The sequence below is a fragment of the Salvelinus alpinus genome, chromosome 2 (genome assembly GCF_045679555.1).
Source record: "Salvelinus alpinus chromosome 2, SLU_Salpinus.1, whole genome shotgun sequence".
NCBI classification, from domain to species: Eukaryota; Metazoa; Chordata; class Actinopteri; order Salmoniformes; family Salmonidae; genus Salvelinus; species Salvelinus alpinus.
The window spans coordinates 56,588,147-56,732,325 of NC_092087.1; the positions used below are offsets into that span (position 1 = coordinate 56,588,147).

At 41.6% G+C, this 144,179-nt stretch overlaps 2 protein-coding genes across 2 annotated transcripts; both read left to right on the top strand.

The window, feature by feature from the left end:
* Positions 1-2,508: 2,508 nt before the first annotated feature.
* LOC139565394 (E3 ubiquitin-protein ligase Itchy-like) lies at positions 2,509-76,570 on the top strand. The gene is made up of 24 exons (XM_071385703.1): positions 2,509-2,671; positions 10,342-10,410; positions 10,884-11,025; positions 17,494-17,618; positions 19,473-19,604; positions 21,214-21,262; positions 21,941-22,140; positions 22,556-22,775; positions 23,544-23,639; positions 34,964-35,138; positions 36,265-36,334; positions 54,352-54,436; positions 54,543-54,671; positions 57,051-57,123; positions 60,848-60,919; positions 61,195-61,283; positions 61,433-61,592; positions 69,366-69,499; positions 69,719-69,859; positions 71,190-71,310; positions 71,779-71,883; positions 72,007-72,103; positions 72,952-73,024; positions 73,392-76,570. The coding sequence occupies exons 2-24, from the start codon at positions 10,386-10,388 to the stop codon at positions 73,489-73,491; spliced, it is 2,613 nt and encodes an 870-aa protein (XP_071241804.1). The 5' UTR covers positions 2,509-2,671; positions 10,342-10,385; the 3' UTR covers positions 73,492-76,570.
* Positions 76,571-132,372: 55,802 nt separating this feature from the next.
* Positions 132,373-141,269, top strand: tgm5l (transglutaminase 5, like). Its single transcript, XM_071385770.1, has 14 exons — positions 132,373-132,487; positions 133,036-133,215; positions 133,406-133,639; positions 134,093-134,211; positions 134,476-134,604; positions 135,053-135,230; positions 135,450-135,585; positions 135,768-135,871; positions 136,170-136,409; positions 138,613-138,642; positions 138,859-139,068; positions 139,353-139,510; positions 139,765-139,901; positions 140,679-141,269. The coding sequence occupies exons 1-14, from the start codon at positions 132,481-132,483 to the stop codon at positions 140,830-140,832; spliced, it is 2,016 nt and encodes a 671-aa protein (XP_071241871.1). The 5' UTR covers positions 132,373-132,480; the 3' UTR covers positions 140,833-141,269.
* The last annotated feature ends 2,910 nt before the right edge of the window (positions 141,270-144,179 follow it).

The following is a 144,179-nucleotide window of genomic DNA, read 5'->3' on the forward strand; positions in this document are numbered from 1 at the left end:
TCACCATAGCAACACCCACCCGTAGCACGCACTCCAGCAGGTATATCTCACTGGTCATCCCCAAAGCCAAAACCTCCTTTGGCCGCCTCTCCTTCCAGTTCTCTGCTGCCAATGACTGGAACGAATTGCAAAAATCACTGAAGCTGGAGACTTATTTTTCCCTCACTAACTTTAAGCATCAGCTGTCAGAGCAGCTCACAGATCACTGTACCTGTACACAGCCAATCTGTAAATAGCACACCCAACTACCTCATCCCCATATTGTTATTTATTTTTTTGCTCTTTTGCACCCCAGTATCTCTACTTTCACATCATCATCTGCACATCTATTACTTCGGTGTTAATGCTAAATTGTAATTATTTCTCCACTATGGACTATTTATTGCCTTACCTCCCTAATCTTACTACGTTTGTACACACTGTACATAGATTTTTCTATTGTGTTATTGACTGTACGTTTGCTTATCCCATGTGTAACTCTGTGTTTTTTTTGTCGCACTGCTTTGCTTTATCTTGGCCAGGTTCCAGTTGTAAATGAGAACTTGTTCTCAACTGGCCTACCTGGTTAAATAAAGGTGAAATAAAAAAAGAAAAACACAGTCCCGATGCTGTGTTTTAACGTTTAGAAACGTCAGTAATCATCGCATGCAAAACAATTTTCGAAACATATGGCCCTTGTCTTTCCTATTGGCTATAATGAATTTTTTAAGTAAAAAATATTCACTCGCTGTAGCAGTTTTGCACACACCCATATGCTGTGTGCCTCCAACCGACGAACTCAACTTCCTCCCCAGTTACGCTTACACACAGGTGTTCGAAGCACACAGGGTTGGGTAGGTTACTTTCTAAATGTAACCCGTTACATTTAGTAGTTACCTGTCCAAAATTGCAATCTGTAATGTAACTTTTGGATTACCCAAACTCAGTAACGTTATCTGATTACTTTTAGATTACTTTCCCATTAAAAGGCGCAGGTTAGTAGCTGGCACAGCCACAAAGTTATAAAATCTGATTTTAAATGTAACCTTAACTTTAACCACACTGCCTAACCCTAATGTTATATTAAGACTAAAAAGCAATTTATTTTCATAAATGTTTTCAACAGGCTATATCCAATTTTGACTTTGCAACTGGCCCATCTAGTGGAAATCACTCAGTTCTGCCTCAAGGACCTCATCTACCTCAACTACCTTGGACCCCTGCATATTGACTCGGTACTGGTACTCCTTGTATATAGCCTCATTTTTGTTTTTTATTGTGTTACTATTTCCTTTTTTATTTAGCAAATATTTGTCTTACTTTTTAACTCTGCATTTTGGGGAATGGGCTCGAAAGTAAGCATTTCACCATAATGTCTACAGCACATTTTTGTGAACAGAGTGCTCTGTGAACAGAACAACATCAACTGATGTGAACTCCGTGACAGCTCTGGTTGTCCTGCTTCGCATGCCATTCTCTACCCTCATCTGAGATGCAGAATAAAGCTACTACCGGAAGTGACTATTTCGGAGCAGATTATGAGAATTTACACAGCAGGTTAGTAGAATGAATGTAGCAGGTTAGGTGAATGAGGTTAAGGTTAGGTAAAGGGTTAAGGTCTGCTAAAAGGCTCTTCTAATCTGCTACGAAAAGTCACTTCCGGTTGTAGCTGTATGTAAAATCTGACACCCAATTTGCATAAGGAACGACACCTCACATTTTCTGGCCTATCCAGACAAAGGATCGAATACCCCTGTTTGTGAACATGGCAGCTCTGCTTAAAATATAAGATATGGGACGGGAGACTAGCAATGGCAGCAAACACAGTCTCATCTCGCTGTAATATTCTCAGATGGATTTAGAGCTTTCAACATGAAAAAATACAAAATCAATTTGTAGTATTGAAACAAGATCACTTTCTCTTGGTCACAGAGACAAAATCAACTTGTCCTTAGAGCTGAAGTTGTAATGAGTCAGCAGACATTTGAATGGCGGAGAACACTGGGCAGAAAATGCTCTGTCATCAGTTACAATTTTGTACTGTAACTAAGTATGATATTTATTTGAAAGTTATAAGAAATGTGAGATATTAGATTAAGTCGTATATATAATTTGATTGTTACTATATTTAGAAAGCATTTCAATCATTTAAAGCCCTATTCCCCCACTTTTGTTGAATAGGAAAAATTATATGATCTTTTATATTTTTACATTTTAATCATATTTGTACTGTGTACTTGACCTTGTGTCCTAAAAATGACTACACCTCAGCAATGTATAACTATGTTTGAAAACATAGATAACATAACTATGAGATTGTAATATTTCTGGTAGTATAAGCATTACAAGGTTTTGTTTATGGCCCTCTCATTATAAAGAATTACAGTATTTTGGGTATGTCTATGTAGGCGGAAATCAGGTTGTGTTTGTTTATTATTTTGTCTGTCTTTAAACTGTGATTGACTACACACTCCAGTACAGTAGGTGGTGGCATGCACCTCTAGTGTTTGTTTGCTAACCGCGGTAATACCATATACGAAGAAGTGAATGGGCTTGTGGAAACCGTGCCAAGGGCTGTGAGCGGTACCTGTCAGACATCTTTCTAGTTTTTCTGAGAAATCGTTTACCGTCCACATATGCCTTGGTGGGCGTGAGGGGACATTACAGAAAAATTTGCTACCAACCGTCACGGGTAAGACATAATCCAATCGTTTTTATGGAAGAATTGTACATTTTCAAAGATATCCGTAGCTAGCTAGTTAGCCTAGGCTAGCTAGCTAACGTTAGCTAGCTATCTCACCTGTGTGACAGCAAAATTCTAAGCTAGCAAACCTGTGCAAAACTTCACGACACATGCTACTGACTAAGTAGCTAGTTAATAATTAAGATAGCTAACTATAATCTAGTGTTTGTTCTTCTATATGTTGTGAAACTAATATGTAACGATAGCTCACTAGCTAACTACCAGAGTTGTTGTTGTTAGCTGTTAGTAACTAGCTAGCTTTTTTTGGCCTGCTTTCAACCAGACAGAGCGACCAGGGCTTGTTATTGTAATCTCAGCTTTGCTTTTCGCTTGACATTTTCCTATTTTATCGCTCCTATTCCATGTAGCAGTAGGCTATACATTGTTGTATCGTTACTCTGTTGAATCAGAAATTATTCAAATAGTATCTACAGGGCAGTTAATTTAGCTAGCAAACATACAGCAGCTACTTTAGTTATCTAACGTGGTTAGGTCTACATGGTTGTATTTTGCTAACACTAAAACGTGGATTAGTTAGTTAGCTAATTTAGCTGTATATCCCCCCACAAACAAACAGCTAGCAATACTACTAAGCGTTTGCCTTTCTACCAGAAGTAGCTAGTTAATTATGTAAGATCTGATTTGCGTTTTGTAGTGATATATATATTTAAATGTTTGTATTTTTTTCATTTAACCTTTATTTATGGAGGAGGGTTTTGTGGCAACTTCTGAGCTTGACGTACTTAATGTCACTAGCCTGTGGAAGTTAGGAAACCAAGGGACGAGTCAATGTTTGCCTTCAACCCAGACAGAAAAGTGAGAGCCAGGTTACAGTAACTAAAGAAATGAGGCGAGGGGAACAGTAGGCCAGCATCCTTTATTTTTAGACTGCCTTGTTTCCTCGGAAGCCCATTGCCACTACCAACATGTGTTTAAAAGGTAGATGTAAAAGGTCGAATTCGCATCTTGAAATTATGACCAAGTATTTCAAAATGTTGACTTGCTTATCTAGAAATGTTGTGATACTAAATAGACATTTTGAGATGCGTAAGTCAATCCATCTAAAGACATTGCAGAGATCAGAACAGCAGGGCCGCTGGCAAACATCTGGCGAGCTGGCATTTGCCCCAACAAATATTGACACAAACGCTTTGAAAAAGGGACAAAGTACTGTTGTTTAGACTGATTTGCCTCATGATTTGTCAACTCGTGCACAATTAATCTGTGCTTCAGTCTGATCAACTGTAGCCTACTGATAACAACCACAGCTGCAGGTAGCCTAGAGATGCCTATGCGCTCTGATCCCCTTTGGCCAGGGGAAACGAAGCGGTAACGTCATGTATTTATAGCCTAAGCTATGGATTTCTAGCCTAAAATAGGCCTATTTATTTGTGTTAGGAGAAATGTTAATGTGATCAAATTTGGTTTATATTCAAACTTCGGGTGGCAAGGCTACCTAGACTTTATCAATCACATTATTGACTGGAATTAATAAACACAGTAGTGATGACCTAATGTGTGAGTACATTTTTAATTAGAAATGCAAAGGCCTACACGATGCAACCCTGCATAAAGTAAGCTCAGCCCTGTTAGTTCTATTGTCCAAACTGGTCCAATCATAGCCCATATAAAACCGTTTTACAGCTGGTTTATTACAATGTTGTACTCTACAATTAGGGTCCTCCCCACTCTGGGACCTTGTCGTGCATCACCACATAATGTTACAAATGAAGAATCATGTATAAGTATGGTCTACTATCTCAACATTTCAACTTAGTATCTCAACATTTTGAGTTGCGTGTCTCTAAATTGTGAGTTAGTATCCTCATTTAATTTATTTTTCGGGTGGCAGGAATGGGCTTCCATACTGTGGGACCCATTGTCATTCCAAACATGTTATTAAACAGATATGAACATTTAGGCGAAAGCATTTTGGTTCTATTGATTTGGGTGTATTTTATTCAGTCAGACTTAAGACCCATGCACAGTACTGAGACAGCCTTAGTGAAAATTGCAAATTACCTGCTCATGTCTGCAGATTCAGGATCATCTTGATTTTTCTGGAGCTCAGTGCTGCTTTTGACACAGTAAATCACACCATTCTACTGCAGTGCCTCAGAGAGCACTGCCATCTGTGGGACTGCCCTAAACTGGTTCACATACCTCTCTAACTGCAAGCAGGATGTCACCCTCGGTGATACAAGTTCAGAGGAGTGCACCATAATCTGTTGGGTCCTACAAGGGTCGGCGCTAGCACCCATTCTCTTCCTAGTCTACATGCTCCCACTTGTCCAGATCTTCAGACAGCACAGTGCCCATGTCCACTGCTATGCAGATGTTGCACAAGTGTACCTTTAAACAAATCCTGTCTGGAAGAGGTAAAATCTTGGATGCAGAACAACTTCCTCCAACTCAACAGCAGCAAGACAGAGGCAATGCTGATACTCACCCCCCAGCAGATCAACAACTCCTGCAGCATCTGTCTTGCGATAGAGGCCACATCATTCCCCTCTCCTCAGTCATAAACGTGAGTGTGAAATTCGACCCTGCTCTCTCCTACAATACCCACATTAGTCACATTTGTAAAACGTCATTCTTTCATCTGAACAACATTTCCCGCCTAAAACCCTCTCACCATTTCTGATCAAGAAAAGCTTATCCATGCATTCGCTTTCTCTAGAATTGATTATGTGAACGCAGTACTTGGGGGCCTGCCTGCAAATTCAATTAATAAATTACAGCTCATCCAAAACAATGCTGCAAGGAAAACAACAAAGTCTACCCCCATCTCCCCCATCCATGCTGGCCTCCATTGGCTGTCCCTCAATGAATTGCCTTTCAAATTCACTTCGTCGTCTACAAAGCCTTAAATGGCACCGGACCTGCCTACCTGTCAGATCTACTCTCACCCTATAAACCTCCATGCACACTACGTTCAGGCCATGCCAAACTGGTCCATACCCATAGGACCTGGCTCTGCACAATGGGGTTCTGTGCCTTTTCCTCCCAAGCACTGTGCCTTTGGCGCTCCATTCCTGACAGTCTCAGGACTGCTCAAAGCTATTGGGGCTTTTAAAGCAGGCTTTAAAGGTCATGGACAGTCGAAATCATGTTTTTCATGAAGTTGGAGGATATTTGAAGAAAACCAGATCAAATTATGATGACCAAAGGTATGAAAAATGTCTGCTGTTACATTGATAATGTTTGATCAGAAAGTTACTGTTCCCCTCCAGTGTCAAACACTTTGATTCATTATTAAGGGGAAGAGGTGAAATCACTAACTTTCATTTTATTATGCCAATGGTAACATGATATTATCTTACCTAATTGAAGTACTGCCTTGTAACCAACATTGGAGAAGGTGTGCTTGTAGAGGGATGTGGTTCATATAGCTAAATGGCTACTCTACTGGTGCCAACATTTGACTGTAGGATGTCAGCAAATATAATGAAGTTTACCCTATTAATCTATTATTGTAGGGTAATAGTGAAGACATCAAAACTATGAAATAACACATGGAATCATGAAGTAACCAAAAGTGTTAAACAAGTCAAAATATATTTTAGATTCTTCAAATAGCCACCCTTTGCCTTGATGACAGCATTACACACTCTTGGCATTCTCTCAACCAGCTTCACCTGGAATGCTTTTCCAACAGTCTTGGAGTTCCCACATATGCTTAGCACTTGTTGACTGCTTTTCCTTCACTCTGTGGTCCAACTCATCCCAAACCATCTCAATTTGGTTCAGGTCAGGTGATTGTGGAGGCCAGGTCATCTGATGCAGCACTCCAGCACTCTCCTTCTTGGTCAGATAGCCTTTCCACAGCCTCGAGGTGTGTTGGGTCATTGTTCTGGTGAAAAACAAATTCTAGTCCAATTAAGCCCAAACCAGATGGGATGGAGTATCGCTGCAGAATGCTGTCATAGCCATGCTGGTTAAGTGCGCCTTGAATTCTAATAATTCACAGACGGTGTCACCAGCAAAGCACCATCACACCACCTCCTCCATGCTTCACGGTGGGAACCACACATGCAGAGATCATCCGTTCACCTACTCTGCGTCTCACACAGACACAGTGGTTGGAACCAAAAATAAAAAATTTGATTTCATCAGACCAAAGTACAGATTTCTACCGGTCTAATGTCCATTGCTTGTGTTTCTTGGCCCAAGCAAGTCTCTTCTTATTGGTGTCCTTTAGTAGTGGTTTCTTTGCAGCAATTCGACCATGAAGACCTGATTCACGAAGTCTCCTCTGAACAGTTGATGTTGAGATGTGTCTGTTACCTGAACTCTGTGAAGCATTTATTTGGGCTGCAATTTCTGAGGCTGGTAACTCTAATGATCTTGTCCTCTGCAGCAGAGGTAACTCTGGGTCTTCCTTTCCTGTGGCTGTCCTCATGAGAGCCAGTTTCATCATAGCGCTTGATGTTTTTTATTTTATTTGTTTAACGAGGCAAGTCATTACAATTTGTGACTGCACTTGAAGTTCTTGAAATTGTCTGGATTGACTGACCTTCATGTCTTAAAGTATTGATGGACTGTCGTTTCTCTTTGCTTATTTGAGCTGTTCTTCGTAATATTGACGTAGCCCTATTTTGTAAAAGACCATCTTCTGTATACCACCCCTACCTTGTCACAACACATCTGATTGGCTCGAAGCCATTAAGAAGAAAATAAATTCCACAAATTAACTTTTAACAAGGCACATCTGTTAATTGAAATGCATTCCATGTGACTACCTCATGAAGCTGATTGAGAGTGTCAAGTGTGCAAAGCTGTCATCAAGGCAAAGGGTGGCTACTTTGAAGAATCTCAAATATAAATATAATATTTTGATTTGTTTAACACTTTTGGTTACGACATGATTCCATTTGTGTTATTTCATAGCTTTGATGTCTGAACTATTATTCTACAGTGTAGAAAATAATAAAAATAAAGAAAAACCCTTGAATGAGTAGGTGTCCAAACTTTTGACTGGTACTGTACATGCATACGGAATGCTACAGTGGAAACGACAACACGATGCACAGAAGATAAGGCCCTTACTTTGATAGGAACGCACACATGTCCTAAGTTATTATTTGTAAGGAAAACAACCATGAAGGCAATGCAGACACCAGCCAGAAAATGTGCCAGGGGGGAAAGGTTTGTGCAAGACCTGTTCTGACTAGAGATGCACAAATGTCTTCATACTTCATCTGGGGAAACACTGGGGAAGTGCTTGAACTCTCGCTGAAGAGTTTGTCATGCTCAATAAAGCCTCAAACATAATTTGTCCAGTGAAATGGGCTAATTATGTGAATTAATGAGTAGGGGCAACACACCTTCATTGAAACTTGAAATTGAAAAGTTGAAACAACCCGCACTGCCCTCAAGCTATTTATATATAGGCTAACTGTCCTGTTGCATAACAATCACATTTTGGAACAGTGAGTGAGTCCATTCTGACATCGCGCACATAAAAAAAAAAACAATCAATGTTTGGATGACCGTTAGAGATATTTGGAACTCATGCGTGAAAAGGTTAAGCACAGTGATTCAATAATTAAGACACACAAATGACTCAAGGGAGACAGAAATCAAGATAACCTGTTCCCGAACCGCCACCTCCCGCTGCTGCTGGCCTTCACAGATTCTGCCATTACGGTCCCGAAGTTGCCGGTAATAGGCTACACCAGTGGTCGGCAACCTTTTTTTTCCCCATTTGGAGTGCCAATTTATAATAACTGACATGCAGATCGGTAGAAATGTTATGATTTTCAAATGTACATGTTTTTTCTTTTTGCAGAGTGGTTATCGAAAGAGAGACAGCTGGAAATATTGTTCAAATAGGCTACATTGAAGAACTATTGTAATTCTCAATGGATGTAAAAACAGACTTAATTTACTTGCTATTTGAGGTGGAGAAAAAATTACTTTGAGAAGCTCCACAGCTCATTAGTGGTGGTGAGTTAAGAGAATCAGAAATACTATCAGATCCCCAGATGAGCACATTTTATAAGCCTACATTTGCACGCAGGCCAGGTAGCCTAAGCCTACTTATATATGCATAATCAGGTGCGCGTCCTTACTCAACATTTACAGGAGCGTTTCAAACAAAAGACAATCAATTGACAACTCCTTGCCTAAATGGAATGAAATAAACTTGTTTCTCACAAGTGTAGCCTAGGTTGTGCGCTCTGCAAACAATGCGTCCACTCTGACAATGAGAAGAGTAAAAGACTGTAATAATATATTGAATGCATTATGGTAACCGAACAAACATCATTCTGGGAATTAATGTGCTACTGGTGTGCCATCCCCGCGGCCTCCGCAATGGATTAGTCTGCTGAGACAGGCGACAATCAAGATGTTTTTTTACGTTACAGCCTTATTCTAAAATGGATTAGATAAAAAAAAATGTCCTTCATCAATCTACAAACAATACCCCATAATGACGATGCAAAAACAGGTTTTAGGTATTTTTGCAAATATGGCACCATCCCTACAGTGTAGCATGGTGGTGGCAGCATCATGCTGTGAGGATGTTTGTCAGCGGCAGGGACTGGGAGACTATTCAGGATTGAAGGAAAGATGAAAGGAACAAAGTACAGAGAGATCCTTGAAGAAAACCTGCTCCAGAGCACTCAGGATCTCAGACTGGGGGTGAAGATTCACCTTCCAACAAAACAACCCTAAGCACACAGCCAAGACAATACAGTAGTGGCTTTGGAACAAGTCTTTGAATGTCCTTGAGTGGCCCAGCCAGAGCCTGAACTTGAACCCAATCGAACATCTCTGGAGAAACCTGAAAATAGCTGTACAGCGGTGCTCCCCATCCAACCAGACAGCGCTTGAGAGGATGTGCCAAGCTTGTAGTGTCATATCCAAGAAGACTCAAGGCAGTAATCGCTGCCAAAGATGCTTCAACATCGTACTGAGTAAAGGGTCTGAATCCTTATGTAAATGTCATGTTTCAGTTTTTTTTAAATATTTTTTATATATATATTTGCAAAAATGTCTAAACCTGTTTTTGCTTTGTCATTATGGGGGTATGGTGTGTACATTGATGAGGGGGGAAAAAATGATTTAATCCATTTTAGAATAAGGCTGTAACGTAACAAAATGTGGAAAAGGGAAGGGGTCTGAATACTTTCAGACTGCACTGTAGGTCTAAACCTACATAATCTATAAACCCAAATGTCACCTGAGCCGCTAGGCCAAACGGCTATCTGAGGACACCAATCGGGGCCTAAAACTATCGGTGACTCATGATGTACTAGTTTCCGTAATCTGGTAATCCAGGAGGGATTTAACTTTTCCTATCCTTCTGATGTAGCTGTGACCACCAATGTCACGGCTCTATGGTAGTTGGGATTGCCTAGCCTATTAGTATGCAAAGGTAGGCTTTTTGGCTACTTCTTACTCTCTGTACAACAAAATGCTCAATGTTAGCATTCATTGCCTTGTTTAGTTTGTCTCCATAGGTTTGTTATAGGCCTAAGTATAGTAGTATATTTAAACGTTCCATTGACTGCAGTGGGATAATCCCTTGTGTAAACGAGGACACCTGTAATATAGACGAGTGTCTTGTTTCCTAATGTTTACATTTGATGTCACGTTTGCTTTCTCTGCAGAGCCTGTCGTAACCGAAGCGGGCTTCAGTGTTAATGGCTGAACCATGAAGGCCCAACTACAAGTTACTGGTGAGTTTTGACCTTTTGTTACACCCTAACTTATAGCCCTGAGTAGCTAATAGTAAAGTGATGGTATGTTTAAATTTTTTCAGTAGGCATTTAATATCGTTTTGTGGATAGAATGGAAATAAGAATCAGCCGCTGACACCCAAGGAGGCAGAAGACACCTTTTGAATTGGACTGGGCAGTGCTTATTCTCTATAGGCCTAGCTGATGGCACAAGCTCTGATCAAGTACTTATAGTGTATAGAATAACTTTATTTTGAGGGAACTTTGCTTTTCAGTGTTCCAAAAATATAAGTAACATGGTAGGATATTAACAGACCCCAAAACAAGGGTATTGGTTAGGCCTAAGTGAATGTAGTTCTCGCATTTCCATTCTGAGGTTTATTTCTATATCTCACTTAAGTGACTGATAAGAGATTTACTACACTTTTGCTTACCATGCTATTTGTGTGTTTTATGTCCTTTTTTGCACACAGTGCTGTCGGCCAAACTGAAGGAGAACAAAAAGAACTGGTTTGGCCCCAGTCCGTACGTGGAGGTGGCTGTGGACGGTCAGTCGAAGAAGACCGAGAAATGCAACAACACACACAACCCCAAATGGAAGCAGTCACTGACAGTGTAACTACAGCAATAATTATTTGCATGTATATTCATTTAGCATATTCTTTCATTGCACCACACTATCACAAGGGGGAGTTAAAACGCTAATCAAAATATCGTTATCTTTTTAAACAAGACATGGAAAGTTGATTGCAAAAAATTAAGGAACTTGTCTGTCGGCCCTGCATTAAAAACCAAAATAGTTTAAAGAAAATTGTGACAAATAAAAATATATACCAGTGTCGTGTCTTTGCTATGCTGGATTAAGTGATATGTCATGCTATTGTAATAAAATAATTTCTCTGTAATTAATATTACCTGATTAAACTATCATGTAAATGTAATTAACTATAAAGTCGGCACCACTAAAGAATGTTTATAGAGCTGTTATCTTCCGAATAAACTCTTAAAGACCTGGTAATCTTTTACATCAATAGCAGTCAATTATTAATCGTCACCTTATTCAGTCTCATCTGAACATCGTAAACTCTTGATTATCTTCACGAACCCTGGCTAACAAGTTGAATCAGCAATACAAAATTTGATTTATTTATTTACTAATACCTAAAATATCACACAGAATTACATATACACAGGATGGGTCATATATTGATTACTAATTGTCATAAAAGAAAACGTCCCTAGCGGACTGAACAGATTTGACGGCTGGTTACACAAAGAAAGGGGGTTGGGGTTCGAATGAAAGCGCGGGAAGACTGAGGAACAAATAATTTGGTCTCTGATCGGACCTTGTAAGGCTATGCTATCGTAAATACAGAATCTTATGCATTGTAAATAACCGCCCATTTGGAAAAGGAAAATGCAAGAAATATTTACTCTGAGCTATGCTTCAATAGGTTGGTCGTAGATGGAAGGCCATGTTGCCCAACAGAGATCTCCCTTGTCCTTTGAAGAATATGTCTTGTGGCAGAACGGATACGCTGTAGTGCCGTCGTCGTGTGGTAGAGCAGATACTTTGTTCGTCCTTTCCTAGCCCACGTTTACAGCTGCTGCTGCTAACTCAACGGCTAGGTGGTATCACTTCTTTAGTGAATAATAGTTCAAAGTTCATACTAAGTTGCCATACTTTGAGCTCACGCTGAAGTTGGCTTAGTTCTGTAGTTTGATATTAGCCCTTTTAATGTATGAACTGTCGTCCTCGGGAACACAAATGTTACATTTTTGTAAAGGGCTGATGTAGTAGGGCATGTTTCATAGTTCACAACCAATGTCGGTTCACATGGGCGGGGCCACTGAGTTGAGCCTAGTTCACTTTAGAAAACCAATTCTCTCATTTAGAAGCTAAAATTACATTTAATCTGTTCACAAATAGTTTCATATTTAAACATTTAAATTGCACAACAATTCCATGTGAATCTGATAACTATAATGTGTAGACTTTCCAAGATACAGTTCATGTCATCCTATCATCAATAATAATGTCTCAGATGACAACTGATCTGATATCATATTCTTTAAGTACCAACGCATATTTTCAACTGGTTGGATTACCGAAATTTGGTTCTGTTCACCACCCTTTTGATGTTACCCGACTCTCTATGTTAACAAAGTGCTTTCCAAGAGTCACTCTGTAGGGTAGAGAGAGAGAGGAAAGGGGGAAAGGTATTTATGGGGGTCATAAACCTCACCAACAGGCCAACGTCATGACACCAGTTTCATTTAAGGACCAAAACATTTACAGCTGTGCCATATAGATTGCAAACTAGTTGGTAAGAGATTTTCGATATACCGATTCCATAGCACTTGGTTTATTAATTGACACGCAATTTTCCGTTTATTATAACCTACTGCAGGCCAAAAACCTATGGGTTTAATCTTCTGAACTAATGATTATATTAAAGATAGAAGCCGCCGCTTAATGAGTTCCGAGAGCCGATCTGTTATCCAACTATTATTATTATTGAATGACATAGCTTGGGGACTGGTCTTGATAAATCAATCAGATTTTTATTTGGGAATATAAGGATTATTTTGCTCTTCATTTGCAGTCACCTAGTAGCTTAGGCCTACAGTACTCTCGAGCTGTCTCGTTGTACAGCGCCATATTTTCCTAATGGAAACCTTTTAATTAAATCGCTTTAGCCGTGATTGTAAAATGAATCATCTGATGCATTGGTCCAGAGCCAGGAGAGTCACGGAGAGTCACCTTTGAGCTCTGGAACTCCACCTCTTTTTTTTGTGTGATTTTATTTACAAAATGGGAATTTAATAGCCCGGCTACTGTAGTTGTGAACCCCCCCCCCCCCCCCCCCCAACTTGCAATGTATTCAATGTTTATTTCAACTACATTTTAGTTGCACTTCCTCCACGACCACGGGTAAAACCTTGCTGAGATGATCAATGTATTTTTTGCATTGTTGTATCGTCATTTTCTCAAGCCAATACGTCTTGATGGCCTTCACCAGTTTTTCTTTCCTTGTAGGCTTGGCAGAGTTAAGGATTAATGTTTTCAGTTGATGCCAAACAAATTTGATTGGGTTTAAATTAGGAGACCTACATATAGAGATGAGAATTTCTTTGTTGTTATACTGTAGGTCTACCGTAGGCGACATGAGTCTCACTAATGTTGAATAATGTGCTGTTAAAAGTGTTATGTGTTTTATTTATTTTTATTTCACCTTCATTTTACTACGTAAAGGTCTACTTACTCTGCTGGTGTCTTGACCCAGTTTATACCCTCATTTGCAATGCAAACCTGGGCGGCAATGTGTTTTGGGTCATTGTCTGCATTTGGAGAAGAGGACCAAAAAATTGGCAGATGTGCCATATAGATTGCAAAATAGTTGGGAAGAGATTTTTGATGTACCGATTCTATGGCACATCATCAACATCTTTATGCTTTCATTAATAAAATTATAATTTCAAAATGCAGACATTTATTTAAACTATCAGCAGGAAAATAGACTCTTGTCAAGTTTAGGGACTTTAAATATATTAATGGATCCATAACGAATTACTATGGGAATACATGGAAGAGGCAAGTGGAAGGGGGAAAAAGTAAGAAACTTCTCTGTCGGCCTGGAGGCATTTTGAAAACGTGTTTTCAGACACTTGTTTTTCACAAGGGCTATTAGCAGGACAATAGACACGATGTGGTCCCAAAAACACCTCTCTGACAGGGTCCAGCATATCTCTTGATGTCATTGAATGTCTTGCCAGGTTTGATCCATGCCTGGGCCTGCTACACACAAAGTTCTTTGTTTGTCAGACAAATCATTGCGTCGAAACTACTGAACAATACAAGAGAACACACATGGTTACTGTTCTGGGGAGAAAAGAGAAAAATAAATATGTAAAATGTCTTCGACTCTCTTCTGACTATGATTTGAGCCATGTTGATTGCCTTTGCCGGGTGATCATCTTCAACCATCATTGAGTCCATCTTACCGAGTCCACCAAATGCACTGTTTTCTAACCACATCTGGATGGATCCATAACGAATTAATATGGGAATAAATATCACTGAATGACAGAAATATTGGAATAAATTGGGCTAATGAAGGCAACATTGTTGCTTACTGTAACACCCAAAGTCATCCAATTGTTATAATAGGATTTGAAGCAAGGTCAGGGAGGTGACCATGAACCCGATGGTCACTTTGACATACCTCCAGAGTTCCTCCGTGGAGATTGGAGAACCTTCCAGAAAGACAAAAATCTCTGCAGCACTCCACAAATCAAGCCTGTATGGTAGCGTGGCCAGACGGAAGCCACTCCTCAGTAAAAGGCACATGACAGCCCGCTTGGAGTTTGCCAAAATGCACCTAAAAACAAGATTCTCTTTTCTGATGAAACCAAGATTGAACTCTTTGGCCTGAATGCCTGGTGGCAGAAGCGTGATGGCAGCATCATGCTGTGGGGATGATTCTGCCAGATCCTTGATGAAAACCTGCGCCACAGCGCTCAGGACCTCAGACTGGGGCGAAGGTTCACCTTCCTACAGGACAAAGACCCAAAGCACACAGCCAAGACCACACAGGCGTGGCTTTGGTATAAGTCTCAATGTCCTTGAGTGGCCCAGCCAGAACCCGGACTTGAACCCGATCAAACATCTCTGGAGAGACCTGAAAATAGCTGTGGGGCAACGTTCCCCATCCAACCTGACAGAGCTTGTGAAAATGGGAGAAACTCCCCAAATGCAGGTGTGCCAAACTTATTGCGTCATCTCCAAGAAGACTCGAGGCTGTAATCACTGCTGAAGGTGCTTCAACAAGGTACTGAGTAAAGGGTCGGAATACTTATGTAAATGTTATATTTCAGTTTTTTTTTATTTGTAATACATTTTTAAACATTTCAATTTTTTTTTAGTCATTATGGGGTATTGTGTGTAGATTGATAAGGGGGGAAAAAACCATTTGAATAAATGTTTGAATAATACTTAACAAAATGTGGAAAAAGTCAAGGTGTCTGAATACTTTCCGAATGCATTGTATATCACTAGTAGTACATTTCTGTTAATTCCTAATTGCATTGGTTATGTAATTGCTGTTAATGCAATAAATATTATTATTCCAGTCTTACTGTTACCATTGTTGGAGTGGACACATTGTTTGCGCAGCGCATAATCTATGCTACACTTGTGAGAATTGACTTTGTCATTTCAGTCATTGTCTTTTTTGTTTGGAGCGCTCCTGTCAATGTTGACTAAGGACGCACACACATAGAAGTAGGCCTATAGGCCACCTAGCCTGCTCAGAAATGTAGGCATATAAATGTGGCCAATTGGAGATCTGATAGTATTTCTGATTGGCTTAACGCATCACCACCTGTGGAGCTTCTCAAAATAATGTTTTATTCACCTCAAAACAGCAAGCAAACAAAGTCTGTTTTTACATCCCATTGAGAATTACAATAGTTCCTTAATGTGTTTGAAATATCTTTCCAGTTCTCTCCCTTTCGATAACTACTCAGCGTGAAAGGGAAAAATGTCATGCTCTGATCCAGTTGAAACGTCATAAAATAGTTCTACCTGATTACTTCTTATCAGTGCTTGACTTAGATTGAAATAGGTTCTGGTACTCATTTTGGGTGCTGGTACGGTTTTATATTTAGGTGCAGGAGCTCCACAATGCTTTTGAGCTAATATTCTATAAGAGGAGCTCAAGCAGTAGAAAATGTGAGGTGCTGGTACATCTGCCCAAGTCAAGCACTGCTTCTTATCTCTTGCGCAAATAGCCTGCAGTTGTTTCTGTCCCGAGCTCACAATTTATTTTTATACAATGTTGCAAGTTCGTTAGTACTAGTTTCGGGCCAGACACAAGTTAATAGTTGATACAATGTTTCAAGTTTGTTGTAGACTGGCAATGTGATTTTATAGGATATTTTATTTTTATCAGAGTATTTTCTACCTGCAGGCTGCAATGTTTTTATTTGTTGTCTTTATGTAGGCTATTTTTACGTAGTTGGCAATGGCAATAGAAGTTACTTTTTAGGTTTATTTTCATTTGGATTGATTAACCACATAACATAAATTTTAAGATATGAAGACTTTATCTAAATGAAACTATTTCACGAAAATGTATGTTTGAAAACCATAACTGGCACGCAGATCGGTAGAAATGGTAAGATAAATTGGCATTCCATATGGGAAAGGTTGCAGACTCCTCGTGTAGCCTATTACCGGCAACTTCAGGAGAGTCATGGCAGAATCTACAAAAACCAGCAGGAGCGGGAGGAGAATAGTTGGGCTAGGTTTTTTTTTCTTTTTTTTCTTCAGGTCATCGTTCTCTGGTGCCCTCTTGAGGCATTTGTCTTATTTCATCAAACTGTAAGGTTAAAGCGTCAGGCAAGCTCAATGCATATAGTTGATTTAATTAAAACACATAGGGTGTGTCTATATATGGAAAAATGCACTTTTAAAAATGTTTACCAATCGATTGGTCGAAAGAACAGATGACTTTCAGTCGACCCAAGATTTTTTTTAGTCGGGGACAGCCCTAACAAATAAAAGGTACACTTCCTTTTTTTTGTATAGATTTTTTTTCTGTAGCCTCATGATATCAGCCAAAACAAGCTCAATAACTCAATGCATGCTCACACACCTATTGAGTATGCATTCACCTGTATTGTGAATAGGCTTAGGCTACATCTTGATTTACCCAGTTTATCAATAGAGATTTACCATTAAAATAAATCACTACCATTGTTGTTTTTGTAGTTGGATAGGTAAAAGAAAAAACTCACATCGATTTGTATGATTTTATTCATTAGTGCATACATTCGAATGTCAAATGTAATGATATTAATCTCAAAAGATCTGTGGATCAAGTGCCATTCTGTGATTTTGGCTAATATGCCTTATTTTTTTTGCCGTGGTATTGAGTTTCGTGATACTAAACCTGGTATCGGTGTCGAAGTCAAAATTCTGGTATCGTGACAACACTATTGTCTCTTCCTTGTGTACTGTTGTATAGCCTACGTGCAGTGTTGAAACCCTAACTAAATATACTTTTTCCCTCTACACAGAATTCTCACACCTTTCAGTAAGCTCATTTTCCGGGTATGGAGTCATCAGACGCTGAAGGCCGACATCTTATTGGGAATGGCTACATTGGAGATCAGTGAAACCCTAAAGTCCAATGATATGAAACGTGAGTTAATTCTCTTCTCCCTATAAGGCACAGAGCAGGTAGTATGAAATGTGATTATCTGAAATCTCTGTCTGACTCTTTGATATTGGAAAAGCGTGATGCATTGGGATGTAAGATATACGGTGCCTTTGGAAAGTATTCAGACCCCTTGAATTTTTGCATTTTTTTTTCCATTTTAGCCTTATTCTGAAATGTTAAATAGTTTTCCCCCCTCATCAATCTACACACAATACCCCATAATGACGAAGCAAAAATAGGTTTTTAGAAATTTTAGCAAATTTATTTTAAAAAATTTACTTGATGACATTTACTTAAGTATTCAGACCTTTTACTCAGTACTTTGTTGAAGCACCTTTGGCAGTGTTTACAGACTCAAGTCTTGGGTATGACATTCAGAGACATTCAGAGATTTGTCGCTAAGCCACTCCTGTGTTGTCTTGGCTGTGTGCTTAGGGTCGTTGTCCAGTTGGAAGGTAAACCTTCACCTTTTGGCAAACTTCAAGTGGGCTGTCGTGCCTTTTACTGAGGAGTGGCTTCCGTCTAGTCACTCTACCATAAAGGCATGATTTGGTGAGGTGCTGCAGAGGCGGGTGTCATTCGGGAAGGTTCTCCCATCTCCACAGAGGAACTCTAGAGCTCTGTCAGAGTGCCCATCAGGTTCTTGGTCACCTCCCTGACCAAGGCCTTTCTCCCCCGATTGCTCAGTTTGGCCGGGCGGCCAGCTCTTGGAAGAGTCTTGGTGGTTCCAAACTTCTTCCATTTAAGAGCAATGGCCACTATGTTCTTGGGGACCTTCAATGCTGCAGACATTTTTTGGTACCCTTCCCCAGATTTGTCCCTTGACACAATCCTGTCTCGGAGCTCTACGGACAATTCTTTCGACCTCATGGTTTGGTTTTTGCTCTGACATGCACTGTCAACTGTGGGACTTTATATAGACAGGTGTGTGCCTTTTTCAAATCATGCCAAATCAATTGAATTTACCACAGGTGGACTCCAATCAAGTTGTAGAAACATCTCAAGGATGATCAATGGCAACAGTATGCACCTGAGCTAAATTTTGAGGAACATTTGTGTAGATTGCTGAGGATTTTTTTTAAATCCATTAGAATAAGACTAACGTAACAAAATGTGAAAAAGTCGAGGGGTCCGAAGGCACTGTACAAGGGCTTTGCAAAATATATTTACATATAGTCCTTTATATACTAACATACTTTTTGTCTTGTCAAGGCCTGCATATAGGCCTATATCTGTCTGACTGTGCACACACGTTATGGAAGAATGTTTGTATGTGTGTGTTGTGGTCTGTTATGGGGAAATTAGATTTTCTTCTCTAATCCACTATTTCATACATGTATGGTATTCTTTGCGACGTAACCCTCACTCCAGCTTATATTAGCCCACTCTTGACTTTCACTCAAGCAGGTGAATGGGCTTCCTCTGCCAATACAGTGAGTCCTTTCGGTCATGGTCGGCATGTGACCCTCAAACACCTGATTCATAAATTATTGCACTACAGTCAGAGGTCAAAGGAACCAGACACACCTATGTAAGCTAATGAATAAAAATGATAATATGGTAAGTAAATGCCATTCATACTTGTTATCCCAATCATAGCTTTTTCAGGAACACAAGTCATATTTCTCACATGAGATGGGAATACATCTAGGCTAGAATTCAAGCTAATCCACCACATCCATGTTTACACTGTCTTTAGTTTGTTTACAAACTAGCATGTGCGTGCACGTGCTTACATTCCTGTGCGTATGTGTGCGCGTGCTTACATGCCTGTGTGTGTGTGCATGTATGTGTGGCGTGCATGCCATATCTCTCAACTCTCTTCTCCTGTGTCAGTCTCTGAGGTGGTGCAGACCCTGCAGCTGTGTTCAGACCGAGACCACACTGACGTGGTGGGGGACCTGTCAGTCTGTCTGGACGGCATGCAGGTGGACCCAGAGACATTCACCTCTGCAGAGAGGGACCATGGTGAGGGTCATGTGGTTTAAAAGGGATTGTTCACCTGAATTACAAAATTACATATTTGTTTATCGTGCATAAATGCTAATATACACTACCGGTCAGAAGTTTTAGAACACCTACTCATTCAAGGGTTTTTATTTATTTTTACTCTTTTCTACATTTTAGAATAATAGTGAAGACATCAAAACTATGAAATAACACATATGGAATCATGTAGTAACCCAAAAATGTTAGATTCTTCAAATAGCCACCCTTTGCCTTGATGACAGCTTTGCACACTCTTGGCATTCTCTCAACCAGCTTCACCTGGAATGGTTTTCCAACAGTCTTAAAATAGTTCCCACATATGCTGAGCACTTGTTGGCTGCTTTTCTTTCATTCTGCAAACCATCTCAATTTGGTTGAGGTCGGGGATTGTGGAGGCCAAGTCATCTGATGCAGCACTCCATCACTATCCTTGGTAAAATAGTCCCTTACACAGCCTGGAGGTGTGTTGGGCCATTGTCCTGTTGAAAAACAAATGATAGTCCCACTAAGCCCAAACCAGATGGGATGGCGTATCGCTGCAGAATGCTGTGGTAGCCATGCTGGTTAAGTGTGCCTTGAATTCTAAATAAATCAGTGTCACAAGCAAAGCACCATTACACCTCCTCCTCCATGCTTTACGGTGGGAAATACACATGCGGAGATCATCCGTTCACCCACACCGCGTCTCACAAAGACACGGCGGTTGGAACCAAAAATGTCCAATTTGGACTCCAGACGAAAGGACAAATTTCCCCTGGTCTTCCTTTCCTATGGCGGTCCTCATGAGACCCAGTTTCATCATAGCACTTGATGGTTTTTGCGACTGCACTTGAAGAAACTTTCAAAGTTCTTGACATTTTACATGTTGACTGACCTTCATGTCTTAAAGTAATGATGAAATGTCGTTTCTCTTTGGTTATTTGAGCTGTTCTTGCCATAATATGGACTTGGTCCATATTATGGACCAGGGATATCTTCTGTATACCCCACCTACCTTGTCGCAACACAACTGATTGACTCAAACGCATTAAGAAGGGAAAAAAATCCACAATCTAACTTTTAACAAGGCACACCTGTTAATTGAAATGCATTCCAGGTGACTACCTCATGAAGCTGGTTGAGAGAATGCCAGGAGTGTGCAAAGCTGTCATCATGGCAAAGGGTGGTATTTGAAGAATGTCAAATATAAAATTTGTTTAACACTTTTTTGGGGGGTTACTACATGATTCCATATGTGTTATTTTATAGTTTTGATGTCTTCACTATTATTCTACAATGTAGAAAATAGTAAAAATAAAGAAAAATCCTTCAATGAGTAGGTGTTCTAAAACTTTTGACCGGTAGTGTAGGTGCTATGGACTTGCATTGGATTTGTGCCACAAATGCTAAAAAGTTAGCATTTGAAACAGCAGCCTGATCAATGCATGGATTGCTGTCATACTTTGTCAATGGACGGCTTACAGGGAAAGGAAATCAGTATGTAATTTGGGTGAACTATCCCTTTAATATGTTTCCCTGGATTGAATATGATCTATTTCTCCCCTCAGTATTGTATTCCTTGTTTTGATTTTTAAAAACATTTCAACAGTTGCTGTTCCAAACGGGGAGGTGAGACAGAACGGAGATAGTGTCAACAGGTATTGTGTTTTTATACTTCTAAAATATTTTCTAACAATTGTTTTATGTCTTCTGTAAGTTCTTCAAGTGAACAAACCTACTTTTGACAATTTTTGGAAATGGCCTTAAGGCATTAAGTCAGCAAAATACTGTTTTATAATATTACTCAGTCAAAGTAGGATATCTTCCCAATGTGAATACTAGATATGGGCACCGATATGGAAAATCTATATCGATATCAGTTGCATTTTTTTCAATGCTATATCGATATAGTCTGGGAAGTCCGGATAACTGCTTGCTGATTGCAATTATCTTAACAAAGGACATATCTTAACAATTCTTGATCCTACTTAATTTACATTCTTGGTAAGGGAGAGGGGGGAGGACATTTTCTTTTACATGATGTTAACACTTGACAGTATGTAAATATTTATATTGCTTTCATAAAAGTACTTTTTTAGTGTCATAATTGCTGATGTCAGTGATGTGATCCTCCGGTATGTGTATATTGTAAAATTAAAAGTAGTATAAGTAAATAAAAAGGTTGATCACAAAAAAAATGGCACTAAGGGAAGCAAAAAAAAGTAATAGGCACTACCTGGCTTACATTACAGCCAAAACAGCAAAGAATAAGTATATGTTGAAAAAGGACTAGGAGCCACTGGCTGTTACTTTTGTTTCTATCTTTTGACTTTTAGTGATAACATACCACCCAGATCCAGCAGGGACACGTCCCCCTCCAGTGACTCCACAGAGGACTGGGTCATTGTCCCCAACGGCCACACGGTCAACAGCATGGGTTCTCCTGCCCCATCCCCAGGGGGCTCCAAGTCCACACGGCCCCCCAGACCTGCACGGCCTCCCCCACCCACCCCCCGCAGACCAGCCGCTTCCCCAGGTGGGCACCACGCAAAGAAATACTGTAGAAATACCATAGTATTACCCTAGATATATATGGTAGAAATACCACAGCAATACCATAGCCATACTATAGAAATACTATAGAAAAAGTAAAACCATAGTAATACAATAGATAAACATAGAATTCTCTGACAGAACTATTGAAAGATATTCCTTTCATGTGTTGACATGCTAATGCCATGTCCATTTATTGCTTTCTCATGCAATGAAACTGTCATGTTTTCATGCCATTCACTATTCATGCCATTTTGTGAAATTGAAAGAAATAAGTGCTGGCCAGATATGGTATTCAACACAGATATGCATTCTAGTAACCTTTTTAGCCTTATTTACTAGATTCTCATCGGCATCTCCTACTAGCGACCACAGCTAACCTTCTCTCCTCCGTCCAGCCTCCTCCAGCAGCTCTACCCATAGCGAGGTGAGTGAGCCCCCGGCTTCATACGGCTCGTCCCTGGCCTCGGCCAGCGGGGCCTCCTCAGACCCCCCTCAGGAGAACGGAGCTGCACCCCCACAGGCAGCCAGCACCCCCCCGGCCATCGGGGCACCAGCTGGTGCACCCCCAGCCGGTGGGCCCCCCCGAGTCATCCCTAACGGCCCACTGCCTCCAGGGTAAGGGGACTCATAGATGCCTAACCAGATGTTATAATGAGAAAGTACAAAAAGAACAAATCAAAAAAAGCCCTGACCAGCTCCGTCACACGCGTTCGTGTTCTGTAGAGTCATTTTAATGCACATATTCACCAACCAAGCAATTGCAAATGTCAGGAGTTGACTGTATTTCCTATATAGCCTATTGTGTGTTTCGTGCAATATATCCCCACGCTGTGTACCTGCATCATGTAAGAGATTCGGGCTTTATCACATCCGGATGCGATTGGGAGTCCCATAGGGCGGCACACAATTGGCCCAGCGTCATCCGGGTTTGGCCGGGGTAGGCCGTCATTGTAAATAAGAATTTGTTCTTAACGGACTTGCCTAGTTAAATAAAGGTTAAATAAATGTTTAACGCCACGTTGGTTATGAATAACGGTTGACACTTCATTTTGATATTTCAAACAACCTCTCAAACGCCAGTAGATGGGACTTGAGAGATGTCTCACTCATTTGACAGTCAGTCGAAAAGATAATGGATTTACTGTAGTCTGTTGTTACATAAGCGCCAGTATCCCTATTGTATAATGCATAACGTGGGTAATTACATGTAATAAAATATACATCAGTTGCTAGTAATAATATTCCAATGAATGTGAAACCACATTTTTGCTATGCTTTTTATGAGGAACTTAACATTCCTTTAGGTATTACGATTACATTTGTGCAAGCCTGTTGCCCGTCAAATGTAGTTGCTGACTGTTCTATGTGTTTTTTTGTATGAAGCTGGGAGCAGAGGGTGGACCAGAATGGCCGCATGTATTTCGTGGATCACATTGAGAAGAGGACGACATGGGACCGACCAGATTCTCTCCCCTCTGGGTAACTAACACTTAAGAAACATATACTTTATTCATCAAATCCGAATCCAAATAATAAGATCGTACATGTAACGTTAGCTAGCGGACCAGTTAGCTAGCTAGCTAACAGTACACTTTAACTTGAAATGAAAACTACTTTGTAAAAATTAGAAGCATGTAATATCTGAAAATGTAGCTGACTAGGCGATCTTACCCATATACATCAAAACAAACTTTATGTTACATGCGCCGAATACAACAAGTGTTGTCCTTACCATGAAATGCTTACTTACAAGCCATTAACCAACAGTGCAGTTCAAGAAGAAAATATTTACTAAGTAAAATATAATAAAAAGTAACACAATACAAGAACGAGGCTATATACAGGGGGTACCGGTACCGAGTCAGTGTGCGGTGCTACAGGTTAGTTGAGGTAATTTATACATGTAGGTAGGGGTGAAGTGACTATGCATAGATGATAAACAGCGAGTTGTAGCAGTGTGCAAAAAAAAAGGCTTGGGGGAACAGTGGTTCCTCCTTTAAAAGTTGCGAGCTTACGCTCCGGCACTTAAAAGGTAATTTGTGGTTTAATATGGTACCTTACGTCACCACTTCATTGCTCCAGATCAGCACAAGGGGGAGTTAGAGCACTGATTATGCTTTTGGGTCCTACTGTGTCTCTAACTGACAATGAATGGGCTACATAAACCTAAATAGAAACTGATATTTCTGCACGACTTCAGTATTACTTACTAAAACTGTTGCTGCACGAAGGTTTTTATTATTTTATTTTGTTAGGATTATTTTGCTCTTACTGTAGTACTGTAGGCCACTCCCGACCGGTCACGTTGTACAGTGCCTGAGTGGCACAACAGTCAAGACACTGCATAGCAGTGCAAGCTGTTTTGCTACAGATGCTGGTTCAATAACCGTGCCGAACTGTAGGACTGTAGGTTTTTGGTTTTTCTCCCTTTAAAAACAGAAATAAATAATTAGAAATAACAAACTGGCTTTATTTACAAATTAGTAACAATGTCTCGCCCCATGTTTAAGAATGGCCTTTTTCTCAGTTATTTTCCATTATTTGAAAATGAAATCATCTCCAAAATATTTAAGGGGCATTGAGCTAATAATGGCGCTGACTAGGGAAACGTTTCCGCTGTTCTGTTCTTAGTGCTAGTCTGCACGTTCAAACTCAATGGCATCTTTATGCTTTCATTAATTTAATAAAATAATGATAAAAATACTCTAAAAATGCTGATGTTTATTTAGTTATGGATCCATAACGAATTACTATGGGAATAAATATCACTGAATTGCAGAAATATCCTCTTTGTAGTTATTGGCGGAGAGTCACGTCATATTTTTCGATATACTGTAGGCCTACCGTAGAAGACATGAGTCTCACTAGTGTTGAGTAATGTGCTGTTGAAAGTGGTGTAGGTCTTATTTGTTTAAAGAGCATATTGAAGTTAGAAGCAATAGCCTACAACTATTTTAGCACCGTTTTGCACTGCCCTATGACAAGCATGGGGACTGGTCTTGATAAATCAATGAGATTTTTATTTTCACTTAATCTCCGTTTGGGTATTGGTTAGACTAGAATTTGAATATTAGGGTGTAGAAATGTTATGCTCTTAGTGTAACCTTTATTTAACTAGGCAAGTCAGTTAATTAAGAACAAATTCTTGTTTACAAGGATAGCCTACTCCTTCCTCCCCGTCGGGGAATTGAACCCCGGTCTCCAGCAGGTCACTGGATTCTTTCGCTAAATAGCCCAGTTCTGTACTCCCGACCGTCACGTTGTACAGCTCCATATTTTCCCTCACTTCCTAACGGAAACCCAGAGGGTTTTTTGTTTTCCTTGGAGTAGAAACACCATAATATTATTCAAATTAATCCCAAACCCTAAAAGTAATTGGAAAGGTAGATACAAATTATTTGTGATCTTGTGGTTACAATAAAGAATGTAAACAAGATGCTGTGTTTTTATTTACAGTAGTGATGGACAGCTAGTGGCATTTTGAAAAAAGGTTTTCAAACACTTGTAGTCCGATTAGCAGGACAATAGACTCTTTATAGCCTGGCTACTGTAGTTGTGAACATCCCCCTACCTGCAATGTATTCGATGCTTAAGTACTCTGAAGTGTTACATTTCTAACTCAAAACAGCAGTACAGTATTTCTTCATCAACATCTTTATGCTATCGTTAATAAAATAATTATAAAAATACTCTTTCATAATGCCGATGTGTATGTAGTTATGGATCCATTACAAATGACTATGTGAATAAATATCAGTGAATTACAGAATTATTGGAACGAAGTTGTCTAATGAAGGTAAACAAATTGTTGCTTACTGGAAAATACTCTTTCAAACACACGGTCACGTTGTACAGCGCCATTATGGCTATTAGTAGGAATATATTTTGGCCTTTATGGGCTGCGCACAATTGGCCCAGCGTTTCTCTCCCTCTAAAAACAGAAATTCATGTTTTGGCCCTTATTGAGAACCTCAAATATCGTTATATATTATCAAGTTGATGACACAGTCATATAGCAGCAACTACATAAAGCTGAGTGACTCACTCATTCATGGCTTTGGATCAAAATAAATAAGTAACAACATTCTCTCTGATTAGTCTTTTAATAAAGAAATGTTGTGGTTATCCTGACCTGGACACCATGTACAGTATTATAATAGCCCATTGTGGGCTATTAGCAGGACAATATACCTTTACCAACACCTATCTGTATTTTGATACTTTGTGGATGGGGGCTCCCGCAGTGCAAAATGAATTGCTACAGATGCAGGTTCGAGACCCATGAGGTGGCTTTTGGTTTTAATTTAGAATCATCCAATCCTCTATATGTAATTATTGGCAGAGTACTTATTTACAAGTAAATTCTTATTTACAAGGACAGCCTACACCATCCTCCCCGTCAGGGAATTGAACCCCGGTCTTCTGCGTACCCGCATTCTCTAGTACAGCCATTATTAAAGGTACTTGAGGTCAGCGAGAAAGTCTGGACATGGCCTGCTCTCCCTTGTGTAAGGAATTAGGCACTTTCCCATGTTTACTACAGTATGTATTGTAGGTTATGTTTACTGCACAGTAGCCTAATTAACAAATGCAGGTGGCTTATACAGTTGAAGTCGGAAGTTTACACACTTAGGTTGGAGTCATAAAAACAAATTTTTCAACCACTCTACAAATTTCTTGTTAACTAACTATAGTTTTGGCAAGTCGGTTAGGAGATCTACTTAGTGCATGACACAAGTCATTTTTCCAACAATTGTTTACAGACAGATTATTTCACTTAAAATTCACTGTTTCACAATTCCAGTGGGTCAGAAGTTTACATACACTAAGTTGACTGTGGCTTTAAACAGCTTGGAAAATTCCAGAAAATTATGTCATGGCTTTAGAAGCTTCTGTTAGGCTAATTTACATCATTTGAGTCAATTGGAGGTGTAACTGTGAATGTATTTCAAGGCCTACCTTCAAACTCAGTGCCTCTTTCTTGACATCATGGGAAAATCAAAAGAAATCAGCCAAGACCTCATAAAAGAAATTGTAGACTTCCACAAGTCTGGTTTATCCTTGGGAGCAATTTCCAAATGCCTGAAGGTACCACGTTCATCTGTACAAACAATAGTACTCAAGTATGAACATCATGGGATCACGCAGCCGCCATACCGCTCAGGAAGACGTGTTCTGAAGATGCTGGAGGAAACAGGCTGGAGGAAACCGGTACAAAAGTATCTATATCCACAGTAAAACGAGTCCTATATCGGCATAACCTGAAAGGCCGCTCAGCAAGGAAGAAGCCACTGTTCCAAAACCGCCATACAAAAAGCCAGACTACGGTTTGCAACTGCACATGGGAACAAAGATCATAGTTTTTGGTCATAATGACCTTCGTTATGTTTGGAGGAAAAAGGGTGATGCTTGCAAGAGGAAGAACACCATCCCAACCGTGAAGCACAGGGGTGGCAGCATCATGTTGTGGGGGTGCTTTGCTGCAGGAGGGACTGGTGCACTTCACAAAAAAATGGCATCATGGGGATGGGAAATTATGTGGATATATTGAAGCAACATCACAAGACATCAGTTAGAAGATAAAGCTTGGTCGCAAATGGGTCTTCCAAAAGGACAATGACCCCAAGCATACTTCCAAAGTTGTGGCAAAATGGCTTAAGGATAACAAAGTCAAGGTATTGGAGTGGCCATCACAAAGCCCTGACCTCAATCCTATAGAACATTTCTGGGAAAAACTGAGAAGGTGTGTGCGAGCAAGGAGGCCTACAAACCTGACTCAGTTACACCAGCTCTGTCAGGAGGAATGGGCCAAAATTCACCCAACTTATTGTGGGAGCTTGTGGAAGGCTACCCGCAAAGTTTGACCCAAGTTAAACAATTTAAAGGCAATGCTACCAAATGCTAATTCAGTGTATGTAAACTTCTGACCCACTGGGAATGTGATGAAAGAAATACAAGCTGAATATATAATTAACATTCTTTAAAATAAAGTGGTGCTCCCAACTGACCTAAGACAGTGAATTCTTACTAGGATTAAATGTCAGGAATTGTGAAAAACTGAGTTTAAATGTATTTGGCTAAGGTGTATGTAAACTTCTGACTTCAACTGTATGTGTTGACTGAATATAAGCAAGTGATGGCTGCTTAATAATCAAGTTAGGTTTCTCCAGAAATATAATTCTAAATAACAAACTGGCTTTATTTTCAAATAATTGAGAATGTCTCACCCCATGTTCAAGAACGTCTTCTTTCTCACTCACTCTAGCTTAAATAGAAAGGAGATTTCCAAAATATTGTTACTTTTTAAACAAATTGATTATTAATTAATTTTGAATTATGTAAAAGCCCCAGGAAATGCCCCTTAGATATTAATTTAGAATCCTCCAATCCTCTAAATGTAATTATTGGGTTAGAGTCACGTCATTGATAACAAATCTTTTAGATGTACTGTAGGCCTACCATAGGCGAAATTAGTATTGGTTACAGAACAATTAGAGTGTGGAAATGTTTTGCCCCATAGATATTAATTTAGAATCCTCCAATCTTTTTATGCTGTAGCCTACTCCCAACCGCCACGTTGTACAGCGCAATATTTTCCATTCCATCATAACAGAAACCCGGAGTTTTACATTTCTCGGAATAGAAACACCACAATATTAATCAACTTAATTAAACCAAATTTCTTCAAATCAATCCAATGTACAATGTTATTACAAAAAATGTTTTAAATTCTCTAATGCCAATATGGGAGACTATCAAATGCTTCTCAAAGTTGCCCTCTGGTGGTCAAACTAGCACTAATTTGCATTAATGTAATAATGGCTGTCAACTAAATAACATGCCAGAGAATGTATGACACAACTTTTAAAGGAGGAACAACTGTAGAAGCTGTTAAGGAGCCTTTTGGACCTAGACTTGGCGCTCCGGTACTACTTGCCGTGCGGTAGCAAAGAAAACAGTCTATGACTTGGGTGACTGGAGTCTCTGACAATTTTATGGGCTTTCCTCTGACACCGCCTATTATATAGATCCTGGATGGCAGGATGCTTGGCCCCAGTGATGTACTGGGCTGTACGCACTACCCTCTGTAGCTCCTTACGGTCATATGCAGAGCAGTTGCCAGACCAGACGGTGATGCAACCAGTCATGATGCTCTCGATGGTGCGGCTGTAGAACTTTTTGAATATCTGTCGACCCAGATAGCTGTAGTCAATAAACAGCATTCTCACATAGGTGTGCCTTTTGTCCAGGTGGGAAAGGGCAGTGTGGAGTGCGAATGAGATTGCATCATCAGTGGATCTGTTGGGGCGGTATGTGAATTGGAGTGGGTCTAGGGTATCCGGGATGATGCTGTTGATGTGAGCCATGACCAGCCTTTCAAAGCACTTCATGGCTACCAACGTGAGTGCACGGGCGGTAATCATTTAGGCAGGTTACCTTCGCTTCCTTGGGCACAGGGACTATGGTGGTCTGCTTGAAACATGTACGTATTACAGACTTGGTCAGGGAGAGGTTGAAAATGCCAGTGAAGACACTTGCCAGTTGGTCCGCGTATGCTTTGTGTACACGTCCTGGTAATCCGTCTGGCCCCGCGGCTTTGTGAATGTTGACCTGTTTAAAGTTCTTGCTCACATCAGCTACTGAGAGCGTTATCACACAGTCATCCAGAACAGCTGGTGCTCTTGTGCATGCTTTTAGCTCACCTGGTAGGCTTGCGTCACTGGGCAGCTTGCGGCTTGGTTTCCCTTTGTAGTCCGTAATAGTTTTCAAGCCCTGCCGCATCCGACGAGTGTCAGAGCCGGTGTAGTACGATTCAATCGTACTCCTGTATTGACACTTTGCTTGTTTGATGGTTCATCTGAGGGCATAGCGGGATTTCTCATAAGTGTCCAGATTAGTGTTCCACTCCTTGAAAGCGGCAGCTCTAGCCTTTAGCTCGATGCGGATGTTGCCTGTAATCCATGGCTTCTGGTTGGGATATGTACTAGAGGTCGACCATGGCCGATTTTTAAGTTTTCATAACAATCGGTAATTGGCATTTTTGGACGCTGATTACATTGCACGCCACGCGGAGACTGCGTGGCAGGCTGACCACCTGTTACGCGATTGCAGCAAGGAGCCAAGGTAAGTTGCTAGCTAGCGTTACACTTATCTTATAAAAAACAATGAATCTTAACATAATCACTTGTTAACTACACATGGTTGATGATATTACTAGTTTAACTAGCTTGTCCTCCGTTGCATATAATCAATACGGTGCCTGTTAATTTATCATCGGATCACAGTCTACTTCGCCAAACGGGTGATGATATAACAAGCGCATTCGCGAAAAAGCACTGTCGTTGCACCAATGTACCTAACCATAAACATCAATGCCTTTCTTAAAATCAATACACAAGTATATTTTTTTAGTTAAAAGAATATTTTGTTTATATTTAGTTAAAAGAAATTCATTTTAGCAGGAAATTGTGTCACTTCTCTTGCCTTTAGTGCAAGCAGAGTCAGGGTATATGCAGCATTTTGTGCTGCCTGGCTCGTTGCTAACTGTGTGAAGACCATTTCGTCCTAACATAAACCTAATTAATTTGCCAGAATTTTACATAGTTATGACATAGCATTGAAGGTTGTGCAATGTAACAGCAATATTTCGACTGAGGGATGCCACCCTTTCGATAAAATACAGAACGGTTCCGTATTTCACTGAAAGAATAAATGTTTTGTTTTCGAAATGATAGTTCCCGGATTTGACCATATTAATGACCTAAAGCTCGTATTTCTGTGTTTATTATATTATAATTAAGTCTATGATTTGATTGAGCAGTCTGACTGAGCAGTGGTAGGCAGCAGCAGGCTCGTAAGCATTCATTCAAACAGCACTTTCCTGCGTTTGCCAGCAGCTCTTCGCAATGCTTGAAGCACAGCGCTGTTTATGAGTTCAAGCTTATCAACTCCCTAGATTAGGCTGGCAATACTATAGTGCCTATAAGAACATCCAATAGTCAAAGGTAAATGAAATACAAATGGTATAGGGAGAAATAGTCCTGTAATTCCTATAATAACTACAACCTAAAATTTCTTAACTGTGAATGTTGAGGACTCATGTTAAAAGGAACCACCAGCTTTCATATGTTCTCACGTTAGTTTTTTGTCATGGCACATATTGCACTTTTACTTTCTTTTCCAACACTGTTTTGGCATTATTTAAACCAAATTGAACATGTTTTATTATTTATTTGAGACTAAATTGATTTTATTTATGTATTATAACAAGTTAAAATAAAAGTGTTAATTCAATATTGTTGTAATTGGCATTATTACAAATATATATAAAATGGGCCAATTAATCGGTATTGTCTTTTTTTGGTCCTCCAATAATCGGTAATCAATAATTGGTCCTCCTAATCGGTCGACCTCTATGTACATACGGTCACTGTAGGGATGACGTCATCGATGCACTTATTGATGAAGTCGGTGACTGAGGTGATATACTCCTCAATGCCATTGGATGAATCCCGGAACATATTCCAGTCTGTGCTAGCAAAACAGTCCTGTAGCGTAGCATTTGTATCATCTGACCACTTCCGTATTGAGCGAGTCACTGGTACTTCTTACTTTAGTTTTTGCTTGTAAGCAGAAATGAGGAGGATAGAAATATGGTCAGATTTGCCAAATGGAGGGCGGGGTAGAGCTTTGTATGCATCTCTGTGTGTGGAGTAAAGGTGGTCTAGAGTTTTATTTTTTTTTTTTTTTTTTTTTTTTTTTTATTTTTTTACCTCTTGTTGCACATGTGACATGCTGATAAAACAGTTGGTCAAACTGATTTAAGTTTGCCTGCATTCAAGTCCCCAGCCACTAAGAGTGCCGCTTCTGGATGGTTGGACGCTTCTCCCTGTCGCGGTTGCCCTTAGTTTGAAGATGTAATCCAGAGACAGGTGTTTTCTCCATCTCCTTAGCTGTCATACTCTAATTCCACTGATTTCAAAACTCGGTCCTCCAGAAAATGGAGAGCAACCCCTTGTATATAACCTCGTTATTGTTATGTAAATGTATTGTTACTTTTTGATTGATTAGATAAAAAAAAGAATTTTATTAATTCTCTTGAACTACGTTGTTGGTTAAGGGCTTGTAAGTAAGGTAAGGTCTACACTTGTTGTATTCAGCGCATGTGACAAATAAAATTTGATTTGATTTATACAGTTCTACTAAGCAATATATTTAAATAAAATAGCTGTGTTAGGATTACCTACACACACACTAACCAGCTCAAAGAGACAGAAGTGTGCTATATGGCAGACCAATCCGAACTCATCTCGGCATGTCCAGCCCACTCATTATCTCAGCCAATCATGGCTAGTGGGAAGGTTGCTTACTTTTTCTGTGGCTAAACCAACTATGCTTCGAATTAACAATTTCATTCGTATTTATAGATGGCATACAAGTTTGTTAAGGCACATGAAAGTTTACATGTTCCAGAAGGCATTTCTGCAAAAAAATGCATTTAGATTTTTTTTTATTTTATTCAAATGGCTATATGCCTAGTTTCCTGAAATGGGTCACATTTTGTTAGGTTACAGCCTTATTCTAAAATGTCAAATTATTCCCCCCCCCTCATCAATCTACACACAATACCCCATAATAACAGAGCAAAAACAGGTTTTTATAAATGTTTACCAATTTATTATAAATTTAAAAACAGATATTACATTAACATAAGTACTCCGACCCTTTACTCAGTACTTTGTTTAAGCACCTTGGGCAGCGATTACAGCCTTGAGTATTCTTGGGTATGACTCTACAAGCTTGGCACACCTGTATTTGGGGAGTTTCTCCCGTTCTTCTCCTCTCAAGCTCTGTCAGGTTGGATGGGGGAGTGTTGCTGCACAGCTATTTTCAGGTCTCTCCAGAGATGTTCTATCGGGTTCAAGTCCGGGCTCTGACTGTGCCACTCAAAGACATTCAGACACTTGTCCCGAATCAACTCCTGCGTTGTCTTGGTTGTGTGCTTAGGGTCGTTGTCCTGTTCAAAGGTAAACCTTCGCCCAAGTCTGAGGTCCTGAGCTCTCTGGAACAGGTTTTCATCAAGGATCTCTCTGTACTTTGCTCCGTTCATCTTTCCCTCGATTCTGTCTAGTCTCCTAGTCCCTGCCGCTGAAAAACATCCCTACCACATGATGCTGCCGCCATCATGCTTCACCGTAGGGATGGTGCCAGGTTTCCTCCAGACATGACTCTCGGCATACAGGCCAAATAGTTCAATCTTGGTTTCATCAGACCAGAGAATCTTGTTTCTCATGGACTGAGAGTCTTTAGGTGCCTTTTGGCAAACTCCATTGCGGCTGTCATGTGCCTTTCACTGAGGAGTGGCTTCCGTCTGGCCACCCTACCGTAAAGGCCTCATTGGTGGAGTGCTGCAGAGATGGTTGTCCTTTTGGGAAGTTTTTCCATCTCCACAGAGGAACTCTGTCAGAGTGACCATCAGGTTCTCAGTCACCTTCCTGACCAAGGCCCTTCTCCCCCAATTGCTCAGTTTGGCTGGGTGGCCAGCTCCTGGAAGAGTCTTGGTGGTTCCAATCTTCTTCCATCTAAGAATGATGGAGGCCACTGTGTTCTTTTGGTGACCTTCAATGACCAGAAATGTTTTGGTACCCTTCCCCAGATCTGTGCCTCGACACAATCATGTCTCGGATCTCTACAGACAGTTCCTTCGACCTCATGGCTTAGTTTTTGCTCTGACATGCACTGTCAATTGTGGGACCTTAGATAGACAGGGGTTTATTTTCCAAATTTTCCAAATGTCCAATTAATTGAGTTTACCACAAGTGGACTCCCAAGTTGTAGAAACATCTCAAGGATGATCAATGGAAACAGGATGCACCTGAGGCCAATTTTGAGTCTCATAGCACAGAGTCTGAGTACAAATGTTATAAGCTATTTCAGTTTTTAATTTTTCAAACAAATTTTTCATTATAGGTTACTGTGTAGATTGCTGGGGATTTTTATTTATTGCATTTTAGAATAAGGCTGTAAAGTAACAAAAAGTGGAAAAAGTCAAGGCGTCTGAATACTTTCCGAATCACTGTGCACTGAGTGTACGAAACATGAACACCTGCTCTTTCCACGACAGACTGGGCAGGTGAATCCAGGTGAAATCTTTGATCCATTATTGATGTCACTTGTTAAATCCACTTCAATCAGTGTAGCTGAATGGGAGACAATAGGTTAAAGAAGGGTTTTTAAGCCTAGAGACAATTGAGACATGCGTTGTATGTGTGCCATTCAGAGGGTGAATGGGCAAGACAAAATATTGAATTGCCTTTTAACGGGGTATAATAATAGGTGCCAGGTAATAGGTGTCAAGAACTGCAACACTGCTGGGTTTTCATGTTCAACAGTTTCCTGTGTGTCAAGAATGGTCCACCTCCCAAAGACATCCAGCCAACTTGACACAACTGTGGGAAGCATTGGAGTCAATGTGGGCCAGCATCCCTGTGGAATGCTTTCAACACTTTGTAGAGTCCATTCACCAACAATTTGTGGCTGATCTGATGGCAAAAGTGGCAGTGCAACTCAATATTAGGAAGGTGTTCCCTAATGTTTTGTACACTTGGTGTATAAGTTAATGGATAGATGTAAGCAAGGTTACCACCCTATTACTTACACCTAAATCAACGGTTTCAGATCTGTGATTACTTCAAGAAAGGTGCACTGGAAATGGATCCTTATTTCTGAACTATTCAACCAGGGCCTTCGTAATTTTGCCGTCATACAAAATTCACTCGCCTCTCCCCTCCTGTCCCGTGTAGTTGGGAGCGGCGTGTGGACCCCATGGGCAGGGTGTACTTCGTGGACCACATGACCCGGACCACCACGTGGCAGCGCCCCACGCAGGAGTCTGTGCGCAACTATGAGGAGTGGCAGCACCAGCGCAGCCAGCTGCAGGGGGCCATGCAGCAGTTCAACCAGAGGTTCATTTTTGGGGTAAGACACAGGCTACCTTGCAATACTCTCTTCTTCCTCCCAAAGTGTGCACTTGTTCACTTCCCTGCACTGGCACAATCCTAAATTGTGGAGATCTGAGATTATTTGAAAGGTGTAGGCAATATGGTGAAACCTAGCCTTAGAACCTCCTAGCTTATCAAAGTGGCAAGTTGAAACTATTACCAAATTGCTTACACCTGTCAAATCATCTCAGATCTCCACAAGTGTATAGGGCATAGGGTCTAGGGGTGGAAATGGGATTGGGCCACTGTCGTGACGTGACCTTGATTAATCTGAGGACTGTTGTCTCTGACTATGTTTAATTGTTACCCGTTTTTAAATTCATAGTGTAAAACAATTAACTCATTAGGATTTTGAGCACCACGGAAAAAGTTGTTTAAAGAGTTACCATCTCCCGAATTAAACTCAAGAAGGTATATATCTATTACATATATCTACAACCGCTGCCCGCTTGGAGTAAGAAATCATGAATGTATTTTCGTGGGATGCCGCGGTGTAGCTCTCGGAACCGGGCCACCCTGGAAAGGTAGTTCGTTTGATATTCATTTGGCGCGCTTTTAAGGCTCTGATTGTCCACAAGAGGTCACAATGACCTCCTTAGTTGCCCATGGCTCCAAGACTGGTCATGTAGTCTTGAACAGAGCTACAGCATGGGTTTTTAGGCTAATCAGCCCTCTCTTAACAAAAACACTTTTATAATTTTTTATATGTCCAACGTATTGAATGAAAACTTTGTGCATATAGTGTGTATACTTTTCAAGTTACAGTATATCGTCAAAGTCTTTATGACATCACAAAATAACAGCCTATATGACATTTGTTTTCTGTAGATCATCTCTGACAATTCCCCACGTTCTTATGTTAGAAATATTGATCCAGTATTCACTTTTTAACGTGTTAGTTTCGGTGGGTGTCTGTTAACAAAGGACATTCCTTTCGCCAATACTGGAAGGGAAAAGAGAATCCTCCTATACTTACATATACGACAGGGTGTGAGTTGTCAACCCCCACACAGGTTCCCTCCCTTCTACTATTGTAAAGAAGCATTATTCAACACATGTACTGTAAACTCTGCTAATTTCACCTCCTTGTTTCTCCATTGTAGCTCCAGGATCAGCAAATAGCTGCAGCAAACAAAGAGTTTGACCCACTTGGGCCCCTGCCACACGGCTGGGGTAAGTAGCACGTTTCAACTGTAACTTATGTCACTATGCTTGGAAAGTGCAGACAAAACATCAAAATGTAAACATTGCCTAGAAATACCTTGCCAGTTTTGGTGGCAGCGTCATGTTTGCTAGCACAGGGCAGTGTTATAGCTAACTAACTATACATTGTTTTTGCCCCACAGTTAGCCAGGTTAGTTAGCTAACTAGCTGAAATTACTTCCAGTTAGTTAGCAACTGCTCACACGCTTTCGCTTTACCCCCAACACTGGTGTGTCAAAATTGATGTTTATTTTGACAGATTAGGATTCAATTAACTTTCTAAGCATACAGCTGTAATGGAAATCTGTATGTGGTACGATGAGGGATTCTAAAGCTTACTCTATGCTTACCAGTCGACACAGTTTGCAGAAATGTTGTATTCGGCAGGGTTTCTTTTGGCTGTTCAAGTGCACATTTTTTTCATGAGGTAAGCCGAAGTTCGGTAGTCAACGTCTACGCCCCTTTGTGAGTGGTCAACAGTAAGGATGCTTCAATTAAATGTTTGTCATTCAACGAGAGGAGACTACCTTTCCTGCAATTTTTTTTCACTTGAAATATTTCACCAAACATCTTAGTTAGATCTAAAATTGTGCGAATATAGACCTCCTCAGCAAAAACTTCAATGAACTTATTTGGGGCATCCCCCCTTCTTCTCAATTTCCGCCTAAAGACATACCCTAATCTAACTGCCTGTAGCTCAGGCTCAGAAGCAAGGATATGCATATTTTTGGTATCATTTGAAAGGAAACACTCAGAATTTTGTGGAAATGTGAATTGAATGTAGGAGAATATAACACAATAGATCTGGTAGAAGAAAATACAAGGAATTAAACATACGTTTTCTGTTTTTTATTGTTGCTGCATCTTTCAAATGTCCAAGAACAGCCAAACATACAGATAGGATGCTGTGGATGATTTGAATGAAGAACATAAGATGGCAACAATAGCAAAGTTTTAGACAGATAACTTCAAAAATGAGCGAGCTACATGAAATTGAGCATGAAGTCACCCAGGTGTCCCACACAAATGTACCCAAGTGGCCGAATTGGTACAGTGATACATTTTGAAGGAAAGAGCTATAAACAAAATACATAAATGCTATTCTAACACACCCCCAAAAAATAAATATATATATATATATATATATATATATATATATATGGAAAAAATTATTTAAACAAATAAATAATAATAAACAAACAAATAACAAGGGTAACTATTTACACATTTTCTATTTACAATATTGTGAAGACCCTCAGTCCTCTACACAATATTGTGCTGCTGGTGCCATGGCCCATAGCAGTCTCTTTCTGCTGTAAAGCAGAGGCTTACTGAACAGGTGGTGCAGGTGATGGGGCATTTCCTGTGACAAAGCGCACAACGACGTCTCCCTACTGTGCCCTTTTTGCCCTGAGGCACATTCATGCCTGCAGAGATGAATCTGGGCAGGTGAACACCACTGGTTGTGGTGTTCACAGACTCTAGACTTTGTTTTAGCTTTTCCTGATTTATTCGCCATAATTTAAATATATAAACTTGTTGAAAATGCTATTGAATATGTACTGCTATGCGTTACACTCCTCGTGGCTCCGTCAAGTAGGATTTGCAATGGCGAATGAACCTCTTTTACGCCAGAGTGTACGACAAAGGCTGGTCTTCAAACGTATAACCATTACACATTGCCGTTTACCTCAGCTCATTGGCTATCTTCCAAGCTAGATTTCAAGATGATCAGTGGTCATTGGGCCAAAATACAGTCAATCAACGATAGACCGGTCCTACCATTGGTGCGCAATGAGGTCATTGATTGGTGTCTTCCAATCGGTTTGTTTCGGTCAATACATCCCGGGAAAAGAGCCATCATGTATGGTTGTGTTAGTGGATTGCCAGAGGATTGCACCAGAGGGACCAGAGGATTGCAATGAAACCAACCATGACTGGATAAACGTTTGTTTAGTGTGTGTAATTACCACGAACGCTTCGTCCAAAGTTGAATGAGACGGAAATCACGACACAACCGGTTTACAAATGTTTCGTGTTAGGCTATAAAAAAGGATTTTATCAAACAAAACGAACATTCACTGTGTAGTTAGGACACTTGGCATTGCCACCAGAGGAAGATCTTCAATGGTAAGCGATTTATTTTATTGTTATTTCTGACCTTCGTGACGCTAATGCTTGGTTGGAAAATGCTAGTAATGCTTGTGTGTGTGGGGCGCCGTCCTCAGAAAATCGCATGTTTGCTTTTGCAGTAAACGTTTTTGAAATCTGACAAAGCGGCTGGATTAATAAGACGTTCATCTTTTAAATGATGTAAGATACATGTATTTACAAGAATGTTTAATCCAACGAATGGTGTATTTAAAATGTTAGCGCTCTGCGGTTTCACCGGATGTTGGCCTGGTGGGACGTTAGCGTCTCACCTACCCTAGAGAAGTTAATGATAGATTTCTTCATTTATCTTAGATTGTTTCTGGCTATTTTTAGGAAGTTTTACTGGGTATGTTATTGATACATTGTCTCAAGTAGGGCTGGGCGATATGGCCAAAGTATTATATCACGGTATTTAAAATAAAATGGACGGTATGACTGTATTTGACGATATTTTTGGTTTTTGAATAATAAAAGTTCTACATTTGCTTATGAGTAGTGAGTGATCCTTGGGTGGTAACACATACATTCTAAGTGATATCAATGAGTCTTTAGCCATTCTGATTTGTTTTATACTGTTCAATTCAACTTCAACCAAAACAAATTTCAGCACTTTTATGATTTCTGCATTTCCTGCGCTCAATTGCAGTGGTGGAAAAAGTACCCAATTGTCATACTTGAGTAAAAGTAAAGATACTTTGATAGAAAATTACTAAGTAAAAGTGAGTCACCCAGTAAAATACTGCTTGAATAAAAGTCTAAAAGTATTTTGTTTTAAATATACTTAAGTATCAAAAGTAAATGTAATTGATAAAATGTACTTAAGTATCAAAGTTAAAGTATAAGTAATTTCAAATTCCTTATATTAAGCATACCAGATGGCACCATTTTCTTGTTTTTTTATATTTTAGGATAGCCAGGGGCACACTCCAACACTCAGACATAATTTACAAACAAAGCATTTGTGTTTAGTGAGTCCTCTAGATCAGAGGCAGTAGATGACCAGGGATGTTCTCTTGACAAGTATGTGATTGGACCATTTTCCTCTCCTGCTAAGCATTTAAAATGTAACGAGTACTTTTAGGCGTCAGGGAAAATGTGTGGCGTAAATAGTACAGTATTTTCTTTAAGAATGTAGTGAAGTAAAAGTTGTCAAAAATAAAAATTGTAAAGTACAGATACCAAAAAAAATGACTTGAGTAGTACTTGAAAGTAGTTTTACTTAAGTACTTTACACCACTGCTCAATTGAGATAATTCCTACATTGCCACGTAGGGCTGCACGGTATGGGCAAATAATCTAGGACTTATTTTTAACCAAATGTTGCAATCGCGATTTGACTTGCTAATTAGAGCAAAACTGTTGGAATCATGGAAATAGAATGACTATTCTAATTCTATAGTTAGAATATAATACTTTGAATACAGTGTTTGAGATGACAACGAATTAAAATGCCAGGGAGGAGTTTTTGTGACAGGGTAGGAACTAAAGTGCTGATAAGTGTTATCTAGGGGACCCTATAAGCTTTGGCTACATTGCATATATTCTCTTAGCTACTTCATGTAGCTAACATACTCTTGCTTTACATATTCCTCTTTGATTTAGAAGAAACACACAAACAAACAACATGCTGATGTAAGAAACTGTTAAGGGAATTAAATAATTCCTCTAATGTACTCATTAATTAAAATCAATCTGTCTATTTGTAAGATACTTATTAACATAAAATAGACAGGATACAGTCTTATTAAAATTAGATAATAGTATTTATTCTCGGAGCACGCTACCATTTGACCATAAACAACAGTTTATATACAAGATATGACGTCATAGGTTACAGAATAAATCTCCTCCTCCTGACCAATATAAAACAGGTTCAAAAGTTCATTCCAACTTCCCAGCGCACACACATGACACACAATATAATCTATTCTCCTGAAGGCTCACTATAATTTATTACCACTTTAGCAGACAACTCAAGATAATGGAAGACCTAAAAAGTTACTCACTGCCTTATCTAAACATCTCAGGGCTAAGTTGGGTCAGTTCAACCATAGTTTAACGACCCTTTTTGCTTACTTTATAACCCACAGCACAAATCTCTTTTCACTAGGCGTGCAGAGTTCAATTAGTTTTATCTAAATCTAGAAATTGTTTTAGTTATTATTAACAAAATTCCTAACAGAAACACAAACTAATAGTGTCATTATAGAACGCTAGTGTATTTATATTAAGAAGGAAAGTGAAAACAGCATTGTTGTCATCAACATTGTTACATGTGCTGCGTTGGCCATGCAGACTGAACGCAAGTGTCTCGTGGTTGAGGAACATCAAATGTGCTCCTTGAGTGACAGGGAGCGTGGCTAAGTCTGTGTGGAAAGTGGCACAGAGAGAAAGAGGGGAGAGAGATGACTCAAGTAGCGAAGTAAACTATAAAAATTGACATTACACACGGCGTATCACATTTAACAAACCAAACATTCAAATACCGTTGTAGAAGGTAAAGTAAAAACCCAAACCGGTCCCTGCATCAATACCGGTATATCATAAAATACGGTATACCGCCCAGGCCTAGTCTCAAGTGGGACAAACAACTTTTAATATTGCAGATTTTTTCTTGTTTTTTGACCAAAGATCTTGAGGGAGTATGCGAGGCAGACGTTCGCTTCACCTAACCAAGTTCTGCTAGGTACAAACCGAACCTAGTTGTAGATGCCTTGAGGGCTCTATTTTAACAATCCAAATGCAAACATAAGTCTTAGTGCACTCGCTGTTGCTTTGTGGGTGTCAGATATATTTGTTCTATTTTGACAGCGGGAATTATGGGCGCACACCTGTCGTTAGTGTAAAGAGGCAGGCTTTCTATGAATTATACCGTTGTTGGTCTGTACGAGGGCTTGACAACTCACTGGTCAATGAAAGCCTGCCCCAAAGCTTTTAAAAAATATCTTAATTTTTTTTGTTTTCATTTCAGGTCAACATCATAAACAAATTGTACATATGTACATATATTTGATTTCCAAAAAACAAACGCTAACAAAACATTGCATAACAAATAACAAAACAATGAGAGCAAATAAAAACACACTAACAATTGTACATTCACTTTGAGTTCTCTGCTTTCTTACAATGTTTCATTGCCTCTAACGATTTTTTTTCCCATACATGCCTTCCTTAATTTGACTGTTGCAAAGGGTGTGGCTGTATAGAAAACAAAATACCCCTAACGGAGTATTGAGGCCTTGCCTTACAGCTAGCTATACCACAAAATGTATTCCATACAAGAAAGCGGAGTCAAGAGGGCCAGGGTCCAGTTGTATCAACGAAAGACCCATAGTATTTGTATATTGACACTTCTTAGGGTATCTGCAAGTTTAGGGGGAAGAGATCCAATATTGTGAAGAAATCTCTTTCCTTGTTCCTAAATATAGTGCTCATTTTCTCCAGTGGCAGCACTTTAAAGACCTCATAATTCCCCTGATTTATTGTTAGTGGCTGGCAGTTCATACAGTTAAGGAGAATACATTTGCGGCCAACAAAGAGTATTTTTTTTAAAGATTGAGCTGTGCTATGGTAAATGAGGGCCTATTTCCAATGACACTTATGCATTATCCATTCCTAGAATGGAATTCCTAGAATGGAATTCCTTTATCCATTCCTAGAAAATTGTAATTAATGGACAAGTCCAAAACAGATGGCCATGAGTGGCTTTTTCCTTCTTACACATATTACAGGTATCAGATGATTTTGCATTCATTTTATTACATATAATGGGAGTCATATGAACCTTTTGCATAATCTTTATATTGTATCTCTTGCACCTTGCAGATGAACAATTGTCATGCCTCGAGCACATCTTTTATCCAGTTTTGAATTTCTGGCCCTCTTTCCAGCTCTGTTTCCCATACCCTAATCAGAGCACTTGTGTTATTTTCAACATTAGTGTATATGACAACATAAAAATTGCAATACAATTTTGTCAACTGTGGTTCGTATTGGGTTCTGTGGGGGGAACACCATCTTGGATTCAATAAGATACGCATAGAATTGTCTGTGTGATACAGCACATTTTTGTTGGATTTGCTGAAACAATAGCAATATCACCATCAAACATCTCTATTGACCTTTTACCTTTCTGTTACCAGAGGTGGAAAATGCTGTTAGAAACACCAGGGGGAAGACCTTGTTATTAATAAGGGGAGTCCGAGCGGAGAAGTAATCCTTTCTCCCAAGGTGTTTGCAAATATCTCTCCAGACTTTAAAGGGATTCTTTGGGATTTAGCAATGCGGCCGTTTACCTAATTCCCCAGAGTCAAACTCGTGGATACCATTTTTATGTCTGTAGGAAATTAGAGGTAGTTTCGTGGACCAATGCTAACTAGCGTTAGAGCAATGACTGAAAGTCTATGGGTATCTACTAACATGCTATCAGATACCCATAAACTTCGAGTCATTGCTCTAACGCTAGTTAGCAATTGCGCTAGCGTTAGTTAGCAACTTCCTTCAAACTGCACACAAAGACTTCTGTGCTGACAGAGTTTCTGTTACCAGTCATGAAACTGATTTAAATGCATATGGAAATGTGAAGCAGCAGTCATTACTGACCCAGTTAGAGCAAGGTTAATCTCTGAGCCATTATGTGAGCATGACATGCCCAGTTATAAAATAGCAAATTAGGTAGTGCCAGGCCTCCTAAATTGTATGGTAGCTGCAGTTTACTCATTCTCAGCCTATTTTTCTTAATTGAGCGCATTAAAAGTATTTTCCGGTGTGTGAATATATATAATGGCACCATCTGGAGAGGATGCTAAAGTCTTGGAAAAACATTCATTTTCATCAGAGGAATTCTACCCAGCCATGATAATGGCAAGTCGATCAACCTGTCTAGGTTTTCCTTAGCTGCTCTAAGTACAGATGGTAAGTTGCTGTTGGGCAGGTTTTTAAGTTTTTACGTTTATTAAATGTTTTTGTCTAATTGAATGGAAAGTTGTTCAAATAGTCACCCAAGCGCCCTAGGGGCATAACTTTATAAATATGTATTTTGTAACCAGAACAATCACTAAACTTGGAATGGACATTTCTGGGTTAGAAATGAATAACAAAATATCATCTGCATATAGAGACATGTGGGTTTGTCTTACAATCTTGACACCTGTAAGACCTTCCTGGGTATGTATAGCCTCTGCCAGGGGCTTTAATACCAAGGCAAATGACAGGGCCAGCCCTGGCATGTCCCCCCCCACCCCCCCAAAAAAACTGTGTGACTGCATTCCATTTTATCACTGGCCTGAGGGGCATGGTATATCAACTTTATCCAGTTAACGAAATTCTCTCCCACTTAAGTACTTTAAATAGGTATGGCCATTCTACTCAGTCAAATGCCTTCTAAGCATCCAGTGATAGGCTCACTGCTCTATGTTGTGATTGCTCACCGTATTGTATTATGCTGAGGAGATTTATGAAATTTATCAATGAATGCCTTTGCGTCTACCAGCTTAATTAAAGTGGTAGAAATCTTTCTAGTCTCCTAGCTAGGGTCTTAGATAAGAGTTTACTGTCCACATTAATAAGGGACACAGGCCTATAGCTCAAGCAGTCTTCTGCTGGTTTACCTTTAAGAATAAGATAAATATTAGCATGGTTTAAAGTTGGAGGTAGTTCGCCATTGGCAAAGGAGTCTGTATACATTCCTAAATAGGGATTCTGTTAAGTCTTGTCAATTCTTATAAAACTCTGGTCTAAACCCACCAGGACTTGGGGATTTCCCGTTTTTTAAGGGTTTAATTGCCTCTTGTATTTATTCTTCGGATATCTCTTACATTGTAATTCTGTCTCCCACAGGTATTGTTGGGAGAGAGAGTTTATCCAGAAAGGATTGCATGTCAGCCAGATTATTGCTGGAGTCTGAGCTGTAGAGCGACAGTTAATTTCTCTAGTGTTGAATCGTTCCACCCCTGATTTGATGCTTTAATGAAGGGATAGCATCTGGTGCAGTTATATTATTTGCCAGTCTTGAGAGGAGGAGACTTTGCTTACTTCCATATTCATATAATCTGTGTCTAGCCTGGAAAATAGATGTGTTTGATTTATCTGTAAGCAATTAGTCTAATGCTGATCTTGCAGCTTGTAATTCTTTGAAGTCTTTTTAAATTCATCTTCAAGTTGCCTTACTTAACTCTAAGTCCAACTGTAGTTTTAATGTTTTTTCTCTCTTTAAACTGCAAGATGAAATAATCTTAGTTTTAATGTCACGTGCACAATTAGTGAAATGCCTTCAATGCCTTGCCAGGTCTAAACCCAACAATGCAGTAATCAATGTAGTACTACAAATAATTCCCTCTCAACTGTCTTGCCTGCTTCCCAAATTATTGAAGGAGATATGTTGGATGTTTCATCGTTCTCCATATAGAGATTCCATTGATTCTTTAACTTCTTATGGCTGCAATCCCGCTAACGGGATCGATATGACAACAGCCAGTGAAAGTGCAGGGCGCCAAATTCAAACAACAGAAATCTCATAATTAAAATTCCTCAAACATACATGTGTCTTATATCATTTTAAAGGTAATCTTGTTGTTAATCCCACCAAAGCGATTTCAAATATGCTTTTCAGCGAAAGCACTCCAAACGATTATGTTAGGTCACCACCAAACCACAATAAGCACAGACATTTTTCCAGCGAAAGATAGAAGTCACAAAAAGCAGAAATAGAGATAAAATGTATCACTAACCTTTGATGATCTTCATCAGATGACACTCATAGGACTTCATGTTACACAATACATGCATGTTTTGTTTGATAAAGTTCATATTTATATCAAAAAATCTGAGTTTACATTCGCGCGTTACATTCACTAGTTCCAAAAACATCAAGTGATTTTGCATAGCCATATCGTTTCAACAGAAATACTCATCATAAATGTAGATGATAATACAAGTTATACACATGGAATTATAGATATACCTCTCCTTAATGCAACCGCTGTGTCAGATTTCAAAAAAACTTTACGGAAAAAGCAAATCATGCTATAATCTGAGACGGCGCTCAGAACAATAGCCAAATTAGCCGCCATGTTGGAGTCAACAGAAACCAGAAAATACATGATATAAATGTTTCCTTTGATGAACTTCATCAGAATGCAGTCCTAGGAATCCCAGGTCCACAATAAATGCTTGATTTGTTCGATAATGTCCGTTATTTATGTCCAATTAGCTACTTTGGTTAGCGCGTTTGGTAAACAATTCCAAAGTCACAAAGCGCGTCCACTATAATGTGACAATGTCCAAAAGTTCCGTAACAGTCAGTAGAAACATGTCAAACGATGTACTGAATCAATCTTAAGAATGTTGTTAACATACATCTTACATTCCAACCGGAGAATTATATTGACTTCAGTTGAGCGATGGAACAGAGCTGCCTATCACGTGAATGCGCGCGTGTTCAATGCGTGGTCACCTCATGGCAGTGATTACTCATTCCTGTCTCCTTCGGCCCCCCTTCACATTAGTCATCAGACAAAGTTCTATTGACATGCACATTTGTGGCCTGCTGGAGGTCATTTTGCAGGGCTCTGGCAGTGCTCCTCCTTGCACAAAGGCGGAGGTAGCGGTCCTGCTGCTGGGTTGTTGCCCTCCTACGGCCTCCTCCACGTCTCCTGATGTACTGGCCTGTCTCCTGGTAGCGCCTCCATGCTCTGGACACTACGCTGACAGACACAGCAAACCTTCTTGCCACAGCTCGCATTGATGTGCCATCCTGGATGAGCTACACTACCTGAGCCACTTGTGTGGGTTGTAGACTCCGTCTCATGCTACCACTAGAGTGAAAGCACCGCCAGCATTCAAAAGTGACCAAAACATCAGCCAGGAAGCATAGGAACTGAGAAGTGGTCTGTGGTCACCACCTGCAGAACCACTCCTTTATTGGGGGTGTCTTGCTAATTGCCTATAATTTCCACCTTTTGTCTATTCCATTTGCACAACAGCATGTGAAATTTATTGTCAATCAGTGTTGCTTCCTAAGTGGACAGTTTGATTTCACAGAAGTGTGATTGACTTGGAGTTACATTGTGTTGTTTAAGTGTTCCCTTTATTTTTGAGCAGTGTATATATATATATCTATATGTGTATATATATGTGTATGTATATTTATTTATTAATTACACAGAAAATGAAATAAAATATATGTATACCCTTAGTTTTCCTAGATCCTTCTGATTGGGAGGTGTTTGATCGACCCAGTGGGTTCAATGGACAGGTATAGTCTCGTCCTGAAACACAGAATGGTGTTGCCAGTGAAAAAACAGAATTTGCAAGTTTTGCAATAAAAGCTATTTTCGTAAATATTTGGAGAATAAATTGATCCCAGCTGAATATACTCGCCATATAGAAAACCAGTAATAATCACATATCTTAAGAATCCTTAACAATCTTATCCAGTGATGAAATCTGGGTTGTTTTTTTTATACCTAAGAACGGCAGCCTCTCTGCTTTTAGAATTATTTGACACGTAAAACACTTTGCCTATCCATTTCACGTTAATTTCTCATGTCAGATGTTTCCTGTAGGAGAGCAATCTGAACCTTTTCTCTTTTAAGCTGATAGGCAAATGAATTCCTTTCAAATGAATAGTAGTTGTCTTTAAATACTCATGGGGGTTTGCTGTTACAGGATTTGCAATGAGAACAGTCATTAAAATCAAGAAAGATATAACAATCAATATACAGTACCAGTCAAACGTTTGGACACCTACTCATTCAAGGGTTTTTCTTTATTTGTACTGTTTTCTACATTGTGGAATAATAGTTAAGACATCAAATGGAATAACACATATGGAATCATGTAGTAACCAAGAAAGTGTTTTATGTATTTTAGATTTAGCCACCCTTTGCCTTGATGACAGCTTTGCACAATCTTGGCATTCTCTCAACCAGCTTCACCTGAAATGCTTTTTCAACAGTCTTGAAAGAGTTCCCACATATGCTGAGCACTTGTTGGCTGCTTTTCCTTCATTCTGCAGTCCAACTCATACCAAAACATCTCAATTGGGTTGAGGTCAGGTGATTGTGGAGGCCAGGTCATCTAATACAGCACTCCATCACTCTCCTTCTTGGTCAAATAGCCCTTGCACAGCCTTGAGGTGTGTTGGGTCATTGTCCTGTTGAAAAACAAATGATAGTCCCACTAAGCGCAAACCAGATGCGATGGCGTATGGCTGCAGAATGCTGTGGTAGCCATGCTGGTTAAGTGTGCCTTGAATTGTAAATAAATCACAGACAGTGTCACCAGCAAAGCACCATCACACCGCCTCCATGCTTCACGGTGGGAACCACACATCCGGAGATCATCTGTTTGCCTATTCTGCGTCTGACAAAGACACGGCGGTTGGAACCAAAAATATCACATTTGAACTCGTCAAACCAAAAGGACAGATTTCCACCGCTCTATTGTCCATTGCTCGTGTTTGTTGGCCCAGGCAAGTCTCTTCTTATTGGTGTTCTTTAGTAGTGGTTTCTTTGCAGCATTTTGACCATGAAGGCCTGATTCACGCAGTCTCTGAACAGTTGATGTTGAGATGTGTCTGTTACTTGAACTCTGAAGCATTTTATTCACCTTATGGAGGGCTCTGCCCAGGTAGAGAGATGCGTTCTTGCTGTTGCAGTCCCATGATTTTTCCGCAAGTCCTGACTGTCTTGCCCAACCTATTTTTCTGTCTAACCTTCCCAAACCAGCAGGTCAAGCAGTAGGACAGAATGCTCTCAGTGAATGATTTATAAAAGAGAACCATGATGGTTCGATCAACATCAAAAAGTGCAGTTTCCGTAGGAAATAGTCTCTGTTGGCCTTTCTTAAAAATTGCATCAGTACACTGATCCCAGGACAGCTTGTTGTTTTTAAAAATGTATTTTACCTTTATTTAACTAGGCAAGTCAGTTAAGAACAAATTCTTATTTTCAATGGCGGCCTTGTGGGTTAACTGCCTTGTTCAGGGGCAGAACGACAGATTTTTACCTTGACAGCTCGGGGATTTGATCTTGCAACCTTTCGGTTACTAGTCCAACGCTCTAACCACTAGGCTACCCTGCCGCCCATCAATAACTAGCCCAAGGTATTTGTACTCCGCTATTTCAATGGGCGTGTGTGCATGGTAGTGTTCCTTCGAAAGTCAATCACCATGTCCTTTGTTTTTGACGTATTTAAAATTAGATGGGATGACTCACACCAGACAGTAAAATCATTCAGAGCCAGTCCATGCTCCTTCTCATCTCCTTCGAGAAGACTGACCAAAGCAGTATCGTCAGCATATTTGATCAGGTGGCGCCCTGGGAACCGGCTCTGGCAGCTGTCTGTATACAGTATGTATAGTACTGGTGAAAGAACACTGCCCTGTGGGGTTCCAACTAAAGTAGTGCGCACCTCAGAGAGTGTGTTGCCAACTTGTACCTGTTGAGACCTATCAGTTAGGAAGTTGATGATCCATGTGATAAGCATAGCATCAAGTCCGAAGACTCCTCTGTCTGTCTGCAAGGACCAACGGATTGATTGTGTTAAATGCAGAGAAGAAATCTGCAAACATAATACGCACATGTGTTTTATTTACTGCCCTCCAAATGCATGTACAACAGATGTAAGAGCAAAAGGATGGCTCATCTGTCCCTCTCTCTGACCGTTATGCAAATTGGAGGGGGTCAAGAAGGTGACTGGTGGTGGTGATGATGTATGCCTTGATGATCTTTTCAAGAGATTTAATCAAGAGATCATTTGATGCAGACGGATGAGAGGTTTTTGGGACAGGTACAACAATAGATTTTTTTCCCATAAAGATGGAATTTCCAATGTATCCAAAGACTGCTGAAAGAGAGCAGAAGACACCGCACAGCTGAGTAGAACAGTGTTTCAAGACACGACCACTTGAGTTATCAGGCCCCGGGCTCTTTCGTGCTCCAGGGCTTTTGAACACTCGTTGTACGACTTCCTCATTGATGACAAGCGCACTCTTGGTTGCCACGACATCCTCCTCCAGACAGGCCAGGGGAGTGGGGGTGACCCCGGTTTCAAAGCGGGTGAAGAACTAATTTAGTTCATTGGCTGTAGAGGCACACCCTCTCATCCAGGCAGGGATCGATAAGTTGCCTACCTTTTTGAAGGGGGCGTTTGCCATATTCTTAATTGCCAACCAGGCAGACCGAGAGTCTCCCTATAACATTATCTGTTGCACCTTATCCTTGTACTTGCATCTCACCTTTTTTATCGCTTTGTTCACCTCTCTCTGTACCTCTTTTCTTTCGAGTGGATTCTCCAGAGGCAAACACTTGTTTCTTCTTATTAAGCACCACTTTCAATTCTTTGGTCACCCATGGTTTATTGTTAGGAAATATCTTACATGTTTTTTTGGGGGGGGGTCACCAAATCAACACAGAATTCAATATAGCCAGATATTACGTTAGTCAACTCGTTCAGGTCAGCTGATGATTCTTCAAATACACTCCAGGTGGTACAATCAAAGCATCCCTGCATTTGATCAATACTATCATTGTCCCACACCTGTATTTGTTTTTCCACCACCTTCTCCCTTTTGAGTAACTGTCTATAAGTTGGTCGTAGAAAAACAGTGTTATGATCTGATCCACCCAGTGGAGGTCTGGCCAAGGATGAATACGCTTTGGGGACCGAGCCGTAACATAAGTCAATATTTCTTATTTTATATTATTAAAATAATATTTCTTGTTAGACAAGTCACATACTGGGTGTAAGTACTCAGTGTGCTTAAAAGTACAGCTATTGAAATCCCCCATGGTGAATTTGGGCACATCAGGGGAAATCGCATCAAGCTCTCGAGTGAGGTAAAAAATTGTCAGCTGCAGAGCTGTTTGCTCTTGGATGGATAAACAACTGTCCAAAAAGGCTGGGGCAATTCACAGGGTAGGTAGAAGGGGCGTAGTGACACTGATAGTAGCTCTATATCAGGAGTGCATTTTTTTCTTTTTCTGACGATCGTCGTTTTACACCCTCTATCATTTATCAGAACGCAGACTTCGCCTCTCTGCTCCTTACCAGTAGCTTCTCTGTCCATACGAGTGATAGTGAATCCGTCAGGGGTGACTTCGGAGTCGGGCACTGCCTCCGACAGCCAAGTTTCAGAGAAGGCCATCACACAGGCCTCCCTGTATTCATATACAGTTAAAGTCGGAAGTTTACGTGCACCTTAGCCAAATACATTTAAACTTAGTTTTTCACAATTCCTGACATTTAATCCTAGTAAAAATTCCCTGTCTTAGGTCAGTTAGGATCACCACTTTATTTTTAAGAATGTGAAATGTCAGAATAATAGTAGAGAGAAGAATGATTTATTTCAGCTTTTATTTCTTTCATCACATTCACAGTGGGTCAGAAGTTTACATACACTCAATTAGTATTTGCTAGCTTTGCCTTTTGAGTCAAACGTTTCGGATTGCCTTCCACAAGCGTCCCACAGTAAGTTGGGTGATTTTTGGCCCGTTCCTCCTGACAGAGCTGGTGTAACTGAGTCAGTTTTGTAGGCCTCCTTGCTCGCACACGCTTCTTCAGTTCTGCCCACAAATTTTCTATGGGATTGAGGTCAGGGCTTTGTGATGGCCACTCCCATACCTTGACTTTGTTATCCTTAAGCCATTTTGCCACAACTTTGGAAGTATGCTTTGTTGTCATTGTCCATTTGGAAGACCCATTTGCGACCAAGCTTTAACTTCCTGACTGATGTCTTGAGATGTTGCTTCAATATAGCCATATCATTTTCTTCCCTCATGATGCCATCTATTTGGTGAAGTGCACCAGTCCCTCCTGTAGCAAAGCACCCCCACAACATGATGCTGCCACCCCCGTGCTTCACGGTTGGGATGTTTTTCAGCTGTTAAGACATTTGTGGAGTGGTTGAAAAACAAGTTTTAATGACTACGAGCTAAGTGTATGTAAACTTCCGACTTCAACTGTAGATACCATGAGTTTGCTCGCAATTCATCCATTTTTTCCCTTAATTAAGTGATTGGACATTGGAGAGCAGGATAGTTGGAAGTGGAATCTTTGTTTTGTTCCTTCTCAACCACTGCCGCACACCGCATTTCCTGCCCCTTTTCCTCTTCCTTCTTAGTAGTCCTTCACCCAGGTTGATTTGTCTCACGATCTCTGCAGGTATGTCCCCTTTGATTCATTCTCCCGAACGTGAGTTATTACATTGTAAAAGAGTTTCTGCTGTAGTGGATGTGTGGTGCCGCCAACTTTCTCAGAAGTTTTCATGCTGTTTCAGGTACCAGCAAAAGTAATCCAAGATTATTCTCCACTGTACGCACTTCATGCCGCTCTACTGTAGCCTAATCGGTAATCTAATGCAACATAAAACACCATTAAACTACTAAAAGCAAATAATAAAAAATGGACCAGTTTAAACAAGTTTAAACAACGAACAAACGCTGCAGGGCACCACTACGCAGCGCCCCAGTCTATTGACAATGGCACATGACAACCCGCTTGGAGTTAGCCAAAAGGCACCTAAAGAAACAAGATTCTCTGGTCTGATGAAACCAAGATGAAACTCTTTGGCCTGAATGCCAAGCGTCACGTCTGGAGGAAACCTGGCACCATCCCCACGGTGAAGCATGGTGGTGGCAGCATCATGCTGTGGAGATGTTTTCCAGCTGCAGGGACTGGGAGACTAGTCAGGATCGAGGGAAAGATGAACGGAGCAAAGTACAGAGAGATCCTTGATCAGAACCTGCTCCAGAGAGCTCAGGACCTCAGACAGGGTTTAAGGTTCACCTTCCAACAGGACAATGACCCTAAGCACACAGGCAAGACAACGCATGAGTGGCTTCGGGACAAGTCTCTGAATATCCTTGAGTGGCCCAGCCAGAGCCTGGACTTGAACCCGATCAAACATCTCTGGAGAGACCTGAAAATAGCTGTGCAGCAACGCTCCCCATCCAACCTGACAGAGGTTGAGTGGATATGCAGAGAATGGGAGAAACTCCCCAAATACAGTTGTGCCAAGCTTGTAGCATCATACCCAAGAAGACTCAAGGCTGTAATTGCTGCCAAAGATGCTTCAACAAAGTATTGAGTGAAGGGTCTGAATACTTATGTAAATGTGATATTTCAGTTTTTGTTTATAAATAGGCAACATTTCTAAAAACATGTTTTGCTTTGTTATAATGAATTTTTTTAAATAGATTTTAGAAGGCTGTAACCTAACACTGTGTAAAAAGTTAAGGGGTTTGCTTTCTTGTGTGTCTGTGTATTCAGTACCAGTAAAAAGTTTGGACACATACTCAGTCAAGGGTTTACCTTTATTGTTACTATTTTCTACATTGTAGAATAATAGTGAAGACATCAAAACTATGAAATAACACGTGGTAACCAAAAAAGTGTTAAATATATATATTATATTTGACTTTCTTCAAAGTAGCCACCCTTTGCCTTGATGACAGCTTTGCACACTCTTGGCATTCTCTCAACCTGCTTGTCACCTGGAATGCATTTCAATTAACAGGTGTGCCTTGTTAATTTGTGAAATTAATTTTTATTTTCCGTAATTTGTTTGAGCCAATCAAGTTGTGTTGTGACAAGGTAGGGGTGGTATACAGAATATAGCCCTATTTGGTAAAAGACCAAGTCCATATTATTTCAAGAACAGCTCAAATAATCGAAGAGAAATTACAGTTCATCATTACTTTAAGACATGAATGTCAGTCAATGTGGAACATTTCAAGAACTTTTAAAGTTTATTCAAGTGCAGTCGCAAGAACCATCAAGCGCTATGATGAAACTGGCTCTCATGAGGACCACCACAGGAAAGAAAGACCCAGAGTTACCTCTGCTGCTGAGGATAGGTTCATTAGAGTTACCAGCCTCAGAAATTGCAGCCCAAATAAATGCTACACGGAGTTCAAGTAACACACATCTCAACATCAACTGTTCAGAGACTGGGTGAATCATGCCTTCATGGTCGAATTGCTGCAAAGATACCACTACTAAAGGACACCAATAAGAAGAAGAGACTTGCTTCGGCCAAGAAACACTAGCAATGGACATTAGGCCGGTGGAAATCTGTCCTTTGGTCTGATGGGTCCAAATTGTTTCCAACCGCCATGTCTTTATGAGACGCCGAGTAGGGGAACAGATGATCTCCACATGTGTGGTTCCTACCGTGAGCATGAAGGTGGGGGGTGCTTTCCTGCCATCCCATCTGGTTTGCGCTTAGTCCCACTATCATTTGTTCTTCAACAGGACAATGACCCAACACACCTCCAGGCTGTGTAAGGGCTATTTAACCAAGGAGAGTGATGGAGTGCTGCATCAGACGACCTGGCTTCCACAATCACCTGACCTCAACCCAATTGAGATAGTTTGAGATGAGTTGGACCGCAGAGAAGGAAAGCCGCCAACAAGTGCTCAGTATATGTGGGAACTCCTTCAAGACGTTTGGAAAAGCATTCCAGCTGAAGCTGGTTGAGAGAATGCCAAGAGTGTGTAAAGCTGTCATCAAGGCAAAGGGTGGCGACTTTGAAGAATCTAAAATATATCTTGATTTTGGGGGGTTACTACATGATTCCATATGTGTTATTTCATAGTTGTGAGGTCATCACTATTATTCTACAATGTAGAAAATAGTAATACAAAATGAAAAACCCTGTAATGTGTAGGTGTCCAAACTTTATCTATCTGGGGGATTGGAAATGATGCAGACATTTACATTGATGGAAGCTACAATCTATCTGCAATATTAAATAAACATTTAAAAAAGGGCTGCCTTATAAAAATAGAGCTCTAAGTGTCGTTCTTCTGTTTGTTTTTGTCTACTGCAGAGAAGCGAACAGACACCAACGGCAGGGTTTATTTTGTTCACCACACAACGCGGATGACTCAGTGGGAGGACCCACGGACACAAGGGTCAGTTAAACTTCTAAACAAACAACACAAGTATTGTACTGTTAATTAAGGCTCTTGCATGACTGTCGATGCCCTGTAAATAAGTGTGTGTCTGTCCCTCCTGTAGGCTGCTGAATGACAAGCCCCTACCTGAAGGCTGGGAGATGAGGTTCACAGTGGATGGCATCCCCTACTTTGTGGACCACAACCGGAGAACCACCACCTACATCGACCCTCGCACGGGCAAATCCTCCCTGTGAGTCTAGTAAACCCTCAAGTGTTCACTCACCCTTTGATTGCTGGCCGGCTCTCTAATCTCTAGACTCGCTTCCTCATTCACTTACGTGCCAACACACGCACTCACATATTTTAAATACTTAGTTTTAATCCACAAATCGCATTAGTCGAAGTTCACAGGTGCACTCACCCACCTAATTGACCATTCCCTAAGCTCACCTCCATTTTCCCAGGAAGTCAAAATCCTAGTTCAAACCATTGGAGAAAACCCCTCACAATGATCGCAAACTGTTTTTAATACACAATGAAATTAAACACAGACTACCCCTTGAGGATCAGGAGACTCTTGGGAATGTTGTGGTGGACAGTCATTACAATTGCTTCACGTGAACCTGGTAAAATGAAGTTTGTGTTATGGCAAGTCACTGGATGGCTCTGAATGCAGTGTCAGCATGCAGTCAAAGCTACTAGCTAACCACATTTGGAGCCAACTAGTGCTCTCACATCGTCTCCTGATGTCAATAGCAGATACAAGTTATATTCATAATAGCTAACATGGCTAGCTAACATGCATTAGGAGAAAACAAGTTATATTAATTGGCTAGCTGGTGTTAGCAAAGGTTTCAATGGTGACTCAAGTAGGGCTGGGCAGGATACCATATTTTACTATATACCGGTATTATGCACGGACCGGTTTGGGTTTTTACTTTACCTTCTATAACGGTATTTGAATGTTTGGTTTGTTAAATGTGATACGCCGTGTGTAAAGACCATTTGTATAGTTTACTCCGCTACTTGAGTCATCCCTCTCCGCTCTCTTTCTCTCTCCGTGCAGCTTTCCACACAGACCTAGTCCCACCCCCTGTCACTCAAGGAGCGTGTTTGTTGTTGCTTGACCACGAGCCACTTAAGTTCAGTCTGCATGGTACATGCAGCACATGCAACAATGTTGATGACAACAATGTTTACACTTTGATCTTAATATAAATCCACAAGTGTTCAATAATTACAATATTAGTTTGTTTCTTACATATGCAAACAGCTGTTTGTATTTTCAAAGCAAGTTAAGCTAAATCGTGTTAGCCACTAATGCTAATCGCTAGTTAGCTGGCAGAGTCAGAGTGAACGGAGCTAGCTAATACAGCCTGATACCAGTACTGGTGGAGGCTTAAATCAGCATGTTTGTGCAACAGTATCTGCTAAATCAATTAGGAATAGGCAAAGCATGAATATATTAGCTTATATGAATAAAGATGTAATGTATCCAAAGATTATAGCGTCCCCTAGGAAACACAGAACATCACTTTGGTTCCAAACCTGTCACAATAACTTGTCCATGGCATTTTCATTCGTTGTCATGTCAAACAACACTGTATTCAAAGTGCCCACTATTATTTATTTTCTAATTATAATAAACATTCTATTTCCATTATTCCAAAAGTTCACTCAAGTGTTTTGATCTAAATCGCAATTGCAACATTTGGTTAAAAATAAGGCCTAGTATTTTTGCCCATATTGAGGCAGTGTGGAATGATCTCAAACGAGTGTAGGAAATGCAGGAAATTATTTTAGGTTGAAGTTGAATTGAACAGTATAAAACAATCAGAATGGAGAAAGACCCATTGAAATAATTGAGAATATCTGTGTTGCCACCCTAGGGTCACGCACTACTCATAAAGGAAATTTAGAACTTTTATTAATCAAGAACATAAAATACCATTTGATATTTTGGCCATATCGCCCAGCCCTAGACTCAAGGAGCGCTAGGTAACCAGTTAGCAAACAATGCATTTTAAGGTATTACAGTCACAATTACCCCTGGGGTGGCAGGTAGCCTAGCGGTTAAGAGCGATGGGCTAGGAACTTGAAAGGTCAATGGTTTGAATTCCTGAGCCGGCAAGTTTGAAAAATCTGCCGTTCTGCCCTTGAGCAAGGCATTTAACCCCCAACAACAACTGCTCCCCGGGTGCCGATGACGTGGAAGTCGATTAAGACAGTCCCCCGTACCTCTGAGGGGTTGGGTTAAATGCGGAAAACACGTTCTGGTTGAATACGTTCAGTTGTGCAACTGACTAGGTATCCCCTTTCCCTTTCTTTCCCTGGTGAACTGTATAATTATTTAGCCATTTCAACAATATTATTTTTTATTAAAACTTTTTTTGCCATTGCCCTCATTGGTTTCCGTGCTTTTGAAGCGTGAATTTGTCCAAGTTGTCATGACTCGAGCTTGGTTAGCAACGTTTGCTATCCACCGTAGCACTGCAATTTTGTTGCCCCAAATTCTGGGGCGGGGCTTAGCGAAGGTTCAATTGTGTCACTCAATACAAAGATGTAAAATGTTGTACTCCAGTGAGACCCACGTCAACAAGCTCATGCATTTAATCTTTGCTTCCCACAGTGAGAACGGGCCCCAGATCACCTACGTCAGGGACTTCAAAGCCAAAGTGCAGTACTTCAGGTTCTGGTGTCAGGTATGTACCCTACACACCCTGAATCCTAGTTTCAAGTTTTTGTCACGTGCACTAGTACACGTGCTTGCTCTTTCCCAACAATGCAGTAGTACTATACATTTTTTTTTAAATAAGAAAAAGTGAACTTGAACAACAACACAGGAAATATAAATAATAACACAAAGTAAGTAAGCTATATACAGGGTCAGCGCCAATACCATATACAATGTGCAGGGATACTGGCGTGGTAGGGTTAGATATGTAGGGTGGTAAGGTGACTAGGCATCAGGATATATGATAATCAGAGTAGCAGCAGCGTATTTGATGATTGTGTGTGGGTGTAGAATTCCGTATGAATGTGTGTGCGTGAGTAAATGAAGAGCGTGTGAGTGTGTAAAATGTGCATAAAGTGTGTGTGTGTGCATGGAGACAGTGCAAAAATATAAACGTCAATGCAGAAAGTCCATGTAGCCGTTTTGTTGGATATTTAGCAGTCTTATGGCTTGGGGATAGAAGCTGTTCAGGAGTCTGTTGGTGTCAAACTTGATGCTCCGGTACCACTTGCCAAACGGAAGCAGAGAGAACACTGGCTTGGGTCTTTAACAATTTTCCGGCCCTTTTCACACGGCCTGATATAGAGGTCCTGGATGGGAAGGAGCTCGGCGCCACTGATGTTAGAGTGCCTTCGGAAAGTATTCAGACCCCTTGACTTTTTACACATTTTGTTAGGTTACAGCCTTATTCTAAAATGTATTAAATTGTTTTTACTCAGTACTTTGTTGAAGCACCTTTGGCAGCGATTACAGCCTCGGGGCTTCTTGGGTATGACTCTACAAGCTTGGCACACCTGTATTTGGGGAGTTTCTTCCGTTCTTATCTGAAGATCCTCTCAAGCTCTGTCAGGTTGGATGGAGAGCGTCGCTGCACAGCAATTTTCAGGTCTCTCCAGAGATGTTCTATCGGGTTCAAGTCCGGGCGCTGGCTGGGCCAATCAAGGACATTCAGAGACTTGTCCCGAAGCTACTACTCCGTTGTCTTGGCTGTGTGCTTAGGGTCGTTGGCCTGTTGGAATGTGAACCTTCGTCCCAGTCTGAGGTCCTGAGAACTCTGGGGCAGGTTTTCGTCAAGGATCTTTCTGTACTTTATTCCGTTCATCTTTGCCTCGATCCTGACTAGTCTCCTATTCCCTGCCACTGAAAAACATCCCCACAGCATGATGCTGCCACCACCATGCTTCACCGTAGGGATGATGCCAGGTTTTCTCCAGATGGTGACGCTTGGCATTCAGGACAAAGAGTTAAATATTGGTTTCATCAGACCAAAGAATCTTGTTTCTCATGGTCTGAGAGTATTTAGGTGCCTTTTGGCAATCTCCAATCGGGCTGTCATGTGTCTTTCACTGAGGAGTGGCTTCTGTCTGGCCACTCTACCATAAAGGCCTGATTGGTGGAGTGCTGCAGAGATGGTTGTACTTCTGGAAGGAACTCTGGAGCTCTGTCAGTGACCATCAGGTTCTTGATTACCTCCCTGACCAAGGCCCTTTTCCCCCGATTTCTCAGTTTTGCCAGGCGGTCAGCTCTAGAAAGAGTCTTGGTGGTTCCAAACGTCTTCCATTTAAGAATGGAGGAGGCCACTGTGTTCTTGGGGACCTTCAGTGCTGCAGACATTTTTTGGTACCCTTCCCCAGATCTGTGCCTCAACACAATTCAGTCTCGGAGCTCTACAGACAATTCCTTCGATGAGGTCAATTTCGAGTCTCATACCAAAGGGTCTGAATACTTATGTAAGTAAGGTATTTTTGTTTTGCGAAGGCACTGGGCTCTCTGCACCACCCTCTGTAGAGCCATGCGATCAAGGGCGGTGCAGTTGCCATACCAAGCAGGGATGCAGCCAGTCAAGATGGCCTCAGTTGTGCAGCTGTAGAAAATTTTGAGGATTTGAGGGCCCATGCCACCATGACTATGGTGTTGTAGGCAATGAACAGCATTCTCACATAGGTATTCCTCTTATCTAGGTGAGTGAGGGCAGTGTGGAGTGCAATTTGAGATTGCATCGTCTATGGATCTGTTTGAGCAGTATGCGAATTGGAGTGGGCCTGGGATGATGGAGATGATTTGTTCCATAACCAGCCTTTCAAAGCACTTCATGATTACAGATGTGAGTGCTATAGGGTGGTAGTCATTGTGGCAGGTAGTCTTAGAGTTCTTAGGCACAGGAATGATGGTGGTCAGCTTGACACGTGGGGATTACAGACTGGGACAAAGAGAGGTTGAAAATGACAGTGAATATGCCTGCCACCCGTCTTGCACACGCTCTGTGAATGCGCCCTGGAATACTGTCTTGCCCCCCCCCGAGTCCTAATGAGTCTTGATCTGATTTTAAAACCTTACTGACGTCGGCCGCGTAGCGCAAGATCACCCAGTCCACTGGGTCAGCGGGGGCCCTCGTGCACGGCTCGGTGTTGTTTTTGTCGAACCGTGTATAAAATGCATTGAGTTCATCTGGTAGAGAGGCAAAGTTGGCCAGATCACAGCTGGGTCTTTCTTTGTAATCCGTAATGGACTGTAGCCCCTGCCACATGCATTGGGCATCAGAGCCTGTGTAATAGGATTCCATCTTGTTCCTATATTGTCCTTTTGCTGTTTGCTGTTGATTTCCCTGAATCCAATGTCCTGTCTGCTCGATGAATGGAGAATCCATCTAGTTGGATAGCCATGGGGCCATTGTCCGAAAGCCCTGTTTCATCAAAGCACCGAATATTGCAGTTATGAGAGTCCATTTTATTATCAAGTGACTGGCCAATAGAATGGAGGGAGTAGGTGGCCGGCGTGTGGATAGCCTGAAAATCGGAATTACACAGAGCCCAGGGCAGATTAGTTTAAGTTGAAGCCAGAATTGAGGGTAGTAACTGCCGATCTGATGTTCAAAAGTTCTTGTTGATCATAAGAAATCATAGTGGATGCATTTCGTGCAAAAATAGTAAAGATAAACACAAAAAGAAACACAAAATAACAAAGTTGGCTCACAAGACGGCAGCCATACAGTACGGCGTCATCTTCAATCACTACTAGATCGTAGTGTGCACTTTATATCCTCAGAACCACCTCTGCCCTTCTAATAAGTATTGTTTTTGTTTTTCATTTGGACACTCTTGAAAACAAGATTCGAGAGATTTCATTCTGCAAAACTTTAAATAAATATGCAGTGAGTCTTTGGCATTGTGTCCCAATTCTCCCAAAGTATGCACTTACAAGTGCACTCTACCCCATGCCTTTAAACGGAGAATTGGTGTATTTAATGCCGGGCTAGAGGGAGATTCCACCAGACCTGGGTCAAAATATTATTAGACATTGTTACAATACTTTGAGTGTTTGCTTAAGCTTGTCTGTAATGCCTCGTGGGTGGATTTGCACTTTTTGGGACTTTTGTATTGGTTCCATTGCAACAGGCAAGCTCAATCAAGCACAGCTCAAGTATTGGAACCCAGATCTGGCTTCCACCAGTCTAATTTTCCTTTTAAATCCATGAAGGGAAGTGAACACGTGCACTCTTAAGTGAAAATTAGGAGTTGCCCTTAAGTCGAATTGTCACTTAGATTCCCATTGACATTAATGCATGACTAAGAAATGTGACTTAATTGGAAGTTAGGATTTGTCATTTATGGCAGAAGGGTAGAGAATTGGGACCCCTAGTTATTCCTCTTGTTCCTGGGGCCGTAAACTGAGTAATTCTCTTCGTCTTCCAGCAACTGTCAATGCCACAGCACATCAAGATCACCGTCACCCGCAAAACCCTGTTTGAGGATTCATTCCAGCAAGTGAGTGTATAAAAAAAATGATATATTACAAAGAAATAAATAATAATATATTAAGACACCACTGCACTGGCTGTTTTTGTAGTCCTGTGAATAAAAAATAATAATAACACTAGTTGAAAAGACATCAGTGTTAGAGAAATAGTTTTAGAGAAATATTTTCTTTCAGTACTCTATTTCTGTACCATTGCCTGTGGTACAGAATAGCGGATGAATATAGGGGCTGTGTTCCAAGAATAGTCGAACGTTGTAACTGTTTCCAATTCTGTATCCATCAGATGATGAGCTTTCATCCACAAGATCTCAGGCGGAGACTGTGGATAATTTTCCCCGGAGAGGAAGGCTTGGACTACGGAGGAGTGGCAAGGTGAATTCTGATAGGTTAAGTATGAACTCATATTAGAGATCATTGCCGATTTGAATGTTTCTTTTTTTTTTATGCGTGCGTGTATGGAATGGTGTGTGTGTGGTATGTTCTTATATGGTGTGTGTGTGTGTGTGTGTGTGTGTTCTCAGGGAGTGGTTCTTCTTGCTATCCCACGAGGTGCTGAACCCAATGTACTGCCTGTTTGAGTATGCCGGCAAGGACAACTACTGTCTCCAGATCAACCCTGCCTCCTACATCAACCCCGACCACCTCAAGTACTTCAAGTTCATTGGACGATTCATTGCCATGGTACCTACCTCAATACTCTCTATGGGGTGAAACTTGACTTCCACTTAGGTCGAATTTCCACACTATTTGGTTGGAATAATATTGTGAAAATTATGATAATGCCTTGTAGTGTAAAAGCTGTTTGAAAAGACCACCTGTTTTGGTGGGATGGAGTTTTGGCCTGCCTGGTGAATTCACCAGGTGGTTAATTAGTTAACAGACAAATAAGAAAGAGTTCCAAATAAGAAAGAGTTCCAAACAACAGCTAGTTTTCAGTTTCCCCCTCCCCACTCAGATCACCCCCAGACAGTTCATTTAAAGTTATTGCTTGAGAAATTGCTCTTGGCTAAAAAGCTGTTTTTGTTTTCAAATTGTCTAAAATAAACAATCACAGTACGGTACTTAATTGTTACCCAGATATGATTTAATATGGAGACGACAACTGCTGCGTTATGCCTTTTTAAGTTTGTTTGGTGCCGAATTAACACAACCCTGAAATAAGCCACACTCTCGTTCCTGATCACATCTTGGGCTGTGGCGGTCATGACATTTTGTCAGCCGGTTATTGCCATGCAAGACTGCCGGTCTCATGGTAATTGACCGTTAATTAACATAAACACGTTTAGCATCTCCAAGCCTACCCGCATACAAGCCGCTGATGCCCGCCTTTGGAACATCTACATTTAAAAAAAGAAAAAGTGATAATTTGAAACAGCTAGATTTATAGTTATTTGGCAACTTTAGTTGTGAATGATACAAACCTTAAAAAGCCTTAGAAATCAAAACGTATATGGGCTGCGTGTTGCGACTAAAGGCTCTTTGCCACACGCTGTTCTCTCAAGTGATCATATTTTCACCCATTACACTATTCTCAATTTAATCTTGTCTTTACCAATATGTCAAATTCGTTGATTTAGAATGGCCTGTTTTCAAGTGGGCAGGAACAGGGTCAAGTAAAAAAAGGCATGTCTTCTGTATGCACTGGAATATCGAATGGAGGCCACTTTCCCACTGGTATGTTTTACACTCATGCCGGGTAGAGGTTACTCCGGTTATTTCAAATCAAATATTATTTGTCACATGCGCCGAATACAACAGGTGTAGACCTTACAGTGAAATGCTTACTTACAAGCCCTTAACAATTTAAGTTTTAAGAAAAAAATACCCTCCAAAATATATAATTAAAGTAACAAATAATTCAAGAGCAGCAGTAAAATAACAATAGCGAGACTATATACAGGGGGTACCGGTACAGTCAATGTGCGGGGGCACCGGTTAGTCGAGGTAATTTAAGGAATACCTAGGATAGGAGAAAGTAATCCTTCTCACCCCCCCCCCCCCCCCTTAAAAGATTTAGATGCACTATTGTAAAGTGGCTGTTCCACTGGATGTCATAAGGTGAATGCACCAATTTGTAAGTCGCTCTAAATCAAATCAAATCAAATTTTATTAGTCACATACACATGGTTAGCAGATGTTAATGCGAGTGTAGCGAAATGCTTGTGCTTCTAGTTCCGACAATGCAGTAATAACCAACAGTAATCTAACCTAACAATTCCACACTACTACCTTACACACACACACAAGTGTAAGGGATAAAGAATATGTACATAAAGATATATGGATGAGTGGTGGTACAGAACGGCATGGCAGATGCAGTAGATGGTATAGAGTACGGTATATACATATGAGATGAGTACTGTAGGGTATGTAAACATAAAGTGGCATAGTTTAAAGTGGCTAGTGGTACATGTATTGCATAAAGATGGCAAGATGCAGTAGATGATATAGAGTACAGTATATATACATATGAGATGGGTAATGTAGGGTATGTAAACATTGTATTAAGTGGCATTGCTTAAAGTGGCTAGTGGTACATTTTTACATAATTTCCATCAATTCCCATTTTTAAAGTGGCTGGAGTTGAGTCAGTATGTTGGCAGCGGCCGCTAAATGTTAGTGGTGGCTGTTTAACAGTCTGATGGCCTTGAGATAGAAGCTGTTTTTCAGTCTCTCGGTCCCTGCTTTGATGCACCTGTACTGACCTCGCCTTCTGGATGATAGCGGGGTGAACAGGCAGTGGCTTGGGTGGTTGTTGTCCTTGATGATCTTTATGGCCTTCCTGTGACATCGGGTGGTGTAGGTGTCCTGGAGGGCAGGTAGTTTGCCCCTGGTGATGCGTTCTGCAGACCTCACTACCCTCTGGAGAGCCTTACGGTTGTGGGCGGAGCAGTTGCCGTACCAGGCGGTGATACAGCCCGACAGGATGCTCTCGATTGTGCATCTGTAGAAGTTTGTGAGTGCTTTTGGTGACAAGCCGAATTTCTTCAGCCTCCTGAGGTTGAAGAGGCGCTGCTGCGCCTTCTTCACAACGCTGTCTGTGTGGGTGGACCAGTTCAGTTTGTCCGTGATGTGTACACCGAGGAACTTAAAACTTTCCACCTTCTCCACTACTGACCCGTCGATGTGGATAGGGGGGTGCTCCCTCTGCTGTTTCCTGAAGTCCACAATCATCTCCTTTGTTTTGTTGACGTTGAGTATGAGGTTATTTTCCTGACACCACACTCCGAGGGCCCTCACCTCCTCCCTGTAGGCCGTCTCGTCGTTGTTGGTGATCAAGCCTACCACTGTAGTGTCATCCGCAAACTTGATGATTGAGTTGGAGGCGTGCATGGCCACGCAGTCGTGGGTGAACAGGGAGTACAGGAGAGGGCTCAGAACGCACCCTTGTGGGGCCCCAGTGTTGAGGATCAGCGGGGTGGAGATGTTGTTACCTACCCTCACCACCTGGGGGCGGCCCGTCAGGAAGTCCAGGACCCAGTTGCACAGGGCGGGGTCGAGACCCAGGGTCTCGAGCTTGATGACGAGTTTGGAGGGTACTATGGTGTTAAATGCTGAGCTGTAATCGATGAACAGCATTCTCACATGGGTATTCCTCTTGTCCAGATGGGTTAGGGCAGTGTGCAGTGTGGTTGCGATTGCGTCGTCTGTGGACCTATTGGGTCGGTAAGCAAATTGGAGTGGGTCTAGGGTGTCCGGTAGGGTGGAGGTGATATGGTCCTTGACTAGTCTCTCAAAGCACTTCATGATGACGGAAGTGAGTGCTACGGGGCGGTAGTCGTTTAGCTCAGTTACCTTAGCTTTCTTGGGAACAGGAACAATGGTGGCCCTCTTGAAGCATGTGGGAACAGCAGACTGGGATAAGGATTGATTGAATATGTCCGTAAACACACCAGCCAGCTGGTCTGCGCATGCTCTGAGGACGCGGCTGGGAATGCCGTCTGGGCCTGCAGCCTTGCGAGGGTTAACACGTTTAAATGTTTTACTCACCTCGGCTGCAGTGAAGGAGAGCCCGCAGGTTTTGGTAGGGGGCCGTGTCAGTGGCACTGTATTGTCCTCAAAGCGGGCAAAAAAGTTGTTTAGCCTGTCTGGGAGCAAGACATCCTGGTCCTCGACGGGGCTGGTTTTCTTTTTGTAATCCGTGATTGACTGTAGACCCTGCCACATACCTCTTGTGTCTGAGCTGTTGAATTTCGACTCGATTTTGTCTCTGTACTGAGACTTGGCCTGTTTGATTGCCTTGCGGAGAGAATAGCTACACTGTTTGTATTCGGTCATGCTTCCGGTCACCTTGCCCTGGTTAAAAGCAGTGGTTCGCGCTTTCAGTTTCACGCGAATGCTGCCGTCAATCCACGGTTTCTGGTTTGGGAATGTTTTTATCGTTGCTGTGGGTACGACATCGTCAATGCACTTCCTAATGAACTCGCTCACCGAATCAGCATATTCGTCAATATTGTTGTTGGACGCGATGCGGAACATATTCCAATCTGCGTGATCGAAGCAGTCTTGAAGCGTGGATTCAGATTGGTCGGACCAGCGTTGAACAGACCTGAGCGCGGGAGCTTGTTGTTTGAGTTTTTGTTTGTAGGCTGGAATCAACAAAATGGAGTCGTGGTCAGCTTTTCCGAAAGGGGGGCGGGGGAGGGCCTTATAAGCGTCGCGGAAATTAGTGTAACAATGGTCTAGTGTTTTTCCAGCCCTGGTAGCACAATCGATATGCTGAAAGAATTTAGGGAGTTTTGTTTTTAGATTAGCCTTGTTAAAATCCCCAGCTACGATGAATGCAGCCTCAGGGTGTGTGGTTTCCAGTTTACAAAGAGTCAGATAAAGTTCGTTCAGGGCCATCGATGTGTCTGCTTGGGGGGGAATGTATACGGCTGTGATTATGATTGACGAGAATTCCCTTGGTAGATAATGCGGTCGACATTTGATTGTGAGGAGTTCTAGATCAGGTGAACAGAACGACTTGAGTTCTTGTGTGTTGTTATGATGATCACACCACTTCTCGTTAATCATAAGGCATACCCCCCCGCCCCTCTTCTTACCGGAAAGATGTTTGTTTCTGTCGGCGCGATGCATGGAGAAACCAGCTGGCTGCACCGACTCCGTTAGCGTCCCTTGAGTTAGCCATGTTTCCGTGAAGCAGAGCACGTTGCAATCCCTGATGTCTCTCTGGAATGCTACCCGTGCTCGGATTTCATCAACCTTATTGTCAAGAGACTGGACATTGGCGAGTAGTATGCTAGGGAGTGGAGCGCGATGTGCCCGTCTCCGAAGCCTGACCACGAGACCGCCACGTTTTCCCCTTTTTCGGCGTCGCACAGGGTCGCCGGCTGGGATCAGATCCATTGTATTGCGTGGAAGGCAAGACACTGGATCCGTTTCGGGAAAGTCATATTCCTGGTAGGAACGATGATGAGTTGACGTTAATCGTATATTCAGTAGTTCCTCCCGACTGTATGTAATGAAACCTAAGATTACCCGGGGTACCGATGTAAGAAATAACACGTAAAAAAACAAAATACTGCATATTTTCCAAGGAACGCGAAGCGAGGCAGCCATCTCTTTCCGGCGCCGGAAGGGTGTTTTTCTGGATAAGAGCGTCTGCTAAATGACTTAAATGTAAATGTAATTGAGGTAATATGCCTTCCTCTTGACACCGCCTGGTATAGAGGTCCTGGATGGCAGGAAGCTTGGCCCCAATGATGTACTGGGCCATACGAACTACCCTTTGTAGTGCCTTGCGGTCGGAGGCCGAGCAGTTATCATACCAGGCAGTGATGCAACCAGTCAAGATGCTCTCGATGGTGCAGCTGTAGAACCCCTTGAGGATCTGAGGGACCATACCAAATATTTTCAGTCTCCTGAGGGGGAATAGGCTTTGTGGTGCCCTCTTCACAACTGTCTTGGTGTGCTTGGATCATGATAGTTAGTTGGTGATGTGGACACCAAGGAACTTGAAGAGAATGTGGGTGTGCTCGGTCCTCCTTTTCCTGTAGTCCACAATCATCTCTTTCGCTGCGCAACAGGTGATATTCCGTCCAACCTCTGTATGCCATGGGCTCTCCAACCCTGTTCTTGCAGCTACCCAGTGCTTTGGGAAACCAAGTGAAATCTGTTTAGGAACATCGATTGTCACGTTTTCACAACTAAACATATTTCATTAAACTGTTAACAGCCCCTCTCTCTGTGCACTGGATAAAGAAATTAAGGAGAGAGGGGAGGAGATGGTAACTCAGTGGTGAGATATTCTGTAGCGAAAAGTAATGTCACCCTATTAATTATGAAAATATTGAAAATGCCCTATTATTAGGCTATTCAAAATCAAGTACAAATTCACTGTAATTGTAGGCTAGACCAATTATGTACCAAAGATATCTTAAATCAATATTTAAAAAATAAAAACAATTCTGCCTTGTATAATATATGGTATGTATAAAGACACAATCATTATTTTAATTCAGTTTTTTTCAGGCTTGGGCTCATACAGTGCATTTGGAAAGTATTCAGACCCCTTGACTTTTTCCACATTTTGTTACATTACAGCCTTATTCTAAAATTTATAAAATTAAACCTTTTCTTTGTCAATTTACACACAATACCCAATAATGACAAAGCCTAAATAGGTTTTTATAAATTTTTGCAAATGTATTAAAAATAAAAACAACTTAATTACATAAGTATTCAGACCCTTTGCTATTAGAAGCGAAATTGAGCTCAGGTGCATCCTGTTCCCATTGATCATCCTTGAGATGTTTCTAGAACTTGATTGAAGTACACCTGTGGTAAATTCAATTTTATTGGACATGATTTGGAAAGACACACACCTGTCTATGTAAGGTCCCACAGTTGACACTGCATGTCAGCGCAAAAACCAAGCCATGAGGTCGAAGAAATTGTCTGTAGGGCTCCAAGACCGGATTGTGTCGAGGCACAGATCTGGGGAAGGGTACCAAAAAAAAATTCTGCGTTGAAGGTCACCCAAGAAAAGAGGCTTCCATCATTCTTAAATGGAAGAAGTTTGGAACCACCAGGACTCTTCCTACAGCTGGCTGTCCAGCCAAACAGAGCAATTGGCGGAGAAGGGCCTTGGTCAGGGAGGTCACTGACAGAGCTCCAGAGTTCCTCTGTGGAGATGGGTGAGCCTTCCAGAAGGACAGCCATCGCTGCAGCACTCCACCAATCAGGCCTTTATGGTAGCTACTCCTCAGTAAAAGCCACATGACAGCCCACTTGGAGTTTGCCAAAAGGCACCTAAAGGACTCTCAGACCATGAGAAATACGATTCTCTGGTCTGATGAAACCAAGATTTAACTCTTTGGCTTGAATTCCAAGCGTCACGTCTGGAGGAAACCTGGCACCATATCTCTACAGTGAATCATGGTGGTGGCAGCATCATGCTGTGGGTATGTTTTTCAGTGGCAGGGACTAGGAATCTAGTCAGGATCGAGGGAAAGATGAACGAAGCAAAGTACAGAGATAATTGATAAAAACCTGTTCCAGTGTGCTCAGGACCTAAGACTGGGGTGAAGGTTGACCGTCCAACTGGACAAAGACCCATAGCACACAGCCAAGACAACGCATGAGTGGCTTTGGGACAAGTCTCAATGTCCTGGGTGTCCCAGCCAGAGCCGGACTTGAACCAGATCGAGCATCTCTAGAGATAGCTGAAAATAGCTTTGCAGCAAAGCTTCCCATCCAACCTGACAGAGCTTGAGAGGATCTGTAGAGAAGAATGGGAGAAACTCTCCAAATACAGGTGTACCAAGCTTGTAGAGTCATACCCAGGAATACTCGAGGCTGTTATCGTTGCCAAAGCTGCTTCAACAAAGTACTCAGTAAGGGGTCTGTGATATTTCCCTATTTCAAAAAACCTGTTTTTGCTTTGTTATTATGGGGTATTGTGTGTAGATTGATGCAGGGGGAATAATTTAAAAAAACTTTTAGAATAAGGCTGTAACGTAACAAAATGTGAAAAAATAGGAGTGGTCTGAATTTTTTCCGAATGCTCTGTATATAGGCCTATGCATAAGCTCTAATATGCATATGGATGTTTTGAATCCATTTTGTTAGGCTTTGAAACAACATCCACAACGACCATGTTTTCCACCCTGTTTCAACCTGTTTTTATTTTTTTATTTTTTCAAATTGATCAATCACAGTGAGGGTGAGTTTTTTAAAACCACATACTGTTTTAATGGTAAGTGTTTGATGTGATTTTCAATTGCATTTGCATTCATGTCAGAGTGGTTAGAGAGACAATAGAGCCCTGAGTGACCTGATGATCGTTAGCGAGTTGGGTACTACCAATGAATGTCCAGAGTGCATAAGATTACCGTGACTCAACGGTCACGTAGAATTTCACTGCGGTCATGACTGATGACTGCCGGTGTGGCGGTAATACTGTCACCGCAACAGCCCTTCACATCCCTGGTTCATTATGTTTCTCTCCAGGCCTTGTTCCATGGGAAGTTCATCGACACGGGATTCTCCCTGCCCTTCTACAAGCGCATCCTGAACAAACCCCTGGCCCTGAAGGACCTGGAATCCATCGACCCGGAATTCTACAACTCCCTCATCTGGATCAAGTGAGTCCGGGAATTGGGAGTAGAAATGGGAATTGGTGTGAACAGCTTTCCTTATAAATGGAAACTGCTGTTGATTGTTATTGAGTGAGGATGATTGGGAGATAAGTGTAAGAATGATTATAAGGAAGAGGAGAAGAGGAAAATGTATGACTATAACGACGATGGCGCAGAGGAGGAGCTGATGAGGATGACTGCCCTCTTGTGATTCCCAACCACCAGAGATAACAACTTGGAGGAGTGTGGTCTGGAGATGTACTTCTCTGTGGACAAGGAGATCCTGGGGGAGGTCACCACTCACGAGCTGAAGCCAGACGGAGGCAATGTCTTGGTCACTGAGGAAAACAAAGAGGAATACATCAGGTAGGATTGCTTTGAAAACCAACTACACTGAACTAAAATAGAAATGCAACATATAAAGTGATGGTCCCATGTTTCATGAGCTGAAATAAAATTATCACAGAAATGTTCCATACGCACAAAAAGCTTATTTCTCTCAAATTTTGGGCACAAATCTGTTTACATCCCTGTTAGTGAGTATTTCTCCTTTGCCAAGATAAAACATCCACCTGACAGGTGTGGTATATCAAGAAGCTGATTAAACAGAGTGATCATTACACAGGCGCACCTTTTTGCTCCGGACAATAAAAGGCCTCTCTAAAATGTGCAGTTTTGTCACACAACACAATGCCACAGATGTCTCAAGTTTTGAGGGAGCGTGCAATTGGCATGTTGACTGCAGGAATGTCCACCAGAGCTGTTGCCAGAGTATTGAATGTTCATTTCTCTACCATAGGCTGCCTCCAACGTCGTTTCAGAGAATTGGGCAATGCATCCAACCGGCCTCACAACCGCAGACCATGTGTATGGTGTTGTGTGGCCAAGCGGTTTGCTGATATCAAAGTTGTGAGTTGTGCCCAATGGTAGCAGTGGGGTTATGGTATGGGCAGGTATAAGCTACGGACAACAAACACAATTACATTTTATCAATGACAATTTGAATGCACAGAGAAACCGTGATGAGATCCTGAGGGCCATTTAGTGCCATTCATCCGCAGCCATCACCTCATGTTTCAGCATGATAATGCACATCCCCATGTCGCAAGCGTCTGTACACAATTCCTGGAAGCTGAAAATGTCCCAGTTTTTCCATGGCCTGCATACTCACCAGATATGTAACCCATTGAGCATGTTTGGGATGCTCTGGATCGACACATACAACAGCATGTTCCAGTTCCCAGCAACTTCATACAGCCATTGGAGAGGAGTGGGACAACATTCCACAGTACACAATCAACAGCCTGATCAACTCTATGCATTAAGCAAATGGTGGTCACACAAGATACTGACAGATTTTCTGATTCACACCCCTAATTTTTTTTTTAAGTATCTGTGACCAACAGATGCGTATCTGTATTCCCTGTCATGCGTAATCTATAGATTAGAGCCTAATGAATGTATTTCAATTGACTGATTTCCTTATATGAACTGTAACTCAGTAAAATCTTTAAAATTGTTGCATGTTGAGTTTATATATATATTTATATTTTTGTTCAGTGTAGAAATCTGTGTGTGTGTGAACACTTTCTTTATCAGATGTTTTTTCTAACAGAAGAAAGCAAGTCTTCTGACACATCGGTGTGTGCGCGTGTCTGTCTTTGTGTCCCCCTGTGTGTCTGTGTCCTTCCTTCAGGCTGGTGGCAGAGTGGAGGTTGTCCAGAGGGGTGGAGGAGCAGACCCAGGCCTTCTTCGAGGGCTTTAATGAGGTCCTCCCCCAGCAGTACCTGCAGTACTTTGACGCCAAGGAACTGGAGGTACACAATGGGTTAATTCATAGACTGATCAAATTAGTTTCTGTAATGAAGAAATGTGACGTGAAAACCACTCAGTGCCCAAATAGAGGCCTCCTTTTAATCTAACCGTATGGCTGTTAAACAGAGACCTACCTTCAGTATTTCAACCTTTCCTTTCTAGTGCTAATGTCTTGCACTGAAGTATCGAGTGCCTCGGCCCTAGACTGTTGATTCTCGGGGTCAATTTGGAAACCAGCAGTGGTCATTCACCACAGTAGCGGGTAAAAAAAAATAAAAAATCTCCCAAAGTGATATCCGGTCCCACCACCAGGTGGTGCTGTGTAGCATGCAGGAGTAGACCTGGTGGACTGGGTTCAAAACTCACTCAGGGTAAAAAGTCACTCTCCCGGAGTGTACAGCGCTTCCCTATTTGAGTATGGTGTAACGTAATATCTGGTCGTCCCCCCCCCCCGGTCCGTCCCCCACCAGGTGATGCTGTGTGGCATGCAGGAGATAGACCTGGTGGACTGGCAGAGGCACACCATCTACAGGCACTACGCACGCAGCAGCAAGCAGATCCTCTGGTTCTGGCAGGTCAGCATGGCTCTACCGTTTTAATGACGCAGTTCATTAATTCATGAATTATGGAATATTGTGAAGGGGTGTTTGGCATAGTTTGACGCGTAAAATGTTCTGACGTGAAAATGTTAATCCCAGTTTGTGAAGGAGATGGATAATGAGAAACGTATGAGGCTGCTGCAGTTTGTCACCGGCACCTGTCGGCTTCCCATGGGCGGCTTCGCTGACCTCATGGGTACGTTGGAGAATAAATAATACATGTATTTGAAAAAGTTAGAGAGAAGGCTGGCTAACCCCTGTCGTTCCTAATATAAGATATGTTTTGTTCTATTCTTTCAACTAACTCACACCTAAAGGGATTGTTTATGGATACCGAGCAAGTAATCCATTGAAGTTGAGGATTCAAATATATATTTTGGGGTGCATTTTATTTATATTTATCTGCCAAAATATAGGCAACACCAATATTAAGTGTCTTAATAGGGCGTTGGACCACCGCGAGATACCAGAACAGCTTTCATGCGACTTGGCATAGATTCTCTGGAGCTCTGTTGGAGGGATGAGATGCCGTACTTCCACGAGAAATTCCATCATCTGGTGTTTTGTTGATGGTAGTGGAAAATGCAGTCTCAGGTGCTGCTCCGGAATCTCCCATAAGTGTTCAATTGGGTTGAGATCTGGTGACTGACACACACACACACACACACACACAACCCTTTCAACCCCCTATGCTCCTTTTGAGACCCATCTTTCAAAGTCGCTGAGATCTCTTCTTCTAGTCATGATAGCCAAAATATTGGGCAACTGGGCATTTGTATACATGACCCTAAGCATGGGATGATAATTGCTTGATTAACTCAGGAACCACACCTGTGTGGAAGCACCTGCTTTCAATAAACTTTGTATCCCTCATTTGCTCAAATGTGTCCTTTATTTTGGCAGTTAGCTGTAGATGGAAATGGACAAACAAGTATGGACTGCTAGACCAGGCCCAATTACAGACATTGAGCAATTTTATGTTACTTGTGTGGATGAGAAGTGAGGAGAGTTGTATCGAGTAATATTTTGTTGTTGTTTTGTTAGGGAGTAATGGCCCACAGAAGTTCTGCATTGAGAAGGTGGGCAAAGAAAACTGGCTTCCAAGAAGTCACACTTGGTAAGTTCCTTCATGGAGTTACTCACTGGTAGTTTTTAAGCACTTTCACTGACTGAATATTAAACGTTGCCCTGCCACACAAGACTTCTTTTGATGTTTTCAATTCGACCATAGACGACCTTCCCTCTCTTTCTTCAAACAATGCATTTTGTTATCAAATATCTAATACATTTTATGCCACTTTTATCAAAAGCAACTCTGTACAGTGAGAACATAAATGTTTACTATGTGTCTGTGATCCCCCGCCGGATTGAACCCCACAATCTTTGTGTTTCTAGTGCCATGCTCTTACCAACTAGGAAGTCTGTATCATTTATCTACTTACAATGTAATTGTCTCATTCTGTATTCCTTTTGTGTTTGTAAAGCTTTAATCGACTGGACCTGCCCCCCTACAAGAGCTACGAGCAGCTGAAGGAAAAGCTGATGTTTGCCATTGAGGAAACTGAGGGCTTCGGACAGGAGTAGTAACATGGGGATGCCAAAATGGCCGCCACGAGGAGCCGTTTTCCACACGACGTTATGCTCTCCAGCACTTTGTTCTGTCTAGGTTTTAGGCAACAGCACTTTTCCCCCAGGACCTGGCTCTCTTTGTAAGGGCAGAAACTGACATCCACTCCTTTCTGCAGTCCCGAGCCCCATTATAGACACACCCCCTGCACCTAAGGTGGAGTCAGTCCGTCTCCATGGTGATGACCCTTCATACTGACTGATTTACCTTTCACCTCCTAAATTGTGTGACCCTGTTGCAGCTTGCCTTATTCAGCCCACGTGTCCGGGAAGGGAGGAGGGAGAGAGGGAGGGAGGAAGAAAGAGGTAGGGATTGAGAGGAAGAGGGGATGTTCCCTCCCCAACTCACGTCTGTCTCTGTCTCATCTCCACACCGCACCACAGTAGTTAAATAATCACGGAGACTATTCAATATGCAGTACAATGTCAGCCGTCATTTCTTCCCTTCCTCTCCCTGAGCCCTGATTTGTTAAGTGTATGAATGGATGGATGAATTAATGCTAGGATCGAGTGCTGCGGATTCTTCCAAAAAGACCTCTCATCGATTTGACATTTAGAGATTTACAGTATTACTTGATTTAACATGTCGCTTTCTGAAAGAAATATTGACACTTAAAGCATCTACTTTGCTGGCACACCACCGTGTTGTGGCAAAAGGTATTTGTGAATGTTGCAAAGATGAAAAGCTATATTTTTTACGTGCAATAGAATAGTTTTCTAGTCAGCTGTTTATGCCCTTAATATAGATAAACCAGACATTTAATTATTTACTGCAATCCAAAGTTTTTGTTTATAAGTCCGTTTTTAATCAAGTCTCTGTATTGATTTCAACCCAGAATATGGAGAATGCTTTTTTTTATAGCCAGGAATCATTGTAGTAAAACAGGGTCGTATTCATTAGGCCTCAAATGGAAGAGAAGTGACAACGTTTTGTCTTAGTGCTCAAGCCATTTTTGTTTTCTGTTTGAAACTGTTTGTTTTTTGTGCCTGCTGAAGACGACCCTGGTTTGTTGTCATTTTGACAGACCTTTTCTTTCCCAAAAATTCAGGATCAGCACTACTGATTTGAGCTGTATAGGGGTTCAAATGTATACGCTAATAACTTTGTTTTTATTTTTATGGCAAACCGAGTGAGTTACTAATGACGTGGGAGTGTCAGCAGCGTGTCAAAGACAGCGGCTAGGTGAAGAGTACATTTTAGGAGTACATTTTAAGAATGGGATAATTAGGAAATTAACTAAGACAACAGCTTGTGAGAATCACTCCCTCTGAAAGGTATCACTTTCCTTTTTTGTCCTATAGAGAATAACTAATAACTCCGTGATTTAAAGATCAAACAATTAAGTGTCCAAACTAGTTGATTTTAATGAATGCCCGGCGTGTATACATGCATATACAGTATGATGCAGGGAACTTTTTCAAATGGCGTACTTACTAAGTAGAGCTAAGTATGAATGAACCCGAGTATACAGTATAAGGTCATGTCCCAGGCCCATAGCCCTAAGAAATATACTGTATATTCATGTTAAGTGAATAAGAGGATAAGAATGACAATAACAAGTAGTAGTTAACGTAATTAACTCAACACCAATGCGACCCTAGTTTTATAGGGTTCAGTTTTGTCATTCTAGATATTTTGTTAAAAGTGTGAAGCTAAACATTGCATCACCTGTCCCAAATGATGTTAGCTATATTTTAAAACCACTGGAGTGAGCGTAGGAAAACGACTGTGAATCAAAAGTAAAATATGAACCATGTCCATGCACAACCGCAAATGGTCAGCACTGTGTTTTGAGGAAAAATATGTTTGGTAATAGGCAACATTGTATCTTAAAAATCTAGACACCAAACAGACAAGCCCAGAGTCAAGTCAAGATAAGTTCTAAGCTTAGTTTCAGACAGACCGATGGGAGAAGGGGAAAAAGGCTTGCCAGAAAACAAACGGGTTGTGTTAGGCACCACATGGAAGAAAATGGACTCAAACCGGGAGGGACTACCTGGACTTGTCCTCATTCTCGTTTCTCATTGCAAAATTTTGCAAAACCTTTTCTGTCTCGTGACCTGATAAACACCAGCCTGTTGATTGGCATTGAATGAGATCTGCCACTTCTGACCTTTTTGTGTCCTCTGCTTCTCAGGCATATCTCTAACAGGCCTCTCGGTAGGATTTCTTCACAGGAAAAGTGGAAGTGTAATAAAGTTAGATGAAATATAGCTTTCACTCATGAAATGTTTAGGTCACGTGTGTATTTGCAGTCAAATCAAACATGTAAGTGACACACAACCTTGTCCTGAGTGTGTTATTTTAATGCACTGGACACCAACTTACATATTTGGCAAAAATATTGTATGTTAACCCCTAGGCTGTCTTGGCTATGAGCATCTGGGTCGTGTTCAGTAGTTTGAAAACGTTTTGAAACGGATGTACTCCTTGAACTTGTCCAATAAGAAACACATTTTTTGTTTCAAAATGTTTTAAAATCGCCATGTTATTGTAATGGCTGGTCTCTGTCTTGGCTCTGAAACCGTTTTATATAACTGGGTGAATTGTCAGGGTGATTCTGTCCCATTTCTTCACTGCATACTCATGACTTCTTTGCCACACGCACCCATTCTGGCTCACCACTTCGTAGTGCACTGCCTTGTGAAGAGATTGCTGTTATTTAAATAATAATTTGTGAATTAAATGTAGAAAACAATGGAAAATTTAACAAATAACAAGCGATAGCACCTTACTCGGCTGATTAACCACTTTTTTGGGGGGCGCTGTTCCCAGATCATAGTGGAATAAAATGTATAGAAATATGCAGGTGTTAACTACTACTTTAACTTCTAATGATTGGATTGTAAATCATGTTGATAGTGTATTCACTGTATTTTTCTTTGTAAAAGCTCTAACCTTTTAATAAAAGGGAGTTTATGGTTCGATACTATTTATTTTTTCTTATGTGAATGTGAAGAGGAAGGATCTTTGATGTTAATGTCAAAATTAATTTAGAAAATTCTGAAATAAAACAATGGGCAACTGGAACTTCAATCTTTGTTATATTTGAACTTTGTTTAGTTTGATCAATTTGATATCCTACTTGATTGTATGTGTGCACTCATTTCAACGAGTTTGCAGACCAGCTGGCTGGAATGTTTACGGACATATTCAATCTATCCTATCTGTCTGTGGTCCCCACTTGCTCCAAGATGTGCACCATTGTTCCTGTACCAAAGAAAGCAAAAGAAACTGAACTATAAATTACTATTTCCCTGAAGCATTCACTTCTGTCATCTTGAAGTGCTTTGAGAGGCTACTTAAGGAATATATCACCTTACCCGACACCCTAGACCCACTACAATTTGCATACTTCCCCAACAGATCCACGGATGACTCAATCACCATCGCACTGCTCTATCCCATCTGGACAAGAGGGATACCCATGTAAGAATGCAGTTCAGTGACTACAGCTCAGCCTTCAACACCATAGTGCCCTCGATGCTCATCACTAAGCTCGGGGTCCTGGACCTCTTGACGGGCCGACCCCAGGTGGTGAATGTAGGCACATGCATGTCTCCAACTCAATCATCAAGTTTGCAGAAGACACAAGTGGTAGGCCTGAATACCAACAACGAAACAGCCTACAGCAGGGGTTCCCAAACTTTTTTGGCCCATGACCCAATTCTGATCTAAAACAAATCTCGCAACCACGTGAAAAAAATAATAATTAACAGCCTGTTTACTTTTTTATTTGGGGCTATGGCAGTCAATTGAAAAACATTCTAACAGTATTTCTGATTGTCTTCTCAAACTGTGACAGTCAATTGCAAATTAGTCTGACATAAGATACATTATCTCACCACCACTAATGAGATGGGTGTGCTTGATTATGTCACTTCGCAGCTTTTCGAAGTCGTGGTGTAATCGACAGTGTGCATCATTACACTGGTGCATCTTGTGCTGGGGACAATAAAAGGCCACACTAAAATGTGCAGTTTTGTCACACAACACAATGCCACAGATGCCTCCAGTTTTGAGGGAGCATGTGATTGGCATGTTGACTGCAGGAATGTCCACCAGAGCTGTTGCCAGAGTATTGAATGTTCATTTCTCTACCATAAGCCGCCTCCAACGTTGTGTAAGAGAATTTAGCAGTATGTCCAACTGGCCTCACAACCACAAACGTGGCATAGTGTGGGCGAGCGGTTTGCTGATGTCAACTTTGTGAACAGAGTGCCCCATGGTAGGGTTATGGTATGGGCAAGTATAAGCTATGGACAACGAAAACAATTGCATTTTATCAATGGGAATTTCAATACACAGAGCTACAGTGACGAGATCCTGAGGCCCATTGTTGTGCCATTCATCCGCCACCATCACCTCATGTTTCGACATGATAATGCACGGCCCCATATCACAAGGCTCTGTACACAATTCCTGGAAGCGGAAAATGTCCCAGTTCTTCCAATGCCTGCATACTCACCAGACATGTGAATCATTGAGAATGTTTGGGATGCTCTGGGTCGACGTCTACTACAGTGTTCCAGTTCCCGCCAATATCCATACTGACTGGTTTTCTGATCCACGCCCCAATTTTTTTTAAGGTATCTGTGGCCAACATATGCATATCTGTATTCCCAATCATGTGAAATCCATGGATTAGGGCCTAATGAATACATTTAAATTGACTGATTTCCTTATATGAACTGTAACTCAGTAAAATCTTTGAAATTGTTGCATTTCAATTTTTGTTCTATATATAATGTATGTGTGTGTTTGTACAGTTGAAGTCGGAAGTTTACATACCATAGCCAAATACATTTAAACTCCGTTTTTCACAATTCCTGACATTTAATCCAAGTAAAAATTCCCTGTCTTAGGTCAGTTAGGATCAGCACTTTATTTTAAGAATGTGAAATGTCAGAATGAGAGAAGGATTTATTTCAGCTTGTATTTCTTTCATCACATCCCCAGTGGGCCAGAAGTTTACATACACTCAATTAGTATTTGGTAGCATTGCCTTTAAATTGTTTTAACTTGGGTCAAAAGTTTCGGGTAGCCTTCCAAAAGCTTCCCACAATAAGTTGGGTGAATTTTGGCCCATTCCTCCTGACAGAGCTGGTGTAACTGAGTCAGGTTTGTAGGCCTCCTTGCTCGCACATGCTTTTTCAGTTCTCCCCACAAATTTTCTATGGGATTGAGGTCAGGGCTTTGTGATGGCCACTCCAATACCTTGACTTTGTTGTCCTTAAGCCGTTTTGCCACAACTTTGGAAGTATGCTTGGGGTCATTGTCCATTTGAAAGACCCATTAGCGACCAAACTTTAACTTCCTGACTGTCTTGAGATGTTGCTTCAATATATCCACATAATTTTCCATCCTCATAATCCATCTATTTTGTGAAGTGCACCAGTCCCTACTGCAGCAAAGCACCCCCGCAACATGATGTTGCCACCCCCGTGCTTCACGGTTGGGATGGTGTTCCTCAGCTTGCAAGCATCCCCCTTTGTCCTCCAAACATAACAATGGTCATTATGGCCGAACTGTTCTTTTTTTGTTTCATCAGACCAGAGGACATTTCTCCAAAAACTACGATCTTTGTCCACATGTTCAGTTGCAAACCGTAGTCTGGCTTTTTTATGGCGGTTTTGGAGCAGTGGCTTCTTCCTTGCTGAGCGGCCTTTCAGGTTATGTCAATATTGGACTCGTTTTACTGTGGATATAGATACTTTTGTACCGGTTTCCTCCAGCATCTTCACAAGGTCCTTTGCTGTTGTTCTGGGATTGATTTGCACTTTTGCACCAAAGTACATTCATCTCTAGGAGACAGAACGTGTCTCCTTCCTGAGCCCTATGACAGCTGCGTGGTCCCATGGTGTTTATACTTGCGTACTATTGTTTGTACAGATGAACGTTGTACCTTCAGGCGTTTGAAAATTGCCCTCAAGGCTAAATCAGACTTGTGGAGGTCTACATTTATTTTTCTGCTGTCTTGGCTGATTTCTTTTGATTTTCCCATGATGTCATGAAAGAGGCACTGTGTTTGAAAGTAGGGCTTGAAATACATCCACAGGTACACCTCCAATTGACTCAAATTATGTTAATTAGCCCTTGGAAGCTTTTCTGGAATTTTCCAAGTTGTTTAAAGGCGCAGTCAATTTAGTGTATGTAAACTTCTGACCCACTGGAATTGTGATAGATTATTTCACTTAAAATTCACTGTGTCTGTTAACAATTGTTGGAAAATTACTTGTGTCATGCACAAAGTACATGTCCTAACCGAATTACCAAAACTATAGTTTGTTAAGAAATTTGTGGAGTGGTGGAAAAGCGAGTTTTAATGACTCCAACCTAAGTGCATGTAAACTTACGACTTCAACTGTGTGTGTGTGTATAGTTGAAGTTGACAAGTATTATATGGACAGTAATGCTGTTGTACTGCTCAACCCTTTCACAATAATAGCATATGCTAGCTAGCAAGTCTGAGAAAAAAGTATCCTCTTCCAAAGGCACAAGGGACTGTCAGAATTTGTCAGTTAGTTCAGTTCCTCTTTCTCTCTACACCCTATAATTGTTTATAGGAGTAAACATTTGATCTGCTCCTAGTGCCACCCTAAGTGTGGTTTACAAAGCCGTTTCAATTCAAGGGAAAGAGGATGTGCTATGTGTGTTGGTTTTACATGAACCTTTCACCTGTACTGTGCATGCCACATGTATGTGTGTGTGAGAGAGATGTGTAGTTTCATTGCATTCCCACATGGTCTCACCTGTAATTTTCCTGTGAAATTAACTTATCCTGCTTCATAACTTTGTATGTTAACCCATTTAATCCCAAATTTTTCCCAGACATGAAAATATCCAAATCATGTGTCATTAGTAACCCTTTGAAGTAATCAATCATTGTTTTTTGAAATTTTCATGGAAAAGTAGGTGAAAAAGTGTGTTTTATGGTCTGTCACAATTGTGACCGGTGGGATAATGTTACGTATACTGAATTAACATATTTCTCCTATGCAGTTATCAAAGTTCTTATATATCCCAACCCAGTTATTAACACATTTAAAACTCTGTCACTAGCAGTCCCCAGCATTGCTACTAGAATGCCCCGTCACATTCTAGTGTTATTATTTTACACATCAAAAACCATTACACTACACCGATATGAATACTGAGTGCAAAGACAAAAAAACAACAACCATCAACGTATTTCAACATTGTTACTTTATTGTAACATACATTGTAACATTGTTACTTTAGTGCAACATGTATTGAAACATTAATATTGTAACTTTATTGTAACATTTGAACTTGTACTTTAGTGCAATATTCATTGTAACATTGTCATTGTGACATTTTAGTGCAACATTCACTAACAACTGTATAGCAGTCCTGTGATTCATTCCCACTGAACATAAAGGTAACATTTAGGATAGAGTTAGCCTGTAGAATATGCATTCAAGTAGAGGCCTACACTGAACAAAATACAATTATTTATATATATATATATATATATGTGTATATGTAAAAAGCACCACTGCACAATGAGTGCTTATATATACTGTATATACAGTATATATCATAGAGTTAGGCTTCAGATTAGTTTGTGCATCACTATTTTGAACTGTGATCAGTCAGTCCTACTGTCATACAGTATGTCTTGAATCAATTGACCTTCTTTTCCAAAAACATTTCAGTCATTTTGATTGTCTTTTTCGTCGACTTTTCTTTTCTTCCTAGAGTCCGTTGTACTTCTTCTCCTCACCCTTTATCGACTTTTCTATTTTTCTTTTATTGTCTTTTTCAGCCCTTTTTCATTCGATCTTATCTCCTTTTCTACTGTCCATGGTATATCTTGAAGCACTCAATGTGCAGTGGCACTTTGCATTTCTCACATGCATAGGTAGTACATTTGTCACAATGACGACTTCTCTGGAACCGGTGCATTGTGTTGATTGGCCAGTGAGAAGTTTTGTCATATCTTGCCTGATCTTCAACAGTAGCAGCCAGTAAAGATCTCCTTCTGTGGCTCAGTGGTTTCGTGCCAAACTTTTGCATATTTGGGCTGTATACTATGTCTTTTGGAATCACATCAGTGGCAGGCCTCTTCGATCGTTTGAACACTCAATCTTTATTTTTGACCACCTGCAGCTTTCCCCTTGGCTCTTCTGACTGGGTAGAGGCGGGTAGAGGCCCTTGGCGGGTAGAGGCCCTTGGCACTTCATTATCAACAATGGAGGGGGGTGGGGGAGGTTGTTGATGGGGGGGGGGGGGGGTAACGTTGTTCCTGTTATTATCTGTTTGCATAGGTTCAGCATATGCATTCAACAGCCTGGCTGGAAAATGGCCTGTCCATAGTCCATATCTGACCCATCGCTATCACAATCACTCAGGACAGCATCTTTCTCATTTTGAGGGATAACTGCAATGTTGCATGCCTTGTTTGGGCAGTCACCTAGACCCAACATATCCAGAACTTGACTCAAAGTAAAACTAAAAGAAAGAACAGAGTAGAAAGTTAGGTAAAACAAGAACTATGTATGTGTATAACTATGTGTATACCTAGACGCACTGTGTTATCCCGCCGGTCACTATTGTTGCCGTCAACATGTTTACTCATTCTATAACCACACTGAACAAAGTTGAGTAATTGCAAATGCATATATCACTACTAGACACCTTAAAGATGACGTGTACTAAAAATATTTGTCCTAACTTTATGTTAACATACTTTACTAACCTTTTGTTTGGGAGCTTTGATGCAGCCATCCTCTTCTTGTGGTGCAACCAGGAAGTAAACAGCTCTGGTCATGTGACAATTTACACTAAACATGTGACACTGCACATCTTTCATTGAGAACCTTTATTATTTCAATTTTTGCTGGAAATGCATTGATAGATCATTCAGTAACATTTTTAGAGCCTTATAACTGAAAATGACCGATGGGATTAAATAGGTTAATAACAAAGTAAGTCAAATTAAACCTGTTTTAACCTAATTTTCCACCTCAACCATGCAACTGATGGTCTTAGTAGTACAGTAGAATGGATGGGAGAAAGCATAGTGGGAGTTTAGTAGAGAAACAAAAGCAGCTAATTTCCACCACCAATACAGTCCTTATTAAAACTAGTGTGTGTTTGTGTGCATGTCAATCAAATTTGATTTCCCACAAACTTCGTAAACAACAGGAGTAGACTAACAGTGAAATGATTACTTAGCGGCCCTTCCCAACAATGCAGAGAGAGAGAAAAAGTGAAATAACAGAGATAATAACACAAGGAATAAATACACAATGAGTAATGATAACTTGGCTATATACACAGTGTACAGGTACCACGTTGATGTGCAGGGTACGAGGTAATTGAGGTAGATATGTACATATATTTGGGGATAAAGTGACTAGGCAACAGATGCATGTGTGACGTCAGGGTAGTTCCTCTAACACTGTCTGACCAATAATTTTCCTGTGAAATTAACCTATTCCACTTCAGGGCTTTGTATGGTGAGTCAACCTCAACCGAATTGTCCACCCCATGCCACTTTGACGACATGGTGTTAGTAGTCCAGGAGAAAGGATGAGAGACGGCATCGTGGTAGAATAGTAGACATGATGGTGTAAATCTCTGCTGGAAAACATTACCAAATAGAAGCAGCTAAATTCAAGTCCAGGTACTGGTAAGATCCAAAATAAACCTGTGTGCTTGAGTGTGTGTGCGTGCTTGAGTGAGTGCATGTGTTTGTGTGTCCCCACACCCACATGGCCACACCTGTTTTCCTGTGAAATGTATCTGTTTTATACAGAACTGGTTTCCGGTCTAGATTTCATCAGTACCTGGAAACAGGCCCATAGTGTGATGTTTGGTAGATCTATACTTAATCCACCTTAACCTTCCGTCATACCCGTCTCACCTCAAAACCAAAGTAGTAGGCCTACTGTAGATGTGGTTCATTTTTACGTTATATGGTTAGAAAAACATTATTTCAGGAGGAGTAATAGATGAAATGGCTTAAAGCTGTAATATAACTGTTTGTATTTGTGTTCAATAAGTCACTAGTGGTCATCCAATGTGATGCAACACTAACAACAGTGTTCCCCTAGCCTGCCTGAGAACCGCTGTATTCATTGGTATTAATTTTCCTGGTCGGGTCGGATTTTCTGCCAGATTTTGTGGAGCACACAATGAATGATGTGTTTTCTGTCACTGAGGACAAGGCGCCACATGGGATATTCTAATGGTATGATTAGGGCTGTTGCGGTGACCGTATTTCCGCCACACCGGTGATCACGAGTCATGAAGGCAGTCAACTTCCACGTGACCGGTTAGTCGCGGTAATTAATCAATCAAATCAAATGTATTTATGAAGCCCTTTTTACATCAGCCAATGTCAAAGTGCTGTACAGAAACCCAGCCTAAAACACCAAACAGCAAGCAATGTAGATGTAGATGCACGGTAGCTAGTTAAAACTCCCTAGAAAGGCCAGAACCTAGGAAGAAACCTAGAGAGGAACTAAGCTCTGAGGGGTTGCCAGTCCTCTTCTGGCTGTACCGGGTGGAGATTATAACAGAACATGGCCAAGATGTTCAAAAGTTCATAAATGACCAGCATGGTCAAATAATAATAATCACAGCAGTTGTCGAGGGTGCAACAAGTCAGAATCTCAGGAGTAAATGTCAGTTGGTTTTTCATAGCCGATCATTGAGAGTATCTCTACCGCTCCTGCTGTCTCTAGAGAGTTGAAAACAGCAGGTATGGGACAGGTAGCACGTCCAGTGAACAGGTCAGGGTTCCATAGCCGCAGGCAGAACAGTTGAAACTGGAGCAGCAGCACGGCCAGGTGGACTGGGGAGAGCAAGGAGTCATCATGCCAGGTAGTCCTGAGGCATGGTCCTAGGGCGCAGGTCCTCCAAGAGAGAAAGAGAGAATTAGAGAGAGCATACTTAAATTCACTCAGGACACCGAATAAGACAGGAGAAGTACTCCAGATATAACAGACTGACCCTAGCCCCCCGACACAAACTACTGCAGCATAAATACTGGAGGCTGAGACAGGAGGGGTCAGGAGACACTGTGGCCCCATCCGATGATACCCCCGGACAGGGCCAAACAGGCAGGATATAACCCCACCCACTTTGCCAAAGCACAGCCCCCACACCACTAGAGGGATACCTTCAACCACCAACTTACCATCCTGAGACAATGCCGAGTATAGCCAAGATCTCCGCCACGGCACAACCCAAGGGGGGGCGCCAACCCTATTCATTTGGGATCTATTGCGTCCCACAACTGTTCTCGCACAGAATATAAGAAGTTAACTTTTGTAGTATGGGGGATAGTAGATTGACATAGGCTAGTGCTTTTGCTGTACATTAGGTCTTCTCATATTGCTGGCTGACAAAAAGTAAATATGGACAGTTCTTCCAATATCTTCAATATGCACCTCGGAATTGGATAAAGACGCACACAGTTGCATCCCCGATGTGTCTGTCTTCACTTGTAGCCTGTGAGAAAGACCCAATCATGTGATGGAGCACTCAGGGAGAAGGGCACAATGGCCACTGGCCGCAAACAGCATGGATGTTTTTAGGGTGCATTACGGTCAAACAAAGGGGATGCTGCCGTGAAATTCTAGGCATTGTCAAGTGCTTCTCAAATTGTGAATGAGTGACTGATGTAGTGTGCACAGCCTGCACACAAAAAACAAAGCAGAGCTCATGCCTTTCAAGTGACTTTTATCAAATCATCATTAGTCGCATCATGCGCACCACTCCTAGGGACAATGTATTACAGATCAAAACATATAGCCCAACGTTTGTAGAATAGTCTGATACTCACCTTTTGAATTACATCACATTCCTCTATATATATTTATAGCTCATAATTTTGCCTATTGTTCACTAGATGAAGGTAGTTTACAAATGGGCATGACCAACAAATGAGTCCTTTGACAAGTATAATATGTACAGTAATGCTGTTGTACTGCCCAACCCTTTCACAATAATAGCATATGCTAGCTAGCAAGTCTGAGAAAAAAAAGTATCCTCTTCAAAAGGCACAAGGGACTGTCAGAATTGGTCAGTTCAGTTCCTCTTTCTCTCTACACCCTATAATTGTTTATATGAGTAAACATTTGATCTGGTTCAATTTGAACCCTAAGTGTGGTTTGCACAGCCATTTGATTTCAAGGGAAAGAGGATGTGCTGTGTGTGTTGGTTTTACATGAAACTTTCACCTGTACTGTGCATGCCACATGTATGTGTGCGTGTGTGTGTGAGAGAGAGAGATGTGTAGTTCATTGCATTCCCACATGATCTCACCTGTAAATTTCCTGTGAAATTAACTTATCCTGCTTCCTAACTTTGTATATTAATAACAAAATAAGTCAAATTAACCTGTTTTAACCTAATTTTCCACCTCAACCATGCAACTTTGATGGTCTTCGTAGTACAGTAGAATGGATGGGAGAAAGCATAGTGGGAGTTGAGTAGAAAAATAAAAGCAGCTAATTTCCACCACCAATACAGTCCTTATTAAAACTAGTGTGTGTTTGTGTGCATGTCAATCAAATTTGATTTCCCACAAACTTCATAAACAACAGGAGTAGACTAACAGTGAAATGATTACTTAGCGGCCCTTCCCAACAATGCAGAGAGAAAAAGTGAAATAACAGAGATAATAACACAAGGAATAAATACATAATGAGTAATGATAACTTGGCTATATACACAGGGTACAGGTACCAAGTCGATATGCAGGGTACGAGGTAATTGAGGTAGATATGTACATATAGGTGAGGATAAAGTGACTAGGCAACAGATGCGTGTGTGACGTCAGGGTAGTTCTTCTAACACTGTCTGACCAATAATTTTCCTGTGAAATTAACCTATTCCACTTCAGGGCTTTGTATGGTGAGTCAACCTCAACCGAATTGTCCACCCCATGCCACTTTGACGACATGGTGTTAGTAGTCCAGGAGAGAGGATGAGAGACGGCATCGTGGTAGAATAGTAGACATGATTGTGTAAATCTCTGCTTGAAAACATTACTAAATAGAAGCAGCTAAATTCAAGGCCAGGTACTGATAAGATCCCTATTAAACCCCTGTGTGTGTGTGTGTGTGTGTGTGTGTGTGTGTGTGTGTGTGTGTGTGTGTGTGTGTGTGTGTGTGTGTGTGTGTGTGTGTGTGTGTGTGTGTGTGTGTGTGTGTGTGTGTGTGTGTGTGTGTGTGTGTGTGTGTGTGTGTGTGTGTGTGTGTGTGTGTGTGTGTGTGTGTGTGTGCGCGCGCACCCACAGGGCCACACCTGTTTTCCTGTGAAATGTATCTGTTTTATACAGAACTGGTTTCCGGTCTAGATTTCATCAGTACCTGGAAACAGGCCAATAGTGTGATGTTTGGTAGATCTATACTTAATCCACCTTAACCTTCCGTCATACCCGTCTCACCTCAAAACCAAAGTAGTAGGCCTACTGTAGATGTGGTTCATTTTTACGTTATATGGTTAGAAAAACATTATTTCAGGAGGAGTAATAGATGATATGGCTTAAAGCTGTAATATAACTGTTTGTATTTGTGTTCAATAAGTCACTAGTGGTCATCCAATGTGATGCAACACTAACAACAGTGTGCCCCTAGCCTGCCTGAGAACCGCTGTATTCAGTGGTATTCATTTTCCTGGTCGGGTCGGATTTTCTGCCAGATTTTGTGGAGCACACAATGAATGATGTGTTTTCTGTCACTGAGGACAAGGCGCCACATGGGATATTCTAGTGGTATGATTAGGGCTGTTGCGGTGACCGTATTTCTGCCACACCGGCGGTCACGAGTCAGGAAGGCAGTCAACTTCCACGTGACCGGTTAGTCACGGTAATTAATCAATCAAATGTATTTATGAAGCCCTTCGTACATCAGCCGATGTCACAAAGTGCTGTACAGACACCCAGCCTAAAACCCCAAACAGCTAGTAATGCAGATGTAGATGTACGGTAGCTAGGAAAAACTCCCTAGAAAGGCCAGAACCTAGGAAAAAACCTAGAGAGGAACTAAGCTCTGAGGGGTGGCCAGTCCTCTTCTGGCTGTGCCGGGTGGAGATTATAACAGAACTATGCCAAGATGTTCAAAAATGTTCATAAGTGACAAGCATGGTCAAATAATAATCATGAATAATTTTCAGTTGGCTTTTCATAGCCGATCATCAAGAGTTGAAAAACAACAGGTCTGGGACAGGTGGCGGTTCCATAACCGCAGGCAGAACAGCTGAAACTGGAATAGCAGCAAGGCCAGGCGGACTGGGGACAGCAAGGAGTCACCACGGGCGGCAGTCCCGACGCATGGTCCTAGGGCCCAGGTCCTCCGAGAGAAAGAAAGAGAGAAGGAGAAAATTAGAGAGAGCCAAGATTTTCAAAATGTTCATAAATGACAAGCATGGTCAAATAATAATCAGGAATAAATCTCAGTTGGCTTTTCATAGCCGATCATTAAGAGTTGAAAACAGCAGGTCTGGGACAGGTAGGGGTTCCATAACCGCAGGCAGAACAGTTGAAACTGGAATAGCAGCAAGGCCAGGCGGACTGGGGACAGCAAGGAGTCACCACGGCCGGTAGTCCCGACGTATGGTCCTAGGGCTCAGGTCCTCCAAAGAGAAAGAAAGAGAGAAGGAGAAAATTAGAGAGCGCCAAGATTTTCAAAATGTTCATAAATGACAAGCATGGTCAAATAATAATCAGGAATAAATCTCAGTTGGCTTTTCATAGCCGATCATTAAGAGTTGAAAACAGCAGGTCTGGGACAGGTAGGGGTTCCGTAACCGCAGGCAGAACAGTTGAAACTGGAATAGCAGCAAGGCCAGGCGGACTGGGGACAGCAAGGTGTCATCATGCCCGGTAGTCCTGACGTATGGTCCTAGGGCTCAGGTTCTCAGAGAGAAAGAGAGAACGAGAGAATTAGAGAGAGCATACTTAAATTCACACAGGACACTGGATAAGACAGGAGAAGTACTCCAGGTAACCAACTGACCCTAGCCCCCCGACACATAAACTACTGCAGCATAAATACTGGAGGCTGAGACAGGAGCGGTCAGGAGACACTGTGGCCCCATCCGAAGAAACCCCCGGACAGGGCCAAACAGGAAGGATATAACCCCACCCACTTTGCCAAAGCACAGCCCCCGCACCACTAGAGGGAAATCCTCAACCACCAACTTACAATCCTGAGACAAGGCCGAGTATAACCCACAAAGGTCTCCACCACAGCACAAACCAAGGGGGGGCGCCAACCCAGACAGGAAGATCACGTCAGTAACTCAACCCACTCAAGTGACGCACCCCTCCTAGGGACGGCATGAAAGAGCACCAGCAAGCCAGTGACTCAGCCCCTGTAACAGGGTTAGAGGCAGAGAATCCCAGTGGAGAGAGGGGAACCGGCCTGGCAGAGACAGCAAGGGCGGTTCGTTGCTCCAGAGCCTTTCCGTTCACCTTCACACTCCTGGGCCAGACTACACTCAATCATATGACCTACTGAAGAGATAAGTCTTCAGTAAAGACTTAAAGGTTGAGACCGAGTCTGCGTCTCTCACATGGGTAGGCAGACTGTTCCATAAAAATGGAGATCTATAGGAGAAAGCCCTGCCTCCCGCTGTTTGCTTAGAAATTCTAGGGACAATTAGGAGGCCTGCGTCTTGTGACCGTAGCGTACGTATCGGTATGTACGGCAGGACCAACTCGGAAAGATAGGTAGGAGCAAGCCCATGTAACGCTTTATAGGTTAACAGTAAAACCTTGAAATCAGCCCTTGCCTTAACAGGAAGCCAGTGTAGGGAAGCTAGCACTGGAGTAATATGATCAAATTTCTTGGTTCTAGTCAGGATTCTAGCAGCCGTATTTAGCACTAACTGAAGTTTATTTAGTGCTTTATCCGGGTAGCCGGAAAGTAGAGCATTGCAGTAGTCTAACCTAGAAGTAACAAATGCATGGATTAATTTTTCTGCATCATTTTTGGACAGAAAATATCTGATTTTTGCAATGTTACGTAGATGGAAAAAAGCTGTCCTTGAAACAGTCTTGATATGTTCGTCAAAAGAGAGATCAGGGTCAAGAGTAACGCCGAGGTCCTTCACAGTTTTATTTGAGACGACTTTACAACCATCAAGATGAATTGTCAGATTTAACAGAAGATCTCTTTGTTTCTTGGGACCTAGAACAAGCATCTCTGTTTTGTCCGAGTTTAAAAGTAGAACGTTTTCAGCCATCCACTTCCTTATGTCTGAAACACAGGCTTCTAGCGAGGGCAATTTTGGGGCTTCACCATGTTTCATTGAAATGTACAGCTGTGTGTCATCCGCATAGCAGTGAAAGTTAACATTATGTTTTCGAATAACATCCCCAAGAGGTAAAATATATAGTGAAAACAATAGTGGTCCTAAAACGGAACCTTGAGGAACACCGAAATGTACAGTTGATTTGTCAGAGGACAGACCATTCACAGAGACAAACTGATATCTTTCCGACAGGTAAGATCTAAACCAGGCCAGAACTTGTCCGTGTAGACCAATTTGGGTTTCCAGTCTCTCCAAAAGAATATGGTGATCGATGGTGTCAAAGGCAGCACTAAGGTCTAGTAGCACGAGGACAGATGCAGAGCCTCGGTCTGACGCCATTAAAAGGTCATTTACCACCTTCACAAGTGCAGTCTCAGTGCTATGATGGGGTCTAAAACCAGACTGAAGCATTTCGTATACATTGTTTGTCTTCAGAAAGGCAGTGAGTTGCTGCGCAACAGCTTTTTCTAAAATTTTTGAGAGGAATGGAAGATTCGATATAGGCCGATAGTTTTTTATATTTTCCGGGTCAAGGTTTGGCTTTTTCAAGAGAGGCTTTATCACTGCCACGTTTAGTGAGTCTGGTACACATCCGGTGGATAGAGAGCTGTTTATTATGTTCAACATAGGAGGGCCAAGCACAGGAAGCAGCTCCTTCAGCAGTTTAGTAGGAATAGGATCCAGTATGCAGCTTGAAGGTTTAGAGGCCATGATTATTTTCATCATTGTGTCAAGAGATATAGTACTAAAACACTTAAGTGTCTCTCCCGATCCCAGGCCCTCGCAGAGCTGTGCAGATCCAGGACAGCTAAGCCCTGGAGGAATACGCAGATTCAAAGAGGAGCCGTAATTTGCTTTCTAATGGTCATGATCTTTTCCTCAAAGAAGTTCATGAATTTATTACTGCTGAAGTGAAAGCCATCCTCTCTTGGGGAATGCTGCTTTTAGTTAGTTTCGCAACAGTATCAAAAAGAAATTTTGGATTGTTCTTATTTTCCTCGATTAAGTTGGAAAAGTAGGATGATCGAGCAGCAGTGAGGGCTCTTCGGTACTGCACGGTACTGTCTTTCCAAGCTAGTCGGAAGACTTCCAGTTTGGTGTGGCGCCATTTCCGTTCCAATTTCCTGGAAGCTTGCTTCAAAGCTCGGGTATTTTCTGTATACCAGGGAGCTAGTTTCTTATGACAAATGTTTTTCGTTTTTAGGGGTGCAACTGCATCTAGGGTATTGCGCAAGGTTAAATTGAGTTCCTCAGTTAGGTGGTTAACTGATTTTTGTCCTCTGACGTCCTTGGGTAGGCAGAAGGAGTCTGGAAGGGCATCAAGGAATTTTTGTGTTGTCTGAGAATTTATAGCACGACTTTTGATGCTCCTTGGTTGGGGTCTGAGCAGATTATTTGTTGCGATTGCAAACGTAATAAAATGGTGGTCCGATAGTCCAGGATTATGTGGAAAAACATTAAGATCTACAACATTTATTCCATGGGACAAAACTAGGTCCAGAGTATGACTGTGGCAGTGAGTAGGTCCAGAGACATGTTGGACAAAACCCACTGAGTCGATGATGGCTCCGAAAGACTTTTGGAGTGGGTCTGTGGACTTCTCCATGTGAATATTAAAATCACCAAAAATTAGAATATGATCTGCTATGACTACAAGGTCTGATAGGAATTCAGGAAACTCAGAGAGGAACGCTGTATATGGCCCAGGAGGCCTGTAAACAGTAGCTATAAAAAGTGATTGAGTAGGCTGCATAGATTTCATGACTAGAAGCTCAAAAGACGAAAACGCCATATTTTTTTTTGTAAATTGAAATTTGCTATCGTAAATGTTAGCAACACCTCCGCCTTTGCGGGATGCACGGGGGATATGGTCACTAGTGTAACCAGGAGGTGAGGCCTCATTTAACACAGTAAATTCATCAGGCTTAAGCCATGTTTCAGTCAGGCCAATCACATCAAGATTATGATCAGTGATTAGTTCATTGACTATGACTGCCTTTGAAGTGAGGGATCTAACATTAAGTAACCCTATTTTGAGATGTGAGGTATCACGATCTCTTTCAATAATGGCAGGAATGGAGGAGGTCTTTATCCTAATAAGATTGCTAAGGCGAACACCGCCATGTTTAGTTTTGCCCAACCTAGGTCGAGGCACAGACACAGTCTCAATGGGTATGGCTGAGCTGACTACACTGACTGTGCTATTGGCAGACTCCACTAAGCTGGCAGGTTGGCTAACAGCCTGCTGCCTGGCCTGCACCCTATTTCATTGTGGGGCTAGAGGAGTTAGAGCCCTATCTATGTTGGTAGATAAGATGAGAGCACCCCTCCAGCTAGGATGGAGTCCGTCACTCCTCAGCAGGTCAGGCTTGGTCCTGTTTGTGGGTGAGTCCCAGAAAGAGGGCCAATTATCTACAAATTCTATCTTTTGGGATGGGCAGAAACCAGTTTTCAACCAGCGATTGAGTGCTGAGACTCTGCTGTAGAGCTCGTCACTCCCCCTAACTGGGAGGGGGCCAGAGACAATTACTCGATGCCGACACATCTTTCTAGCTGATTTACACGCTGAAGCTATGTTGCACTTGGTGACCTCTGACTGTTTCATCCTAACATCGTTGGTGCCGACGTGGATAACAATATCTCTATACTCTCTACACTCGCCAGATTTAGCTTTAGCCAGCACCATCTTTAGATTAGCCTTAACGTCGGTAGCCCTGCCCCCTGGTAAACAGTGTATGATCGCTGGGTGATTCGCTTTAAGTCTAATACTGCGGGTAATGGAGTCGCCAATGACTAGGGTTTTCAATTTGTCAGAGCTAATGGTGGGAGCCTTCGGCGTCTCAGACCCCGTAACGGGAGGAGTAGAGACAAGAGAAAACTCAGACTCAGACTCCGACTCGCTACATAATGGGGAGAACCGGTTGAAAGTTTCTGTCGGCTGAATGAGCGACACCGGTTGAGCATTCCAACAGCATTTCCCTCCAGAAGCCATGAGAAAGTTGTCCGGCTGCGGGGACTGTGCGGGGGGATTTATACTAACGTTACTATCTGTACTTACTGGTGGCACAGACGCTGTTTCTTCCTTTCCTACACTGAAATTACCCTTGCCTAACGATTGCGTCTGAAGCTGGGCTTGTAGCACAGCTATTCTCGCCGTAAGGCGATCGTTCTCCTGTATATTATGAGTACAGCGACTGCAATTAAAAGACATCATGTTAATGTTAGTACTTAGCTTCGGCTGTTGAAGGTGTTGACGAACCATGTCCAGATAAAGCGTCCGGAGTGAAAAAGTTGAATGAGGGAAAAAAGTTGCGATGGAAAAACTAAAAATATAAACGGTAATTAAAAACAAAACAAAAAAACGTAAAGTTGTCAGCTAGCAAAGTAAAGTAAAGTTGGCAGCAAAACGCACAGCAACACGTCTGCAGACTGTTCTTCAAGGTAATTTGAAATTACAGAATCAATAGACCATTTGTTTTGGTATTGCCCTCAGGTAGCCTGTTTCTGGTCTCAGGTTCAGGAATGGCTGAAAATGCATAGCATTGATCTAAAATTGACCCTAGAAATAGTACTGATAGGAGATCTGGAGAGACCGAATCAGTCAATTACTAATACTCTTAGTAAAAGTATTTATCTATGGATTCTATTCGATTAGGTAGATTTAACCTGTTATGGCTGCAGCCCGACGTCATCCCGACGCCGGTACACCTATGACAACATCCAGCTCAAGTGCACGGCGCGAAATTCAAAATCTATTTTTTTTTTTATATTTAACTTTCACACATTAACAAGTCCAATACAGCATTTGAAAGATAAACATCTTGTCAATCCAGCCAACATGTCCGATTTTTTAAATGTTTTACAGAGAAAACACCACATATATTTATGTTAGCTCACCACCAAATAAAAAAGAGGACAGACATTTTTCACAGCACAAGTAGGATGCAAGTAGCATGCACAAGCCAACCTAACTAACCTAGAACCAACCTAAATAACCTAGAAAAAACTACCTCAGATGACAGTCCTATAACATGTTACACAATAAATCTATGTTTTGTTCAAAAAAATTGCATATTTTAGCTATAAATCAGTTTTACATTACTGCTACCATCATAGCTACAGTCAGAAATCGCACGGGAGTAGCCAGAGAAAATAGACACCAACGTCAACTACCTTATTACTCATCATAAATCATTTCAGAAAAATATATGGTGGATAGCTAATGAAAGAGAAAGATCTTGTGAATACAGACAATATTTCCGATTTCTGAAGTGTTTTACAGCGAAAACACAATATATCGTTATATTAGCTTACTACAATAGCTAACACACAGCAGCATTGATTCTAGTCAAACGCTAGCGATAGCACAGTTCGACAGATATATGAAAAAGCATCCCAAATTGGGTCCTTATCTTTGTTGATTTTCCATCAGAATGTTCTCCAAAGGGTCCTTTGTTCAGAACCGTCTTCATTTGGACCCAGAACGAACGATGTCCCTCTTGAATTAGCATGCACACTGGCCATGCCGTGCTAACCTCTCCGTCTTGACAAAATTCTTGCGTCGCATCACGTCTAAAGTCCAGAATAAATTTCAATAAAATAATTAAAGTATATTGAAAAAACATACTTTAGGATGATATTGTGACATGTATCAAATAAAATCGAAGCCGGAGGTCATATTCACCTATAACGAGGGTTTTCCAGGAGCGCAGTCCAGTTCCTACTTCACGCCCAGAAAAAAAAATAAAGTGCGCACTTCTCACTCCAAGATGTTGTTTTCAGTCCCTGACAGAGATAATCAAGTCATTTCTTCTCTCACTTCCGCATGACAGCCAGGGGAAGGCGTGTGACGTGTTTCTACAGTCCTAAGTGCCAAGGCCTTTTATAGAGAGTATCTTGAAGAGAGACATAGCTTCTTGGAAATTTCACTTCCGGATAGAAAATGGGCTGTAAAAAGAGTTATGTTTCACTTAGAGAAATAATTAAACCTGTTTTAGAAACTAGACAGTGTTTTCTATCCAACAGTAATAATAATATGCATATTGTACGAGCAAAAATTGAGTAAGAGGCCATTTGAAAATGGGCACATATTTTCCAGTTTTTCAATACGCCCCCTGCAGCCATAACAAGTTAAATTGTACGTTAAGCATCACAGCATAGTTGAAAGGTATGTGTTGCGTAGAAACCCGAAGTGGGTGGCCAGCAGAGATAGATGGGATGGGCTGTGGGAGTGGAGTTGCAATGCGGGAGATAGAATGATGGTCAAAGATACGTTTTTTAAATTTGATTTTTAAAGTCAAATTAAAAAACATAATAAAAAGTATGTTTGAATGACACTGAGGGGCAGTGTTTCCACAACTAACACGGAACCCAAAAACGGCTGCGTGCGTGCGCCATCATGCATACATTTATTTTGTCCCCCCACACCAAACGCGATTACAAATAGAACTGACATCTATTTGAGCCCTTGGCAACGCAGACACTCGTGAGCAGTGTGGGTGCAATCATTTTATAATATAGATTTCTACATTTATTTTGCAACGCTCACGCACGCGACGCCAGCGGTGTAAACATATACAGTTGGCATTGCTGTTATGATTTTACTTGTCCTTGATGTACTTTGTTTTTTATTCGTTTTCATTTTTTTGCATTGTTTGCTGTTTTCTGTCTTTCTTTTTTCTCTTTAGTTCATTCTCTTGGTTGGGGGTTCATGGGGGTGGGGAATGGAATTAATTGTATTTTTCTTCTTTGGGGGGGGACTTTGGGAGGGGTCTTAAATGGTTGAGGGACAGCTATTGGGGAACTGTGGGGGGATCTTGGAGGGTTCATGTTTTTTTTGCCTGGTGGGAGATCTGTCAACGTGCCCTTGAGCAGGGCATTGACCCTGGATGCTTCTGTGTGTCGCTCTGTATGGGAGTCTGTTGGATGACTGGTATGATGTAGTTGTTGAGCGGCTTTACTGCAAGTATATTGTATTTTTCAGATATTCAATAAACAATAAATACATAAAATTAATTTATGAATTAAAAATAAATAAAAAGTAGCCTATAAGCAGCCAAATCATAAAGATGAATGTGGTCAGAGACCTACTAAAGCAGCACGCCACCCTCAAGATTCTGAGCCTGCCTGGCAGGGTTGGTCCAATAAAGCTAAAGCCCCCTGATCGGAGAGCATAATATACAAGGAAATTACCCAGGCATTAGCAGTGCTGGCAACACTAGCTGCAATAACCCATGGGGAGGGGGTCACACTCGGACATTCAGAGAAGGGGCATATCATTGTGGCCCTGACGGCACAAAATCATCAAAGGTCTGACTGCACAGAGATGCTTGTGAATATGTTCACAACGGGGGACCGCGTGTGGGTGTTTCAGGGGATGGGGGTATATCTGATCTCTATCACCTAGGACTTGACGATGGTTAATCAAATCTCCCCATTTTTGCACAATTTTTCCTCAATTTTGCATGCCTTCTCATACCTCTCATACTGTATATGCATTCGTAAATCAAGGCCTTTCTTGAGATGAACTCTGGGATGGAACAATTGTTGAGTATCTGAGTTTATGGTTGTTTGTGGGGGAAAGGGATTGAGTGTGTCTGAGAGTTTGTGTGTGTGTGTGTATGTATCCCACAACTGTTGCTAGGGAGTAAAGATGTTAGGGACAATATAGGATGAATCACAATAATTGTTTGATAAAATAATTGCTTGCCAAAATGTATATTTTGTAATGGCAATACTGGTAAGAAGTAACAATTGTTTACATGAACTACCTACATTATTACAAATATTAATAGTTCATTATGGAAATTAAGTTTTAAAAATCCTGCTTAACAGCTATATATAATACAAATCAAGGTGAGGGCGATGGAAATGCTTTTGGTGACTGATCTGCGGGTGGCACTGTGTGCTCTTTTTGAAGTATGGATCCCAGTCTCGCTGGGGCAATGGGATCTGGGGGGGGGTTCAGTCTGCTGGTCACTGGGATGACAACCCAACTCAGGATGGGGAGGGGTTTTAGCAGGTGAAATAGTGGGTACCAATTGGATGTTTACTTAGTAGCAATGTGTTACGGGATTTTTGTGTTTAATGACTAAAATATGTATACATTTGACTTAGACGTTACTGTATGAATGAAACTTATTATAATCATAATTCTGAGTGTAATGTGTTCCTTATTAGAAAGAATGGAGTTATCTTCAGACAGGCTGGAATGCTGTGTTCCTTACAGGACATTCTGTCTCTACCCAGGGAGGGGAAAGACCTTGAGTTGGTTGCAGATAGTTTAACAGGTGGTAGACAGTAATGAGGCTGTGAACTGTATTGCCATTGTATTCTAGAGGAGGATGGACATTATCTTTATTATATAACCTGATGTAAATTGTACTATGATTCAGTACTCTCGACAATAAACGCTATTGATTGATTGATTTTAAGACTGGTTTTCTGTCCATTTGGCTGATAATTATCTTACAAATTCTTATTTATGGGCAGAATGTTTTAATTGAATTGGTTGATAAACAGGAATCAAAATTCCTTTAACACAATGCAAATATCATGTTTTTTTAACCCTTATTTTACCAGGTAAGTTGACTGAGAACACATTCTCATTTACAGCAACAACCTGGGGAATAGTTACATGGGAGAGGGGGATGAAAGAGCCAATTGTAAGCTGGGGGTGATTAGGTGGCCATGACAGTACAGTATGAAGACCAGATTGGGAATTTAGCCAGGACACCAGGGTTAATAAGTGTCATGGGATCTTTAGTGACCACAATCAGGACACTCGTTTAACGTCCCAGCCGAAAGACAGCACCCTACACAGGGCCCTGGGGATATTTTTTTAGACCAGAGGAATGGGTGCCTCCGACTGGTCCTCCAACACCATTTCCAGCAGCATCTGGTCTCCCATCCAGGAACTGACCAAGACCAACCCTTCTTAGCTTCAGAAACAAGCCAGCAGTGGGATGCAGGGTGGTAATAGCTACAGTGGGGAGAACAAGTATTTGATACACTGCCGATTTTGCAGGTTTTCCTACTTACAAAGCATGTAGAGGTCTGTAATTTTTATCATAGGTACACTTCAACTGTGAGAGACGGAATCTAAAACAAAAATCCAGAAAATCACATTGTATGATTTTTAACTAATTCCTTTGCATTTTATTGCATGACATAAGTATTTGATCACCTACCAACCAGTAAGAATTCCGGCTCTCACAGACCTGTTAGTTTTTCTTTAAGAAGCCCTCCTGTTCTCCACTCATTACCTGTATTAACTGCACCTGTTTGAACTCGTTACCTGTATAAAAGACACCTGTCCACACACAATCAAACAGATTCCAACCTCTCCACAATGGCCAAGACCAGAGAGCTGTGTAAGGACATCAGGGATAAAATTGTAGACCTGCACAAGGCTGGGATGGGCTACAGGACAATAGGCAAGCAGCTTGGTGAGAAGGAAACAACTGTTGGCGCAATTATTAGAAAATGGAAGAAGTTCAAGATGACGGTCAATCACCCTCGGTCTGGGGCTCCATGCAAGATTTCACCTCGTGGGGCATCAATGATCATGAGGAAGGTGAGGGATCAGCCCAGAACTACACGGCAGGACCTGGTCAATGACCTGAAGAGAGCTGGGACCACAGTCTCAAAGAAAACCATTAGTAACACACTACGCCGTCATGGATTAAAATCCTGCAGCGCACGCAAGGTCCCCCTGCTTAAGCCAGTGCATGTCCAGGCCTGTCTGAAGTTTGCCAATGACCATCTGGATGATCCAGAGGAGGAATGGGAGAAGGTCATGTGGTCTGATGAGACAAAAATAGAGCTTTTTGGTCTAACTCCACTCGCCGTGTTTGGAGGAAGAAGAAGTATGAGTACAACCCCAAGAAAACCATCCCAACCGTGAAGCATGGAGGTGGAAACATCATTCTTTGGGGATGCTTTTCTGCAAAGGGGACAGGACGACTGCACCGTATTGAGGGGAGGATGGATGGGGCCATGTATCGCGAGATCTTGGCCAACAACCTCCTTCCCTCAGTAAGAGCATTGAAGATGGGTCGTGGCTGGGTCTTCCAGCATGACAACGACACGAAGCACACAGCCAGGGCAACTAAGGAGTGGCTCCGTAAGAAGCATCTCAAGGTCCTGGAGTGGCCTAGCCAGTCTCCAGACCTGAACCCAATAGAAAATCTTTGGAGGGAGCTGAAAGTCCGTATTGCCCAGCGACAGCCCCGAAACCTGAAGGATCTGGAGAAGATCTGTAGGGAGGAGTGGGCCAAAATCCCTGCTGCAGTGTGTGCAAACCTAGTCAAGAACTACAGGAAACGTATGATCTCTGTAATTGCAAACAAAGGTTTCTGTACCAAATATTAAGTTCTGCTTTTCTGATGTATCAAATACTTATGTCATGCAATAAAATGCAAATTAATTACTTAAAAATCATACAATGTGATTTTCTGGATTTTTGTTTTAGATTCCGTCTCTCATAGTTGAAGTGTACCTATGATAAAAATTACAGACCTCTACATGCTTTGTAAGTAGGAAAACCTGCAAAATCGGCAGTGTATCAAATACTTGTTCTCCCCACTGTATATGGACACTCAATCACTATAGAACTTTTTAATGGTGAGTTTACAAACATATATGATGATAAATATATATTAAACTTCTATTTCATTATGGTAAATGGTGAAATAAGTATGGCCAGTTATAATTGTAATGGCTTAGCAGATAAGAAAAGAAAGTCAGTATTTACCCGGCTAAAAGAGAAGGAATATAATATCTATTGTTTACAGGAAACTCAGTCAACAATTTTAGATGAAGTTGTGTGGGAAAAGGACTGGGGAGGTGCAAAACATTTTTCTCCCATGGGCAAAGAAGAGGGGTGATGATATTAATTAATAGTAATTTTGATCCAAATTTACAAATTGTCCAAACAGATCCTCAAGGTAGATGGATGATTATAAATCTGTTATTGGACCATAAATAGATATGGCTTAACCTATTCAGTCCAAATAATGATGATCCACGCTTCTTTGAATTGATATAATCATTTTTCAACCCTACAAGCAATACAAGACTATATTATTATGGTGGGAGATTATAATACGGTTTTAAATACCTCTATGGAACGTAAAGGAAATCACACTACAAACTATCACCCTCATGCACTTTAGGAAATCATGAATGTCATGGATATATTGGAATTAGTGGATATATGGAGGCTTAAATACCCTGACCTAGTGAGATATACATGGCAGAGGCTCAATCAAGCTAGTCGTCTTGATTACTTTCTTATGTCATTCTTTCTGGCACCAAAAGTTAAAAAAAATGTGTTGATAGGGGACAGAATGCAGTCGGACCATCACATAATTGGCATATATTGCTCTACAGAATTTTCATGTGGGCGAAGATATTGGAAATTTAATCTAAGCCTACTAGATAACTTATTTATAACTAGGATATAATAATTTATTTCTGACTTTTCCAACAAAACATGGGTACAGGTGCAGATCCCCTTATTGTATGGGACACTTTAAAAATGTGCCTTTAGAGGCCATGCAATTCAGTACTCATCTATACAACAAAATAAATGTAGGTCAAAGGAGACTAACAGTACAGATAGATGGCAATACAAACTGTACCATAGAGGCTCAGAGTAAGTTAGAGGACAAACTAAAAGAAATTGAGGAACGTATTCATGAAAGATCCAGTGTAATATATTATAAAAATAAAGTGAACTGGATGGAATATGGGGAAAAATGCACCAAATATATATATTTTTTTTCAACATAGAAATGCTACAAAAAATAATTTACTGTAACTTGTACAGTCACCCATGATCTAAACAATGTTTTGAAAGAAGAAGTAAAGATTTTTTTTTTAATTATTAGTAAAAAAAAATCTCCCCTTTTCTCCCCAATCGCTAGTAATTACTATCTTGTCTCATCGCTACAACTCCCGTACGGGCTCGGGAGAGACGAAGGTCGAAAGCCATGCGTCCTCCGAAGCACAACCCAACCAAGCCGCACTGCTTCTTAACACAGCGCGCCTCCAACCCGGAAGCCAGCCGCACCAATGTGTCGGAGGAAACACCGTGCACCTGGCCCCCTTGGTTAGCGCGCACTGCGCCCGGCCCGCCACAGGAGTCGCTGGAGCGAGATGAGACAAGGATATCCCTACCGGCCAAACCCTCCCTAACCCGGACGACGCTAGGCCAATTGTGCGTCGCCCCACGGACCTCCTGGTCGCGGCCGGCTGCGACAGAGCCTGGGCGCGAATCCAGAGACTCTGGTGGCGCAGCTAGCACTGCAATGCAGTGCCCTAGACCACTGCGCCACCCGGGAGGCCCAGAAGTAAAGTATTTTAAGCGTATGTTTTCATTTGTCTCCTCCATCTCCACTAACAGAAGCCAATTGTATGGATTTTTTTCCGATTAATAATGTAAAATTAACATCTGTGAAACACCACTCCCATATACTGTAAATGGTAGATTATCGGACACTCAACAAGGTCTGATTTCATTATTACTGAAACAGGATCCAAGTGGTAAATGTAAAGTTCCTGTCCATAAAAGAATGGAGGCCTCATGCACTTCAATGTTGTGATGCAACAATTCTAGCTAAATGCTTAGCGCATAGAATTAAAAAGGTATTGTCGGATATTATTAATCCTAATCATTTTTTTTACATGGACGATACATGGGAGATAAGATCAGTACTGGAAATAGAGCACTGTGACATATCTGGCAAACCAGGCCTGGTATTCATAGCTGTCTTTGAAAAGGCCTTTGATAAAGTACAACTGGAGTTTATATATAAATGCATGGAATATTTCAATTTTGGAGAATCTCTTATAAAATGGGTTCAAGTTATGTATAGTAACCCTAGGTGTAAAATAGTAAATAATGGCTTCATCTCAGAAAGTCGAGGAGTAAAACAAGGTTGTCCACTATCGACATATCTATTTATTATTGCCATTGAAATGTTAGCTGTTAAAATCAGATCCAACAATAAAATTAAGGGAAAGTTAGCAAAAATAGATAAAATCTTGCTACCGGGGAAAGGAAAATACCTGTCTATTTGTGGAAAAATTACACTGATTAACTTTAGTCATATCATAGTTTACCCTTTTGATTATGGTTTTGCCTACACCTAGCGACCTGTTTTTTAAATTACGTGAGCAAAAATATTACATTTTATTTGGAATGGCAAGCCAAACAAAATAATTAGCTAACACAACGTGCCACTGGAACACAGGAGTGATGGTTGCTGATAATGGGCCCCTGTACACCTACGCAGAAATTCCATTTAAAAAATCTGCCGTTTCCAGCTACAATAGTCCTTTACAACATTAACAATGTCTACACTGAATATCTGATAAATGTTATGCTATTTTAAATGGACCAAAAAAAAAGTGCTTTTCTTTCAATAACAAGGACATTTCTAAGTGACCCCAAACTTTTGAACGGTAGTGTTTGTATGTGTAGGCATGTCGTATGTATGCATGTATATTTACCCGCCAAAAAATATATAGGGGTTTGGAAATGATGCAGACAGTTATTGATGGAAGCTACAATCTATCCGCAATATTAAAGCTGATTCACCCCCTACAAAATAAATAAATAACAATAACGAGGCTATATACAGGTGGTACCGATACCTAGTCAATGTGCGGGGGTACATGTTAGTCGAGGTAATATGTACAAGTAGGTATGGGTAAAGTGACTATGCATAGATAGACAGCGCGTAGCAGCAGTGAAATAATAAAAAGGGGAGAGGGGGAGTCAATATACACTGCTCAAAAAAATAAAGGGAACACTTAAACAACACAATGTAACTCCAAGTCAATGACACTTCTGTGAAATCAAACTGTCCACTTAGGAAGCAACACTGATTGACAATACATTTCACATGCTGTTGTGCAAATGGAATAGACAAAAGGTGGAAATTATAGGCAATTAGCAAGACACCCCCAAAAAAGGAGTGATTCTGCAGGTGGTGACCACAGACAACTTCTCAGTTCCTATGCTTCCTGGCTGATGTTTTGGTCACTTTTGAATGCTGGCGGTGCTCTCACTCTAGTGGTAGCATGAGACGGAGTCTACAACCCACACAAGTGGCTCAGGTAGTGCAGTTCATCCAGGATGGCACATCAATGCGAGCTGTGGCAAAAAGGTTTGCTGTGTCTGTCAGCGTAGTGTCCAGAGCATGGAGGCGCTACCAGGAGACAGGCCAGTACATCAGGAGACGTGGAGGAGGCCGTAGGAGGGCAACAACCCAGCAGCAGGACCGCTACCTCCGCCTTTGTGCAAGGAGGTGCACTGCCAGAGCCCTGCAAAATGACCTCCAGCAGGCCACAAATGTGCATGTGTCTGCTCAAACGGTCAGAAACAGACTCCATGAGGGTGGTATGAGGGCCCAACGTCCACAGGTGGGGGTTCTGCTTACAGCCCAGCACCGTGCAGGACGTTTGGCATTTGCCAGAGAACACCAAGATTGGCAAATTCGCCACTGGCGCCCTGTGCTCTTCACAGATGAAAGCAGGTTCACACTGAGCACATGTGACAGACGTGACAGAGTCTGGAGACGCCGTGGAGAATGTTCTGCTGCCTGCAACATCCTCCAGCATGACCGGTTTGGCGGTGGGTCAGTCATGGTGTGGGGTGGCATTTCTTTGTGGGGCCGCACAGCCCTCCATGTGCTCGCCAGAGGTAGCCTGACTGCCATTAGGTACCGAGATGAGATCCTCAGACCCCTTGTGAGACCATATGCTGACACATGCACATTTGTGGCCTGCTGGAGGTCATTTTGCAGGGCTCTGGCAGTGCATTTTCTTCATATCATACTTCTTTAGACCTGTCTAAAATAAATAAAGGATTTATTAAGAAAGTGTAGGCTATATTACATGGATTTATTAGACTTTTTAAAATGTAGACGTTCCAAAGGTCTGCGTCAGTGGCTTGTAGGCTATGTGTGGACGCCAGGAGATGCTAAATGTGTTTATGTTAACTTCTAGTTCCTCCCAATCCCGGATCCGGGAGCACCCCCCACAGTAAAAAAGCTGACTAGCATAGCCTAGCATAGCGTCACAAGTAAATACTAGCATCTAAATATCATTAAATCACAAGTCCAAGACACCAGATGAAAGATACAGATCTTGTGAATCCAGCCATCATTTCTGATTTTTAAAATGTTTTACAGGGAAGACACTATGTAAATCTATTAGCTAACCACGTTAGCAAAAGACACCACTTTTTTTACTCCACCAGTTTTTTACTCCATCAGTAGCTATCACTAATTCGACTAAATAAAGATATATATAGCCACTAACCAAGAAACAACTTCATAAGATGACAGTCTGATAACATATTTATGGTATAGCATATGTTTTTTTAGAAAAATGTGCATTTTTCAGGTATAAATCACAGTTCTACATTGCAGCTGCAATCTGAAATAGCGTTGGAAGCAGCCGGAATAATTACAGAGACCGACGTCAATTACCAAAATACTCATCCTAAAACATTTCTGAAAAATACACAGCATACAGCAATTGAAAGACACAGATCTTGTGAATCCAGACAATGTTTCAGATTTTCTAAGTGTTTTACAGCGAAAACACAATATATCGTTATATTAGCATACCACATGAGCTAACATCACCCCAGCATTGAATCAAGCCAAAAGGGTCGATAACGTTATCGCCACCAAAATATATACATTTTTTCACTAACCTTCTCAGAATTCTTCAGATGACAGTCCTGTAACATCATATTACACAATGCATATAGAGTTTGTTCGAAAATGTGCATATTTAGCATCACAAATCGTGGTTATGCAATGTAATCTGTCATAACATGGCATGCATTCTGGCCGGCGCCATCTTGGAAAGGCACCTAAGTTTACCATTATTTATCAATTAGATTGACTAAAAAAATACAGGTTGGACAGCTAATGAAAGATGCATTGGTTATTAATGCAACCGCTGATTTAGATTTTTAAAATTAACATTACTAGACATACAGTGTGCGTTAGAGCCAGACTAGTGCCGCAACAATGGCTGACCACTGCGTTTACATTTTTCCACATAAATACGGAATAAAATCATAAATAGCTCTTACTTTTGGACGAGCTTCCATCAGTATCTTGGGCAATGTGTCCTTTGTCCAAAAGAATCGTTGCTTTGTTGTAAAACGACCTCTTCAACTTCGGAACTAGCAGCTAACGATAGCTACACGGCACACACATGTCCAAATCCTCAAACGCAATACTAAGGAAATGCCGAAAAATAGCAATATACTCGCATAAACTGATATAAATCGGTTTCAAATAACTTCGTTATGATGTTTCTAACACCTATATCGAATTAAATCACAGACGAATATATCTTTGTTCAATAACGAGAGCTTTTGAGCATGCCATTCTAATGTCTTGTCTTGCGTCCTGGCGAGCGACGAAAAGAAGGAACACGTCACTCCGTGCCGTTTTATAAAGTCTGAGAAACACGTAGAGACACCATTCCACTTCTCATTGGTTACTGACATCCAGGGGAAGGCGGGTGCAGTTCATTTCCATCCATAGGGCACACACAGAGTTTTAAACTGATCCGAGATCAGAGACTATTTTTCAGAGCTTCGCATGTCCTGTCATGGATTTCGCTGCAGAAAGAGTTCTGGTTCACCCACAGACATAATTCAAACGGTTTTAGAAACTAGAGATTGTTTTCTATCCAATAGTAATAATAATATGCATATTGTACGAGCAAGAATTGAGTACGAGGCAGTTTAATTTGGAAATGTAAAAAAAGAAATAGTGCTAACAGCTCCCCCTATTGACAAAAGGTTAATTGACTGTCAATTACTATGAAACAGACAGTTATTTGCTTGACAATCACCGGCTGACAAAATTTTGTGCCCGCCACAGCCCTAGGTATGATAGCTAGCTAGCTGAGCCCATGGCCAACACTTGGCTAGCATAGACATGGCAGACGTGATGGGCAAATGACCTGACCCAACAGAAACTACTCCTCCATCTAAGCCACAGAAAGAGAAATTTGGAGAGCAGACAGGCAAAAATGGAAAGTGATAGAGCCACAATCAGAGTAAACCTCAGATTTCCATTTTTACAGTAGAGAGAACTGAGGAGTTGAAGGTATTCAATACCGACCCAGAATTAGCATTTTTTTCTGTTAAAAAGGTCAAACATAGACGTAAGGTAAGACGTATGTAATATATCATGCTAGATATAAAGTGAAATTTTGCTATTTCGTTGTAAATATCTATGCAAGTAATACTTTCGAGTACTTGTTTTGATTGTTTTCAAGCCATGCATTAGCTGGCTAGCTAACGTTAGCTAGTAGCTTGTTAGCAGACTGTTAGCTCCGTGTGGGTGTGAGGTTTGCTGATGTCAACGTTGTGAACAGAGTGTCCCATGGTGGCGGTGTGGTTATGGTATGGGCAGGCAGGCATAAGCTACAGACAACAAACACAATTGCATTTTATCAATTTGAATGCACAGAGATACCGTGACGAGATCCTGAGGCCCATTGTCGTGCCATTCATCCACTGTCATTCCCTCATGTTTCGACACGATAATGCACAGCCCCGTGTCGTAAGGGTCTGTACACAATTCCTGGAAGCTGAAAATGTCCCAGTTCTTCCATGGCCTGCATACTCAGACATGTCACCCATTGAGCAGGTTTGGGATGCTCTGGATCGAGGTGTACGACAGCTTGTTCCAGTTCCCGCCAATATCCTGCATCTTCGCACAGACATTGAAGAGGAGTGGGACAACATTCCACAAGCCACAATCAACAGCCTGATCAACTCTATGCGAAAGAGATGTCGAAATGCATGAGGCAAATGGTGGTAACAGATACTGACTGGTTTTCCTGATCCACGCCCCTACTTTTTTTGTGACCAACAGATGCATATCTTTATTCCCAGTTATGTAAAATCCATAGATTAGGGCCTAATTCATGTATTTCAATTAACTGATTTCCTTATATGAACTGTAAAATCTTTTAAATTGTTGCATGTTGCGTTTATATATTTGTTCAGTAATACAATGCATTCAGACTCCTTCCCTTTTCCACATTTTGGTACATTACAGTCTTATTCTAAAATGTATTAAATACGTTTTCCCCTCAATCTACACACAATACCCCATAATGATAAAGCGAAAAAAGGTTTTCAGAAATGTTTACAAAAAAAACCTGAAATACCTTATTTTCATATATCTTCAGACCCTTTGCTATGAGACTCGAAATTGAGCTCAGGTGCATCCTTTTTCCATTGATCATCCTTGAGATGTTTCTACATTTTGAGTCCACCTGTGGTAAATTCAATTGATTGGACATGATTTGGAAAGGCACACACCTGTCTATGTAATGTCCCACAGTTAACAGTGCATGTCAGAGCAAAAACCAAGCCATGAGGTCAAAGGAATTGTACGTAGAGCTGTGAGACAGGATTATGTCGAGGCACAGATCTGGGGAAGGGTACCAAAACATTTCTGCATCATCGAAGGTCCCCAAGAACACAGTGGCCTCCATCATTCTTAAATTGACGAAGTTTGGAACCATCGAGACTCTTCCTAGAGCTGGCCGCCCAGCCAAACTGTGTAATCGGGGGAGAAGGGCCTTGGTCAGGGAGGTGACCAAGAACCCAATGGTCACTCTGACAGAACTCCAGAGTTCCTCTGTGGAGATGGGAGAACCTTACAGAAGGATAACCATCACTGCAGCACTCCACCAATGAGGCCTTTATGGTAGAGTGGCCAGACGGAAGCCACTCCTCAGGAAAAGGCACATGACAGCCCACTTGGAGTTTGCCAAAAGGCATGAGAAACAAGATTCTCTGGCCTGATGAAACCAAGATTGAACTCTTTGGCCTGAATGCCAAGCGTCACGTCTGGAGGAAACCTGGCACCATCCCTACGGTGAAACATGGTGGTGGCTGCATCATGCTGTGGTGATGCTTTTCAGCTGCAGGGACTGGGAGACTAGTCAGGATCCAGGGAAAGATGAATGGAGCAAAGTACAGAGAGATCCTTGATGAAAACCTGTTCCAGAACGCTCAGAACCTCAGGACTGAGTGCAAAGGTTCACCTTCCAACAGGACAAAGACCCTAAGCACACAGCCTAGACAACACAGAAGTGGCTTTGGGACAAGTCTCTGAATGTCCTTGAGTGGCCCAGCCAGAGCCCGGACTTAAACATCTCTGGAGAGACCTGAAAATAGCTGTGCAGCGATGCCCCCATCCAACTTGACAGAGCTTGAGAGGATCTGCAGAGAAGAATGGTGGAAACTCCCGAAATACAGGTGTACCAATTTTGAATAAATGTGCAAAAATTTCTAAACCTGTTTTTGCTTTGTCATTACGGGGAATTGTGTAGATTGATGAGGGATAAAACTATTTAATACATTTTATAATAAGGCTGTAATGTAACAAGATGTGGAAAAAGTCAAGGGGTCTTAATACTTTCCGAATGCACTGTATACACAGAGACCAAAGTTGACATTTTATAATTTATATAAATTTGTCGCTTTTACACCTTTGTCACCCCAATTTTGTGGTATGCAATTGGTGGTTACAGTCTTGTCTCCTTGCTGCAACTCCTGTTGGAGAGCCGTGCGTCCTCCGAAATACAACCCAACCAGGCCGCACTGCTTCTTGACACAAAGCCCACTTAACCCGGAAGCCAGCCGCAACAATGTGTCGGAGGAAACACTGTACATCTGGCGACCGTGTCAGCATAAACTGCGCCCGGCCCACCACAGGAGTCGCTAGTGCGTGATGGGACAAGGACATCCCTGCCGGCCAAACCCTCCCCTAACCTGGACGACGCTAGGCCAATTGTGCGCCGCCCCATGGGTCTCCCGGTCGCGGCCGGCTGCGACAGAGCCTGGACTTGAACCCAGAATCTCTAGTGGCACAGCTAGCACTGCGATGCAATGCCTTAGACCACTGTGCCACTCGGCAGGACCAAGACAAAAGATATAAGTGCCTTTTGAATTGAGTATGGTAGTAGATGCCAGGCAAACTGGTTTGAGAGCTGCAACGCTGCTGGGTTTTTCATGCTCAACAGTTTCCTGTGTGTGTCAAGAATTGTCCACCACCCAAAGGACATCCAGCCACAACTGTGGGAAGCATTGGAGTCAACATGGTCTAGCATTCCTTTGGAATGCTTTGGATACCTTGTATAGGCCATTCCCAGACGAATTGAGGCTGTTCTGGAGGGAAAAATGGGTTGCAACTCAATATTAGGAAGATGCTCCTAATGTTTTGTATACTCAGTGTACATTTAAAGTGGGTAAAACACTGTAAACGTTAAAGTGACCAGTGTTCAATTGCTATGTACAGAGGGCAGCAAGCTCAAAGATACAGGGTAGAGTACCAGGTGGTGGTCGGCTAGTAACAATAACTAAGGTTCAGGGCAGGGTACTAGTTGGAAGCAAGCTAGTGGTGACTGTTTATCAATCTGATGGCCTGGAGATAGAAGCTGTTTTTTAGAGTCTCGGTCCCAGCTTTGATGCACCTGTACTGTCTCCTTGTACATGGTAGCGGGGTGAACAGGCTGTGGCTCAGGGGGCTGAGGTAACAACCTAACCATTCTGGGCTATTCGTAACAATCTAATCATTACGTAACTTCTTTTAGATCAAATTAGCAATTAAAAAATGTGTTGACCAAATTTGACACTCATTGACTTCCATACAAAAATGCCTCAATTTATGGTCTTATTTTTCGTGGACAGATTTTGGGTGGAGTAAAACCTCTGTCTTCGCCTCTTCCTCTCTGGTTATACCCAGTGAGAATATACCCGCACTTTTATAGGCATTGTCTTGGGAGCAAAATGTCATTATAATGGCATTGACATAACGCAACAGTAACCATGCCATTCCAAACAAAAAAACGACGGGAAAATAAACAAAAATACAAAGCACAGTGGAAGATAAAGTTGACAATACCATGTGGGAGGACGACACGCTTCTTCTGAGCCTAAAATGAAGACAAGACAAATTTGTAAGAAGAAAATCCTTAGCATTTTATAGATTATTTTGAAGTGCAATACAGCTCCAGTTCCCTGTGTGGAATGGTTTGAAATGGCCACAAGTAGTTCACAATTTGATGTGAGACAACCCACCCACCCCCCTCAAGATGGAGATAATTTCCAGAATGAAATATATACACTACCGTTCAAATGTTTGGGGTCACTTAGACATGTCCTTGTTTTTGAAAGAAAGCAAATTTTTGGTCCATTAAAACATCAAATTGATCAGAAATACAACGTAGACATTATTAATGTTGTAAATGACTATTGTAGCTGGAAACGGCAGATTTTTTATGGAATATTTACATAGGCGTACAGAGGCAAATACAAATCAGCAACCATCACTCCTGTGTTCCAAAGGAACGTTGTGTTAGCTAATCCAAGTTTATCATTTTAAAAGGCTAATTTATCATTAGAAAACCCTTTTGCAATTATGTTAGCACAGCTGAAAACTGTTGTTCTGATTAAAGAAGCAATAAAACTGGCTCTCTTTAGACTAGTTGAGTATCTGGAGCATCAGCATTTGTGGGTTTCGATTACAGACTCAAAATGGCCAGAAACAAAGACCTTTCTTCTGAAACTCGTCAGTCTATTCTTGTTCTGAGAAATTAAGGCTTTTCCATGCGAGAAATTGCCAAGAAACTGAAGATCTCGTACAACGCTGTGTACTGCTCCCTTCACAGAACAGCGCAAACTGGCTCTAACCAGAATAGAAAGAGGAATGGGAGGCCCCGGTGCACAACTGAGCAAGAGGACAAGTACATTAGAGTGTCTAGTTTAAGAAACAGACACCTCACAAGTCCTCAACTGGCAGCTTCATTAAATAGTTCCGGCATAACACCAGTCTCAACGTCAACAGTGAAGAGGCGACTCCGGGATGCTGGCCTTCTAGGCATTATCATTATGGTAGGAGACTATAACACAGTGTTAAGTACCTCAATGGACCGTAAATGTAATCACTCTACAAACTATCATCATCGTGCCCTTAAGGAAATCACAAATATTATGGACACATTAGAAATAGTGGATATTTGGAGACTACAAAACCCCGACCTAGTGAGATATACATGGAGGAGACTTAATCAAGCTAGTCATCTTGACTACTTTCTTGTCTCTGTCTCTCTTGCATCAAAGGTTAAAAAAGTTAATAGGATTAACAGATTGCGATTGGATCATCTACTTGGCATACACAACTCTTATAGATTTTCCACATAGACGGGGATATTGGAAATTTAATCTAAGTTTACTGGAGGACAACTTACTTTTAACTAAGACAAAATAATTTATAACTGAATTTTTCCAGTATAATATAGGTTCAGCAAATCCCCTTATTGTTTGAGATACCTTTAAATGTACCTACAGAGGTCATTCAATTCAATATTCATCAATAATAAAAAAGCAGTTCCTGGTTAAAGAGACAAGACTAACAAGGGAAATCCATGAATTAATAGTACAGGTGGATAGCAATAAAATCGATACTACAAAGATATAAAATAAGTTAGAGGAAAAACAAAAAGAACTTGAGGAACATATTCAAGAACGATCTAATGTAATCTATTACAAAAATAAGCAAACTGGATGGAATATGGAGAAAAATGCAAAATTCTTCCTGAATCGCCAATACAGGAACGCTAATAAAAAAATTATTTGCAGAAACTCGTTACTGAAGATGGAGTCATCTATGATTCTCCACATTCATTCTATTTTAGAAGAGGAAGCTAATTATTTTAGGCAGATGTTCTCTTTTCCGTCTCATCCTCTCCCATTGAATGAAGATTACGGTAAGGAATTATTTCCAAATATAAAACATTTAAAATTAACAAATGTACAGAAAGATCAGTGCGAAGGCCAAATTACAGAGGAAGAACTTTGAGGCTATTAAATCCTTTGTCTGGAAATACCCCAGGGCTTGATGGCATACCGGTAGAGGTATATCAAGCCTTTTTGATATACTAAAAGCTCAATTGTTAGATTGTTTTAACTGCTCCTATAGAAATGGTAGTCTGTCAAATACTCAGCAGGAAGGTCTGATTTCTCTATTATTAAACAAGACCCAGATGGCAAATATAAAGACCCAGTCTATCTAAAAAACTGGAGGCCCCTTACACTTCAATGTTGTGATGCAAAAATACTAGCGAAATGCATAGCACTCATAATTAAAAGGGTTTTACCAGGTATTGTTCATCCTGATCAGAGAGTTTTTTTTTACATGGACGATACATTGGAGATAATATACGAAAACTACTAGAAATAGAACATCATGAAACATCTAAGAAGCCAGGCCTGGTATTTATAGTGGATTTTGAAAAAGCATTTGATAAAGTAAGACTGGATTTTATTTATGAATGCCTGGATTTTTTCAATTTCGGTAATCCTCTTATAAAATGGTTAAAAATAATGTATAGCAACCCCAGGTGTAAAATAGTACACTGCTCAAAAAAATAAAGGGAACACTTAAACAACACAATGTAACTCCAAGTCAATCACACTTCTATGAAATCAAACTGTCCACTTAGGAAGCAACACTGATTGACAATAAATTTCACATGCTGTTGTGCAAATGGAATAGACAAAAGGTGGAAATTATAGGCAATTAGCAAGACACCCCCAAAAAAGGAGTGATTCTGCAGGTGGTGACCACAGACCACTTCTCAGTTCCTATGCTTCCTGGCTGATGTTTTGGTCACTTTTGAATGCTGGCGGTGCTCTCACTCTAATGGTAGCATGAGACGGAGTCTACAACCCACACAAGTGGCTCAGGTAGTGCAGTTCATCCAGGATGGCATATCAATGCGAGCTGTGGCAAAAAGGTTTGCTGTGTCTGTCAGCGTAGTGTCCAGAGCATGGAGGCACTACCAGGAGACAGGCCAGTACACCAGGAGACGTGGAGGAGGCCGTAGGAGGGCAACAACCCAGCAGCAGGACCGCTACCTCCGCCTTTGTGCAAGGAGGTGCACTGCCAGAGCCCTGCAAAATGACCTCCAGCAGGCCACAAATGTGCATATGTCAGCATATGGTCTCACAAGGGGTCTGAGGATCTCATCTCGGTACCTAATGGCAGTCAGGCTACCTCTGGCGAGCACATGGAGGGCTGTGCGGCCCCACAAAGAAATGCCACCCCACACCATGACTGACCCACCGCCAAACCGGTCATGCTGGAGGATGTTGCAGGCAGCAGAACATTCTCCACGGCGTCTCCAGACTCTGTCACGTCTGTCACATGTGCTCATGTGCTCAGTGTGAACCTGCTTTCATCTGTGAAGAGCACAGGGCGCAAGTGGCGAATTTGCCAATCTTGGTGTTCTCTGGCAAATGCCAAACGTCCTGCACGGTGCTGGGCTGTACGCACAACCCCCACCTGTGGACGTCGGGCCCTCATACCACCCTCATGGAGTCTGTTTCTGACCGTTTGAGCAGACACATGCACATTTGTGGCCTGCTGGAGGTCATTTTGCAGGGCTCTGGCAGTGCACCTCCTTGCACAAAGGCGGAGGTAGCGGTCCTGCTGCTGGGTTGTTGCCCTCCTACGGCCTCCTCCACGTCTCCTGATGTACTGGCCTGTCTCCTGGTAGCGCCTCCATGCTCTGGACACTACGCTGACAGACACAGCAAACCTTTTTGCCACAGCTCGCATTGATGTGCCATCCTGGATGAACTGCACTACCTGAGCCACTTGTGTGGGTTGTAGACTCCGTCTCATGCTACCACTAGAGTGAGAGCACCGCCAGCATTCAAAAGTGACCAAAACATCAGCCAGGAAGCATAGGAACTGAGAAGTGGTCTGTGGTCACCACCTGCAGAATCACTCCTTTTTGGGGGGTGTCTTGCTAATTGCCTATAATTTCCACCTTTTGTCTATTCCATTTGCACAACAGCATGTGAAATTTATTGTCAATCAGTGTTGCTTCCTAAGTGGACAGTTTGATTTCACAGAAGTGTGATTGACTTGGAGTTACATTGTGTTGTTTAAGTGTTCCCTTTATTTTTTTGAGCAGTGTATATAACGGCTACTTCTCAGAGAGTTTTGAATTGTAAAGAGGGTGTCCGGTGTCACCATATCTATTCGTTATGGCCATCGAAATACTAGCTATTAAAATCAGATCCAATAACAGCATTAGAGGACTAGAAATCCAAGGCTTAAAAACAAAGGTGTCCATGTATGCCGATGACTCAAGTTTTATATTAAGTAAGCAAGCTAGATCCCTGCAATGTCTCATTGAAGATCTAGATAACTTTTCTGTACTAAAACCTAATTATGATAAGTGTACAATATTATGTAGTGGATCTTTAAAAAATACACCTTTTACATTACCCTACATTTTACCTATACAATGGGCTGATGGTGAAGTAAACACTTGGTATTCATATTACAAAATATATAAATAAGCTCTCCACAATGAATTTCAATTAGAAACTTGTAAAAATAGACAAGATCCTGCAGCCATGGAGAGGTAAATACCTGTCTATTTATGGAAAAATAAAGCATGCCTATCTATATAATGAATATGAATTGGGTGGGTTAAGATTATTAAATATAAAAGCATTAAACCTCTCTAAAAGCTTCACTTATTCAAAAGTTTTACTTGAACCCTAAATGGCTCTCAAGTAGATCACTAAGAAAAGCTCATCCATTGTTTAAAAATGGCCTTTTTGCCTTTGTGCAGATTGCCATGTCTCATTTTCGATTAATTGAAAATGACACTTTTTTCAAAGTATCTCTCTTTTTCAAACAGGCATTGCAGAGCTGGCTAGAATTTCAATTTCATCCCTCTGAAAAGATAGAACATATATTACAACAAATATTATGGCTGAACTCAAATGTGCTGGTTGATAAAATACCTGTATTTATGGGAAAGATATTTGAAAAGGGTATTTTGTTCATTACATTTACATTTACATTTTAGTCATTTAGCAGACGCTCTTATCCAGAGCGACTTACAGTAGAGTGCATACATTTTATTACATTTTTTACATACTGAGACAAGGATATCCCTACCGGCCAAGAGCAGACGCTCTTATCCAGAGCGACTTACAGTAGAGTGCATACATTTTATTACATTTTTATTTAAATTTTTTTACATACTGAGACAAGGATATCCCTACCGGCCAAACCCTCCCTACCGGCCAAACCCATGCCAATTGTGCGTCGCCCCACGGATCTCCCGGTTGCGGCCGGCTGCGACAGAGCCTGGGCGCGAACCCAGCCCAGCCTGGGCGCGAACCCAGAGACTCTGGTGGCGCAGCTAGCACTGCGATGCAGTGCCCTAGACCACTGCGCCACCCGGGAGACATAAATTATATTGTAAATTGGAATGGTAGCGTTATGTCCTTCATGGAGTTATCAGAATTGTACGGGAAGGTCTGCTCATTCCAAGAGTACAACAAATTGATTACAGCATTACCCCAAAAATGGAGGAGGCAGGTGGCAGCGAGAGGAGGTAGGGAACTGGTCTGTCTGCCCAATATAAGGGATCAAAACTGGTGGAGGAATAAAAATAGTATAAATAGGAAAGTATACCAGTTTCATTTGAGGACCAGGATGTTGACAACTGTGCCATACAGATTGCAAAATAGTTGGGAAGAGATTTTATATGTACCGATTCCATGTTAGAGGGTGTATGAGTTGATATATAAAACAACGCAAGATTCAAGACTTTTCAGCTAAAATTATTATATAGAATTCTTGCCACCAGCAAAATGTTGAATATTTGGGGTATAAAGTCATCGAAGCTCTGCAGATTTTGTTGTGAGGATACAGAATCAATAGACCATTTGTTTTGGTATTGCCCTCAGGTAGCCTGTTTCTGGTCTCAGGTTCAGGAATGGCTGAAAATGCATAGCATTGATCAAAAATTGACCCTAGAAATAGTACTGATAGTACTAATACTCTTAGTAATAGTATTTATCTATGGATTCTATTCGATTAGGTAGATTTAAATTGTACGTTAAACATCACAGCATAGTTGAAAGGTATGTGTTGCGTAGAAACCCGAAGTGGGTGGCCAGCAGAAATAGATGGGATGGGCTGTGGAAATCTCTCCCAAGTGGACATTCTCTCTTTCTCCCCTGACCCATCTGTCTATCGCCTCCTTTGAATTCCATGCTGTCACAGTTACCAGCCCTTTCAAGCTTAACATCCTTATCATTTATCGCCCTCCAGGTTCCCTTGGAGAGTTCATCAATGAGCTTGACGCCCTGATAAGTTCCTTTCCTGAGGATGGCTCACCTCTCACAGTTCTGGGTGACTTTAACCTCCCCACGTCTACCTTTGACTCATTCCTCTCTGCCTCCTTCTTTCCACTCCTCTCCTCTTTTGACCTCACCCTCTCACCTTCCCCCCCTACTCACAAGGCAGGCAATACGCTTGACCTCATCTTTACTAGATGCTGTTCTTCCACTAATCTCATTGCAACTCCCCTCCAAGTCTCCGACCACTACCTTGTATCCTTTTCCCTCTCGCTCTCATCCAACACTTCCCACACTGCCCCTACTCGGATGGTATCGCGCCGTCCCAACCTTCGCTCTCTCTCCCCCGCTACTCTCTCCTCTTCCATCCTATCATCTCTTCCCTCTGCTCAAACCTTCTCCAACCTATCTCCTGATTCTGCCTCCTCAACCCTCCTCTCCTCCCTTTCTGCATCCTTTGACTCTCTATGTCCCCTATCCTCCAGGCCGGCTCGGTCCTCCCCTCCTGCTCCGTGGCTCGACGACTCATTGCGAGCTCACAGAACAGGGCTCCGGGCAGCCGAGCGGAAATGGAGGAAAACTCGCCTCCCTGCGGACCTGGCATCCTTTCACTCCCTCCTCTCTACATTCTCCTCTTCTGTCTCTGCTGCTAAAGCCAATTTCTACCACTCTAAATTCCAAGCATCTGCCTCTAACCCTAGGAAGCTCTTTGCCACCTTCTCCTCCCTCCTGAATCCTCCTCCCCCTCCTCCCCCCTCCTCCCTCTCTGCTGATGACTTCGTCAACCATTTTGAAAAGAAGGTCGACGACATCCGATCCTCGTTTGCTAAGTCAAACGACACCGCTGGTTCTGCTCACACTGCCCTACCCTGTGCTTTGACCTCTTTCTCCCCTCTCTCTCCAGATGAAATCTCGCGTCTTGTGACGGCCGGCCGCCCAACAACCTGCCCGCTTGACCCTATCCCCTCCTCTCTTCTCCAGACCATTTCCGGAGACCTTCTCCCTTACCTCACCTCGCTCATCAACTCATCCTTGACCGCTGGCTACGTCCCTTCCGTCTTCAAGAGAGCGAGAGTTGCACCCCTTCTGAAAAAACCTACACTCGATCCCTCCGATGTCAACAACTACAGACCAGTATCCCTTCTTTCTTTTCTCTCCAAAACTCTTGAACGTGCCGTCCTTGGCCAGCTCTCCTGCTATCGCTCTCAGAATGACCTTCTTGATCCAAATCAGTCAGGTTTCAAGACTAGTCATTCAACTGAGACTGCTCTTCTCTGTGTCACGGAGGCGCTCCGCACTGCTAAAGCTAACTCTCTCTCCTCTGCTCTCATCCTTCTAGACCTATCGGCTGCCTTTGATACTGTGAACCATCAGATCCTCCTCTCCACCCTCTCCGAGCTGGGCATCTCCGGCGCGGCCCACGCTTGGATTGCGTCCTACCTGACAGGTCGCTCCTACCAGGTGGCGTGGCGAGAATCTGTCTCCGCACCACGTGCTCTCACCACTGGTGTCCCCCAGGGCTCTGTTCTAGGCCCTCTCCTATTCTCGCTATACACCAAGTCACTTGGCTCTGTCATATCCTCACATGGTCTCTCCTATCATTGCTATGCAGACGACACACAATTAATCTTCTCCTTTCCCCCCTCTGATAACCAGGTGGTGAATCGCATCTCTGCATGTCTGGCAGACATATCAGTGTGGATGACGGATCACCACCTCAAGCTGAACCTCGGCAAGACGGAGCTGCTCTTCCTCCCGGGGAAGGACTGCCCGTTCCATGATCTCGCCATCACGGTTGACAACTCCATTGTGTCCTCCTCCCAGAGTGCTAAGAACCTTGGCGTGATCCTGGACAACACCCTGTCGTTCTCAACTAACATCAAGGCGGTGACCCGTTCCTGTAGGTTCATGCTCTACAACATTCGCAGAGTACGACCCTGCCTCACGCAGGAAGCGGCGCAGGTCCTAATCCAGGCACTTGTCATCTCCCGTCTGGATTACTGCAACTCGCTGTTGGCTGGGCTCCCTGCCTGTGCCATTAAACCCCTACAACTCATCCAGAATGCCGCAGCCCGTCTGGTGTTCAACTTTCCCAAGTTCTCTCACGTCACCCCGCTCCTCCGCTCTCTCCACTGGCTTCCAGTTGAAGCTCGCATCCGTTACAAGACCATGGTGCTTGCCTACGGAGCTGTGAGGGGAACGGCACCTCCGTACCTTCAGGCTCTGATCAGGCCCTACACCCAAACAAGGGCACTGCGTTCATCCACCTCTGGCCTGCTCGCCTCCCTACCTCTGAGGAAGTACAGTTCCCGCTCAGCCCAGTCAAAACTGTTCGCTGCTCTGGCACCCCAATGGTGGAACAAACTCCCTCACGACGCCAGGTCAGCGGAGTCAATCACCACCTTCCGGAGACACCTGAAACCCCACCTCTTTAAGGAATACCTAGGATAGGATAAAGTAATCCTTCTAACCCCCCCCCCCCCTTAAAAGAGTTAGATGCACTATTGTAAAGTGGTTGTTCCACTGGATATCATAAGGTGAATGCACCAATTTGTAAGTCGCTCTGGATAAGAGCGTCTGCTAAATGACTTAAATGTAAATGTAATGTAAATGTAATGTAAATGTAATGTAAATGAAATGGAGACAAGTGGGAGTGGAGTTGCAATGCGGGAGATAGAATGGATGGTCAAAAGATAAAAGTATTTTTTTAAATTAGAAGTAAAAATAAAACATAATAAAAAGTACATTTGAATGACACTGAGGGGCAGTGTTTTCACAACTAACACGGAACCCAAACCGGCTGCGCGCGTGCGCCATCGTGCATACATTTATTTTGTCCCCCTACACCAAACGCGATTACAACACGCAGGTAAAAAATTCAAAACAAACTCTGAACCAATTACATTAATTCGGGGACAGGTCGAAAGGATTAAACATTTATGCCAATTTAGCTAGTTACCTTGCACTTGCTAGCTAATTTGTCCTATTTAGCTAGCTTACTGTTGATAGCTAATTTGTCCTGGGATATAAACATTGAGTTTTTATTTTACCGGAAATGTACAACATCCTCTACTCTGACAATTAATCCACACATAAAACGGTCAACCGAATCGTTTCTAGTCATCTCTCCTCCTTCCAGGCTTTTTCTTCTCTGGACTTTATATTGCGATGGGCAACTTTCATAAATTAGGTGCAGTACCACCACCGACCTCATTCTTCTTTCAGTCACCCATGTGGGTATAACCAATGAGGAGATGGGAGAGGCAGGACTTGCAACGCGAACTGCGTCACAAATAGAACTGACATCTATTTGAGCCCTTGGCAACGCAGACACTCATGAGCAGTGTGGGTGCAATAATTGAATAATATAGATTTCTACATTTATTTTGCAACGCTCGCGCACGCGACGCCAGCGGTGTAAACATATACAGTTGGCATTGCTGTTATGATTTTACTTGTCCTTGATGTACTTAGTTTTTTATTTGTTTTCTTTTTTTGCATTGTTTGCTGTTTTCTGTCTTTCTTTTTTCTCTTTAGTTCATTCTCTTGGTTGTTGGTGCATTGGGGGTTCATGGGGGTGGGGAATGGAATTAATTACATTTTTCTTCTTTGGGGGGGGGGGGTCTTAAATGGTTGAGGGACAGCTATTGGGGAACTGTGGGGGGGATCTTGGAGGGTTCGGGTTCATGTTTTTTTTGCCTGGTGGGAGATCTGTCAACGTGCCCTTGAGCAGGGCATTGACCCTGGATGCTTCGGTGTGTCGCTCTGTATGGGAGTCTGTTGGATGACTGGTATGATGTAGTTGTTGAGCGGCTTTACTGCAAGTATATTGTATTTTTCAGATATTCAATAAACAATAAATAAAAATAAATGTATTAATTAAAAATAAATAAAAAGTAGCCTATAAGCAGCCAAATCATAAAGATGAATGTGGTCAGAGACCTACTAAATAAAGCAGCACGCCACCCTCAAGATTCTGAGCCTGCCTGGCAGGGTTGGTCCAACAACGCTAAAGCCCCCTGATCGGAGAGCATAATATACAAGGAAATTACCCAGGCATTAGCAGTGCTGGCAACACTAGCTGCAATAACCCATGGGGAGGGGGTCACACTCGGACATTCAGAGAAGGGGCATATCATTGTGGCCCTGACGGCACAAAATCATCAAAGGTCTGACTGCACAGAGATGCTTGTGAATATGTTCACAACGGGGGACCGCGTGTGGGTGTTTCAGGGGATGGGGGTATATCTGATCTCTATCACCTAGGATTTGACGATGGCTAATCAAAAAAAAATCCTCAATTTTGCATGCCTTCTCATACTGTATATGCATTCGTAAATCAAGGCCTTTCTTGAGATGAACTCTGGGATGGAACAATTGTTGAGTATCTGAGTTTATGGTTGTTTGTGGGGGAAAGGGATTGAGTGTGTCTGAGTGTTTGTGTGTATGTATCCCACAACTGTTGCTAGGGAGTAAAGATGTTAGGGACAATATAGGATGAATCACAATAATTGTTTGATAAAATAATTGCTTGCCAAAAAGTATTTTTTGTCATGGCAATACTGGTAAGAAGTAACAATTGTTTGCATGAACTACCTACATTATTACAAATATTAATAGTTCATTATGGAAATTAAGTTTAAAAAAATCCTGCTTAACAGCTATATATAATACAAATCAAGGTGAGGGTGATGGAAATGCTTTTGGTGACTGATCTGCGGGTGGCACTGTGCTCTTTTTGAAGTATGGATCCCAGTCTCGCTGGGGCAATGGGATCTGGGGGGGGGGGGGTTCAGTCTGCTGGTCACTGGGATGACAACCCAACTCAGGATGGGGAGGGGTTTTAGCAGGTGAAATAGTGGGGACCAATTGGATGTTTACTTAGTAGCAATGCAAATATCATGTTTTTTTAACCATTATTTTACCAGGTAGGTTGACTGAGAACACATTCTCATTTACTGCAACAACCTGGGGAATAGTTACATGGGAGAGGAGGGGGATGAAAGAGCCAATTGTAAACTGGGGATGATTAGGTGGCCATGACAGTACAGTATGAAGACCAGATTGGAAATTTAGCCAGGACACCAGGGTTAATAAGTGTCATGGTATCTTTAGTGACCACAGAGAATCAGGACACTCGTTTAACGTCCCAGCCGAAAGACAGCACCCTACACAGGGCCCTGGGGATATTTTCTTAGACCAGAAGAATGGGTGCCTCCTACTGGCCCTCCAACACCATTTCCAGCAGCATCTGGTCTCCCATCCAGGAACTGACCAAGACCAACCCTTCTTAGCTTCAGAAGCAAGCCAGCAGTGGGTTGCAGGGTTAGCTATATGGACACTCAATCACTATAGAACTTTTTAATGGTAAGTTTACAAACATATATGATGATAAATATATATGAAACTTGTATTTCATTATGGTAAATGGTGAAATAAGTATGGCCAGTTATAATTGTAATGGCTTAGCAGATAATAAGAAAAGACGGTCAGTATTTACCCGGCTAAAAGAGAAGGAATATAATATCTATTGTTTACAGGAAACTCATTCAACAATTTTAGATGAAGTGTGTAAAAAGGAGTGGGGGGTGCAAAAAAAAATTCTCCCATGGGCTAAGAAATTGAAGAGGGGTGATGATATTAATTAATAGTAATTCTGATCCAAATTTACAAATTGGCCAAACAGATCCTCAAGGTAGATGGATGATTATAAAATTGGTCATTGGACCATAAATAGATATGGCTTATTAACCTATTCAGTCCAAATACTGATGATCCACATAATGATATATAATCATTTTTCAACCCTACAAACAATACAAGACTATATTATTATAATACGGTTTAAAATACCTCTATGGAACGTAAAGGAAATCACACTACAAACTATCACCCTCATGCACTTAAGGAAATCATGAATGTCATGGATATATTGGAAATAGTGAATATATGGAGGCTTAAATACCCTGATCTAGTGAGATATACATGGCGGAGGCTCAATCAAGCTAGTTGTCTTGATTACTTTCTTATGTCATTCTTTCTGGCACCAAAAGTGGAAAAAAGTGTTGATAGGGGACAGAATGCAGTCGGACCAACACATAATTGGCATATATTACTCTACAGAATTTTCACGTGGGCGAAGATATTGGAAATTTAATCAAAGCCTACTAGATAAATTATTCTATCCTAGTTAAAAATAAGTTATTTCTGACTTTTCCGACATAACATAGGTACAGGTGCAGATCCCCTTATTGTATGGGACACTTATTTTTTTTATTTTTTTAATTGTATCCCCTTTTCTCCCCAATTTTCGTGGTATCCAATCGCTAGTAATTACTATCTTGTCCCATCGCTACAACTCCCGTACGGGCTCCCGTATGGGGGTAGCCTGACTGCCATTAGGTACCGAGATGAGATCCTCAGACCCCTTGTGAGACCATATGCTGACACATGCACATTTGTGGCCTGCTGGAGGTCATTTTGCAGGGCTCTGGCAGTGCACCTCCTTGCACAAAGGCGGAGGTAGCGGTCCTGCTGCTGGGTTGTTGCCCTCCTACGGCCTCCTCCACGTCTCCTGATGTACTGGCCTGTCTCCTGGTAGCGCCTCCATGCTCTGGACACTACGCTGACAGACACAGCAAACCTTCTTGCCACAGCTCGCATTGATGTGCCATCCTGGATGAGCTGCACTACCTGAGCCACTTGTGTGGGTTGTAGACTCCGTCTCATGCTACCACTAGAGTGAAAGCACCGCCAGCATTCAAAAGTGACCAAAACATCAGCCAGGAAGCATAGGAACTGAGAAGTGGTCTGTGGTCACCACCTGCAGAACCACTCCTTTATTGGGGGTGTCTTGCTAATTGCCTATAATTTCCACCTTTTGTCTATTCCATTTGCACAACAGCATGTGAAATGTATTGTCAATCAGTGTTGCTTCCTAAGTGGACAGTTTGATTTCACAGAAGTGTGATTGACTTGGAGTTACATTGTGTTGTTTAAGTGTTCCCTTTATTTTTTTGAGCAGTGTATATATCCAATAAATATATGGGGGATTGGAAATGATGCAGACAGTTACATTGATGGAAGCTACAATCTATTCGCAATAAAGCTGATTCACCCCCTACAAAATAAATAAATAACAATAACGAAGCTATATACAGGGGGTACATGTTAGTCGAGGTAATTTGTACAAGTAGGTATGGGTAAAGTGACTATGCATAGATAGACAGCGCGTAGCAGCAGTGAAAGAATATAAAAGGGGGGAGTAAATATATATTGTCCAGGTGGCCATTTGATTAACTGTTCAGCAGTCTTATGACTTGGAGTTAGAAGCTGTTAAGGAGCCTTTTGGTCCAAGACTTCTGGTACGAGAGAGAACAGTCATGACCATTTTTTGTGTCTTCCTCTGACACCGCCTAGTATATAGGTCCTGGATGGCAGGAAGCTTGGCCCCAGTGATATACTGGGCCGTACGCACTACCCTCTGTAGCGCCTTATGGTCAGATGCCGAGCAGTTGCCCTACCAGGCGATGATGCAACCGGTCAGAATGCACTCGATGTTGCAGCTGTAGACATATTTGAAGATTTGGGGACCCATGCCAAATTGTTTTAGTCTCCTGAAGGGGAAAATGTGTTTTCGTGCCCTTTTCACGACTGTCTTGGTGTGTTTGGACCATGATAGTTTGTTGGTGATGTGGACACCAAGGAACTTGAAACTCTCATCGTTGTTGGTGATCAGGCCTGCCACTGTTTTGTCGTCAGCAAACTTGATGGTGTTGGAGTCGTGTTTGGCCACACAGTCGTGGGTGAACAGGAAGTACAGGAGGGGATGAAAAACACACCACTGAGGGGCCCCAGTGTTGAGGATCAGCGTGGCAAATGTGTTGTTGCCTACCCTTACCACCTAAAGGTGGCCCGTCACGAAGTCCAGGATCCAGTTGCAGAGGGAGGTGTTTAGTCCCAGGGTCCTTAACTTAGTGATGAGCTATGAGGGCACTATGGTGTTGAATGCTGAGCTTTAGTCAATAAACAGCATTCTCACATAGGTGTTCCTTTTGTCCAGGTGGGAAAGGGCAGTGTGTAGCGCGATTGAGATTGCATCATCTGTGGATCTGTTGGCATGGTATGCGAATTGAAGTGGGTCTACGGTTTCCGTGATGATGGTGTTGATGTGATCCATGACCAGCCTTTCAAAGATCTTCAGGGCTACTGATGTGAGTGCTATGGGGCGGTAACAATTTAGGCAGGTTACCTTCGCTTCCTTTGGCACAGTGACTATGGTGGTCTTCTTGAAACCTGTAGGTATTACAGACTCGGTCAGGGAGAGGTTGAAAATGTCAGTGAAGACACTTGCCAGTACACGTCCTGGTAATCCATCTGGCCCGTGGCTTTGTGAATGTTGACCGGTTTAAAGGTCTTGCTCACAGCGGCTACAGAGAGCATGATCACAGTCGTCCGGAACAGCTGGTGCTCTCATGCATGCTTCAGTGTTGCTTCCCTCGAAGCGAGCGTAAAAGGCATTTAGCTCTTCTGGTAGGCTCGCGTCACTGGGCAGCATGCGGATGGGTTACCCTTTGTAGTCCATAATAGTTTTCAAGCCTTGTCACATCCAGCGAGCGTCAGAGCCGGTGTATTAGGATTCAATCTTAAATTGACGCTTTGCTTGTTTGATGGTTCGTCTGAGGGCATAGCGGGATTTTCTTATAATGGAGTGAAGGTGGTCTAGATTTTTTTCCCCCTCTGGTTGCACATTTGACATGCTGGTAGATATTAGGTAAAATTGATTTAAGTTTGCCTGCATTAAAGTCTTCAGCCACTTGGGGCGCCGCTTCTGGATAAGCATTTTCTTGTTTGCTCATGGCCTTATACAACTCGTTGAGTGCGGTCTTAGTGCAAGCATCGGTTTGTGGTATTAAATCGACGGCTACGAATAATATAGATGAGATCTCTCTTGGTAGATAGTGTGGTCCGTAGCTTATTATGAGGTACTCTTCCTCAGGCAATCAATACCTCAAGACTTCTTTAATATTAGAAATCGCGCATCAGCTGTTATTTACAAATAGACACACCCCCGCCCCTCGTCTTACCGGTTGTAGCTTCATTGTCCTACCGATGCACGGAATACTCAGCCACCTCTATAGTATCCATGTCGTCTTTCAGCCACGACTCGGTGACACATAATACATTACAGTTTTTAATGTCCCATTGGTAGGATAGTCTTAATCGTAGATCATCCATTTTCTTTCCCAATGATTGCACGTTGGCCAATAGAACAGATGGTAGTGGAGGTTTACTCACTCGCCTACAAATTCTCAGAAGGCAGCCCGACCTCCACCCCCTTTTCCTCCGCCTTTTCTTCACGCAAATTTTGGCTTGTCTCGAGAAAGCAATATATCCTTTGTGTCGGACTCATTATAGAAAAATCTTCGTCCAGTTCGAGGTGAGTAATCGCTGTTCTGATGTCCAGAAGCTCTTTTCGGTCATAAGAGACTGTAGCAGCAACATTATATACAAAAGAAGTTAAAAACAACGCGAAAAAACAAACAAAATAGCACAGTTGGTTAGGAGCCCGTAAAACAGCAGCCATCCCCTCCGGCGCCATTATACAATATAACAGCAGTTCAACTGCAGTATACAATTACTGTGTCCAAAATACCACAGTCGACTGCAGTTACTGCACTTTTACTGCAGTTTAAAAACGGCAATCTTTTTTGTAATGGATGGCAAGCTTGTGTTTCCACCCCCACCAATGTCGAGTATTGGAGCAGAATCAGATCGGTAAGCAAAGTTGCCCATCCATGATCTAGGTCTACGTCTGAGCTGGAGTCCTTCCAGAATCACTTACATGGTTTGGAGCCTTGTATAATGCGTAGGACAACAATATGTAAGTGTTAGTTGTCCTCTCAATTGTGAAAAATATTTGTATGAACTAAAACCCTAAAAGTACAATTTCTTAGAACTCATTATCGCTGTTATATTTTCAACAGATGTCAACACTACAGTTCTGCACTGATAGTAATGACATTCTATAGACACAAAACTCACCAAATATTATTCTATCTTTCAGCTAAAGGAGACTAAAATAAGAAGTCTCAAAGGTGAAGTTTCTACACATTGAAAACTACAAATGACTACACCCCAGAACTTCAGAGAGTAGTGTAAAGACTGGGAATTATCCTGAGATCAGATGACAAAAGACTCCCTGAAGTGCCACCACCAACAACGGCTGAGCTGCTACAACTTCTGAGCTGCTACAACTTTGAGGAGACGTTGCCACTCAGCACAGGATGCAGTTTAGCACATCTTTGAGCTGGGAAGGACTGGAGCTTTCCCGGTTGTCACTAGAAGTGTGAAAACATAGAGAGTACTCAGAATTGTTGTTGAAAGAGGTGGACCTATAACAGGCAAAGCGTCAAACTTTTTATACATATAAATCATATAAATAAGAGAAGCTTGTGTGAGGAACAATAATTGTGCATTCTTTATCTTTAGCATATTTTCAACATTGTACTTATATAGTTTTAGAATAATTTATTAAACTGTTCTATTCCTGGATATCTATGCGCTTGACTGTTAACACTTCAAATTAGAAGACGGATGGACTAGCAGACGGATGGAGTACCCTGGTGTAAACAGAGTACAAGTCGGTCCGATTACATAGATCTCTAACCTTCCTCAAAATACCAAAAGCAAATTACTGAACTGGTAAAGTACTGAACTGGCAAGGAAAAATTCACTATGAATAATAAAGTACAGTGTAGTCATGGTGTTAACGTTTTATTTAAACTTACTTGTAAAACTTCTTACGGCTGAAATCCCGTTAACGGGATCGATATGACAACAGCCAGTGAAAGTGCAGGGCGCCAAATTCAAAACAGAAATCTCATAATTAAAATTCCTCAAACATACACGTATTTTACACCATTTAAAAGATAAACTTATTAATCCCACCAGTGTCCGATTTCAAAAAGACTTTACGACGAAAGCACATCAAACAATTGTTAGGTCTGCACCTAGTCACAGAAAAACCCAGCAATTTTTCCAGCCAAAGAGAGGAGTCAGAAAAAGCAGAAAGAGATACAATTAATCACTAACCTTTGATGATCTTCATCAGATGACACTCATAGGACTTCATGTTACACAATACATGTATGTTTTGTTCGATAAAGTTCATATTTATATCCAAAAATCTTAGTTTACATTGGCGCGTTATGTTCAGTAATGTTTTGCCTCCAAAACATCCGGTGATTTTGCAGAGAGCCACATCAATTTACAGAAATACTCATAAGAAACATTGATAAAAGATACAAGTATTAAACATGGGACTTTAGATAAACTCAATGCAACCGCTGTGTCAGATTTCAAAAACACTGTACTTGTGCACAATACTTGAAACTAGTTAACAGACCAATAAGAGTTCCAAACCTCTGCCAATAAGAACTCGTTTTCATTTTCCCCCCTCCCCACCTAGACCACTCCCAGACAGTCTAGTAAAATTCTTGCTTGAGAAATTGCTATTTTCTAAGAAGCTTTGTTCATTTTTGACAATTTTAATTGAAAACAATTACAGTACGGTTCTTAAATTATTGCCCAGAAATGATTTAAATTAGAGATATATTTAAAAAAAGGCTGCATTGGACCTAAAAAAATTAAATAAATGCAATCCACAAATAGTATAGTGGCTCACATCACTCAGAATCTCATCTCTATAGTTTAGCACTGAGGCCGACTGCACATACCCTGGTCCCAGATCGGTTTGTGACGGAGTTAAAAAATTATAGCACAGAAAGGCTGGCACTCAGGCTGTAGGTTAATGCACATGATTCAGTGCCAGAACTCAGCAAAATGCAGACATTGTGAGATGACACTTCCGGGTCAAAATGCCCCACTCTACGCTTGTCATTGAAAGACATTGATAAGATGTAGAGATGCTTGTATATAGTCATATTCATTAGTGCACACCATAGCAACACACACACCATACCTATGTTTGCCATTCATCTCCAGGCCCACCACAGGACAGATGAACATGGCACTGTGCCATGTTTTCATAGCGGTCCCCTTTGGTGTTCCTCCTCTCGCCCTCCCAGGCTGAGTTGTCAATCAGGTTCAGCTCCTTTATATCCCGTGGAATGACACACACACACACACACCTTTGATTAACTTTACATAATGCAATGATATGTGGCCTCAGCTGAAATCATGGAAAATTACCATACCTTAATGCCACAAAGGTGTGATGCAACCTCGCTGTTGGGTCTATCTGCAGATTTATCCAGAAGGTACTCAATCACAGCATCTTTGTTATACAGTCTGTAAGCAAGAATAGCATTTTGATTATGAAATCCATGTGTGATAGAAGTATCTAAGAGCAGCTTATAACTAAGCTACTAATATTCAGCGCCATTTAATTCTTAACTGCACCCAATCAACAAGCAGCACTTACTTCCTGATTTTCATATTATTAAAATGCAGATTATATCCAATTATCTAATAGGGACACCTAGGAGACTGATAATGCCAACACAAAATATTGTAGATTGCTAGATACAAAATGGTGTCATACTATACTAGTTCACAACAACAAACTGATTTTAAAATGTCCTCACCTTCCCAGATCACAAGCAACAATAGGGCGCCGGAATTTCTCTGTACTGAGAGCACAGTACTTCCACCGGGCAGCAGCTCTGCATTTGTCAACCTGTAGTGCAGAAAGATTTACACGTTCAATTTATCTCCTGCCCACGGCACTGTTCAGTTGCATTTGGTTATATCTGAAATACTTTGCTTGCAAGAATAGTGATAGAGAGGGAACAGCCATGGTGCAACTATGTGATTGACTACCACCTGTGCCATAAAGCTCCTTGTTAGCTAGCCCAATAATGGACTAAAGGAATCTAATGTTATAGTCCAAGAACCTTACATGTTCTATTTATGGTTCTAGAAACATAAATCACGTTTCTAACACACATCACACAGACACTAGCAAAGACTTACAGGAAGGCATGCACCATAATACGTTTCTGCTTGACAGGGTGAGGGCTTTGGCATTTTTTTGTGGGACTGAAAAAAATGCCTCAAAATGTAAAAACAAAAAATATATTAACCGGTCCCCATGGGTGGGTATAATTTGTGGAACGTTCCAACAGGAATCTGTTCCAAAAACAAGGATTCCAACAAACAACGCATACAAAGTAGCATGATCAATTCATCTAGCTAACTAGCTGCCGAACAGGCATCAACTCACCACGTAGCTTATTCTTAATGTTTGTCCATAGGCTAACCAGAGTGAGCACAGACATTTTTCGGGAATAAACGTGGTGAGTGAAAAACTCAACAAAATTGCCCACGCCTGTGGGAGTTAATGTTACATGTAGGGACAGATGTAATACTATAGAGCAAGGACATGTGTACATCAGACCACAGGAGGAGAAGATGACACTTGGTGCATCTGCTAGTTCAGACCACAGGAGGAGAAGCGTGAACAGACCACAGGAGAAGACGACACTTGGTGCATCTGCTAGCTTTGATGAGGGCAACATACATGTGTTCATCAGACCACAGGAGAAGATGACACTTGGTGCATCTGCTAGCTCTGATGAGGGAAGTACATAGGCCCATAGGACAACTGTAAATACCAATGTCAGAGGGACACACAAAGGAGGGTGCCAGCCAACTGACCAACAGATGGACTATAGTCATAATAAATATATTATTTTTATGACATGAAAGGGTCCCGCCACCATTATAACCTAACCGAAAGCAGATGGACTGAGGGAAGTAACTTCATTTGCATGTGGGATGGACTCGTATGTGTATAAAAGCAGAGCCAGTGCTCAGGGAAGTTGGTTGTTCCGCGGACCAGCGCGGCTTATGATATTTTGTATTAAAAGCCTTTATTGAATTCACGAGTTCTTGTAATTGTTATATTTCTAAGACGATTTTCCACCACATACTTGGCGAGCTAGCCAGGAGATCATGGGACCTCGGACCTTCCACCATCACATCCCATTTTAACAAATAGCACAAAAGTAACTTCTTCGACTGGTCTGAAGGAGAAAAACCGAACAGTCTGGTTGTAAACAAACGCGTAATATATTCTTCTTCGTTTGTATTTCCGGCAGACTAGACGCTGTGTTGCATATGAAAATGTCCCAGTTCTTCCATGACCTGCATAGTCACCAGAGATGTCAACCATTGAGCATGTTTGGGATGCTCTGGATCAACGAGAAGTCAATACTTTTAGAGCCACCTTTTTCAGCAATTACAGCTGGAAGTCTCTTGGAGTATGTCTCTATAAGCTTGGCACATCTAGCCACTGGGATTTTTGCCCATTCTTCAAGGCAAAACTGCTCCAGCTCCTTCAAGTTGGATGGGTTCCGCTGGTGTACAGCAATCTTTAAGTCATACCACAGCGATGACGTGGCGTGGACCACGCCAGCCCAGGATCTCCACCTGGACAGCTGATAAAACGTTGAATTTCTCAGAAACCGTCTCAGGGAAGCTCATCTGTGTGCTCGTAGTCCTCACCAAGGTCTTGACCTGACTGTAGTTCGGCGTCGTAACTGACGTCAATGGGTAAATGCTCACCTTCGATGGCCACTGGCACGCTGGAGAAGTGTGCTCTTCACGGATGAATCCAGGTTTCAACTGTACCGGGCAGATGGCAGACAGCGTGTTTGCTGATGTCAACGTTATGAACAAAGTGCCCAATGGTGGCAGTGGGGTTATGGTATGGGCAGGCATAAGCTGTGAACAACGCACACATTTTATCGATGTCAATTTGAATACATAGAGATACCCTGTCGAGATCCAGAGGCCCATTGTCGTGCCATTCATCCACTGCCATCACCTCATGTTTAGCATCATAATGCAAGGATCTGTACACAATTCCTGGAAGCTGAAAATGTCCCAGTTCTTCCATGACCTGCATACTCACCAGAGATGTCAACCATTGAGCATGTTTGGGATGCTCTGGATCAACGAGAACGACAGCATGTTCCAGTTCCCGCCAATATCCAGCAACTTCGCACAGCCATTGAAGAGGAGTGGGATAACAATCCACAGTCAACATCCTGATCAACTCTATGTGAAGGAGATGTGTCAAGCTACATGAGGCAAATGGTGGTCACACCAGATATTGACTATTTTTCTGATCCACGCTCCTACATTTTATTAAGGTGTCTGTGACCAACAGATGCATATCTGTATTCCCAGTCATGTGAAATCCATAGAATAGGGCCTAATGAATTTATTTCAATTGGCTGATTTCCTTATGTGAACTGTAACTCAGTAAAATCTTAGAAATTGTTATATGTTGGTTTATATTTTTGTTCAGTATAGTTTATAGAAATAGGCGGGGTTTATGACTTTGTGGCTGTGGTAACTAGTGATGACCATGTAGGATGGTAGCTATTTCTTCTGTGGGTTGAAGAGGCGCCGCCACCTACTTGCTGTACATTGTGATTAACATTTTTCTTCAAGTGGTTGAGGCAGTTTAGGTAGTGGCATTTATTGCTAAGAAGGAACCATTTTTTAGTGCCTCAAACATATAGTAGCCTATATTAAAACAATGGTAAAAATGTAGGCTATTATTGGGTATAATCATTTTATCATTAACTTAAACTGTAAATGTTTAGATGTAGGCCTATCACTTTTTGTGTAATCAGTAATGATTGTAAATGGATTATGTCCCCATGTGTGGTTGTACTGTGTTTTAAATTGGCAAATAAATTACATCTAATTAAAATCACAACAGATATAAGGTATTTATAGAAACAACAAAACAGCTTGCAGCCTCTGGCTGGCTATGGTAGCCGAAGGGTGGCAGGCCGAATTTGAGATGAGAGAAATTCCTTGCCATTGTCCTTCAAATTAACGCATGGCTAAATAGCTGTCCTCTGAGCGGAGGTTTAATACCAGCGATGCAAAAGCTGTCTGCCAAGGGCTTATAGTGGTCCTCTGAATGGGGGCTACCCGCCAGAAATGCAAATCATGTCTTGAGTGGCTAACTCGAATTTATAGCCTTGGTCGTAGTGTCAGCGGAAAATAGCAAGCAGGGGACATATCTTGCTACCTGGGATGTACTGTACTTTTGAGTGGGTTGGTACTTTGGTACTGTTAGTCACTCACATTCTAAACACGCAGATTGGTAAGTCATCTGCGCAAGAACACACCTATGTCCTTGACTATTGTACAACTCTTTCCCTAGGCGATCACATAAAGGTTATAAGTCCGATTAAAAACCTGTCAGTGATCATAGGCGAAACCAGTTAATCTGCTTGCAAACACCCTGTACAGTAATTCTTCAGACACTCCAGTGGGTGGGGCAGAGGAGACTGTTTAAATAGGTAGAGATGGAAAGTGTTCCCCATATCACTAAAACAGTGAGCCTTTCGAACTGGAGCACACACAAATGGAAGGTGAGATACTGCTTTTGTTATGCTTATCGTTAGGCTATGTCTTATGACTATTATTGCACTATATTCTTTTTAGACTACTCAATTTATTGTCCTGTGACATTAAAAGTTTAGTGGTATGATTCTTTGATTCACAACTCAGATTTACTCAACTGTCAAACTGTAGTTTTGTGGTCACATGGTAAATCCGCAATAACACTTTCGAGGCAATTCAACATTGCACCCCCGTGAGCTCTTGACACCACAATTGAATCAGTATGCTTTTATAATCCTTGAAATTATTCTAGTGTAAATCATCACGCAAAACTGAATGATTTTATTATCTGTAAAAAAAGAATTAAAAAAAATCCTTCTATTCTAGATGGAATTGTTAAATGTGTTATTAGCACTGCTAAGCAGAATTTACTATTCAGACGAGATATCTTATTGAATAGCAAAAAGGAACATCTTGGTATTTCCACATTTGGATGTGGTTTCCGATCTCTGCATTTGACTCACATTAAAGTCTTCAGTATTCCATTGACAAACGCCCAGTGTTTCTTTCCCTCCAGAATTGAGAATCCAATATGTCAACCTGGAACTTCAGGGCAACCACGAGAGCCACTATACCCAGGGGTTCAACTCTAAAACCCTGGTGGTGCGGAGAGGAGCACCATTCAAAATCACCCTGTTCCTGAAGGGACGAGCCTTCAACCCACACACTGACACCCTGATGTTCAGAATCCTCCTAGGTACACTGTGATACATACTGCTCAAGTCATATTTGTTTTGCCAATAATCGGTTAGGACATTTGTCAGAGCATGGATGATGTATTTAACTCTGTAGAAAGCTCAAGTACACCCATTCATGAGAATTAAGGAGACAATAGTGGTGGTGTGCATTGCGTTATCTGACCCATATTCATTCCTTTTTCCCGACAGGTCGGCTGTACGCAGAGTTCCCCGTCACCTTCTCCAGGGAGGGATCCCCCTCCCGATGGAGTGCCTACTTCACCCCCAAAGGCCTGAACCCCAACTCTCCCTCTCTGTACATATCCAGCCCTGCCTCTTCCTCCATAGGGCGCTACAGTATTCAGCTCCACGTGCTCACACAGCACGGTCAGCAGGGCTACGTGGTGGGAGACTTTGTTCTCCTTTGCAACCCCTGGTGCCACGGTGAGTTAATCTACAGGACGACTTAAACCCGCTCCTATGATTAAATGTATTGATTGTAGCCGGGTTTGGGGTCAAGTCCATTTCGCTTCATAGCAATATAGAAGTGAATAGAAATTCTGATTCAAGACACAAAATGAAATGGAATTTATCCCAACACAGATTGTCCTTGAGTCAAATGCAAACTTTAATCTTGATTAGATAGGATAATAAGATTTCTGGAAATGATAATGGTACACTGCATTAATGCAATGCCTTTCATCAAAAGTGCTTTACTAAGTGTGATCACGTTGGTGATGCATGGCAGCTATTTTGAATCCTACCTCCGTTATTGCGGTGGAGAGGTAAGGGTTCATATTGGCAAATTTCTACATCGATCCGTTCTCAAAGTAAGTACCAATTATATAAGATACAAACATGTTTGATGTTAAAGTAATCAAAGTGTTCTCCCTCCAGAGGATGCAGTGTACATTCCCTTCGAAGACCAGAGAGAGGAATATGTAAATAATGACTCTGGTTTATTGTACATGGGGACCCCTAAAAACCTTCAATCAAAACCTTGGTCGTTCGATCAGGTGAGCATCTCCTGACCAGCTTCAAAACATTTTACGATACCATTCACAGTCAATTACCACATTTTCCAGAGACATCTACAAAAAGGCTTGACATGACAACATACATGACTAAAGATAAATAAAGGAATAAATGAAAAATCTGTTCCATAAATGAATAAATAATGAAATAAGTTGACAAAATAATTACATAAATGAAAAATGTATAACATAGATGAAAAAAGTAAATAAATAAATAAATATTCAATTTTGTTTCTATCAATGCAGTACGAGCCAGAGATTCTGGATATTTGTCTGAAGCTGCTCCAGGTCAGCCCGCAGCACGGCAGGAACTGGCAGAAGGACTACCTAGGCCACGCCGATCCTATCTACCTCAGTAGGGTGGTGTCTGCCATGGTGAGTGACAATGCCTCAGATCCCTCAGATAGTAAATTAATCTCTCACGCTTTGTGTTGAAATTAGAATAAGAGCTCAGGAGCTCTGGAGCTCACAAAACAGGTCCTGGCTTGAAATGTCTGGCAGTCTATAATACTGATAATACGCTCACGCAATGTGTTTATATTTCAGTTCAAGCAATGAGGTTTGAAGTGAGGTTACGTGATAAGGCCATTAAAAAATATTGTTTCTATGTAGCTGAGTCATCTTACTATGTTAACCTTTCTTAAATGATTTCACTCTGAATTGAATAAATGGTACTTTGTACTTAACTTTTGGACTCGAAAAAATTCCCATGTAAGTACCTTGTTACCAGGTATTTCAGAAATGTCAAATAAATGGTTACCGAATAAACATTGTTGATCCCTAGAGGGAACATTGGGTAGATAATTGTGTCATTCTCTATCAGATCAACTGCGAGGACGACCGAGGAGTCCTGAGAGGGAACTGGTTGGGCGATTTCAAGAACGGGGTGCCCCCCTCCAAGTGGACAGGAAGTGCGGATATTTTGAGACAGTGGGCCAAGTCCAAGTTCAGCCCAGTGATGTACGGCCAGTGCTGGGTGTTTGCTGCTGTGATGTGCACAGGTAATGAATATGTTGGAAATGTATGTATTGTAAAAATGTTTTATCAATGCATATTGAATAATTTCACTCCCGGCTGAATTTCTGTATATGTTCATCATGGCACAATCGTAATGGAATATTTGAACAGGATTGTCTTTCTGTTAGGAATATAACGAGTTAGAAAATCATTGGTCAAATCATTGACAAATTCTTCATCCTTGTATTTCTATCTCTTCCTAGTCATGAGAGCTTTTGGTATTCCATCCCGTGTCATCACCAACTTCAACTCAGCCCATGACACCAACGGCAACCTGGTCATCGAGGAGTTTTACTCTGAGACGGGCAAGAAACTACCTCACAGTAAAGACAGCATATGGTAAGCAGATATCTAGTCTACAGCATTACCACACCATGAGTATTAAATATTATTTGTAGATTAAATAATATGAAAGTAGATTATATGATAGCAAGAAGTATTTTAAGTAACATGTAAGTAATTGCATGTAAAAATCAATCAGTCTTTGGTATTAAAATGTGCTGTTTTGTTCCCCATTTCAGGAATTTCCATGTATGGGTGGAGTGTTGGATGACCCGGCCAGACCTGGGTGCAGGATTTGACGGATGGCAGGTTTTGGATCCAACCCCGCAGGAGAGGAGCAAAGGTCAGAGTCGAAACAGACTAAATAGAAACTCCATAATACAAGTTAGATGAAATAAAACTGAAAGTCCATTCATAAATAACAAGTAAAAAACGATTATTTTAGTTTTTATGATATTCAGACCCTGCACTTGTCACAAGCCACCGACACTGATAACCAGAGATTTTTTAAAATATATGTCTATTACCTGTTTCTATTATTTTCATGACACATTTTACGTCATCCAGACTGGAATCAATCAAAGAGTATGGCTACTATTGCTTTTAGTTCTAAAGCTCCACCATATATTTCCTCCTCCTAGGAATCTTCTGCTGTGGCCCAGCCCCAGTGAAGGCTATCAGAGACCGGCGTGTGGACCTGGTCTACGACATCCCCTTTGTGTATGCTGAGGTGAATGCTGACGTCTACACGGTCATTGTGAAGCAGGGCCAGGTGCTGAGTTCCAGTACAGACACAGAGAGGGTTGGTTCCCTCATCGTCACCCAGACCGTAGGCTCACCAAGGCCTCAGAACATCACAGGGAACTACAAACCCACCAAAGGTGAGTCGAACAGGAAGTGATGCCATGAATCAAATGCTAATATCAAATCGGTAAGACTTTGTAGTAACTATCATGGATAAGCGTTAATAAACTATTTGTAGACTATGAAGACACACACACACACACACACACACACACACACACACACACACACACACACACACACACACACACACACACACACACACACACACACACACACACACACACACACACACACACACACACACACACACACACACACACACACACATATATATACATATATAAATACAGTGCATTCGGAAACTATTCAGACCACTTGACTTTTTCCACATTTTGTTACGATACAGCCTTTTTCTAAAATGTATTAAATCATTTTTTCCCCTCATCAATACCCCATAATGACAAAGCAAAAACAGGTTTTTAGAAAAACGGAATTATCACATTTACATAAGTATTCAGACCCTTTACTCAGTACTGTGTTGAAGCACCTTTGGCAGCGATTACAGCAGCAAGGCTTCTTGGGTATGACGCTACAAGCTTGGCATACCTCTATTTGGGGAGTTTCTCCCATTCTTCTCTGCAGATCCTCTAAAGCTCTTCAGGTTGTATCGGGAGCATTGCTGCACAGCTATTTTCAGGTCTCTCCAGAAATGTTAGATCGAGTTCAGGTCCAGGCTCTTTGCGTGGCCACTCAAGGACATTCAGAGTCTTGTCCCGAAGCCACTCCTGTGTTGTCTTGGCTGTGTGCTTAGGGTTGTTGTCCTGTTGGAAGGTGAACCTTCGCCCCAGTCTGAGGTCCTGAGAACTCTGGAGCAGGTTTTCATAAAGGATTTCTCTGTACTTTGCTCCATTAATCTTTCACTCGATCCTGACTGGTCTGCCAGTCCCTGCAGCTAAACAATATCCTCACAGCATGATGCTGCCACCAACATGCTTCACCGTAGGGATGGTATTGGCCAGGTGATGAGCGGTGCCTGGTTTCCTCCAGACCTTATGCTTGGCATTCAGGCCAAATAGTTAAAACTTGGTTTCATCAGACCAGAGAATCCTGTTTCTCATGGTCTGACAGTCCTTTAGGTGCCTTTTGGCAAATTGCAAGGGGGCTGTCATGTCCCTTTCACTGAGGAGTGGCTTCCATCTGGCCTCTCTACCATAAAGGCCTGATTGGTGGAGTGCTGCAGAAATGGTTGTCCTTCTGGAAGGTTCTCCCATCTCCACAGAGGAACTCTGGAGCTCTGTCAGAGTGACCATTAGGTTCTTGGTCCTCCTTGACCAAGGCCCTTCTCCCCCGATTGCTCAGTTTGGCCTGGCATCCAGCTCTAGGAAGAGCCTTGGTGGTTCCAAAATGCTTCCATTTAAGAATGATGGAGGCCACTGTGTTCTTGGGGACCTTCAATGCTGCAGAAATGTTTTGGTACCTTTCCCCAGATCTGTAACTTGACACAATACTGTCTCGGAGCTCTACGGGCAATTCATTTGACCTCATGACTTTTTTGCTCTGACATGCACTGTCAACTGTGGGACCTTATATAGACAGGTGTGTGCCTTTCCAAAGCATGTCCAATCAATTGAATTTACCACAGGTGGACTCCAATGAAGTTGTAGAAACATCTCAAGGATGATCAATGTTAACAGAATGTACCTGAGCTAAATTTTGAGTATCATAGCAAAGGGTCTGAATATTTATGTAAATAAGATATTTATGTTTTTTATTTTAAATAAATGTTCGAACATTTAGATTTTTTTTTTGCTCTGTCATTATGGGGTATTGTGTGTAGATTAATGAGGGGGAAAAATATTGAATCCATTTTAGATTAAGGCTGTAAGGTAACAAAATGTGGAAAAAGTGTAGTGGTCTGAATACTTTCCGAATACACTGTCTGTATGTGAATATATATATATGTATATTTACTATATATATACAGTGGGGAGAACAAGTATTTGATACACTGCCGATTTTGCAGGTTTTCCTGCTTACAAAGCATGTAGAGGTCTGTAATTTCTATCATAGGTACACTTCAACTGTGAGACGGAATCTAAAACAAAAATCCAGAAAATCACATTGTATGATTTTTAAGTAATTAATTTGCAAGAGTGCAAGTGCTAACTTACTAGCTACATTATTCATTCAGTGTATGAAAAAATATCACTATTCAACAGTATTTATTACAAGCCTATTCCTATTTCCAAATGTCTAACAATGTTTTTTTCTCTCTAGCATTTTCAGGAGAATCAACACATAAGAGAGGTGAGTGTTGATTATTTGATCTTCTATATGGTTCTGTCTATATTCCATCTGTCCACAAATTTAATTGACATCATACATTTAATTGAGTAATCGACATACTACACTTAATTGAATCATTGACATAATACACTTCCTTGAGTCCTTGACATATTACACTTCTTTGAGTCATTGACATAATACACTTCATTTAATGTTCCATTCACATGTGTCTCATAGGGTCAACCCAGGGCCTCTTAGTGTCTCTGAGCCTCCCTAAAGTGCCTGTGGCTGGGGAAAACATAACCTTCACAGTCATGGTCACCAACATGGACAGCATCCCCAAGGTGCTGAGGGAGCATGTCAATGCTCAGACCAAGGAGTACAACCGTAGTCCCTCAGACACCTTCTGGGAGGTCCATAACGTCATCCGGATAGCGCCGCATGAAGGTAGGAACCTTAACGCATCGCTAACGTTAATATTGGCGCATAATGTCATATGGCTAGCACCCTAAAGATACTGTACTCCCTCCACACAGATCTATGAAATGAAATGTGTTGTATTTCTTGACATGCCTACTATACCACTTAAAAGTAGTAATTTTCCTTAAAATTCTGTCTTTGGTCATATGGAACAATTCAGGGACACCATACCATTTTGTTGAACCTACCTCATGTATTCACTAATTGGTTCCCCCCTCACTTTTTCTCCCTCTCCCTCGCCCTCCCTCCAGCTAAGGCCATTCATCACCTGATCGACCATGCCCAGTATGAGTCTCTGATGGGAGATGACTTGGTCAACCTGGCTGTGGTCATGGAGGACGAGTACACTCAGGAGAGAGTCTTGGCCTCAGAGGAGTTCAACATCACCAGCCCTCAACTCTCCATACAGGTACAGACATCTCTTCAGAAAGTCTCTACACACCAAATTAACTTCACACAGGGTATTTGAACGTCTGTTATACATCTTGCGTCAACATTCAAGCAATTAAGTCCTAGACTAAACAATATAGCTATGTTTAGACAGTGATTTGCTATGTGAAATAGGTCCATTACTTGTTTTATACCTAAAACAAATGGGTTGATAAAATCCTGTGTACTATGTGTGCAGACGAAGGACATAGCTTTAACCTTTTTATTCTTTAGATTGCAGATGAAGACTCCGTCATGCCACACAAGGAGCACACAGCCCTCGTAGTCTTCTGCAACCCCTTCTCTGTACCTGTGAGCGGCCTATTAACCGTGACTGGCTCTGGTTTGATCGAGGGGGAAATGCACTCAAGGTAAGAACATGTTCTTTAAGTGTTCTTTGAATGATTTTCCTTCTTGGGTGTCTCAGACGTCAACTCGAAAACATTTCTTACGTAAGGAGTGACGGAAGGCAGTGATGGTAACTGCCAACAACAACAAAAAATGTGCATTCCATTGAGCATTGGCAAAAGAATGTGCAAGCACAAGGAGTGGCATAGTCGTAAGGTATAAGTCCTTAAATATTTGTATGGTTAGTCAAGCTCAGAACGTAACGCTGTGTAAACCTAAGCGCCAGTATAAGATCATTTGGAGAAACAATTGAAACTCTTATCTAAAGGCTGTAACTATACTGTACATGGTTACTTGGTGCCATGGCAATATGAGCCACGGCAATGTGAGTGATATCCACAGGGGAACTTTACAAGATTTAGAGGCAAAACTACATTCTGTAAACTCTTTGCACTTCAACATTTTCATTATGAGATGTTACGCTGTAGATTAACTTCACTAGATTCAAAGGGATAGTTCACTCAAATTACAAATAGACATATTGATTTCCTTATCCTGTAAGCGGGCTATTGACATGGAAAGATAGGTAAACAAAACCAAAGCCTGGATTGCTGCCAGTGTCTTATCTTGTCCATAGACTGCTTACAGGGTAAGGAAACAAATATGTAATTTTGTAATTGGGTGAACTACCCCTTTAACCCCCATTCACCTAACCTTCACATGAATAACCAGTCTTGTCAATTCATATGTTGCGTCATTCAGACAAATACCTAACATAAAAATGCCTTCCTATCTTGCAGTATTCAACTGTTAAAGCCAGGGGGCACTATGGAGAGGAGCGTCAGTTTCATTCCGAGGATGGTGGGAAAAAAGATGTTGCAGGCTACTCTCGTCCTCAAAAACAACTCTGCAAAAATTATAGGCTACAGAATGATCTCTGTGAAGTCAGCTTAGTCATTTTGCAGTGATTCAGGTGGTGCTAATAAATATACTTGTATTTCAGGTAGGAATTTCATGTACAAATTAAGTATTATATATATTATTTATATTTATGTATTTTTAACTAAAACATGTATTTCTTTCTTTCGTATAATAACTTTCTTTGTTGTTTGATGTTTATTATATTGATTTTTTGTTGATTTAAAAAAAAAAAAGTAATGTATGGTTGGTAATCAATACCTGAATAGTCACTTATGACTTTACATAGAATGAGGTTTAATTGTTCAATTGACATTGGCCTGTGAACAAGTTAAGGTTTCATTTTGTTTGTTTAATTTTGTTTGTTTTCAGTTTGTTTCAAGTCTATTGAATTTAGTTTTTATCAAATGCAACTACTTTTTATACAAATCTGTATACAAATCAGATAAATGAATTCTGAGTGACAAAGCTTACAAGTTGAAGTCTTCATCTTTGTCCTGTATTGTAGATCACTTAAAGACAGATTTATTGTCAAGTGAAACCACATCCTCATCACCTCAATATCTTCTTAGTATTTCTACAAACCAGGTATTTTAATACAGTCATATGTAATAAATATTTTTAAAACACTTTTTTAAACAGAGAAACTTGGGAAAATATTTACCGTAACCACATCAGCTAGTCAGTATTTGGATACTTCCTATGTAATCTCCTGGCTAAATAACCCCCAAACTGTAGCACAGGTGTCAAACTCATTCCACGGGGGGCCGAGTGTCTGCGGGTTTTCGCTCCTCCCTTGTACTTGATTGATGAATTAACATCACTAATTAGTTAGGAACTCCCCACACCTGGTTGTCTAGGGCTTTATTGAAAGGAAAAAACAAAAACCTGCAGACACTAGGCCCTCCGTGGAATGAGTTTGACACCCCTGCGTAGTGCATAGCTACTAGTCCTTCTGTAGATGGTTGAAAAACGTTATTTGTTTCTAAAGCAACTAGCCTATTTTGAATGATTTTATGTAGACAGTACCATAGGCTGAAATCCCAGGGGGGACGGGGGAATATGATTTGTCACACCCAATATATAATTGTAAACATAACTATATAATTTCAATAATATTAATAATACGCAATGAAAGCACTTGTGCTGATTACAGACACTTAATAGCGCGTTTTTAAGTTTCAAAAGTTTGCAAACCCCCGCCCTTTGCCTCACAATGGTTTGATCCACTGCCCCCCCAGCCCTCAACAGTGGCACATGATGTTGGTACAGTGCATGTGTGGGAATCTGACAAGTCTGTCGTTGGTGGCTGACCTCCAGTAAGTAGTTCAAACAAAGGATATGTTAGACATTTCTTTACTTCTACCACTCAATACAATAAAACACATTTATAACCGTCACAAGTCTTCATTTTTGCTGCATTGATTTACAGGTCACTCTTTATGTTAACTAGCGGTTAGCTGACGATTTCTAGCTAGCTACAGTAACATCAACCAGTGTTTGCAGCTGTTTGAATTCGAGTCAATGAGAAAAGCTAGCAATGCAACGTAGTGTTCCTTAGCTGGCAAGGTGACAGAGGGTTAGTGTCTACCGTCTGTAAGGCACTCAAGGTTAATCCAGTCAATCGCACGATAGCAATTTTGTTTTATGTAGGCAGGGTTCACACACACAATAGTTGAATTTGCAGAGCTAGCGAGCAAACCGATGGAGCAAACTAAAGCAAACATTAACTATCAAGCTAACTAGCACCTATTCCATTTATGTGGCGTCGTCAAAGATGGAATCTTTGCTATCGTCAGTTTATTCCAAGACCAGCATGCAGCGTCGTTCTTCGAAGTCCCTGTGATAAGGTTAGCGATAAACTGAACAGAACTACACTCTCTTCTAGCATTGTCTTAAATGTCTTTAATGGTCTCGTTGCAAAAGCTAAATTGTCGCTAGGGGACTTTGAAGCACCTGTGTGCCGATCTTGGCGTAAACTGACAATAGCAAAGATATCAAACACCACAGAAATCGAATTGGCGCTCGCTAGCTCTGCAAATTCAGCTATTGTGGGAAGACAGTCAATATAAAACTAAAACATAAACTATATTACAATTACAAAAGGTTGTAGCTTAAATGGTCAACCCTTGTCACTGCAATCCGTTTCACATATGCTAGCTGACTAGCTACCTGATAGATCGAAGCCCATTATAGAATGATAGACGATAATATATGATAGAAGCCCATCTCCTACTGTAAATAACCTGCACACTGTATGTGTGTGTGTAGCCAGCCAGCCAGGTAGAAACGTGGCAGAAAAAAGACATATCAGAGAATTTTTCAGTACACCAAAACGCAAAGGAAGAACCAGTAGCCTAATCTCAAATACTAGTTGATAAAATGTTCATAAGTAAGAGGTGAAATGCTAATGGAAATGTTTCATGATGATGTCATTAGGCAGAGCAGGCAACAGATGGCACACAGACAGCAGAGCTGGGGACAGATTGGCAGAGACAGGGAGTCTCAGGTAAGTTTGTTGTGTCTTTGTTTGGCAACATTTTGAGTTCTCTCTTTTTTTAGACTTGTAAAATAGGGACATAATTGGACAATGACATGGATACCCCCATGCTCAACTTAAACTGGTGACTGAACCACGATTTGTTTAAGGCAATGGTATTGCTGTTGCGATTAATTGTTTAGTTTTGGGTACCGGTAGTTAGGAGTATGGCAAACATCTCATTTATTTTCGAGGAGACAGACTGAGCGTGTCAGTGAGGGTGGTGAAAGGGAAAGAGCCAGGGAGAGAGACTTCAGATGACCGTGTCACAGCCAGGGCAGGACCAGGTGTCAACCTTATTGTCAGCAGCACCAGTATAGGGGACAGTGGCACAGCATTGTCCAGTTACCTCAGTGATGGCACAAAAGCATATCACCCACACCCGCAATTTATAGAACCGCAAACTCTTGTCAACAGTGTTGACGTTTCAAGAGAGATGGTTTTGCGATTTCCCCTGCCTACATTATAATCCATCAATAAAAGGAGTGTTGTGTTTTCACTGTAGCCAAGCGTTTTCAAGCCAGCCATCTTTTGACCAAAGAGCGGATGCTGCCTTCATTAGTGCAGGATTTAGGAACTGGAGAAAAGCCATTGTACAATTCACAGCACATCAAAACTGCCAAACCCACCGCCACTTTGTAACTGTAACAGCACAGCAGCTAAATCCAATCAGTGTCCAGTTATCCAGCGCGTGGGGTAAACAGCAGGAGGACGCAAGGCATTGTTTGATGAAAATTGTTAGTTCGGTGCGGCATGTAGCAAGACAGGGACAAGCCTTTAGAGGCCACACGGATGACAGTGGGAATTTATACCAGCTTTTGAAACATAGGGCAGAAGAGGATGA

Bases quoted from the DNA above. Each gene is read 5' to 3' on its own strand.
- LOC139565394 (XM_071385703.1), top strand. From the start codon at position 10,386: ATGAAGGCCCAACTACAAGTTACTG. The intron at 54,672-57,050 runs GTGAGTCTAGTA...TGCTTCCCACAG, and splicing joins CGCACGGGCAAATCCTCCCT to TGAGAACGGGCCCCAGATCA. The intron at 69,860-71,189 runs GTAGGATTGCTT...TCCTTCCTTCAG, and splicing joins AACAAAGAGGAATACATCAG to GCTGGTGGCAGAGTGGAGGT.
- tgm5l (XM_071385770.1), top strand. The intron at 138,643-138,858 runs GTGAGTGTTGAT...TGTGTCTCATAG, and splicing joins AGAATCAACACATAAGAGAG to GGTCAACCCAGGGCCTCTTA. The intron at 139,902-140,678 runs GTAAGAACATGT...CCTATCTTGCAG, and splicing joins GAGGGGGAAATGCACTCAAG to TATTCAACTGTTAAAGCCAG.